General features: G+C 43.0%; 1 pseudogene; it reads left to right on the top strand.

Moving 5' to 3' along the window:
* The first annotated feature begins 83,918 nt into the window (after window positions 1–83,918).
* Window positions 83,919–142,877, top strand: LOC148183473 (secretory carrier-associated membrane protein 1-like; annotated as a pseudogene).
* Window positions 142,878–144,179: the final 1,302 nt, after the last annotated feature.

The raw sequence follows: 144,179 nt of genomic DNA, 5'->3' as shown, positions 1-144,179 counted from the left end.
TGTGAAAGTTTAGTATAGCTTTTATAGTTTGTAAAGTGAAGTAGCTCTTTTATCACTTGCCTTAGCTTCTGCTGTTCTTCTCACTCTTGAGTTGGTACAGGAGCATATGCATGCAGCATATACAGACTGCTAGTGCTGCTTGGCTTTACTCCACAGTTGTCTGGAATACTCTCCCCATTCCCATGTACCATGTGTTCACTTTGCCATATCTTCCCTCATGACTAGCTTCCTATTCATTGCCCCCATGGTAGATTAGCCACGCTATTAAAGGCAGCATTTGTTACAGTGTGTGGCTGCACCCATAGGTGTCACAACTCTTTATACAAGAGTGTGTTCATGCTTACCATTGCTCTCTCTAGGATGGGAAACAGACAGACAGTTCAGTCTGGGAGAAAAATGAAGATAGCTTGCTGGTGATAGCTATGCTGTGCCCGCACATTCCTAAAATACAGGCATCCCCAGCTGTGGGAGAAGGGCTGTACTCCTTGGCTGAGAACCCGGAACTAGCCCACAGGGAAATGTAGCAGAAGGAACGATAGTTTGCTGATTATCTGGTCTTTCTAGAGTCCCAGAAGAGATCGAGCAGAATAGGACTATAGGAAATATGAAGAGCAGCAGAAACTGATGACTAAACCCTGGTCAGCTTTTACTTTTCATACCTAATCTTCATTTTGAGTGACATGACTTTGAGCAATATCATTCTAGCTCAGCAAAAATGAGTCTTTGCTCAAGCCAAGATTGGCTCAATTTTGTTAGTACTGTATTTGTTTTAGTTTAGGGCAAATTAGGAAGGAAAACTCTAAATGGGGATTTCTCCAGGGAAATGCCCTTCTCCACTAACTGGTCTGGGAAAAGAAAAAATTCTTTAGAGAGAAGTGGAAAAAGCTGTTTATTTAACAGAAATTGAGTAATATTAAATAATAAAACTTCTTGCTGTTCGATGGGATGGCAAGTCTAGGAAGAAAAGTTCTTTTCACGTGGTGTAGCTCGGCTCGCTCAGGTTCTTATCAGTCCTTCTGGCGCTGGAAAGTGCCGAGGCCCAGGCCCCGGTGGGCCACAGGCGTGAGCTCCTGGGGTTTGGCTGGGTGTCAGTCTAGAGCAGGCTTGCACAGATCTAAGAAAATTGGGAAAAAAACAAACAAAGGTCCAGGGAACTCTTCTGCCTCAGCTAGCTAGGACTAACTAAAAGCCAGAGAGAAGCTCTGTCTCGCTGTCTGTCCGTGCTGCAGACACCACAGTTCAGGAGCGGGATGTGTGGGAGTGATGTTTTTCTTTAACACAAACTGCGCGCTTCTTCTTCTTTCTCTCTTGCTTTCAAAGCCAGTCTTAAAGGTGCAGAACTTAATATATAACATAAACCAGACGATTGGGGATACCAGTATCATAAAGTCACCCCAGGACATTCCATCCCTTATCCCCATATCGTCAACTTATTATCAAAATTAATATATATATATTTTAACCTTACAACACATACATTATATACAGACAAGGGCATTTATTCATGATTTTTACTTAACTATCAGATCTCTCTGAGGTACACATTGTGTTGTTCCATCTTTCTGCATTATCTACTATGTGTAACTCGGTCTTTGAGCAAAAACAACTCCACGAATGGGTTTGTCTGTATTTGAAGTAGAATTGATCTAAACTGTCGTTTTTAACAAACTTCTGAGATGTACTGCTGGGACTTTGTCTCTGTCTACTTTATGTAGGGGCTCGGATTGGGCTGGGCTTGCTCGATTGCTGGAACTTCGGGTATTAACTATTCAGGTGGCCTTTGTTAGATGCTGCTCTTAATTTTTGAAAGATCTCTCACTCAACGCTTTCAAGGTAATCTTTAACAGTCTATTGTACTTCTCTACTTTTCCCGCAGCAGGTGCATGGTAGGGGATATGGTACACCCACTCAATGCCATGTTCTTTAGCCCAGCTGTTTATAAGGTTATTTTTGAAATGAGTTTCATTGTCTGACTCAATCTTCTCAGGGGTGCCATGCTTCCAAAAGACTTGCTTTTCAAGTCCCAGGATGGTGTTCCGGGCAGTGGCATGAGGCACAGGGTAGGTTTCTAACCATCCAGTGGTGGCTTCTACCATTGTGAGCACGTAGTGCTTGCCTTGGTGGGTTTGGGGCAGTGTGATGTAGTCAATTTGCCAGGCTTCCCCATATCTATATTTGGACCACCGCCTACTGTACCATAGCGGCTTCAAATTTGGCTTGCTTGATCGTGGCACACGTCTCACAGTCATGGATAACTTGGGAAATACTGTCTATGGTTAGATCTACTCCTCGGTCTCGTGCCCACTTATAGGTGGCATCTTTACCCTGATGGCCTGAGGCATTATGGGCCCATCGAGCTAGGAACAACTCTCCCTTGTGTTGCTAATCTAAGTCTATCTTTGACACTTCTATCTTTGCAGCCTCATCTACTTGCTCATTGTTTCGGTGCTCTTCATTAGCCTTACTCTTGGGGACATGGGCATTTACATGACGGACCCTCACAGACAGTTTCTCTACTCTGGTGGCGATGTCTTTCTACTCATCAGCAGCCCAGATTGGCTTTCTTCTGCGTTGCCAGTTGGCCTTTTTCCACTTTTCTAGCCATCCCCACAGAGCATTGGCTACTATCTATGAATCAGTGTAGAGGTAGAGTTTTGGCCACTTCTCTCTTTCAGTAATGTCTAGGGCCAGTTGAACAGCTTTGAGTTCAGCAAGTTGGCTTGATCTACTTTCTCTTTCAGTGGCCTCTGCGACCTGTCGTGTGGGGCTCCATACGGCTGCTTTCTACTTTCGGTTCATCCTTACGACGCGACAGGAACTATCAGTGAACAGAGCATAGCGTGTTTCTTCTGCTGGCAGTTGGTTGTACGGTGGAGCTTCTTCAGCTCGTGTCACTTGTTTCTGCTCCTCTTCATCAATGAGACCAAAGTTTTCACTTTCCGGCCAGTTTGTAATTATCTTCAAAATCCCAGGGCGATTTGGGTTTCCTATACGGGCGCGCTGCGTGATGAGGGCGATCCACTTGCTCCATGTAGCGTCGGCGGCGTGGTGGGTAGAGGGAACCTTTGCTTTGAACATCCACCCCAGCACTGGCAGTCGGGGTGCCAGGAGGAGTTGTGCTTCTGTGCCAATCACTTCTGAGGCGGCTTGAACTCTTTCATAGGCAGCTAAGATTTCCTTCTCTGTGGGAGTGTAGTTGGCTTCGGACCCTCTGTAGCTTCGGCTCTAGAATCTCAGTGGTCGGCCTCGAGTCTTCCCAGGCACTTTCTGCTAAAGGCTCCAGGACAGACCGTGGCTCCCGGCTGCAGAGTAGAGCACATTCTTCACATTTGGTCCTGTTCTGACTGGGCCAAGGGCTACTGCATGGGCGATCTCCTGTTTGATTTGAGCAAAGGCTTGTTGTTGTTCAGGGCCCCACTGGAAAGTGTTCTTTTTGCGGGTGACCAGGTAAAGAGGGCTCACAATTTGGCTGTACTCAGGAATGTGCATCCTCTAAAAACTTATGGCACCTAGGAAAGCTTGCGTTTCCTTTTTGTTGGCTGGTGGAGACATTGCTGTGATCTTGTTGATGACATCAGTAGGAATCTGACGCCGTCCATCTTGTCACTTTACTCCCAGGAACTGAATTTCACGAGCTGGTCCCTTAACTTTGCTCTTCTTGATGGCAAAACCGGCTTTCAGGAGAACCTGGATGATTTTCTCTCCTTTCTCAAAGACCTCTTCAGCCGTCTTTCCTCAAATAATGATGTCATCAATGTACTGCAGATGTTCTGGAGCTTCACCTTTTTCCAGGGCAGCCTGGATCAGTCTATGGCAGATGGTGGGGCTGTGCTTTTACCTCTGGGGCAGTCGGTTCCAGGTGTACTGCACTCCCCTCCACGTGAAGGCAAACTGAGGCTTGCATTTTGCTGCCAGAGGAATGGAGAAAAATGCATTGGCAATGTCAATAGTGGCGTACCACTTCGCTGCCTTGGACTCCAGCTCGTACTGGAGCTCCAGCATGTCTGGCACGGCAGCGCTCAGAGGTGGAGTCACTTCATTCAATGCACGATAGTCCACAGTCAATCTCCATTCTCCTTCAGATTTACGCACAGGCCAGATGGGGCTGTTGAAGGGCGAGTGGGTTTTGCTGACCACCCCTTGGCTCTCCAGCTCTCGGATCATCTTGTGGACGGGAATCACAGCATCTCGAGTTGTTCTATATTGTCGGCGGTGCACCGTTGAGGTGGCAATTGGTACTCGCTGTTTTTTCACTTTTAGGAGTCTTACTGCAGATGGGTTCTCTGACAGTCCAGGCAAAGTGTTCAGTTGCTGGACACCCTCTGTCTCTACAGCTGCTATCCCAAATGCCCACTTAAGCCCCTTTGGGTCCTTAAAATACCCACTTCGGAGGTAGTCTATGCCCAAAATGCATGGGGCCTCTGGGCCAGTCACAATGGGGTGTTTCTTCTACTCATTCCCAGTCAGGCTCACATCAGCTTCCACTAAAGTAAAGTCCTGTGATCTCCTTGTCACACCAGCAATAGAAACAGATTCTGCCCCTACATATCTTGATGGGATTAGGGTGCACTGTGCACCAGTGTCAACCAAGGCCTCATATTTTCGTGGTTCTGATGTGCCAGGCCAACGAATCCACACAGTCCAAAAGACACGGTTTTCCTTAGCCTCTACCTGGCTAGAGGCAGGGCCCCTCTAAGCCTGGTTATCTTTCTTTTCTTGGGTATATGTCTTGGAGGTTCCTTCAAGGGAGTCAGACATGTCATCATCATACTTGTCAGTTTGACTACAGGCTACTGGAGTGGCTTTCTTTTTGGTAGAGTATCTCCCCTGAGTCTTGCTGTCTTCCAATTCAAGCATCCGTTTTGCCAGAGCAGCAGTAGATTTTTCATCCCATCTTTTCATGTTTTCTCAACAGTCACGTAGGAAAAACCACAGCTCAGCTCGTAGCTTTTTCTCTCTATCTGGGGAACTTCTGCGTTGAGTACCAGGGCTCCTGGTCTGTACTGCCGAGACTGGAAGAAGGTCTTCCCTGAGTTTCTTGAGATTCTCCTCTATTTTGTTTTGGAAGTTTTGCATATCTGTTCTCACAGTTGCAATTGTTGCCTGCATGGGGCCATGCACGGTATCTGCATATGCTCGAAGCTTCTTCGCCATATCCAGCACAGTCTCCTCCCGGTTATCCCGCTTCATTGTTGCTAAAGCAGAAGCGTATTCTTGTGGCTCAAGTCGAACAAGTTTTCGCCACATCACAGATGTACATGGCACCAAGTCTGGATTTCTAGTACCTAAGTCACCCACAAAGATAATCTTTACTATTGCCATTTCTCTCAAACGCTGAATGCCTTGTTCTATGGTTTTCTAACGAGTTTGCTGTATATAGAGATCGTCTGCACACAGATATCTTTGTGCCACGCTTCTTAGGACCCGTTCCCAGAGACTATAAGGGTCAGCCTCCCTCATCATCTTCTGGTCAATAACCGGATCGTGTGACAGGGACCCCAGATGCCTCGCTTCACTGCCATCCAGAACTGTAGCCTCACTTGCAGCATCCCACAGACGGACTAACTAACTAATTATAGATTCATCAGCTCGTCGAGTGTAATCTTTTCTTAGGCCACGAAGGTCTTTCAGGGAGAAAGGTTCACCAGTGCCTTCTGATTTTTGATCAGTTGCTGGTCTTGAGGGTCCTTCCCCCGCATCACCATTATCATCATCTACTGGCCGATCGGTTTTGGTTTTGAATTTCATGCCTCTCGTGGCAGGAGCAACAGACACTGGCTTAGGCTCACTGTCTGGTTTGGCTGCTGGCTTGGCTGCAGCCTGAGTGACTGGGGTAGCTGCTGATTTATCTGCCTGCCTTACAGTATCTAGCAGTGTGCGATAAGCATATGCTAGGGCCCAGCTTATTGCAATGATATTTTTCTTCTTAGAATCATCACAGCAATTCTCTTCCAGATATTTCCCTACTTCATCTGGGTTCTGAATTTGTTCACGTGAAAATTCCCAGGCTGGGGGATCAGAAAATTCTTTCAGAGTTCGGCCAATTCTCTCCCATTCTCTACACCAATCAGGATTTCCCACACCTGAGTCTACTTCTGGGGCAGGGGTCTCGTTGGCTCTTCTGGATATCTCAGCCTTCACTCTAGAGAAGTTGCAGACCATATAGAGGAAGCTCAACAGCTGAACTACCAGGAAAGTGACCAGGAATGTGGTATCCTTAACACTCAGGGGAAACTGGATATTCTCAAAGAGGGACATAACAGATTCAAAGGAGAAGAAGGAAAGAAAAGGCTGAAAAGCCTCATCCCCTGGTCTTCCTCTAACAAACTGTGTGCAATTACCAATAAACTCCCAAAATGTGCTACTGGGACTGGGAGGCAGGGTCGGGCGAAGAAACCATAAACCAAACATACCTGACAGAAACTTCAGTAGTTCTATAAACTTCTTATAAATCATTATCACCGAGCCCAGCACAATAACCATTCTAATCCGTGCCCCTCTACTGTGAAAGAGGGCAAAGACAGGTATTAAAACCTCAGAAACTTTTAGGGACCAGGTCCACATGAAGGCCTCCACCCCAAGAGACATTATGTATCCAAACAACATGGCTACTGACTGCTTTATCCCAATACAGAATAAATACAACTAACACTCAGTACAGGTTTTTCCACTTTCTCTTGCCCCATGTTGGGCGCCAAAAAAACTGTATTTGTCTTAGTTTAGGGCAAATTAGGAAGGAAAACTCCAAATGGGGATTTCCCCAGGGAAATGCCCCTCCCCACTAACTGGTCCGGGAAAAGAAAAAATTCTTTAGAGAGAAGTGGAAAAAGCTGTTTATTTAACAGAAATTGAGTAATATTAAATAATAAAACCTCTTGCTGTTCGATGGGATGGCAAGTCTAGGAAGAAAAGTCCTTTTCATGTGGTGTAGCTCGGCTCGCTCAGGTTCTTATCAGTCCCTCCGGCGCTGGAAAGTGCCGAGGCCCAGGCCCCGGTGGGCCACAGGCGTGAGCTCCTGGGGTTTGGCTGGGTGTCAGTCCAGAGCAGGCTTGCACAGATCCAAGAAAATTGGGAAAAAAACAAACAAAGGTCCAGGGAACTCTTCTGCCTCAGCTAGCTAAAACTAACTAAAAGCCAGAGAGAAGCTCTGTCCCGCTGTCTGTCCGTGTTGCAGACACCACAGTCCAGGAGCGGGATGTGTGGGAGTGATGTTTTTCCTTAACACAAACTGCGCGCTTCTTCTTCCTCCTCTCTTGCTCTCAAAGCCAGTCTTAAAGGTGCAGAACTTAATATATAACATAAACCAGACGATTGGGGATACCAGTATCATAAAGTCACCCCAGGACAAGTACACAGCATACCCTTAAAGCATCTGGACACTGGAAAAATAAGTTACTTAAGTAATAATATGAGATTTTGTTTCTCTGTTGTTAACTAAAGTTCAGTTCTAATGTCCTTATGACAATATATGAGGAATAGTGGCTGGATGGACATGTCCTTGTCAGTGCAGGTCTGGGGTACAGCATACAGGCACATACAGTCAGAGCAACAGAGTGGGATAGAGCATGGAGATGCAGGGCACAAGATCACTGGCAGTACTAGACTGCCCTTTGACAAAAGGACCACAACCTAGCTATGCATAAGTTACCTGTTCCTTACTTTGATTGAGCTATTATCATAAAATGTCCTAAGTTGGAAGGGACCCATGAGGATCATCGAAATGCAACTCCTGGCCCTGCACAAGACAACTCCAAGAATCATATCATATGCCCAAGAGCACTCTCAAAGCACTTTTTGAACTCTGGCAGGCTTGGTGCTGTGACGATTTCCCTGGGGAGCCTGTTCCCATGTTCAACCAGCCTCTGGATATTAGAAAAAGGTTTTTCACCCAACCTAAACCTCCCCTGACACAGCTTCATGACATTCCCTTGGGTCCTATCACTGGTCACCAGAGAACTCAGAGCCTGCCTCTCCTCTTCCCCTTGTGAGGAAGTTGTAGACTGCAATGAGGTCTCCCTTCAGTCTCCTCTTCTCCAGTCTGAACAAACCAAGTGACTTCAGCCACTCCTCATAAGGTTTCCCCTCAAGGCCCTTCACCACCTTCATAGCCCTCCTTTGAATGCTTTCTTGTAGCAGTGAGGAAAATGGATAGTGTTGCTGCTACCACTACAAAGCGTCTCTTGAGGAAGCCGCTTGGGTGGGCACAGACAGTCACTGTATCCAAACTTACACACACCACTGATAGGTCAGCGAAGAAAGAAAGGAAGAGTCTTCTGTATAGTATTCTGTTGATATATTTTATATATTAGTAAAGGCCTGTATGCACAAACCAGCCTTTGAAATAAGTCGTGATATTAAAGGCTAAAGTCCTTGAAACCTTCCTGCAGAAGAGAGAGTGAAGCAAAACAATATCCTTGTGTGTAGGAGAAAAAATGTAAACTGTGTGTGTTAGCCAATAGTAGCTTACTCTGCCTGCAGACCCTGTAGAACCCTATAAAAGGTGTGCTAAAGATAGAAATAAATGGCGTTCACAATTACTTCTGTGAAGACTGGTGAATAGCTGGGCGGTCTCTCAATATTTGGTGCCCGAACAGGGACACCCTGTAGGCAGGGGGGCTTCAGTGGATCCACGTACGGTGGGACGGAGCCTTGGACTGAGGCTGGTGGAGTGGATCTGAGTGCAGATAGACGCTGCCTTGGATCGGTACCAGATAGGCGGCTCGCGAATCAACGGAGTTGAGTCGCTGGGGGAGTCCGAAGGTGGGGGCGCTGTAGAAGGGTCTCAACCTTCCCCCCTGCCGCGGGCCGCTAGCATGGATGTGGAATTTGCGGCGGCGGATAAACTGCTTCTCTGCATCCTCGTTAAACGAGGCGGAGCAGCCAGGGAAAAGGACCTGAATATGCTCATTATATGGGCTAATTATCACGGGCATTTAGTAGTGTTCCCACTGCTCTTTGCAATGAAAGAACGGATGGATATATCGGCTCTGATATGGGAAACAGCAATCACGGAAAAGAGCAAGGACACTGTGTCTCTCGGTCGAACTTGGCAGATTGCAATTAATACCTTAAAAAACAGAAAAGTGAGATATGCTGAGGCTGTGAGCCCCGTAATTCTACCTGCGTCACAGTGGCAGATGCCTTTACCTCCCACTGCTGGGCAAGCACTCCTATCTATGCTGCCCTTGGAGAGAGGGAGGGAGAGTCAGAGAGAAGAAAATAATGAGAAAAAAGTTCCACAGCGAATGCTGAAACAACGAACAGAATCTGTTCAGTTATGGCAGGATGCAATACATCCAGAAATATTTGCTTCATTTTTGGAGTCACTTTTAACACTACAATCTTATTTAAGTTCCAACTTTACTGCCCTGGAAGAAAAGAAGCCAAATTTAGACTGGTTTCCACCCGAACCAGGGGGACATGGGGGAGCACTGAGGTGGGTGCAGAGAACAAAGGCACCCCGGGGGTAGAAGCAGCGCAAGAAAAGTTCCAAGGCCACTCTGATATGCTGCAATGATCACCGCTGTCAGCACCTGGCCGTGAGAGACTTTTCGTGTAACATCGCCTGCTTTTGTAAAATTGTGCCCTTTTTTACCTCTATCGGCGAACAACAAGAGAGATTGAGAGAAAAAACTGCATTTGTTAAAGTTAACTTTGTGAGGTTTTTTTTCTTTCTCTCCGTTTTTCCTCTCTGCGAGAGTATGTAGAGAATGTGCAGAAAGATAAGAGCAGAGCTGCAGCAGCAGCAGGGTGGGCAGTCCACCCCCCCGCTCCCTCGCTAAGAAAAAGCACCGGGATAATATCCAGTTTGTTAAAAAGTCATGATTTATTGGGTTTTCAAAATGTTTTTATATACCCTTTTAGACTTAATTTTGTGTTTTAAGTAATTATGAGTTGATGCAATTGCAGTTTTTAGAGTTTTACTGGAGAAATTATTGTGGTTCTTTGAAAGTTAAAAAAAAAAAAAAGAAAAAAGGTGTTTAAAGTGTTTAACAAAAGTTGCCTTGCAATAATTGGTTTTAGAACCAAAGGTTAAAAAATATGGTATGATTTACAGCTTCTAAGAAAACCTTCCAATTAATGTTGTCTACAGAAGAGATTTGTGGTTTAAAAAATAATTAGTTAAGAGAACTTTACTGTACAAGACAAAGTTAAGTTAGAGCATATATTATCTATTTGCTTGTTTTTTCCACAATTTTAATAAGGTAATTTTAATGTGAGTTCTTTTGTTATATAAAACACATATAACTGCATATATACCAATTTGGATTTTGGATTTTAGTTCAAAAATTGGACTTGATGTTCTTGAAAAGTGCTACAAAAGCAAAATGGCAACCTGCCAAATCCTGTGTTGTTGTGGTTTTTCTCTAGAAAACTGCACTTTAAAATCCTAACCAATTTAAGCATATACTAGGTAAATTCCTGTTATGAATAAGTATTTTTAGCAACATTTGCGGTTATTGTGGGTTATTCTCAAAGCTAGATGACATAGAATTGTGATGTATTTGTTACATCTTTATAATCTTTATAGTGAATCCATGTTATTGTTATATTGTGTTTAAAAGGTATATATCAAACTTTTAGTTGCTTTTTTGTAGTAACAGAATAAGATTAAGTTATGTTTTTATTTAATATAGATTAAGTGTTAATAGAATTAAGGATAGTCAAGTTTTATAATGTTTAGGCTTGAATGTTTTTAAGTTAAGTTTTCTAACTTAGATATTCTTTTAAGGTTAAGTTTGTTATTTCCTTTTGTCATAAATAATTATTGTTAGGTTTAAATATTGTTTAATTTAAATTGTTTTATGTTTTATTGGAGACACTTGTTTAAACTGCAAAGTATAGTTATTTTCCTAGAGATATGAAGATAGCCACAACTGAAACAGCTGTGATAGAACACTGGTGAACACCTGCTTGTGGATAGAAGTGAATGCAGTCTGTGACTCCTTTGATTTCATGGGGAGCTCTATTGGATGTTGCAATATCTGCAGTTTTTGTTTGTTATAACTTTCTTATTTTTCAGTGTTTCCAGAATTTTAAGAAGATGTACCATTGCTGAGGATCAGCTGCCATGGGGGAGGCTTCAGATTAAACCAACTGCTGAATTGTTTAATTGGTCTGGTACCTAAGGCTTCTGATAATTTGATTTGTACAAATGCATTTTAACAGTTTGCTGTGCTGTAAGCATCTCATAGCTGCTACTATTGAGAACCTTGTTCTAGAAATGAGTTAAGAGGCATCTTTCCAGTTTAAAGCCTAGGCCCTGGCCAAGCCTCGACTTTACCTGGATGGAATGTTTGCCAACAGATCCAGATGTTTCCTGTACCAAAAGAGTATTTGAGTCAGTTTTGGACTCAGCAATTTGACCCTATTAATATGACAGCTGGATCAATTTTGAAGTGGGCTTGGAGAATCATTTCTGGAGGTGATTATCCAATCCTTCACTGATTTTTTTTTGTTTCTGTTTGTTTGCTAACTATGGGATGCTGGTGCAGTGTTTTAGTAATTAATAGTAGTTTTATATTACATATGTTATTAATAACGTTTATGATTTAATTGATTTTTAACCGGTATAAGTTATTATTAATTGTGTATATGGTTTTGTGTTGATGTTGATGTTTATAACAGAAGTACATCTCATTTTTATTTTTTTTTAAGAAAATGGGGGAGATTGATGCCCTAAAAGCATTTAATTAGTGTAATTCATTAACTTCAAGGAGAGAAGTGTCTGTGTTTTGTTGGCAGGTTCAAAAAGGTCACCTGTTCATCTGACCAGACTGTCTGCCTCTGAACACACGAGATCCAGTGAACAGAGATGTCACCACACAGCCTTGGTACTTCAGACATGGATCAGAAGTGGACCTGTCAGGACACAGTTGTGTCTGAACACTATACAGACAGTTGCCAACAGCAATTTTATGTTGTTATTATGATGTTGTGTCTCTACCAATTTTTCAGTTATCCTTTGTTTTAAGATTTAGAAGGATCTGAAGAACAACCTGAACATCAAAGCCCTCAGTCACCGACCAACTGCCAGCTGACATCACGGGAGCAGTGAACGTTCCAGGACCGAATCGTGTTAAATCATAGTCTGTTTGTGAGGGAAATTCTGTACAAGATCTGAGAAAAGTGTAGAGACTCCATCTAACTGTATATAAAGCAAATTGTAGTTGTGTGTTTACCCTTTCAGCAAATTGCTTTCACGCTTAGACTACATATATACCAGAGCACGTGTGTTAAAGGTAGTTAGATAATAGTTTAAGATAAAGAGTTTAGCCTGTGTAGTAATTGTTATATTAGTATAAAGTATAAGTATTCCCCCTTCAAGAGGTAGTGTAAGCATCTTTGAAAGTTCATTTAACGACTGAAGTTTTAGCTGTGAGTTTGCAAATATGGTGTCATTTACATGGTAAACTGCTTACGGTAATTGTGCTGTTTATAGTCATGACCAACTGTCTGCTAACTAACATCCAAAAGCGACAGAACATATGGATCACTCTGGCACATTGAACTGGCCAAAGGTCAATGTGTCTAAGCCTTGCCACCCCTGGAGATCCTTTCGCACCTGTCTCATAGGAGTCCCTGAGTGGGATCCTCCAGCATTTAAAGGTTTAATTAGTAATGAAACTCAACTGAATCAATTGGCAATGTTGCAAGAGTGCAGTCGCACTGTTGGCTTCACATTAGGACAACTTGAAGGCTGTTGGCAATCAAAAATTACCAAAGTTCTCAATGTTACAACCCTCAGAAGAATTAGATTTGTTAAGTTCCACCAATACCTCAGGTGGATGGATAATGTTTGAACCCCCGACAAAAAGTCATTCTAACAAAGTAATGTAACACTGAGCTGCAGTCAACCCTATAGCTGATCTCGTTACTACCATTAAAAGTAAAGCCTTTATTTGTGGTGCAATCTCATAGGACAATTACCAAAGTGATTACCTAGTTCCATATTCCTAATCTGTGGAGATAGAGCATGGAATTAGATTCCTGCTAGTCCACAGAAGACCCTGTTATCTTGGAAAACTTAACTTTGTTCCACCCAAGCTTACATCAGTTGCTGAATGTAGCTAGCAAAATGAAAAACATCAGTCAAAGTGAAGCCTGAATGAATTAAAGCCTAGCCACTCTAAAAAGGCTCGCTTGCTAGACTAAGAAAGAATTAAATTTAATATCCACAATGTTAAGTGAGCTTTCAGCTGATGTGAGTAGTGTACGTCATGCAGTATTATGAAATTGAGCTGCAATTGACTTTTTGCTCTTAGCACAAGGACATGGTGGTGAGGAGTTTGAAGGCATGTGCTGCTTGGATCTTACTGATCATTCAGCTTCCATCCATAAGCAACTACAACAGCTACAGGATGGGTTACATGCCCTGAAAGAAGATAGTGACCTCACTGGGAGTTGGTTCGCCAGCTGGGGCATCACCGGATGGTTGAGGTCTCTTGTGCTAGAAGGGGGACGGACTTTACTTATAATGTTAATCGGGATGACAGTCTAAGTTGTATGTTATCTTATCCAAAGCCTGGTTTGTGCAAAAAGAGAAAGGGGGAATTGTTGATATATTTTATATATTAGTAAAGGCCTGTATGCACAAACCAGCCTTTGGTATAAGTCGTGATATTAAGGGCTAAAATCCTTGAAACTTGCCTGCAGAAGAGAGAGTAAAGCAAAACAATATTCTTGTGTGTAGGAGAAAAAATGTAAACTGTGTGTGTTAGCCAATAGTAGCTTGCTCTGTCTGCAGACCCTGTAGAACCCTATAAAAGGTGTGCTAAAGATAGAAATAAACAGCGCTCACAATTACTTCTGTGAAGACTGGTGAATAGCTCGGGGGTCCTTCAAGAGACTCTCACTGATAGCTACATCTTATCAACTGACCCACAGCTTGTTTGTAAAGACAAGCTCATCATTCCTCTCAGTAGACTTTGATAGTCAAAACAATCCTGGTGTTTTTTGTTGTTCTGTTTCTAATTGTGCTAGCCTTTGGGATTGTCCGTTGTTTAGTTTTAAAAGCTCTCAAGAATTTAGTCTCTACTACCTCAGAGATCAACCACATAGAACTAGTGGACCGGAAGCAATCTAACCAGCCCGCCAATCACAAGTGGTAGACAAACTCGTGATCTTTATCAAGATAATCTCATAACCCTTCAAAATTTTTATAAAATAAGAAAGGGTGAGATGTTGTAATGCATTTAGAAAAATGGTATGACCTGAGAATGCGCCCCGAAATGTAGAATGTAAGCTTCTTTCCCTTATCTCTTTCTCTCCAGTTCTTATTGGCTGTGTGAATGTAAGCCACCCTCTTCCCCTTGCTTTCAAAAAGACACGCGTTATCAATATTCTTCCTCTTTCCTTCCTGCTCTCCTTCTCCACGGGATCCCAAGAATAAAGCTGAACTTCCATCTCAGCAAGGGAAAGAGCCTCGTTTTCAGTTCCTCTGTTCTATGCTATACTATCTCCCCTATTTCACTGGCTGCAGCTGGGCGGACAGTGGTAAGAGAGGAACAGGGGACATAGAAATAATAGCACTGTCCCTGCCCTCCCCTTTTCCTGCCCTCTTCCCCCCTGGGCCCAGCCAAACTCTTTGTGTTTCTCAAGCACCCACCAAGTACCAGCAGTTAGATTTTCCCTGCAATTAATGGGTAAAAGTTCCACAGGTGAGCCAGAACTAAAGGAAGGACACCTAACCCCCAACAATGTGCTTTGTGAAGAATTGGACCATTGCTCTCTCAATTGCCAAGGATACTTGTAGGATGATAATCTGAGTTGAAAACATTAATATCAGTGAAGGAATTTGATTGATGAACTTGATTCCTAAAGATCTACATGATCCCAATTACCACAAAGTAAAACTACAGCTCATGGTAACTACAAACAAACCAAACGTCTTTTTGGAAGATTAATAGTTTCTTGCTTAGAGTCCAAACAAATGAAACTCGGAAAAGTCCATCAGCTGAAGACGTTTATCTTTAGCATCACTAGATGTCTTCTTGAATCTTGAAACACTTGTCCCTTTTCACTCCTTGAAGGTGATGGGTGTTTGATGTGACTGCTTGGACCTGCTGATAATAAAACACAAGCATACCTTCTCCCAGGTTAATAAATTAATTAAACTTTACTGGTTTTAGTTAGTCAAAACATAGATTTGATAATTCATTTTCCAAGCTTTTAATACAAATATACCTTGTTCAAATTCATCTTTTTTTTTCCTGTTTTTCTTTTCTTTTTTTTTTTCCCTTAGCCTAGAAACGCCAAGCAGCTAAAACTTCTTAATTTTGTTGCAGAAATATCAGGTTCTGTTGGTGATTCTTGTTCAGAAAGAGCTGAGGCTTGGCCAGTGCTTACTCTAACTGGAAAAGAATCTACTACATGATACAATTTTAAAACAAGATTCCCAGAAATCCTGGTGTAAAACCAAATGAATCTTTAAATTGCAACTTGTCAACAATATCATGTTACTTAGTAGATTCACATTCTGTAATTAATATATCAGTACTTTTTCGTTCGTCGCCCCCCGGGGAAGGTGGGGGGGGAGGCAAAACCACTGTTCCCTCAGTGGAGCCACTCTGTGGGAGCGGGGGGGCTGTGCTCATCCCCCCCAGCGCTGTGTGCTAACAGCACAGCAGCGGCTGCCGCGCCACGCAGTGGGAGGAGGGGAGGGGACTGAGAAACCTGAACCGCCGCTTCTCAACCTTCACCCGGCTGCCGCCCCCGCCCCTCCGACACCTGAGCGGCTAAAAGGGGGCCTCTGCCAGTGGCTAATCGGTAAAACAAACATAGAAAAAGTTAAAGGCATAAAACACTCAGAAAGCAAACTTTTTCACCCCAAAACTCACGGGGCGTAACCCTGGGGAAAACCCTTGCTACAGAGTCTTTTGTCTGATTTCCTCTCAGCTTCGTGACCACGGCGTTCCGTCCAAAGCCGCATCACTGGAGCTAGTTCGTGTTTTTAGAAGTCCGGACGGGCTGGCACAGGGAGCACGGTACATGCCAGGCAGGGAAGCTGGGCTGGCCGTGGCAGGGGCTCTCTGCTGCTGATTCTGCTGCTGCTGCTGTTGCTGCTGCTGCGGCTCTCGTGTTACCTTGCCCAAATGGCCGCAGCTGTAACACTTCAAAGCCTTCTGATACAAGGAGTCCTAAGCTGTATGCATCCAATTCAGAGATAGGACGAGTTCCTCTGCAGAACTTTTGGTTTCCTTTTGCAGGAAAACCCTTATCTCAACGGCCCGCAAATGCAATATGCAAACACAGTGGCTTATCCTGGGATTTTTAAACTCTAGCTTCATTGAGATTGCCGTTCCAGGCCCACTCACCGGCTGGGCCCTCTGCCCGGTGTCACTCAGACCTGTAGCTCTCCAGGAGCACACAGGGAAAAAACTCCTTATGTCTCAAAGGAGGAGAAGGGAGAGTCCAATGTCCTTCAGCTCATGGCTGCAATGAATGTCAAGGAGTCACCAGATGTCACACTATATTAGGAATGGCGAGAAGTATGACACTGACTCTCTTAGCTGCATTGTCCAAGAGAGCAAAGTTTTATTATTCCAGTGCTTCTTTTATAGACATGTTCGAGAAGGTCCGAGAGGTAAAACTCTCATTGGTCATTAAAGCAACACATCACCATCATTGGTTAAGTGGAACACCACCCCTTGACTGTTTCTTGCAAGTAAACAACAAGGATCCTAAACAACACCTGCAAAGATTGTTGTCCTTTACCAAGGATTGTTTGGATTTTTCCTTATGCTTTCTCAGGCCAGAGTGACAAGCTTGTGTGACAGTTTCACACAGGCTCTGTTCCCTGCTTGCTTTTTGCATTTAGCATCCACAAGATATGAATTAGGAGGAGGAGAAAGCAGGCTCAAAACATAAAAGGTATAAAGAAAACTCTATTAACAGAATGAGAAGAGTAATAAGAATTAGAATAAAACCTTAAGAACACTTTTCCTCCCCCTATTCAACTTCTTTTCTTTCCCAACTGACAATGTAGAGACAAGACTTGACATTTTAAATCAGTTACTACTTCTACAATAGTCTTTCATCAGGTTTTGTAGAGAGAATTTTCTCTTGCCATGCCATGGAGACGTCTCCACAAGAAACAGTTTTTTCATGGCCTTTCATTTTTATGAATAGCAGTTGCCCAGGAAAAAAAATTTGCAATCGTGAAGTAGGGTGAAATCAGAAAGTACCTTGGACTTGACTAGCATAAGAGATCTGATAGCCAGGATGCCTTGGCAGGAACAAACAGAGCTTTGAAGATTGCAAGAAGATTGAATCAAGCCTGGGGACAGGGAGAAGATTGAATCGATGTTGAAATATGCATGTAAGTTTATATGTTTGTATGATGTTTAACTCAACCACTGTAGTAAAAAATTCCTAACTTTCCTAGAATGGTATATAAGCTTATGTAGCCCACAGTAAAATCGGATTCTGATCACCGAGTCAGTTATCCCTGTCTCTCATCACCGATAGTGACCCTCTTCCTATTTTCACCGCCTTCACACAGCTGAATTAATGGGCCATGTCAACTTATAAGGTATTATTTTAAGGATGAACTGTTCAAAAGTAAAAGTTCTCTTAATCTAGCTCTGTGATTATCTTCATCTCTGGGAACAGAGATCTTCTCTCCCTGGGGGAAAAAGGTCATCATTACTCTCATCTCTCTTTCTTTGTTCAAGCTTCTCATGAGATCACAGCTGCATCATCATCTACTTTACTTCATCAATGGATGCCTCTGCTCGCATCTACAGTTTGAACACTCCATCCCTGTGAAGTGCCCCCCGCCCAGGGAAGCAAAGAATTAGTTTCAGATAAGCATTGTTAAAGTGAGAGGCATGGCTATAAAGCCCGGCTAGTGTGAATTCTAAAACCTCTGCCTCAGGGTATGTGTCCAGTGAGCCCTGAAAGAGTTGCCCCAGACCCTCGTGGGGTGTCAGCTCAGGGGTTCTGATTGGGTTTGAGCCCCTGGGGTTTCTCCCTTGCTGTGTTCCTAGTGGTCCCTGACCTTGAACTCTACCCTGGCTCTGTCCCTCAAAACCCATCACCCTACCTCTGTTCGGGGCTGTCTCTCACTGGATCTGAGTTTGTTCCTGTGCTGAATAAATGGTTTCATGAGCAGAAGCCTGTCTCGTTGGTGTCCCATGTCACTCACTGGTAACTGTAGCTTCTCTAGACATGACCTTGTGGCTGTGGAAAGCAACACATCCCCTCACACTTTCTCATGAATTAAACAGGATATTTTAATGTATGACAGTCTATGGCCATACTAAAAGAACTTTCAGCCCCAATACCAGGGCATCTCTTCATTCTCCTATCTAGGACTTGACTCTTTCTTTACTGACCTCAGTGTCTTCATGTTGTCTTTTACGGGTCTTTACTCAATCTTTTTCTCTCATCTGAGGAAAGAATCGTGGTCTGCAGGTCTCATCTCTGCACTGAAAGGGTTAATATTTCACCCAGGCCTGCAGAAATTCATGATGATTTATGCTGGGCAGTGGCCGATAGACTGCAGGCCACGCTGGGCCCCCTCTCTCTGCCTGGCAGCTTCTGGGAGGGAGTCATGGAGGAGTGGTTTATTCTGGCCCTGAGCCACTCCCGGGGCACAGCGGACCTGTCTCGGTGTGGGCCAAGAGGGGCTTAGCGTCTGCAAAGTGTTAGCAGCCGTGGACTGGCCCAGCCTGGGCTGGGGCCCAGTGGCCTCCATTCCTTCCCCCAGCCACCACTGGGGCCCGGACAGGCCCCGCCGGGCTGTGCAGGCCAAGGAAGAGTGGGGCTAGCCCCACCAGCACTATTACCTCTTCAAAGCCGGAAGCAAAAGAAAAATTTCCCAGGCTTGCCTGTTTTTAAAATATAGATTTCACAGAAGCAGATCCGGTTTCTAAATGGTTTAATAAGTTCTCAGTTCTCAGAGGTAGCCAGCTGACAGTAAAAGATTTTAAAATCATAGAAAATTCAGGGAGTTAGAAAGAAAGTTAGGCTTAGCAAGCCCTGGGAAAAGTGTTAAAAGTAGGCCCTGGGAAATGTTAGGCCTTGTGCTTGCTAAGATCATGTGAAACTGCACCTGTGTAGTCAGTATATGACAAATGATATAATTGTTAGATGTGATTAGATATAATCATTGTTTAAAGAATCATGAGAAACTATGTTAGGGGTTTGGGGGGGATCACAAGAAATCCATGCTTGGGTAAAATCAATGTATACAATAGAACAATGTAAGTTTAATATGTAAGTTATATAACGATAGGGTATAAAAACATGTTCAGCTCAAAACCAAATTGGGTCAGATTTGGGTATATGTACCCCTGACTCCCAGAGCTCTTTAATAAAGCACCTTCATATAATCATTCTGTGATTATGTGTTCCTGAACGCTAACATCAGTAGCAGGAGTCTTCATCATATGTTCATTGGATGTTATTCCAACCAAGCAGGCAGTTCACAAGTATAACTGTATCAGCTACTGCACATAAGTTTAGTTAATAGCAGAAAAAACCCAAAACTATAGCAAAAGTTACTTTAATATTATACATATAATATCTATTTCAATATTTTGCGAAAAGCCAATATTATATATATTTATAACAATTCCCCCCTCTTCTGTTTCATAAATCATTTAGCCTGAGCAATAATTTGCTCATTTTTTTCACAAAACAATTTTGTTTCTTCAAAGGGGTATTCCATATTATTTTGTTTCTTTAACACCATGATCTTTTGTGCTGTTCCAGATGTAGCCAATTTTGGGTCCATAGGCATTGTTACCACTTGCATGTCTTGGACTATGCTGGTGATTAGCTGAATTAAACAGGGGATCAAGCAAGGAAGAAATATCAAACCAGCTGTAGCACATAAAAGGAAGAAGCCTAGCTTCTTCCACCATTCTATTCCAAATACGTTATCCCATCAGTTAGTTTTTAGCATTGGTTCCCATTTTTGGACAGGTACATGGGCTATTTTTCTGATATTCTTGGCTATATCCAGGACGGCATTCCCCTTGTCATCTATTTTCAAACAACAATTTGATGTATTAAATTTTCCACAAATACCTCCTTCTTCAGCTAATAAATAGTCTAAAGCAAACCTATTCTGATACACCACAGCTCTTGTTTGGCGTTGTTGACTGACTATTAATTCCATGGCCCTGGCTGTTTCATTGGTTATGATTTCTACAACTGCTTGGAGTCTTATGATGTGATTTAGCATATAAATTGGGGTTCGATACCCCCAACTTCCATCTTGTGCCCATGTGGCTGGCCCATATGTTTCCAATAAGCATTCAGGGGGGCATTCCTCATCTCCCCATTTTTTAAATCCTCCAATCAATTCACTTTTATTTAATTTTAGATCCTCATAAACTGGTACTCCTAATTGATCTCCATCTGGTCCTGTTAAAAGAAAAAATCCTGGCTGTGTAATTCCCAGAGTACAACTTCCTTTCCACCAGGAAGGGAGTCTTAGGTATGCTCTTTTCCCACATATCCAAAATAAGCCATCTGGTGCTTTCCAATAATCATTTTTCTGTTGATTTATATTCTCCCAAAATTTAGATATTTCTGGGATCCCAAAATAAGGATTCTTGCCTGTATCATTACATTGGAAAAGTCTGGTTTTGTTATTATACTTACAATTTTTTCTTTTGTTTTTCTCTGAGTCCAACACAGAGTTGGTTCCTCTGGGATCCACTGTGTAGAAGTTCCATTGCTAACTTTATATCTCTTACAGGGAGTATTTCCTACTTTGTTAAGAAAGTTTTTCCCAGTGCGCCAGAGACATTCTTCTCCTATCACTGTGTAATTTAGAATCCACCCTTCTGGTTGATTTCCCCCCCTTATATTTGTCCAGTTCAATTTAAGGAGTTCAACCAGACCTACGCTACTGCCTCTCCATGGCCATTCCTCTGTCATTAACACCCCTCCACAGACCCAACAGATGGTTATATTAAGTTCTTTACTTATTCTTTCCCCCAGTTCTACGAACAGGTTTTTCCCAAACTTGGAGGTATCTATTTCCCTTTTTAATTGCTGTTTAAGTTTCATATACATATCTTGACGTAAGGTTGATAGTGTCCTGGTTTAGGGCAAATTTGGGAGAAAACCTCCAATGGGGCCCCCTCCAGGAAGCAAACCCACGTGGCCCCTTCCCCCCCTCAACCGGTTTGGGAAGAGATTTCTCTGAGAGAAGTGGAAAAAAACTGTTTATTTAAGATGCAAAGCACTACCCAGCACAAAAATTAACAATACCAAATTACAAAACCTCTTGCTGCTCTGAAGAGGCGATAAATTCAGAGGGTCTCCCCTCTGTGGGTGTTCGTTCTGTTATCAATCCCTCTGGTGCTGGAAAATGCCGCTGCCCAGGCTAGGCCCCTGGTAGTCCACAGGTGCAAGCTCCTGGTGCTCCCCTGAGTCCCCAGTCCAGAGCAGGTTTGAACACTTCCAAGAAAAGGGAAAGAAAAACAGTCCAGAAAAACCTCTCTGCTTCAGTTAGCTGGAAAGCAAAGGCGATCTCTCTCTCGTTTGTATGTGCTGTAGTCAAAACCCCATCCCGGGATGTGTGTGGGGGAGCAAGTACAGTCTGATAACAGACTTGGTGCTTCTTTTCCACTCACTTTTACTCTCAGATGAAGTTTTAAGGATACAAAACCTATTTCTGGGCTAGGCAGACAAATGGGGATAAAATTTAACATCACAGTCACCCCAGGACACAGAGTTAGATTGCTGTGCAGGCTTTGCCTTTTTGTTTACTAATTGTTCTTTTACCAAATCTTGGACTCTACCCCTAAAGGCAAATGTGAAACAAACCCATTTCTCCCCTTTTGAACCTTCACTTCCCAACCTATTATCACTTGTTCCTAAGTTTTCCTCAATCCAGTACTTTTTCCCATTTTGGATACAGGTACCTAATTTGGATGGGTTATAACAATGACTGTTGACATGGGTGCGAGTAATAAAAAAGGAACCTCGGTTTCTTTCCATGTAAAGCTTCCGGTAGCATTTGTGACATGATCTTTCTGGTGTCCTGAAAGGGAAAAGACAAAAGATGAGTGACAGAAAAAGGAATAACAGAGGTCTGGTATGGCTTATACCCCCACCTCCCATGCCTATGGGGTTACTACCCACAGCAGGTGTATATGGTCTTCTTGGTGGCAAGTACAGTGGCCAACCCAGTCTTGCCCTCTATTTCCTTGTCACTTCCTTTTTGCTAATTTCCAAACAAATAGGTTTTGACACTTCTTAACTATAGTTTCCCACCATTCCTCAGGTATCTCCCATTCATCAGGCACTAGTACTTCCCATCCACAAAGCAAAGTTATTATTTCAGTTTTTCTTAGTTCTGTCTGGATAGGGAATAGATTTGTCACTCAACATTTCATGCAACGAGAGCATCAATTGTGTGAACTACAATACCAATTCTTTCCACAAGTTAAACATTTACATTTAACCCAGTTAGCATGTCTGGTATTTGGGTGAATCAGACAGGGTATATGGTATGGCACTGATTGTAATTCCTCCTCTTTGTATAAGTCACAGGCTAAGACCAGAATATGAGAGCTCTCTGCCCAAAACAGTCCTGATCCTCCTGTTTGAAGTGGACATATTCCTCCCCAAGGGGGGTATCGGAGGTGTCTCAGAGCTTGTTCAGGCGGCACTTGAAACCACTGATATAAGCTTGCCATTATTTCCCAATTAGGTATGATTCTTTGTACAATCCTTAGATCATTTGGGTCTTCCCAGTTCATTACCACCCAGTCCCTGCTTTAGAGTCAATTTGGTATCACCCAGTTTAGATGTTATAGTCCACTCCTCAGGTTCCTTTACAGGTCCTTTGATTCTGCTGGCGTGGATCCACCCTCCTTCCTTGGTTCAGATTACTGCCTCAGTTGTCAGCAGTACCTGAAAAGGACCTTCCCATTAATGGAAAACTTCTCAGACTATTCACTGAGTCCTCAGAGAGATATAGCGAACATCATTTATTTCTATCTTTAGTACACTTCTATAGGGTCCTACAGGGTTCATGGGGCTTAACAAGCTACTATTGGTTAATACATATTGTTTTACATTCTTTTCCATGTACACAATGCTATTGTTTTTCTTTATTTTCACTGTTCCAGGAGAGTTTCAAGGACACTGCCTTTAAATATTGTCACCTGCATTGAAAGCTGGGTTGTGCAGACAGGCTTTTACTAAAATATCATGCTTTTACTCTCTTAAAATGTTTCCCTACATCCCATTGTGGAGTTTAAGATTGTTCTTTCCATGTTTTCACCAGTACTCATTCCCCTGGATGGATATTATAAATTTTAAATTCTAAAGGTGTGGTTTGAGGGATTATCCCTTTCAACTGCAAATTTTCAAGCGTTTTTGCAATTGTGGTGACATATTTTCTGACACTCATTTCCCCCACTTCATACACAGCAGTTTCATGTTGGGTGGTTAGGAAGGGTAATCCAAACATCATCTCATAGGGTGACACTCCCAGGTCTGACCTGGGTTGTGTTCAGACAGTCAATAGGGCCAAAAATAAACATTTTACCCACGACATTTGGGCTTCAATCATTAATTTTGTTAAAGTTCTCTTTAAAGTCTGGTTCATCCTTTCTACCCGGCCCGAACTCTGTGGATGCCATGGGGTATGTAATTCCCATTTTATTCCCGAGGCTTGAGTTATTTGCTGTAAGACTCTTGATGTAAAATGCATTCCTCCATCTAAGTCTATTCTATTAACCATTCCATACCTGGGAATAATTTGTTCCAAAAAGGTTTTACATACCACATTAGCTGTAGCTCTGACAGTGGGAACAGCTTTCACCCAGTGTTAAATGGTCTATTACTACTAATAAAAACTTCCACCTCTGCACTTTGGGAAGTTCAGTAAAGTCCACTTGGATACTTTGGAATGGTCGCAAAGCTAACCCACAGCCTCCTAATGCTGTTTTTCTCATTACCTCTTTATTTGCTTTTTGGCAGGTTATACATTTCTCATTTATTTGCTTTGTCAATCCAAAAGTTCCAGTGTATGCATAATTCCTTAGAAAGTAATCACACAAAGCCTGAGTACCCCAATGAGTTTTTTTATGCATGTCTTCTGATATTTTCCTAATAAGTGGCTTATTAAGTAACTGCCTTCCATCAGGAAGTTTCCATTTCCCAGATTGATCTTGCTCTCCCCCTATCTTAAGTAATTCCTTTTCTTCTGCTTCATTAAACTTTGGAACTTCCAATTCTTCTTTGTCTGGGGTCAAAATTAACCTTTTTTGGTCCCATTTTCTGCTGCATCTCTAGTCTCTTGATCTGCCAAATTATTCCCTCTTATTTCTGGGGTCATTCTCCTTTGGTGTATTTTAACATGTACTATAGCTATTTCTTCAGGCAATTTTAATGCCTCTAAAATGAGTCCCTCATGTATCAGTCCCTTTCCTTTTGAATTTAGTAACCCCCTTTCTTCTCAAATTTTTCCAAAGGTATGTACTACCCCAAAAGCATACTTTGAATCAGTATATATGGTTCCTTTCTTGTGTGCTAAATATTCCAGTGCTCTTTTTAGGGCATATAATTCACAAGATTGAGCCGACCAATTTGAAGGTAATTTTCCTTTTTCAATGGTCTGCATATTTTTCCCATCAACCAAGTCATATCCTGACATTCTTTTTCCTTGTAAGCATCTGGATGAACCAACAATATATATTCTTTCCCCTTCCAGGAAGGTTTGTTCTGCTAGATCTTCCCAAACTTTAGTTTGGTACTGGATAATTTCTAAACAATTATGTGTTAAGTCACTTTTTGGTTCTCCATACAGAAATTGGGCAGGATTAAAACTTTTGTTTACTTCTAGTGTCAAGTCATCACTATCAAAATTGCTTCATATTTTAACATCCTGGAGTCTGTTAAACATTTTTCAGCTTTTTGATTTAACACATTTCGGGCTGCATGAGGCGTACACACAATTAGTTTACTTCCAAAAGTAAGTTTACAGCTCTCTTCTACCAGAATACCAGTAGCTGCTATAGCTTGAATACATACTGGCCAGCCATGGCTCACTAGATCCAACAATTTTGATAAATAAGCTACTGGTCTCTTCACTCTTCCCCACTCCTGGACTAAAACTCCATGAGCTACTCCACCTTCCACATTCACATACGGATGAAAGAGATTTTCTAATGAGGGTAAGTTCAAAGCTGGTACTGAGGTTAGTTTCAACTTAAATTCTTCTAATTTATTATCATCTTCCCTGGTCCACTTTATAACATCTCCCTCTGACAATTTTTCGTATAAAATTTTTACTGCCTGCGTATACCTTTTAATCCATAGTCTATGTCTCGGTTTTGATATGCGGAATAAAAGGAACTCTATAACTCGCAGAGTAGTTATAAGAGTAGGTATGAATTTATTCAGCGCTGAGGTGCATGGGGGATATCTCCTCCGAAAAGCATGCACACCTTTTTGATTTGGTTTTCCCTTTTTATCTCTTACAGACTAGGTTTACACGATACACCTAATACATATTCATTTCCTAACCCCACCTGTCCTCACTTCATATTGCAATTAGCTCTATGCCCCTTTCAGTCCTTTGGCCACCTTTTGGGACTTTAAATCCGTTCCTTCCGGCTTAGGGTCCGAGGAATCCCCTTTATCCTGTGGTGCCTTTGTCTTTGCATCTTGTTTGTGTATTCCAGCTCCTTATCTTATCTTGCAGTCTGACCCTTTTCCTGTTCTTGTGGATCAGGGTGTCAGGGTATGGTTTTTTGTCAAACCCCCCTTTTAGTCAAGCATTTCTCTATGTTTACTTCCTAATTCTTAATTTCTCTGTTTCAGTTTTAGAAGACAAGTGTCTGCTAGGGAAGGCAGGAGCTTCTCTTGGAATGAAAGAATGTAAACTCTTTCCAAATTATTATAATTCTGAAATCAAGGGGCTTTCAGGCAGAGATCTGGGGATAGGAATAACAGTTTTTTACTAGTATAACTAGGCAAACAAACAACAATAACTACAGCATTAGCAAGAAAACAGAACCAGGGGCTCCGTGACAGCTTTCTCGGCTGAGATGGGATGGAGGAGAGGCTTTGTTTTACAAACCCTCTCAGGCGAGCAGTCTCGGTGCTTTTACAGGGTTCTGAGTGTTAGCGTTCAGGAACACACATAATCACGAATGATTATATGAAGGTGCTTTATTTAAAGAGCTCTGGGTGTCAGGGGTACACATACCCAAATCTGACCCAATTTGGTTTTGAGTTGAACATGTTTTATACTCTATCGTTATACAACTTACATATTAATTATTAAACTTACATTGTTCTATTGTATGCATTGTCTTTACCCAAGCATGGATTTCTCGTGATCCCCCCTAGCCCCCTAACATAGTTTCTCATGATTCTTTAAACAATAATTATATCTAATCACATCTAACTATTATATCATTTATCATATACTAACTACACAGGTGGAGTTTCACATGATCTTAGCAAGCACAAGGCCTAACATTTCCCAGGGCCTACTTTTCCCAGGGCTTTCCAAACCTAACTTTTCTTTCTAAGTCCCCGAATTTTCTAAGATTTTAAGACCTTTTACTATCATGTGGAACAGTCAGCTGGAACAGCAGGGATGAGCTGAGATCTCGGGCTGGTGGCTGATGTATATCAGCAGCTCCACAACGGTGGCTGGCACTGCCACACATCTCAGCAGGACAGGGGGTGCCAGGCCACTAACAAAGAGGGAAGAAGGAGAAGAAGCAGCAGCTCCGTCTGGCTGATGGTGAAATGCCCTTCTCCCCACCGCAACAGCTCCGCACCCAAAGTGACTTTCTCTGAAGCTGAAGAAAGCCTGTTAAACTGTCTCCACTCTCTTTTTTTTCTTGTCCCCTTCTCCCACTGGGACCGGTCAAACTCTTTGTCTTTTGTCAAGCACTCACCAAGTACCCACAGTTAGGCTGTCCCCGCAACTAATGGGTAAAAATTCCACAGGCAAGAAGAAGAACACTTAACCCCCAACAGTCTACAATATCCTAATAATCCAAGCAGCCTTCTAACTTCCTTCTGTGAAGAGGGAGGGGGAAGGGATAAAATGCCGGCAGTCCTCTCAGGATTTAACTTTCGGCTGCCTTTGCTTATTAAGAGACCAAGATATTTTACTTCTGATTCTACAAACTGTAGTTTCCTTTTTGATACTCTTAGTCCCTTTTTCCCAAGAAAATTCTAAAGTCTTATAGTAGCTTTCCTAACTTCAGCTTCCCCCGATAATAAAAGATCATCCACATATTGAAAAATTTGTATTCCAGAAGGAGTGAGGAAAGTTTGAAGTATTTCTTGTAAAGCTTGTCTGAATAGGTGTTCTAAATCTGTATTGTAATATTGGCTTTCGCAAGTATTAGGATGAATATTATATGTTAAATACTTTTTGGCTATGTATGTACTTTCCCTCTTGCTAACAAGTTTTAAGCTTAAAGGAATTTCATAGTACAAGGCAAGATAACTCCAACAGGCAAGACAGTGGGAGGACCAAGCTGTTTTCAGCAGAAGGACAGTGGAAACCAGGCTGTTATCAGCAGCAGGACATGGAGACCAAGCTGTTATCAGCAGCCAGGACCAGGCCGTTGGCAACGGAAAGATAAGAAGCCCAGCTGCCCTCAGCAGAAGGATGAGAGGTCCAGGCTGTTATCAACACTGACCATTTGCAGAAGAAAGGAAACCAAACTCAAAAATAATGATGATCAGCAAAAATAATGATGATCAGCAAAAATAAAAACCATACAGAGCATGTTCTAAATAGGTGGAACCAGGGAGGAGACATGCTAAATACTTCTTGAAAAAGTTTGAATATGCATTAAACCCTCACAGCAGGATGGGATAGAAAGGATGTCCCCAAGATACCAGGTGTGTTCCTGGCAACCCGCCAGGGCACCCAGCCATTTTAACCCTTTGCTTTATTTCCTTTGTCTCCTAATTGTCTTTTTGTTTATATTAAACTTTTTATAATTTATTAAGTGAATCTCGTTTTTCACAATAGGTTTGGAGACTCCATGAATCCCTGTGGTAATTTTGTCCATCTTAGTTGCTGCTTTCTCCCAGTATTTGTCTCTTCCCAATCAAAGGTGAAAATATTTCGGCTTTCCTCTGCTAATGGGTAAGCCCAAAAAGCATCTTTAAAATCCACCACACTGAACCACTGGTGCTGAGGTGGGACTTTACTTACAAGAGTATAGGGATTGGGGACCACAGGGTAATGGGTGCAAGTTCTCTTGTTAACTTCCCTTAAATCTTGCACTAATCTGTAATTCCCATCTGTCACCCTGAGAATCAGGCCTTTTGAAATTGTTTTCATAATTTCTAGCCACTTTCCCAGGAAAGTAACTATAAACATAGATGTTTATACATTCCATTAAAGATATGCCTTTTGATGGATGTCTCTCATGGCCAGTGTGGTTGGGAAGGTGGTAACCTGGATATCCAATCCCTGGTGGTTGTCGAAAACCTATAAGCACTGAAAGAACAAAATAAACTTTCATCTTCTTTCATCACACTTCAAGCTGTGTCTGTGTAAATAATTTTGTGTCTGACAGTGACACCCATCCTACTTCTTTACTGAGAAAATAGGGGTATTATGAGGAGACTTACAAGGTTCCAATGTCCCATCCTTCATCAATTCTTTTATTACTGGCTTTACACCTTCTCTTCCTTCTAAAGATATAGGGTACTGATGCACACGTATAGGACATTCTTCTCTCAATCGTGACCCTTATGGGGTCAATATTCAATCCTCCCCCTATTTCCTTCCCCAGCCCAAACTTCTTTGTTAATCTTTTCCTCATCTTCTTGACCGAGTTTTAACACTTTGGCTGTCAGTTTCCCTTCTTCTGGTATAACCTCAATTCCTAATTGTATCTGTAAATCTCTCCCCAATAAGTTGCTACCTGCTCCAGGAACTAATAAGACATCCACCATCCCTATTTTGGTTTCCTCTTCAATGACTACATTTTTAATGAGAGGAATATTAAACCTTTCTCCTTTTTGCTCCTGTTACTTTCACAGTGTCATTACTTACATCACATCCTCTCAGAATATTTACTAAACAAGTTCTCCCTGCCCCGGTATCAACTATAAATTCTAATACCTCCTCTTGGGGGCCTACTTTTAAAGTTATCAAAGGCTACAGATGGTATTTATCCCCCAGAAAATAGAGCCCATGACCTTCCTATTCTTCTGGGTGTACATCTTGGAATATTTTCAGGTCCCTTTTTAGGTGAGGGCATACACTCTTATAGTGCCCCTCTTCCCTACAATAGTGTGATAGATTGGCATTTAAGAAACAAAGGGAAACAGCTAAGGAAGTTAAGGCTGCTGGAGGCTGATGGGAGTTTTTTCTCCTGGCCAATAATTGGCCATTTCTGAGAACTGACAGTAGTTCTGACCATTGAAAAGTGAGATCAAACTGTGAACACCCCCCCTTTAAAACCTAAGCCTGGGAATTTCTCGCTCTCTTTGTTTCCAGCTGTGAAAAGTAGCAGAACTCCAGCTGGCCCTGCTCCACCCACAGCCTTGTCTGGCCTGGGGGGAGGCGGCTGAGGAGGGATGGAGACTGAAGTGGCAGGAGCCTCTTCCCTGAAACGCTGAGGCCCTTGGGGGCTAGCTGAGCCCAGTACAGCAGCGCTGCCAGGCCAGGCTGGTCCCTGGCTCGGCTGGAATTCTGCCGCTGCTGGGTTTCACCAGAGACAGCCAAGTAGGGGGAGGGAAGCCATCGGCCCGCAGTGTGCTGCCTCTGAGGGCTAGCCTGGCTGCTGAGATGCTGACCACCCTCCCACAGCACAGCCACCAAAAAATCTTCTATCGCAGACAGCTTCAGTCTCTGCCCTGGCAGAAATCATGGGACCATCTACAAGGCCTGGGCAAGATTTTAACCCTTTCACTACCCAGATGAGACTTGCAGATTAATCCTTTTTCCAGAGAGAGGAGAAGAGAGAGTGATCAACATGTAAGGAGACAACATAAACTACCAAAAACAGTGAAGAAAAGAATTAAGCCTCAGATGGGGAGAGAATAAGGAGATGCACTAATAAGCTGAAATATTCTTTTGTTAAAGCTATGGAGATGGACAATAATGTTCTGAAAAAACTCCTTTAATTTATGAAAGAGTATTTTGGGGGGAATTGAGTATTTCAAAGTGTGGATCTAAGCAAATGGTGTAGTTGTGATCTTATAAGATGCTGGAACAGAAAAAAAGAAGTGAGAGTTGTTGAAGATTTGTGGCCCTTAAGAGACAAAGAGAAAACTTCTGTTTCCAGAGATGATCACAGAGACAGATGAAGATAATTTTTGCCTTTGAATAACTCATCCTTAAAATGACACCCCTTGACTTCATGGCCCAAAACCCCACCTCAGAGTGGTGTGAAATGGGAGGAAAGGACTGATGGCAGAGTTTTACGGGTGGCTGGCATCAGAAAAATAGAAAGCCATGAGAAAATGGTTTTCTTGTGAGAAACTCCATAGATTGACAAAAGAGAGCTTCTTTTTCTCTACAAAAACTGATGAAAAGACTGTAGCAAAGTTGGGACTGTTTTAACCACCAGGTATTTTTGTCTCTATGTTGTCATGTGAACAAGGAGAATGGTTGGGTAGTGGGGAAAAGGGGTTTCTGGAGGTTTTATTCTGGTTTCTTATCCTTGTAGTTTTGTTAATAAACTTTCTTTATTCCTTTCCAGTTTTAAACCTGTTTTGCCCTTCTCCTAATCCATATCTCACAGCAAAAAATGAGTAAGTTTTCTAGTGACTTTTTAGCTAGTGCTTTAAAACCACGACAAATAGAAACAGGTATGTCTAGGTTGCTCCTGAGATTTTGACTGTGTTGGGGTTCTATTTCTTCCCTTTTTCCTGTCCCTAAAATCTGAATGTTTAGGAGTGGTACCTGGGGGCTTCAGATTCCTCTGGAAGTTACTCTCTCACATGTGGCTATCATAATTTTTGCTTTCACTTTGGCTTTTTCTTCATCTCTCTGTCCAAAAACTCTTTGTGCTTCTTTTAAAAAATCATTTAATGGTTTATCATGCCAGTCCTTCATGTTTTCCAGTTTTTTTCTAATATCTGGCCAGGCATGAGCGACAAAATCCACCCTCAATAGGGCTTGTCCTGCTATGGTCTCGGGGTCCATTCCAGAGTATTGTTTCATACTCTTTTGGAGCCTCTCTAACCATTCAGTTGGAGTTTCTTCCTTTCCTTGCTGTTCCTCTGTCCTGGGGTGACTTTATGATACTGGTATCCCCAATCGTCTGGTTTATGTTATATATTAAGTTCTGCACCTTTAAGACTGGCTTTGAGAGCAAGAGAGGGGGAAGAAGAAGCGCGCAGTTTGTGTTAAGGAAAAACATCACTCCCACACATCCTGCTCCTGGACTGTGGTGTCTGCAGCACGGACAGACAGCGGGACAGAGCTTCTCTCTGGCTTTTAGTTAGTTTTAGCTAGCTGAGGCAGAGGAGTTCCCTGGACCTTTGTTTGTTTTTTTCCCAATTTTCTTGGATCTGTGCAAGCCTGCTCTGGACTGAACACCCAGCCAAACCCCAGGAGCTCACGCCTGTGGCCCACCGGGGCCTGGGCCTCGGCACTTTCCAGCGCCGGAGTGACTGATAAGAACCTGAGCGAGCCGAGCTACACCACATGAAAAGGACTTTTCTTCCTAGACTTGCCATCCCATCGAACAGCAAGAGGTTTTATTATTTAATATTACTCAATTTCTGTTAAATAAACAGCTTTTTCCACTTCTCTCTAAGGAATTTTTTCTTTTCCCGGACCAGTTAGTGGGGAGGGGCATTTCCCTGGGGAAATCCCCATTTGGAGTTTTCCTTCCTAATTTGCCCTAAACTAAGACAAATACAGTTTTTTTGGCGCCTGAACAGGGGCAAGAGAAAGTGGAAAAACCTGTACTGAGTGTTGGTTGTATTTATTCTGTATTGGGATAAAGCAGTCAGTAGCCATGTTGTTTGGATACATAATGTCTCTTGGGGTGGAGGCCTTCATGTGGACCTGGTCCCTAAAAGTTTCTGAGGTTTTAATACCTGTCTTTGCCCTCTTTCACAGTAGAGGGGCACGGATTAGAATGGTTATTGTGCTGGGCTCGGTGATAATGATTTATAGGAAGTTTATAGAACTACTGAAGTTTCTGTCAGGTATGTTTGGTTTATGGTTTCTTCGCCCGACCCTGCCTCCCAGTCCCAGTAGCACATTTTGGGAGTTTATTGGTAATTGCACACAGTTTGTTAGAGGAAGACCAGGGGATGAGGCTTTTCAGCCTTTTCTTTCCTTCTTCTCCTTTGAATCTGTTATGTCCCTCTTTGAGAATATCCAGTTTCCCCTGAGCGTTAAGGATACCACATTCCTGGTCACTTTCCTGGTAGTTCAGCTGTTGAGCTTCCTCTATATGGTCTGCAACTTCTCTAGAGTGAGGGCTGAGATATCCAGAGGAGCCAACGAGACCCCTGCCCCAGAAGTAGACTCAGGTGTGGGAAATCCTGATTAGTGTAGAGAATGGGAGAGAATTGGCCGAACTCTGAAGGAATTTTCTGATCCCCCAGCCTGGGAATTTTCACGTGAACAAATTCAGAACCCAGATGAAGTAGGGAAATATCTGGAAGAGAATTGCTGTGATGATTCTAAGAAGAAAAATATCATTGCAATAAGCTGGGCCCTAGCGTATGCTTATCGCACGCTGCTAGATACTGTAGGGCAGGCAGATAAATCAGCAGCTACCCCAGTCACTCAGGCTGCAGCCAAGCCAGCAGCCAAACCAGACAGTGAACCTAAGCCAGTGTCTGTTGCTCCTGCCACGAGAGGCATGAAATTCAAAACCAAAACCGATCGGCCAGTAGATGATGATAATGGTGATGCGGGGGAAGGACCCTCAAGACCAGCAACTGATCAAAAATCAGAAGGCACTGGTGAACCTTTCTCCCTGGAGGACCTTCGTGGCCTGAGAAAAGATTACACTCGACGAGCTGATGAATCTATAATTAGTTGGTTAGTCCGTCTGTGGGATGCTGCAGGTGAGGCTACAGTTCTGGATGGCAGTGAAGCGAGGCATCTGGGGTCCCTGTCACACGATCCGGTTATTGACCAGGAGATGATGAGGGGGGCTGACCCTTATAGTCTCTGGGAACGGGTCCTAAGAAGCGTGGCACAAAGATATCTGTGTGCAGACGATCTCTATATACAGCAAACTCGTTGGAAAACCATAGAACAAGGCATTCAGCGTTTGAGAGAAATGGCAATAGTAGAGATTGTCTTTGTGGGTGACTTAGGTACTAGAAATCCAGACTTGGTGCCATGTACATCTGTGATGTGGTGAAAACTTGTTCGACTTGGGCCACAAGAATACGCTTCTGCTTTAGCAACAATGAAGCGGGATGACCGGGAGGAGACTGTGCTGGATATGGCGAAGAAGCTTCGAGCATATGCAGATACCGTGCATGGCCCCATGCAGGCAACAATTGCAACTGTGAGAACAGATATGCAAAACTTCCAAAACAAAATAGAGGAGAATCTCAAGAAACTCAGGGAGGACCTTCTTCCAGTCTCGGCAGTACAGACCAGGAGCCCTGGTACTCAACGCAGAAGTTCCCCAGATAGAGAGAAAAAGCTACGAGCTGAGCTGTGGTTTTTCCTACGTGACTGTGGAGAAAACATGAAAAGATGGGATGGAAAATCTACTGCTGCTCTGGCAAAACGGATGCTTGAATTGGAAGACAGCAAGACTCAGGGGGGATACTCTACCAAAAAGAAAGCCGCTCCAGTAGCCTGTAGTCAAACTGACAAGTATGATGATGACATGTCTGACTCCCTTGAAGGAACCTCCAAGACATATACCCAAGAAAAGAAAGATAACCAGGCTTAGAGGGGCCCTGCCTCTAGCCAGGTAGAGGCTAAGGAAAACCGTGTCTTTTGGACTGTGTGGATTCGTTGGCCTGGCACATCAGAACCACGAAAATATGAGGCCTTGGTTGACACTGGTGCACAGTGCACCCTAATCCCATCAAGATATGTAGGGGCAGAATCTGTTTCTATTGCTGGTGTGACAAGGAGATCACAGGACTTTACTTTAGTGGAAGCTGATGTGAGCCTGACTGGGAATGAGTAGAAGAAACACCCCATTGTGACTGGCCCAGAGGCCCCATGCATTTTGGGCATAGACTACCTCCGAAGTGGGTATTTTAAGGACCCAAAGGGGCTTAAGTGGGCATTTGGGATAGCAGCTGTAGAGACAGAGGGTGTCCAGCAACTGAACACTTTGCCTGGACTGTCAGAGAACCCATCTGCAGTAAGACTCCTAAAAGTGAAAAAACAGCGAGTACCAATTGCCACCTCAACGGTGCACCGCCGACAATATAGAACAACTCGAGATGCTGTGATTCCCGTCCACAAGATGATCCGAGAGCTGGAGAGCCAAGGGGTGGTCAGCAAAACCCACTCACCCTTCAACAGCCCCATCTGGCCTGTGCGTAAATCTGAAGGAGAATGGAGATTGACTGTGGACTATCGTGCATTGAATGAAGTGACTCCACCTCTGAGCGCTGCCGTGCCGGACATGCTGGAGCTCCAGTACGAGCTGTAGTCCAAGGCAGTGAAGTGGTACGCCACTATTGACATTGCCAATGCATTTTTCTCCATTCCTCTGGCAGCAGAATGCAGGCCTCAGTTTGCCTTCACGTGGAGGGGAGTGCAGTACACCTGGAACCGACTGCCCCAGGGGTGGAAGCACAGCCCCACTATCTGCCATGGACTGATCCAGGCTGCCCTGGAAAAGGGTGAGGCTCCAGAACATCTGCAGTACATTGATGACATCATTGTTTGGGGAAAGACGGCTGAAGAGGTCTTTGAGAAAGGAGAGAAAATCATCCAGGTTCTCCTGAAAGCCGGTTTTGCCATCAAGAAGAGCAAAGTTAAGGGACCAGCTCGTGAAATTCAGTTCCTGGGGGTAAAGTGGCAAGATGGACGGCGTCAGATTCCTACTGATGTCATCAACAAGATCACAGCAATGTCTCCACCAGCCAACAAGAAGGAAACGCAAGCTTTCCTAGGTGCCATAGATTTTTGGAGGATGCACATTCCTGAGTACAGCCAGATTGTGAGCCCTCTTTACCTGGTCACCCGCAAAAAGAACACTTTCCAGTGGGGCCCTGAACAACAACAAGCCTTTGCTCAGATCAAACAGGAGATCGCCCATGCAGTAGCCCTTGGCCCAGTCAGAACAAGACCAGACGTGAAGAACGTGCTCTACTCTGCAGCCGGGAGCCACGGTCTGTCCTGGAGCCTTTGGCAGAAAGTGCCTGGGGAGACTCGAGGCCGACCACTGGGATTCTGGAGCCGAAGCTACAGAGGGTCCGAAGCCAACTACACTCCCACAGAGAGGGAAATCTTAGCTGCCTATGAAGGAGTTCAAGCCGCCTCAGAAGTGATTGGCACAGAAGCACAACTCCTCCTGGCACCCCGACTGCCAGTGCTGGGGTGGATGTTCAAAGCAAAGGTTCCCTCTACCCACCACGCCGCCGACGCTACATGGAGCAAGTGGATCGCCCTCATCACGCAGCGCGCCCGTATAGGAAACCCAAATCGCCCTGGGATTTTGGAGATAATTACAAACTGGCCGGAAGGTGAAAACTTTGGTCTCATTGATGAAGAGGAGCAGGAACAAGTGACACGAGCTGAAGAAGCTCCACCGTACAACCAACTGCCAGCAGAAGAAACACGCTATGCTCTGTTCACTGATGGTTCCTGTCGCATTGTAGGGATGAACCGGAAGTGGAAAGCAGCCGTATGGAGCACCACACGACAGGTCGCAGAGGCCACTGAAGGAGAAGGTGGATCAAGCCAACTTGCTGAACTCAAAGCTGTTCAACTGGCCCTGGACATTGCTGAAAGAGAGTAGTGGCCAAAACTCTACCTCTACACTGATTCATGGATGGTAGCCAATGCTCTGTGGGGATGGCTGGAAAGGTGGAAAAGGGCCAACTGGCAACGCAGAGGAAAGCCAATCTGGGCTGCTGATGAGTGGAAGGACATCACCACCAGGGTAGAGAAACTGTCTGTGAGGGTCCGTCATGTAGATGCTCATGTCCCCAAGAGTAGGGCTAATGAAGAGCACCGAAACAATGAGCAGGTGGATGAGGCTGCAAAGATAGAGGTGTCAAAGATAGACTTAGATTGGCAACACAAGGGAGAGTTATTCCTAGCTCGATGGGCCCATAATGCCTCAGGCCATCAGGGTAGAGATGCCACCTATAAGTGGGCACGAGACCGAGGGGTGGATCTAACCATGGACAGTATTTCCCAGGTTATCCATGACTGTGAGACGTGTGCCACGATCAAGCAGGCCAAGAGGTTGAAGCCGCTATGGTACAGTGGCGGTGGTCCAAATATAGATATGGGGAAGCCTGGCAGATTGACTACATCACACTGCCCCAAACCCGCCAAGGCAAGCACTACGTGCTCACAATGGTAGAAGCCACCACTGGATGGTTGGAAACCTACCCTGTGCCTCATGCCACTGCCCGGAACACCATCCTGGGACTTGAAAAGCAGGTCCTTTGGAGGCATGGCACCCCTGAGAGCATTGAGTCAGACAATGGGACTCATTTCAAGAATAACCTTATAAACAGCTGGGCTAGGGAACATGGCATTGAGTGGGTGTACCATATCCCCTACCATGCACCTGCTGCGGGAAAAGTGGAGAGGTACAATGGACTGTTAAAGACTACCTTGAAAGCGTTGGGTGGGGGATCTTTCAAAAATTGAGAGCAGCATCTAGGAAAAACCACCTAGATAGTTAATACCCGAAGTTCCACCAGTCGAGCAGACCCAGCCCAATCCGAGCCCCTGCATAAAGTAGACAGAGACAAAGTCCCAGCAGTACATCTCAGAAGTTTGTTAAGAAAGACAGTTTAAATCAATTCTACTTCAAGTACAGACAAACCCATTCGTAGAGTTGTTTTTGCTCAAAGACCGAGTTGCACATGGTGGATAATGTGGAAAGATGGAACAACACAATGTGTACCTCAGGGAGATCTGATGGTTAGGTGAAAATCATGAATAAGTGCCCTTGTCTGTATATAATGTATGTGTTGTAGGGTTAAAATATATATATATTAATTTTGATAATAAGTTGACGATATGGGTATAAGGGGTGGAATGTCCTGGGGTGACTTTATGATACTGGTATCCACAATCGTCTGGTTTATGTTATATATTAAGTTCTGCACCTTTAAGACTGGCTTTGAGAGCAAGAGAGGGGGAAGAAGAAGCGCGCAGTTTGTGTTAAGGAAAAACATCACTCCCACACATCCCGCTCCTGGACTGTGGTGTCTGCAGCATGGACAGACAGCGGGACAGAGCTTCTCTCTGGCTTTTAGTTAGTTTTAGCTAGCTGAGGCAGAGGAGTTCCCTGGACCTTTGTTTGTTTTTTTCCCAATTTTCTTGGATCTGTGCAAGCCTGCTCTGGACTGAACACCCAGCCAAACCCCAGGAGCTCACGCCTGTGGCCCACCGGGGCCTGGGCCTCGGCACTTTCCAGCGCCGGAGTGACTGATAAGAACCTGAGCGAGCCGAGCTACACCACATGAAAAAGACTTTTCTTCCTAGACTTGCCATCCCATCGAACAGCAAGAGGTTTTATTATTTAATATTACTCAATTTCTGTTAAATAAACAGCTTTTTCCACTTCTCTCTAAGGAATTTTTTCTTTTCCCGGACCAGTTAGTGGGGAGGGGCATTTCCCTGGGGAAATCCCCATTTGGAGTTTTCCTTCCTAATTTGCCCTAAACTAAGACAGCATTTCTGATATTTTACCCTCGGGGTGCTTCCTCTTTTATTCCTTTGATTATCAGATTATGATAATCATTCATATGTCCTCGCCCTGCTTCTTCATTTTGGTTCCAGTTAGGAGGTGCTTTTGGCATTTTCTGGTCCCCTGGTGGTCCTTGTTGACTCTCTCTCTCCCAAATTTTCATTCCAGCAGCTCTAATCTCTCTCTCTTCTTGGGAAAATATTATTTTCATTATTGACTGAATTTCTTCCCACGTAAAAGTGTTGGAACCTGAGAATTGATCTAGTTGTTCAGCTGTACCTATGGGATCTTCCAATAACCCTTTAATCTCTTCTATAAAATTTCTGACCTCTGAAGAGGTCAAAGGAGCGTTCACAAACCCTGTCCCCCCTTGAACTCCTCCCATAGGTACTTCTCATAATCAGAATAAATTAACTTCTTGATCCCAACCTTTTTGTTCTTCAGTCTTTATAACCCTTTTCCCTTGTTTTGGAGCAGTAGTAGGTGTGGGATTATCAAGCTGCTTTTGGGTTTTAACTGAGCTTCTAGTATTTTGGAATGGGGCCCCCTGCTAGGAAGTGGGTTTATTTGAACTGCAGGGAACAGAATCACTGAGGGGACAGGGGTAGGGGCAGAGGTTGGCAGTGGAGCCAGAACGGCCAAAGGGGGGGTTGTAGAAGCGGAAATTGGCAGTAAAGCCAGAAGCACCAAAGGCGGGGGGGGGGGGGGTTAGGAGTGGAATTCAACGATGCCCAGCATGGGGGGGGCTGGAGCCCTTGGCCCGAATGGGGGAGCTGAAGCCCCCGGTATGTGTGGGAGGGGTGGGACTCCCGGCATAAGGGGGGGGTGTGGAACTCCCGGCAGGAGCAGGGGGAGCAATATTTCCAGGGGGTCCTAGTCCTTTTCTTTCCTTTCCTCTGCTTGCTCTTTCTCTGGGGTTTCTGATATCTTAAAAACTTTTACCCCCAGGGGTTCTGTATCTCCTGTCTAACAAGAAGCATATTCTTTTTCCTCCGGATCCAACTGTTCTTTTGAATTTACAAATGTATTTAAGGCCCAGCAAATCTAAGCTTCAAAAGACCCATATCTCAGCCAGTAGACATGGTCTGATCTTATTTTCCCTTTTATCCACTCCATCATACACTATTGAATCATCTTCACTTTATCTTTTTCCTTTGTACAAGGATCAATATCCCAATTCGCTAACTTAATTCCCAGGGAACTGTCTTGGGGTATATCTGCTAGCATCTTGTTACTTCCTTTTTTCCTTGAACCCAACTTACTGGTTCCTTGTCCCAATTTCCCAGGATTTTTACCTGTTTGTCCCTGGTCTCTGTTTCTCCGCTATAACCCACTTCTTTGACAACTTGAACACCACCCACTCTTCACAGCACAGAAAATCTTTTCCTCTAATAATATAATACAGTCCGCCTCCCTCCAGAAATAAAGTTAAACTTTAAAACAACAATTGCATATACTTTCATTCATTCATACTCATTTTATTTCTTTAATATGTCATGCTCACTCACAACAGGATAACACAATAATAAGGTACCTTTACGTTCAAGTCACTTGTTAATATCCACCCATGGGTACTGTAAAATTTCAAATGTTATTGGCCACCCCCAGATTCTCTTGGATATTGTATTCCACACTTCTCATAGATTCTTGTGAGTTCAGATCCCTCAAACTGGCAACTTTTAGGGGGCCCTCATTTTTCTCCCATCTCCTAATGAATTGTGCTAAGAAACTCTTAGCTCCCTTTCTCCAAGCGATCCAACCCCTCCCTGAGACCCAGTCTCAGTTACCCCAGGGGATTTCTCACTCCTTTTATCTTTCCCTTCATCTCGTCACTGGCTGTTTCCCTTGCAAAAGAACGGAACTGCAGTCCTTAGAGACTACTCATTCTCATCGCAGGTCCGGAATAACCAGCCCGCGTCTCATTCACGCACCTTCCATTTCCTGATTCCAACCCGACCCCGCCCCCGGAAAAATACTTATGTCCTTTTTCTTATCCGGGTCTTCATGCACAAAAATTATGGGGCTATTACTGTGGTTTCCTAGGGAGTGTGATAAATGTAACCTTGGATAAAAATTCGTGAAAGAATAAATAAGTATATAACTGTATTTGTAACAATGTAAAAATTATATAAAATATAGTGTGGCCTAAGGATTTCTCCCCAGACCCAGCAGTAACTACCCATTCAGGCAGTAACGACCCTAGGCGACGTTTATCAGCCTGAAAGAAAGAGCAGGACACGGACAATCAGGCTAAACAATGAGAGGAGCCAGCCTGAGATGCCCATCGGCTCCACACCGAACCTGGACACTCCACCCTGCAAGCCCCAACTGAAGATGCAATCAGGCCAAACAATGAGAGGAGCCCAGCCGAGATACCCATCGGCTCCGCACCGGACCTGGACACTCCACCCTGAGAGTCCAACTGAAGATAAAATCGGGAAGCACTCAGAACCTTTCACATGCAAAGGACTCTGCCCAGTCGTCTATTGATTCAGTTCCACGGTTCCAGAAAATTCATTCAACCAACCATCTAGACTCTGTTGAACAGTAACTGCTTGGAGTTTTGGCCTCAGGACACAAAATCCCTATAAAAACCCCGGACAGTCTACCCTCCTTTGTGGATTTGGGTAAATCTGTACCTCTGGGTATAGACCCCTGTCCACCCAGCGCTGCGCTGATTTATTTTATTGTGGTTTTTTGTCTCGTTGTTTGTGATTGAAATTGTTTTATAACAAATCGCTTTTTATATTAACCCTATTTTGCCATTGCATTTATAACAGTTTTGGTGCCGTGACTCGGATCGGAGAAACTGCGGGGAATCTCACTGCCCAGGACGGGTAGCCCCGCTGATTTTGGTGGCCTGGTGAGTTGAGAACCCCCGTAGCTCATTCCGACATCCGAACTAAATTTAGGCTGAGATAAAACCACAATAAAAAGGAAACGGATCCAGAGCAGAGAGCTCGGGAAGGCACGGAGCCTTCGGGAAGCCGCGGCTTGTTTTGCTCGTAAAGCGTCTGTTGTGCACAAAGACACCCACGCAGGAAAATAGCTGTAAGTACTGCTGGTTGAGTGGGCGATCGGGCGAGTGTGTGAGACGTGATCTGATCATGGGGCGAGTGTGGACTTCAAGGCTGCGTTTCCATCCTCCCGCGAGGGAATTTGCTGGCCACGAAGGAAGTGATCCAGAGTGAAAGCTTTTTTTCTCGACACACACTTGTAAAAACCTGAGGCCAAAGGGTGTCTCGGGGGACTGATCGCAAGGAGCTAAAAGGGGAAGGATACGTCCTGTCGAGCTCGGGAACTGGTAAACCCTTTTAGTTAACGGGTCAAGGTATAGGTCCGGAAGAGGGTCAAAAGTACCAATTACAAGAGACCTCAGCTCAGCTCGCTGAAGGGTGAGTATCGGCAAATTTTGATTCCTAGAGTAAGTACACAACGCAGAAACTGATACCGACTCACGGAGAAGTCGAAGACAGGTAAGAAATTATATATATTTGCGAAGTATGGGGCAGAAAAAGAGTAAGCTTCAAAGAAAAAGCACAGGGAAAAATCCCTCCGATCAGGGGGAGGAATCACCAGACATCCCACTGGAAAGTCCCTTGGGGTGGATATTAAAACACTGAGAAGATTGTCCCCAGAGGAAGGGGAAATCAAAGGCAATATTGATACATTATTGTATGGAGGTTTGGGGAGGACAGGAGTTGAGAAGTCACCTCACTTGACCAGTGTTAGGCACATTTGAAAAATGGACGTGTAATAAGTTATTCTCCTATGTGGAGAACAAGGTCCCCTCAGATCCTGAGGAGAAGGAATATGCTAAGCTCTGGGTAAACGTCAGAGTAGGGCTATTCCCAATGAAACAAAAAGAAAAACGTGAGTCGAGAGCTGAATCCTGGGAACCCCTCGACCACTTACCACCTCCATATCATGGACCGGCTGGACCTTCCTCTGCAGATCAAGTGGTGCCTTCAGCACCCTTGGGCCCCCGAGACCAACCCACTGAGATGCATGTGTCTCAAGCGGGAGACTCGGTGACGGCAGCGATGCCGGCAGCCCTCCCCCTTTCCCCGCCTGCAAACACCGTAGCCACAGTAGCCTCTTCGGAGGTTTCTCCTGCACAAGGCTGGGGGTCACTCTATCCGTCCTTGCCGGTCCGGCCGCCACAACCGGGACCCTCCCATACAACGGAGGGGATCCCTCCCGTCAACCGGGTGGCGGCGGAGTTCCCACAATTGATAACGGGGAGGCAACCCACAATCACCAACTCCCCTCCCGCAAGTAGAACCCGTTTGAGAGCGAGAATGATGGGTGATGAGTAGGGAGAAAATGAAGAAGGGCACCGGTTGTTCCCTCTTAGGGAAGCACCGACAGCCCCGGGAGTGATCAGTTTTGTGAATGTACCCCTTAACTCTGGAGATGTAAGGGCATTTAAGAAAGAGATGGGGTGGTTGTTGGATGATCCTTTTGGTGTGGCTGAGAGGTTAGACGAATTTTTAGAGAGTAGTATTTATACCTTTGACGATCTTATGGCAATCCTAAGATCATTGTTTAATCAGGAGGAAAGAGAGATGATTAAACAAGCCGGTATCAGAGACTGGGACAGACGCAATCCACAGGGGACGCCAGGTAACCAGAAATGGCCTATCATAAGCCCAAGCTGGAATGCACAGACGGAGGAAGGCAGACGGAACATGATAGATTAAGGAGCATAATTGTCCAAGGTATAAGAGAAGCGGTCCCTAGGGGCCAGAATATTAGCAAAGTCTTTGGAGAGTGCCAAGGGAAAGAGGAATCACCCACTGAATGGGTCGAAAGATTGCGGCGCAGTTTACAGATTTACTCTGGAACTGACCCGAACTCTCCTGTGGGGGAGGTGTTGTTGAAAACGCAATTCGTTGCTAAGTCGTGGGAGGATATTCGGAGAAAATTAGAAAAGATCGAGGGGTGGCAAGATAAGAGCCTCCAGGAGCTCCTAAGGGAAGCTCAAAAAGTATACATGAGAAGGGAGGATGAGAAGCAGAAATTACAAGCTAAGGTTTTAGTAGCTGCAGTAAAAGAAGTCCAGAAACAGGAGCAGGTGCAAGGTAAGTTTAAAACACTGACCAGAAAACCCTGAGATTCTCACCAGGCAGCCTCGGCTCCACTAAAAGATCCCCCTGAATGCTACTATTGTAAACAGGTAGGACATATTCAGCGAAATTGTAAAAAAAGAATAAAAGACGAGAAAATTTTTCAGGAAGATTAGGGGTGTCAGGGGCTCTTTAGTTTGGGGACCAGAACATCCAAAGAGCCCTTGATAAAATTAAAAGTGGGCCCCCAACGACAGGAGGTAAGTTTTCTTGTGGATACTGGGGCAGAGAGAAGTACCCTGCAGAAATTGCCGTACGGATGTGTGGCTAGCAGAGAAAAGGTTTTTGTAATTGGTGCAAAGGGAGACCCCTGCGAAGTGCCCGTAATAAAGGATGTAGAAATAGAATCTGAAAATAAAATTTGCTTAGGGAATTTGCTATTAGTGGAAGAAGCTGATTACAATTTGTTAGGAAGGGACATGATTGTCGCTTTAGGAATTAATATCATGAATAAAAATTCTGAATTGGTAGTAAAAATATTCAAACTGACTCCTAAGGATGAGGAGGAAATAAACCCTGAAGTATGGCATTCAAAAGGAGAGGTAGGAAAGCTAGATATCAAACCTATCAAAATAGAAATCGAGAACCCTGTGGACCCTATAAGGGTTAAACAATATCCCATCCCGATGGAAGGGAGAAGGGGGTTGAAACAAGTAATTGATGACCTCTTAAAAGGAGGTACTTTAGAACCTTGCATGTCTCAACACAACACCCCCATCCTGGCTGTAAGGAAGACGGATGGCAGCTTCCGATTGGTCCAGGACCTACGAGCGGTAAACGCTAGGACCCGGACTAGGTTCCCGGTGGTGGCCAACCCCTATACCTTACTAAATAGACTCACCGGAAGATGTGTGGTACAGTGTGATTGATTTGAAAGATGCTTTTTGGACGTGCCCTCTGGATGAAAGGAGTAGAAATTATTTTGCATTTCAGTGGGAGGACCCAGATACAAACCGAAAGCAACAGCTAAGGTGGACAGTCCTCCCCCAGGGGTTCATGGAGTCTCCGAACCTTTTCGGGCAAGCTTTAGAACAATTGTTAACCCAATTTGCTCTTGAGGACAGGACAAAGCTTTTGCAGTATGTAGATGACTTGCTAATAGCTGGACCGACTGAGGAGAGCGTGAGGAAAAGCACGATTGCCTTGTTGAACTTTCTAGGTAAGAAAGGTTTGAAAGTCTCAAAATCCAAGCTGCAATTCACAGAGCCCGAAATAAAATAACTCGGACATTGGATATCTCAAGGGAAAAAGTAATTGGACCCTGAGAGGGTAGCAGGCATCCTTTCATTGCCTGCACCGAGAACAAAAAGACAAATTAGACAAATTTTAGGGCTCTTGGGATATTGCAGGCAGTGGATTGAGGGTTTCAGTGAAAAAGTGAAGTTTTTGTATGAAAGATTAAACACTGACAGGCTGAAGTGGACTGAACAGGATGAGTCTAATTTCCAGAAATTGAAAACTGTTCTTATGACTGCCCCCATACTAACTCTACCAGATACGAATAAAGAATTCCAGTTGTTTGTGGATGTGAGTGGACAAACAGCACAGGGAGTCCTGACTCAGGAATGGGCAGGCAAAAGGAAGCCTATAGGGTTTCTTTCAAAAATCTTAGATCCTGCTAGTCGGGGTTGGCCTACGTGTTTACAGGCAATTGTAGCAGTAGCTCTGTTGGTGGGAGAAGCCAAGAAAATAACTTTTGGAGCTCCCCCTCACCCCCCCACTGGGAAGGACCGTTCCTCGTTCTCCTGACCACAGACACAGCTGTCTGGACTGCAAAAAGAGGCTGGACACATTCATCTCGAGTAAAAAAAGTAAAGGATTACGACGCCTCTGAGTGGAAAGTCACCACCCCTCCGGGAGAGCTGAAAATTAAACTTCGGCGTCATCACAAATGACCAGTGACGACCAGATAAGTTGTATCAACCCTGAATGTGATTGTTTTCCGTTTATACATTTTAAGTGTGCTTATTGTAAACAGATTTGGGTAACCCACTGTTAGGGAGAGTACAAGCCTAAGGGATTGTGTACCAAGTGTCTGGAAAAAGAACAGGATTTGACTAGCCGTCTCTTAGCACTTGCCACCCAGGCGGGGTTGTTAGAACTTGTCTCTCCTGAGTGGTACCTGCTTTTTCAAAAGGGGATAAGAGGTAAACTAGACTCCAAGGCAGAAGCTTTAGAAATCGAGTGCCGAAAGACAGTCAAGGTACCGTGCAGGACAGACACAATTAAGTTGTCTCGGTGGGCTACTTTCAAGAGAAGGTACGCCATAAGGACTACAAGGGCCCCTGAAGAATATCCTTGCTGCCAAGAAGATGGTAATCCCCGCCGTATATTTCTATATGGGCGAAGGGCAAGGCAGAGGGATACACCGGTGGGGAATCCTGACTGTCCTGAGTCTAGCCGTGTGCTTAGCCGAGGGAATGATTCCCGAGGTACCTCCGGGGGAGCGTCTCCTGGGGAAGTGTGAGCAGTGTCGGACTGCCACAGATACCAGACGAATAATTAACTGTCCTCCGGAACAACAAAAGGGGTTTTGTTTATCCAACGGCACTCAGTATAATCTTTGTGAATTAAAGGGGGAGGTCTGGTGTTACCACTCAGGGGCAGGTTTTAAGGACGGGCAGTCTAAGACTCCTATGAGAAGAAAAACCAAAGCTACCCACTTCAGGTATAAGAGAGAAGTGGGAATGCTTCCTCTAATTCCAATCTATAGCCAATGCAACAAAACCGTCTGGATAGGAGGAAAAAGACAATCCACCTTTTTAGCATATTATAAAGTCAACCCTTTGTGTTACAATAAAGCAAACTTAAAAACGTGTACCATAGGAGGGAAATTGTATTGGGAAGGTAAAAATTTAAAACATGAAGAGAAAGCCTCCTTTAGTAATGAACCGATAATTCTTGATTTGTTAAAAAGTGATGATGACCGAGTATGTTTACATTTCGATCAAGTGTTCTGCTTCTCCAGAGATGAGGAAGGGATGGACCCTGAAAGCAAAATAAAACAACTACCCCTAGAATTAAAGAGGCGAGAAGTAGAAATTCGGAAAAAGAGAGAACAAGAAAGCAGTTGAAGCCTTAAGGAAGTTTGAAAATAAAAACAACCCTTCTCAGGAATACTGTGAGAATTCACTTACAGACTGGGAGGAGGACGAATGTAGTTAAAACTCCACAGTTCTCCCTCATTAGAAATGAATGGAATAACACGAATTTTTAATGTGATAAGTTATTAGGCGGGGGACTGTGATAAATGTAACCTTGGATAAAAATTTGTGAAAGAATAAATAAGTATATAACTGTATTTGTAACAATGTAAAAATTATATAAAATATAGTGTGGCCTAAGGATTTCTCCCCAGACCCAGCAGTAACTACCCATTCAGGCAGTAACGACCCTAGGCGACGTTTATCAGCCTGAAAGAAAGAGCAGGACACGGACAATCAGGCTAAACAATGAGAGGAGCCAGCCTGAGATGCCCATCGGCTCCACACCGAACCTGGACACTCCACCCTGCAAGCCCCAACTGAAGATGCAATCAGGCCAAACAATGAGAGGAGCCCAGCCGAGATACCCATCGGCTCCGCACCGGACCTGGACACTCCACCCTAAGATTCCAACCGAAGATACAATCGGGAAGCACTCAGAACCTTTCACATGCGAAAGGACTCTGCCCAGTCGTCTATTGATTCAGTTCCACGGTTCCAGGAAATTCATTCAACCAACCATCTAGACTCTTTGTTGAACAGTAACTGCTTGGAGTTTTGGCCTCAGGACACAAAATCCCTATAAAAACCCCGGACAGTCTACCCTCCTTTGTGGATTTGGGTAAATCTGTACCTCTGGGTATAGACCCCTGTCCACCCAGCGCTGCGCTGATTTATTTTATTGTGGTTTTTTGTCTCGTTGTTTGTGATTGAAATTGTTTTATAATAAATCGCTTTTTATATTAACCCTATTTTGCCATTGCATTTATAACAGGAGCCTTTTCCTTTTTTCCTTGCTTTATTTGTCGGGCGGACAAGGAGTGTTTGGTTGAAGTGTAGTGAGGAACCCGAAGCAGCAACAGAAAAACAGAGGGGCTGGGCAGCGGCAGCTGGCCTCCTGCAAACAGCCAGGAAATACTCACTCAGAGGGGGTCGGGGCCCTGGGTTTTCCCGAGTAGATGGTGTTATAGTTACATATTATATTGTTGGCTTTTCGCAAATATTAAAATGAATGTTATGTGTATAAGAATGGGAAATTTTGTTCTATTAACATAGTTTCCTTTATTTCTGTTAGAAATAGTGGTATAATACATATATGTTAAGCTATGACATAGCATTAAAACAAAAACTACTTTTGTCTGTATAACCCAAAGACTGAAAAAGATAGCTGGAGATCTTTTTTTCTTTTGTAAACTATCTTATCCAGATGAAGACAGCAGTGACCAGAACTCTGGGGGGAGGAATTTATTGCATTCCTGGTATCAGAGAATGTAAATCTCAATGGCGCCAAGAAGACTGATCTATTGGGAAGGGGGCAAGAGAAAACTAAACAGAAGAACACCAAAGATCCTAAGAAGAATGTATGAATATGTATGAGAATTTATGGATATGTAGTAGGGTTCTGTTTTTAAGGGGCAATCCTTTGTTAGTAAGGTGTGCTCTCTTGGCTGAATGCAGAGACACCCAGCCATATCTGTATACTTTACTTTATTTCTTTCTCCCAATTGTTTTTTCATTAAACTTTTAAATTCTATAAAAATTACGTGAACCTCGTTTTTCACACTTGTTTTCCTTGGGTTTTATTTCCCTCTTCCTCTCTGTTAATAGTATTATAATTATTATTATAATAATATTTTATTTCAACTATTAAACTGCTCTTATCTCTGCCCATGAGGTTCAGGTTTTTGTCTGATTCTCCTCTCCATCCAGAGGGGTGTTGGGGGGGCTGAGGTTCAGTGAGTGGCTGTGTGACAATTAGTTGCCAACTGGGCTTAAACTATGACAACAGGCTCTTACCTAGGCATGTGTATCATGGACAGCAATTCTAACAGTGTATAGGTTGCCAGCTAGCATTTAGTGGAACGTAAGCAGAAATGTGAATCCAAATAATCTTGTATGTAATTACCTCCTTATATTAATCTCATCTATCATATATGCTGTTGGCTAGCATCTTTCATCATGTATCTCTAATGAGATTTCTGATGGGTTTCTTTATTCTTAAGCATATATGCATGTTCCAGTTATTAGCAGCACTGCAGGCTATTTGGACAAAGTGTCCTTTATTGAGAAACCACTCAGACTATTCAGCCTAGTCTTCACAGAAGTATGGTGAACGTCGTTTATTTCTATCTTTAGCACACCTTTTATAGGGTTTTACCGGGTTCGCGGGCTAAGCAAGTTACTATTGGCTAATACACACAGGTTTACATTTTTTCTTCCATACACAAGGATATTGTTTTGCTTCATTCTCTCTCCTGCAGGAAAGTTTCAAGGACATTAGCCTTTAATATCACGCCTTATACCAAAGGTTGGTTTGTGCAGACAGGCCTTTACTAATATATCATGCCCACCTTCTGTTAAAATATTATCTACAGTCCTTCAAGGGTAGGTATCTTTGAATACATTGTTCAAATATTTTCTAGCCTGCCAATCCACCTTTGAATACTATTACAGGTGTCTGTGAAGGGCTACTGGAGTCCTTACTGGAGACTATGGGCAGTCTTGCTCATTAGTCTAGCAGGCAGCTGTAAGACCCCAAAATTCGCTCAATGAGACTCTTAAAAAAGCTTATGTTTTTTTTATGTACCCTGAGTCAGACACGCAGGAGAAATACCAACAAGATAGACTCAAGAGGTCAAAACAAAAAAAAAATCTCTTTACTGGCAACTTCAGAAAATCAGAGAACTTTGGCAAAAGTTTAGAGCAGCATTCAATCAACACAAAACATTTCACAAAGCATTAACTTAACCCATTCAACTTAGCAAACTCCAAGTCCATCCAATTTTAAGTTACTCAAAACTCGGAGGAGAGGAAATAAGAAGGAGAAAGAGAGAAAAGATGTAAAAAAGAACAAATATACCTAGCACTCCTGGTTTCCAGTGGTGTCTCAGCTGATATAAAATCCAAGGAAAGGTAGGGTCAAGATGCTCTTGCCTCGTATTCTGGGTTAAGTACACTTTGGCTTTCCTGGGCCCTTCCCCCAGGTGGGAATTCCAGTCATCTGGCCATTCAGGAGCTGGGTTAGAGGCTCCAGAGGTGGGATATAGAGCATTGCCTCCAGTGTGCCAGTGATTGGCAGCCACTGCGGGGGTGGGGTATGTGAGGCAGGGCATTGCCTCCCCAGGGCAAGGCCTGACCTGCCCATTCCCCCCCCTCCCACACATGCCCAAAATGTTTTGAGCCAGAAATCCTTCCAGTCTCTCACAGCAGCTCCTTAGCAGTTATGCTTTCAAAGCTAGTTACCTTAGCCATAGAGCTAAAGGGGGCTTTTTTAGCATTGCCCTGGCCTACAATGCATAATGCATTTTTGTTCAGTAGCTATTACTTGGGTACATGGTCTGTATTTTATGTTTGAAGCAGATGATAAGACTTGATGGTTATCTAGTTTTTGTAGGAGTTGTCATACAAGAGACCTTTGTCCTTATCACAGAACACTCCAACATAAGGAATAGCAATACTGTCTTTAACCAACTTTGTGTGTCTTTGTCTTGGTTTGAAAGATAGATGTCTGCTAAGGAAAGCAGGAGCCTCCTTTGGAATGGAAAATATGACCCCCCCCCCCCCTCCAAATTATTATAACTTTGAAATTCATGTGGCTTCAGGCAAAGATATGGGAAAAGGAATAACAGTTCTTTACTAGTGTGTGTATGTATAACAAGGCAAACAAACAACAACAATGGCAGCAACAACAAACAGAACCAGAAAACCAGTAACAGACTTCTCTCAGCTGTCAAACACTTTCCCCTTTGGTGTAGTTATGGTCACAGCTGGCAGGGGTGCTGATGGCTCCCAGCTGGGCAGGGCAGGTGCGATGACTCCCCTGCAACTGCAGGGGGTGCTGTGGCACTAGTTTGGTAGTCTCTCTCACGTGGTAATGGCAGGCATGCGGGTGGATGGGATGGAAAATGGGCTTCCTTTGCAAACAGCCAGGGGCAATTGATCCCGGTGCCCCCTCTGGATAGCGAAAGGAGATGTAGCAGGAACCTCGGAAACAGCAAGCTGGAACGGTAGGGATGAGCAAAACCTCGGAGTGGTATACGAGATGTATCAGAAACTCGGCAGCTGTAGCTAGAACCACAGGGTGTCCTGGCAGGCAGGGGGTGCGGGGGCTACAGTGTAGCAAAAAAACCCAAACCCAGAGCAGTGGCAGAGGAAGTGAGAACGATGCAGCAGTAACCTGGTTCCCAAACACAGCAGGAAGAGGCTCCCTAGGAGGGGGAAAGGGCTCAGGTATTTGGGGTTTCTCCTGAAAGGAATGAAGGACTTATCTTTACAAACTGTGGGTCTGCTGGTAGATAAAACTAGCACTGAGAGATAAAAGAAACAATGGGAAGGATTCCGCTGATTGATAAATGGCATGAGAGAGACTTGTCTTTACAAACTGTAGGTCTGCTGATAAATAAAACTGGATTTTGAGAAAAGAAAAAATGGGAAAAACCAGAAATTCCAGAAGGAATTCCACTGAGTGACACGAGAAAAAGACAAAGGGTGGGGGTGGTCCGTCCACATTAGAAGGGAGTTGTAGGTGTTAGGCGTTTCAAGAAGTCTGTACCTCTCAAGTACCTCAGCCAATGGGGAAAGAGAGAGGGACATGTGGCCGAGAAATTAGGATAAAAAGGAGGCTGAGTCCTCCAAAATTTTGAGAGACCCCAGGGAATACCCCATGGCCTCTCCTTTTATTCGAATAGAGTTACAGGACTCCTCTGTCTCCTTTTTGGACATAAGCCTCTGATGTTTGTGGATTAATTTTCCTGACACCCCTGAGGCACCCGAGCAGATGGTGAAAGTGCCATTTTTAGTGAGGTAGGGTGTTAATAAGCTCCCAGTTCAGTGGCTGTACTCACGAGCAAAGGCTCACCCATGGCAGAAGATGCAGGACTGGGCTGGGCTCCAGCAGTGGCAGCAAATTCTCCTCCCAATTAGCAACAACTCCACTATCCTCCTCCAAAAGCGAGAGAGCAAGAGAAAGCTCGGAGCTGTACCCAATCCCTTCCCCCAGCCCCTAATGTCTTGATATCTCTGCTCTTCCCAGAGAAACCTCCAGGTAGAGAGCAGCCAGCTGCAACCCTCCTCTGATCTGTGGCAACTTCTTTTGTCTCACTTAAGTACACCGTTGTTATTGTTCCTTAGCAACAAAATGGGAGAAAATTCCCTGAGAAAAGGAAAAAATCCTAAACCCCAACAGTCTTCATCCTAGAACAATGAGTAATCCTTTCTTATGATGAAAAGCTTAAATCACTGAGTATTTTTGAGGAATGAGACTTCTCTGATATATCAGTATTCTGTTAAGAGTTGATATATAAAATGGAAAGATGATTTTGAAATGCTACAATATAATACACAGAGGTGGAGTTTACTCAGGCATGATGTTTTTTCCTCTGTGCATTTCAAAAGATGGTTGGTGCATTGGCTTTCCATTACAAGGTTTTGGTATCAGGGAGGTACAGGGGTGCCTTCTCTGAGAAGCTGCCAGAAGTCAGATAGAGCCAATGCCAGCTGGCTTCAACAGACCCACCACTGGCCAAGGCCAAGCCAATCAGCAATGGTGATTTGATGTCCCACCCTTAAGGGGAAGGGAACACCCAAGATTCATAGATGCTCATGGCTGAAAGGAACGATGAAAGCCAGAGGGTCTGCAAAAGACTGCATAGTAAATTACACACTTAGCATGGGAATTGGTATGTTAGTCCCTGACCTACTATGTAAACACGTGGCAGTAGGTTTTGGATAAAGGGGTAGAGAAGAGAGAAAGATTAATTATAGAGGGGGAGAGAGAGAGAGAGAGAAAGATCACCCGTCCTGGCTATCAATGTTTGAGACATGCACGTTAGCTCCCTTATCTTCCAAACTTCTACAGTTGGTAGTGATATGCAGAAAGAAAACTCCATAACTCACAGAGTAGTTATAAGAGTAGGCATGTATTTATTCAGCACTGAGGTGCATGGGAGATAGCTCCTCCAGAGACATGCACACTTTGGAGACTTGGACTTCTCCTTTTATTTTTCACAAACTAGGGTTACACAATATGCCTAATTCATATTCATTTCCTAACCCCACCTGTCCTTGCTTCATATTAAAATTAGCTCCACACCCCTTTGTTGCTGTGCACTGCTTGTTTTTGGTCACTTTGGTGGTCGTCTGGTGGTCTTTGGGATGAAATCAGTGATTTTCTCCTTAGTTGAACTTTTCACCTCATCTTCTTGTGCATGCTCTTTTTAGTCCTTTGATCACCTTTCAGACTTTCATACAATTCCTTCCAGTTTAGGGGTCCAAAGAATCCTTTATCCTGTGGTGCCTTTGTCTTTGCACCCTGTTTATGTATTCTAGCTCTTTATCTTGTAGTCTTGCTCCCTTTTTACTCTTGTGGGAGCAGTAAGCATTCCATATAGGTTTGGCAGCCCCCTCTTCTAGTCAAAGCATTTCTTTTATGCTTAACTCTTAATTCTTAATTTCTCTGTTTCAGTAGTGCCTCTGGGATAACAAATTTTAGAAGGGGAGAAACTGCTGCACAAGAGCAGCTGTGAGAGGAGTGAGAATATGTGAGTGAAACAACTCTGCTGACACCAAGGTCAGTGGAGAAGGAAAGGGAGGAGGTGCTCCAGGCACCAGAGCAGATTCCCCTGCAGCCCACAATGAAGACCATTGTGGGGCAGGTTTTCTCCATGTAGCTCATGGAAATTAATGATGGAGCAGCCTGTGAAGGACCCCATACCAGAGTAGGTGAATGTGCCCAGAAGAGGTTGTGACCCTGTGGGAAGCCTGTGCTGGAGCAGTCTCCTAACAGGACCTGTGACCCTGTGGGGAACTGTAGTGTTTTGACCTTGGCTGGGTGCCAGGTGCTCACTAAGCCAGGGCATCCACCTGCTCTGGCACGGAGCTCCTCTACGGGCTACAGGTGGATCTTTGCATCCCTGTGGATCTCCATGAGCTCCCAGGGCACAGCTTCTTCACTATGGTCTTCACCATGAGTGTCCTGGTTTAGGGCAAATCTGGGAGAGAACCTCTGAATGGGATCCGTCCAGAAAGCAAATTCAAGCAGCCTCTCCCCCAACTGGTTCAGGAAAAGATTTCTTTGGAGAAAAGTGGAAAAAACTGTTTATTTAACAGAAATTGAATAATATTAAACAATAAAACTTCTCACTGTTCAATGAGATGGCAAAAGTCCTTTTCATGCGGTGTAGCTCAGCTCACTCAGTCACTTATCAGTCCCTTCAGCACTGGAAAGTGGCAACGTCCAGGCCCTGGTGGGCCACAGGTGTGAGCTCCCAGGGTTTGTCTGTTTTTCAGTCCAGAGCAGGTTTGAACAGATCCAAGAAAAAGGAAAAAAACAGTCCAGAGAACTTCTCAGCTTCAGCTAGCTAAAAAGTAACTAAAAGCAAAGGAGAGCTCTGTCCTGCTGTCTGTCCATGCTGCAGACAACACAGTCCAGGAGCAGGATGCGGTGGAGTGAGTGCTCTTTCTGAACACAAAACTGTGGTCTTCTTCTTCCCCCCCGCCCCCTTTGCCCTCAGAGACAGTCTTAAAGGTGCAGAACTTAATATGTAACATAAACAAGGTGATTTAGGATACAAGCATCATAAAGTCATCCCAGGATGTTGGAGTCTGAGACACAGAGTGTGTGCCCTTGTTTCTGATACTTAACTCTAAGATTCAGAAAAACACTGAATTTCATATAACATGAAATTCATGAGCATGTTTTCATGGTGATACATGAAAACAACTGTTAAAGTTAGAAAAAGCTAAAAGTGTGAGTGTGTAGATTAGAAAGTTTTCTTAAGTCACTGGGTGAAAAAGTTACAGTTTAAAGTTTAAGTTAGTTTAGAAAACAGAAGGCAAGATGGAGGATTTAGACTGTTGTTTCTTTTTCTTCTTTCTTCTTCATGTTCTTCTAGAGGTTTTTGGGTAATAGTGAGTGATTGGTTAGAAAATGCTGAAGTGCAGCACACAGGTGATGGGTCATTGAGTCATTAAGAAAAATAATATACATGTCTATTGTTAATTGGGTAAGAATAAGTATAAAGATAAAAGAACTGCATAGTTCGGGGCCATTTTGTGCTTTCAAACACAAAGTGAGTCACAAGGCCATTCTGTACCATCAGAAGAAAATGAGCCAGATTGCAGTGAACCAAACTTGTGCAGATAGTCTGGAGACACGTGCCAAGTTTTGTGATAACATCCTAATAAACACGAGAAACAAGATTCTAACGAGCTTGAGAGTTTTCTTCAAACCCAGAGAACTGAGATAAGTGGGACTCCCCATGAGGGAGGATCCCAAAGGAGCTCAGCCCAAAGGGGACTGAGAAATTCAGGAGAGGAAAGAAAAGTACAGAAGTGCAGCAGAATCAAGAAAGAGAAAAAAGAAACAAAAAAGAATTTCTTAGAAAAAGTTACAAAAACGTTACACCAGGACAATGAGCTACAGAGGAATCCCAGCTCCAGTGCCTGGAGTACCTCCTCCTTTGTCACTGATCTTGGTGTCTGGAGATGCTATTACTATGTCCCCTGCCTCTCTGCTACCACTGTCCACCCCACAGCGGCCAGGGAGACAGGGGAGGCAGATTAGCTTCTAAAGGAGACCCTAAAAACGAGGCTCTTTCCCTTTGCTGAGATGGCAGTTGCAGATTTATTTCTTGGGATCCTTCGGGGTGAGATGCAGGAGGTAAAGAGAAAAACGTATCGATAAGCACCCCTTTTTCAAGGCAGGGGAAAGGGGTGGGGGAGATTTACACAACCAATAAGGGGAACTGGGGAGAACAAGATAAGGGAAAGAATTTACAAGTCTACATTTTCAGGGGTACATTTTTTGGCTCATACCATTTTTCCTAACAGCATTACAACATCTCACCATTTCTTATTATATAAAATTTTTGTTGAAGGGTTGTGAGATCATTTTTATACTGATCACGAGTTTGTCCACCACTCGTGATTGACGGACCAGTCCAGGTGCTTCTGGTCCGCTAGCTCTATGGGGTTGATCTCTGGGGTAGCAGATACTAATTTCTTGAGAGCTTTTAAAACTAAACAACGGACAATCCCAAAGGCTAGCACGATTAGAAACAGAACAACAAAAAACAACAAGATTGTTTTGATTATCGCAGTCCACCATCCTGTGAGTCCCCAGCCTTTGAACAGCTCACTAAACCAGTCCTCAGCCTCTTGCTTCACTTGTCCGATCAAGTTCTTAATTTCTTGGAGGGCTCCGTGGATGTTCGGAGATTTTGAGGACAGGTTTAGGCAGCAAAGTCCTTCAAATTCCTGGCATTCGTGTCCATGCAGCAGCAGAAGAAAATCTATTGCATCCCGATTTTGGAGCGTGGCCTGTCTGGTAATCTCTTCGTCTTCGAGGAGGGAGCTGAGGGCGGCTGATGTTAAGTTGGCCTGTTTAATTACCCAGCACTCGAGGTGTCCTAATTCATCTAGTGCCTTGGCAGCTGCAACCCACGGAAGAAATATGGATGCAGCAACCCTTTTTGATTTTGCCCAAATAAATATATCCAAATCACAATTTGAGTCTAAAATATCAGTGCTTCTTTTGTGGATTTCATGCGTCGAATTGTCTTTCCTAGTCCATCTAATAATTTGGGTTTGGTTGGGTGCAAACAGGGACAGCCTCCCAAAAGTGCAAGGCCCTCTTCGAAGGTGAAATAGGACTCCTGCCCATGCTTTATCTCCACATATTAGAAATATACCTTTAGGGAGGATTCTTGGATGTGAACGGCGAGGATCGTCTGCTAAGGCCTGACTTAGCGTACCACACCATTGTTTTGCTTTGTATTCTTTTTGATACTGGATTATGTGGTTGTATAGTTTTGTATCTAGCAGTAAGTTGTAAATGAAGTGAACAGAGAAGGGTGCAGGGGAAGAACCTAATAGCTCTAATTCTTGGGGCTCTTTATTAGCTCTGGGCAGTACTGGTAACCACTTTTCTATAGGATATTTCACTGCCACAGCTTGCCGTTTACGATTTTCATGTGGTTGGTCACTGTGTGTTTTAGGCATTGTATTAAACTTGGGATCACTAAAGCTGGCTGGAAATTCTTCAGCCTGCAGGGGAATTCTTACCAGATAGGTAGACATAGGGTCTTTTGCTGCTGCAGTGGACAGGCAGATATTGTCTTGTTGAAGTGTGTGTGCCAGGGTCACCCAGATGTTCTGTTGTGGCTGAGGGATGATCCAGGCAGTTGTCAGGCTGCTCAGAGCGAGCAGGAGGATAGCTGAGGTAAGGCTCATCATGGGTTTGAGTGTGAGGTAGGTTTTTTTTTCTAAAAGAAAAGAAACAAACATTTTTAAAACATATTCACAGTCAATGTAAGCAGGTCAGAGAATAGCCAGAGGTTAGGAAGGTTTCTTCTTGTTTTTCCTGGCAGCGTCTTCTTTTGGAAGTGACTGCCACTTGTCTCTCTGCTTCTACTGCTGGGGCTGGGTTTTTGGTAACAAAAGGCTTTACCCATTTTTGAGGTATCCATCGGAGGCCTTTTGGGGTGGACACACATGCATAACCACGCCCCCCAGGTGACAAGTTCATAGGGGCCCTTGGTTTGCCAAGTTTCAGGGTCCCTGATTAAAACCGGTGCATGCTGTGACAATTTAAAGTGATCACCACTGTTAAAATGCTGAGTAACTGGAGGATTCATGTTTTCAAATAAACAGTTCAGGAAACTGATAGTAAACATAGCTTTACAAAGCTTTTCTGTTGTAGAGACATCCACACTGTCCCTTTACTTTGCCTGGCTAGGACTTGTTTGAGCGTCTGGTGTGTTCACTCAATCACAGCTTGACCCGTGGGGGAGTGGGGGATGCCAGTTTTATGTTCCACTCCCCACTGCTGGACAAATCCCAGGAACTCCTTGGATTTATACGCTGGGCCATTATCTGTTTTAATTTCCTTAGGGATCCCCAGCACTGAAAAGGCCTGTACTAAGTGTTGTTTGGCATGTACAGACTTTTCTCCTGCATGAGCAGAGGCATACACTGCTCCTGAGTATGTATCAATGCTCACGTGTACATACTTAAGGCGACCAAAACTAGGAATGTGAGTGATATCTGTTTGCCACACCTCACAGCTTCCAAGGCCTCGGGGATTAACCCCAATGCTTAATGATGGCACTGCCTGGAGCTGACAATCGGGACAGGTGGCCACAATGGCTTTAGCTTGACCCCATGTCAGCTGGAACTGACGCATCAGTCCTGGCATATTTTGATGGTATTGCTGGTGACTTATTTTTGCCTGTTGAAACACATCTGGGAGATGTTCCATTTCAGCTGGGGCAGCAAGGGAATCAGCTTTCCGGTTTCCCTCAGCGATTTCACCTGGCAAATCAGAATGTGATCTTATATGCATCACATAGAAAGGATGTTCTCTATTTGAAATCAAATAAATCAGTTTTGAGAGCAATCTAAGAAGATGTTCGTTCTCAATGTCCTTGAGAACTGCATGCTCCACTCTGGACACCACTCCCGCTACGTAGGCTGAATCAGTAACCAAATTAATCGGTTCTGAAAACTTCTCAAAGGCTCTTATGGCCGCAGCCAGTTCATCTATCTGGGGTGATCCTTCTACAAACTCAACATCAGCTTCCCAAAGCTGAGTCTGTGGATTTCTCCAAGTCATCACCGACTTGTGAGAGGTTCCAGATGCATCAGTGAACACTGTGAGAGCTTTGAGTGGCCGTCAGCTCCTTTTCTCATGAGGAATGAGGTGGAATTCCTCATGAAACAATTTGTGTGATGGTGCATGGATTGAAATTTGCCCACTATAGCTATCAAGAGCAAATTGAAGATTAGCATTGCTCTGCAGCAGGTGCTCAAACATCTCTTTGGTCAGTTTCTCAGGGGAGTGTTTGCCTTCTCCAGAAAGTCTGACCCGAAGGCGAATACACATAAGGTCACAACCTGCCAGTTCCCGCAGCCTTACCCTGGCCTTTTGGATCAGCTGAGCCATCAGCTCTTGTGGCTTGGTGATGGTTTTGGGTCATTGATGGGAGAGGAAGACCCATTCCATGATTAAGAATGCATCTCTCTGGCCCTCGGCCCACTGGAATATTAACCCATGTAAGTGCGGTAATTTCCCCAGGACAATAAATTTAAAAGGCAGCTCCAATTTAAAACGATGTGCCTGTCTTTCTGTCAAGGCCCTTTGTGCTTTTTCAATTGCAGTTTTTGCTTCTTAAGTCAGCTCCCTGGGAGACAGCAACTCTCTCTCTCCTTTCAATAAATTGAGCAGGGGGCTCAGGTCTTCATTAGTGAGACCTAGCCAGGGTCTGACCCAGTTTAGTGACCCGCATAGGGAATGGAGATCTGCTAGAGTTTTAGAATTGCCAATAATTAACAATTTCTGTGGAACAACAGTCCGTTTAGTGATCTCCAAGCCCAAGTATTTCCAAGATGGCATCCTTTGAACTTTGTCTTCCTGCAATTGGAATCCAGCAGAGGTTAAAACATTAACCACTAGGTCAAGGGTGTCTTGCAGCATGTTGTTATTGGGACAGCACACTAACACATCGTCCATGTAGTGCAAAATGATGGCATCTTTTTTTTCAGCACGCATTGGGGACAGCAATGACCCCACATACCACTGGCATATGAAAGGGCTCGTTTCCATCCCCTGAGGTAGTACTGTCCAGTGGTACTGTTTCATTGGCGCCTCCCTGTTAATTCTGGGAATGGAAAAAGCAAACCGTGGTGTGTTATTATATTTTATATGTTAGTAAAGGCCTGTCTGCACAAACCAGTCTTTGAAATAAGTCGTGATAGTAAAGGTTAAAATCCTTGAAACCTTCCTGCAGAAGAGAGAGTAAAGCAAAACAATATCCTTGTGTATAAGAGAAAAAATGTAAACCTGTGTGTTAGCCAATGGTAACCTGCTTAGCCCGCAGACCCTGTCAAACCCTATATAAGTGTGCTAAAGATAGAAATAAACGGTGTTCACAATTACTTCTGTGAAGGGTTGTGAATAGCTGGCGGTCTCTCAAGATCTGGTGCTTCGAACGGGACACCCTGCGGGCAGGGGGGCTTCGACGGGTCCATGCACGGTGGGACGAAGCCTTGGACCAAGGTTGGTGGAGCGGATCTGAGCGCAGATAGATGCTGCCTTGGATCGGTACCGGATAGGCGGCCTGCGGATAAGGGGGTGCGAGCTGCTGGGGGAGTCCAAAGGTGGGGGCGTGAGGGGTCGCGACCCTCCCCCCGCCATGGCTGCAGGAAAAATGGATGTGGAGTCTGTGGCAGCTAAATAACTGCTTCTTTGTATTCTCGTTAAACGAGGCGAAGCAGCCAGGGATAAGGACCTAGGTATGCTCATTATATGGGCTAATTATCATGGGCATTTAGTAGTGCCCCCACTGCTCTTTGCAGTGAAGGAATGGACAGATTTAAGGGCTCTGATGAGGGAAACGGCAATCACGGAAAGGAGCAAGGACACTGTCTCTCGGTTGAACTTGGCAAATTGTAATTAATACATTAAAAAAAAAGAAAAGCGAGATATGCTGAGGCTATGAGCCCCATAATTCTACCTGCATCACAGCAGCAGACACCTTTACCTCCCACTGTTGGGCAAGCACTCTTATCTATGCTGCCCATGGAGTGAGGGAGGGAGTGCAGAGAGAAGAAAATAATGAGAAAGAAATTCCACAGCAAACGCTGAAACAACGAACAGAATCTGTTCAGTTACGGCAGGATGTGATACATCCGGAACTATTTCTTTCACTTTTGGAGTCACTTTTAACACTACAATCTTACTTAAGTTCCAACTTTACCACCCTGGAAGCAAAGAAGCCAAATTTAGACTGGTTTCCACCCGAACCAGGGATAAAATGGGGGAGCACTGAGGTGTGCACAGAGAGTGGGGGTACCCCCGGGGCAGAGGCAGTGCGGGAGGGGTTCCAAGTCCACGCTGGACAATTGCAGAAACAACTGAGCAGAAACAGGTGGCTCAGACAGCTTCAAAGAGAGACAAAATAGCCAAAAAATCGCTAACTATATGGTATCTAGTTCAAACTTTTTCACTGTAATTAGAAGTTGATAAGCTGCAATGGTCACCGTTGTTAGCACCTGGCCGTGAGAGACTTTTCGTGTAACATCGCCTGCTTTTGTAAAAATCGTGCCCTTTTTTCCTCTATCGGTGAAAAACAAGAGAGATTGAGAGAAACAACTGCATTTGTTAAAGCTAACTTTGTGATGTTTCTTCTTTCTCTCTGTTTTTCCTCTCTGCAAGAGTATGTGGAGAATGTGAAGAAAGATAACAGCAGCAGAGAGCAGCAGCAGAGCGGGCAGTCCACCCCCCAGCTCCCTCTCTAAGAAAAAGCACCGGGATAGTACCCAGTTTGTTAAAAAGTCATGATTCATTGGTTTTTTTAAACTGGTTTTATATACCCTTTTAGAGTTGATTTTGTGTTTTAAGTAATTATGTGTTGATGCAGTTGCAGTTTTTAGAGTTTTACTAGAGAAATTATTGTGATTCTTTGAAAGTTAAAAAAAAAAAAGTGTTTAACGTGAATATTAACAGAAGTTACCTTACTGTTATGAACGCACTCAAGAGAGTGATATGGTAAAAATTTTATTAATTACAGCAAGCAAGCAATAAGCAAAAATCAGCGCTGGGCGGCAGGGGAGTCTCTACTCCTTCGGCTGCCGCGCTTCCGATTTCCGTGTCTTCCCTTTTAAGTGGTCCGACTTCCGGGTTACGTGTCCTTTCTCGGGTGTCTCTGCGCATGTGCCTCCGGTCACTGGTGGTCGCTTTCTGCCTTCTGGTGGTCGCAGGATGAAGATCAGGAGTCTTCCTCTTTTGACCTTTCCTCAATGTTCTCCTTTTAAGGCTTATCTGAGTGGCTTAACTTTCTGGAATTCAAGAGAGCTTGCAAGGCTGTTCTCATAATTATACAGACGTCAGCAGCAGCCTTCAACCTCATCCCTATTACACAAAGCATAGTTTTGCAAAGCATCGTATCTTACATGTTTAGGCGAACAAAAGGGTCTCTATTTATTACAATTCTCCCTTTTTTCTGTTGCTTACTTTTGTTCGTTAAATCTTTGTAGTTGTCTTTTACTTAACTCTAAATAATCTTCTGTCTCTTCCCCATTTAAGGCTTCATATTTAGCTCGTATTAGCATAAGGTGAGCTGCTTCTAACCTGCCTTTCACAATGCTAATGATTTTGTTAAAAATACAAGGTTCAAACATAAGTCCTAAGATTAGTAAAATTAGCGGCCCTGCTATAGTAGATATTAGAGTTGTTAACCAGGGAGAATAGTTAAACCAAGATTCGTACCATCTTTGTTGCATTTCTTGCTCTCTTTTTCTCTTTTCCAGTCCTTCTCGTAATTTAGCCATGGTTTCTCTTACTACTCCACTTTTATTTACATATACACAACATTCTTCTCTAAGTGCTGCACATAGGCCTCCTTGCTGTAAAAATAATAGATTTAATCCCCTTCTGTTTTGTAAGGCTACTTCAGCCAACGAGTCTAGGGAGTCTGTGAGGTCTTTTATAGATTTATCAGTTCTTCTTAAATCTTCATCTACTGAAATTCTAAGCTCTCTGAATCCCTGATGCTGATTTATTAAGGATGCTACACTTGTTCTTAATCCAGCCCCTCCTATACCTAGCAATACGGCTACTGTTAGTGCCGTGAGGGGTTCTCGTTTCACCAACTTTGAATTTTGGTATTGTGTATACATATATTCTTCAGAATGATAAATAATCCGGGGAACTATTATAACCTGTATGCAAAATTCGTAGGTTTCATTAAAGGCTGTTATAAAAACACATGGGGTTATTCCTAAAATGTTACAAACCCATTTAGTATTAGGTGCTGGAATTAGCCACTGAGCTGGCTTACTAGGGTCATTAATCTGTAGTTTTGTTTGACATAAATGAATTTTATCTGGGGGCACATTTCCCACACATTTTCCTTTTCTAGTAACTCGAGATAATGTTATTCCTGGGGTGTCTTCTCTTCCTGATTTCCATGAGCAGGCAGCAGGATTAGTGCCGTTTGCTCTTTTTGGTTCTGCTATGGAGCCTATGGCCTCATAAAAGGGTGGGTTAATGTTATAGCATAAACAACATTCTCTAGTTAAATTTGGGTGTGTGTCATTTAACACTTTAAAGGTAGCTTGCAAAATTTTCCAAAGAGCCTTGTTTCTATATTCTTGGGATGTCCCTATCGTGATTGTTATTTGGGTGCTATTTTCTAGTTTTTCTGAATGGTTATTTTGATTCCTTACGTTGGGGTCTACGGCTCCCCACACCACTGGATTCGGTCCAACAAATCCCGAATCATGGGGAACTACTTCTTTCTTTATAAGAATGTGCACTCCCCGATCCCTTCCAGGTTCTCACACCCTGAGACCCCAGGTTTGTCCTAATAACCACCCAGGGTCTTGGGATTGTGTTATATTGATGTAGTGAAATTTGCAAGTCCCAACATATGTTACTGCCCTTGAGGGACCTATCCAGGGCTTTATGCATCCGTGTGGACCCCTTTCAACCTTTAGATACTTATCTGGGTTCTGTACCTTCCACCCCATGGAAATTGTCTCAAAGCCCCAATATTTACAATAAAATTCGCCAGGGTAATTACAATATCCTCTGCCTGGATTAGAAGCTGGGCACATATATAGTACCTTATACCCAGGCGGTTTATAACTAGTACCCTTCCACTCAATGAGAGAGTCTAGTGTAACTTGAAAGCTAGGGGCTTCAGAGGTGATCTGTGATTGGATAACGACCTGGTCTTCCCATCGGATTAAGGACCAATTGAAGGGCTCGTGAGTCTTACTTGTACTAATATTAAATGTGCTAATTAAGATTATAACTGTTACTGACTTCTTTAATGAGCATTGGCTTCCCCTACTATAATAGAGGCTTTTCTTTTGTGAGGTGTCAATTTGGATTCCTCAGAAATTACTTCGCTGGGTTGTCTCATTCCCACTCTTGTGGCATTTCCAGAACCATGATCCTTTGGTCCTATGTATATTGGAATGCTTCCCTCCACGTTTTTTTTACTCCTCTGCCTCCCTCGTCGACCCGGTTGCCTCGGGACACGGGGTGTACCATCTTCTCGACAGCAAGAGTACTCTTCAGGAGGGGAATTATTTCCTCTTTTATTAATTCTTTGTATGTATTTTTCCCAACTTTTATGCTTTATTAAAGGGGTATAACACCCTAATTTCTGGAGCCACCGTCTGCACAACCCAGCTACTATATTTGCTACAAAAGGCGTAGGTTCGTTTGGATGATAACAATAATACAAGGGATTGACTCTTTTTGAGTAGATGGCCCACCACTTCTCTGATCTCTTTTCAAATTCTCCTGCTTGTATTCTAGTTACTAGAGCCTAATCAGTGAGATCCCTCTGGGCAGTGTAGCAAGAGCTACACACGCCTCTTGGTGGGTAGCCTCTATGACAGTGGGTCCACCAGAGTTCTTCACATATTATACATTTAAAACAGACAAAAGGGTAACAATTTTGGCATAACATACAGCCTATTTTAACACCTCTATTATATATTTCTTCACCACTAGATGGAGGTATCTTATATTCTATATAAAAGCCTTTATGGAATTTATTATTCATAAGTTTCTAAGCAAATTAATAGTTTTGGGATGTTATTTTGTTCAGGATATCTTAAGTCTCAAGTCCCAGCCGGGCTACCCACTTCTCAGTTATTAGATTTTGGTGGTTTCACAGGTCCTTTTATTCGACTCGCATGTGTCCAGCTTTTTTTCCGCTGTTCGAACTGCAGAGTCAGTTGTTAGTAAGACTTGATACGGCCCCTCCCACTTCGGTGTTAGGGGATTTTCTTTCCAACTTCTTATCAGCACCCACTCTCCGGGTTGTACCTGGTGCAATATAAAATCTAATGGTGGTTTTTGAGCTAGCATCCCTTTTTCTCACAATGCTTTTTTAAACTTCATTAATTTTATCAAATACTCATTGATGTATTGATCACTCACATTTGGATGTGTTTGAACTTCTTCTATATTATAGGGCATACCGTATAGCATCTCAAAAGGGGAAATTCCCAAATCTGCCCTTGGCTGGGTTCGAATATTCAGAAGGGCCAGTGGAATACACTTGACCCATGATAGTTTTGTTTCCATTACTAGCTTAGTATGTTGCTTCTTTATTTCTCCATTCATCTTTTCCACCTTTCCACTTTCCCTGAACTTTGAGGGTGCCAAGGGGTGTGTTGTTCCTACTTTATTCTTAATGCTTCTGGTATTAACAAAAAAATTCTTCAACTCAATTTTTGACTCTGATTCTATCATCACATTTTTAATAACCCTCACTTCAAAGGGTTCCCCCTTTGCCCCTACTACCATAGTAGTTTCTTTGGATATACTACATCCTTGAGGTAAAAACTGAATTGTTGATCTCTCAGCTCCAGTATCTACCAAGAATGTTATTTCTTGGTGCTGGGGACCCACTTTTAACTTTATCAAGGGCTCTTTCTGATGTTCTCGGGTCCCCATAATAAAGAGCCCCTGACTCCCCCTAATCTTCTTTAAACATCTTTTCATCCTGGATTCTTACCCTACATTCTTTCTTAAAATGTCTTTTCTTTCCACAGTCCCACATCTGGCACGTCTAAATCCTCCTCCTCGGGGTTCGGAGGGGGAGGGACCCGTGGAGGAGGTGGTGGTACAAATGGAGGGGGAATTATCAAAGTATTTTCTTTCCGAGGTTTCTTTTTCTTTCCCTTCCCCTCCTCCGAATTCTCTGTCAGCTTAAATATAAAAACCTCGGGATTTACTACCCAGATCTCTGCATAAGCACTTTCCTCTGAACTAAAGGGGATCTTTTTGTTTACCCAGGAATTTAACTTTTGTCTAACCCAATCTTCGGTTGATCTAAATATAGGCCAAAATACCTTCTTTGAAATTTCCTTTCCTCCCCATACTTCTACACAATAATGAATCATTTTCACCTTATCTTTATTTTCTGTTCCCAGGAAATACTGCCAATTTTCTAACATATGACCTAACGGACTATCTCTAGGTACCAGTGGGAGTTTAATAGATACAGGGGGCTTGCTTTTCCCCTGCCCCATTCTTCCGGAGTGCCTTCCAAATCACACAGTCTCTTTCGCTTCCCCTTGTTCGTGGCCCACGCCCTCGCGGGCTAATGGGAGACGCACTAATTAAGGGTCCGCTCTCACTTGGGGAATCTGGCTGCCAGTTCCCCTCTCACACACACACCACGTCGCCGCACTCCGGGATCCCGACCCCGACCGAACGGTTCCCCGTTATACTCACGCGTCCCACGTCCCGCGTCTTCGTCCGGACTCTGTGCACAGATTTTAAGGGGTCGACCGGTCTCCCTTTTGCTTATTGCTTTAATTTTAGGTTCGTCGGTGCAACCGAGGCAGAAACCGGCCCCCCCCCCGGGCTGCTAAATAATAGCGGGGCGCCCCCCCGGTAGTGCTGAGAATCTGTCCTACAGATTGCATCCGAGTCACGGGCACCAAATTGTTATGAACGCACTCAAGAGAGTGATATGGTAAAAATTTTATTAATTATAGCAAGCAAGCAATAAGCAAAAATCAGCGCTGGGCGGCAGGGGAGTCTCTACTCCTTCGGCTGCCGCGCTTCCGATTTCCGTGTCTTCCCTTTTAAGTGGTCCGACTTCCGGGTTACGTGTCCTTTCTCGGGTGTCTCTGCGCATGTGCCTCCGGTCACTGGTGGTCGCTTTCTGCCTTCTGGTGGTCGCAGGATGAAGATCAGGAGTCTTCCTCTTTTGACCTTTCTTCACTGTTCTCCTTTTAAGGCTTATCTGAGTGGCTTAACTTTCTGGAATTCAAGAGAGCTTGCAAGGCTGTTCTCATAATTATACAGACGTCAGCAGCAGCCTTCAACCTCATCCCTATTACACAAAGCATAGTTTTGCAAAGCATCGTATCTTACATGTTTAGGCGAACAAAAGGGTCTCTATTTATTACACTTACAATAATTAGTTTTAAAACCTAAGGTTAAAAAATATGGTATGATTTACAGCTTTTAAGAAAACCTTCCAATTAATGTTATCTACGGAATAGATTGGTGGTTTAAAAAATAATTAGTTAAGAGAACTTTGCTGTACAAGACAAAGTTAAGTTAGAGCATGTATTATCTATTTGCTTGTTTTCTCCAAAATTTTAATAAGGTGATTTCAGTGTGAGTCCTTTTATTATATAAAACACATATAACTGCATATATACCAATTTGGATTTTGGATTTTAGTTTAAGAACTGGACTTTATGTTCCTGAGAAGTGCTAAAAAAGCTGAATGGCAACTTGCCAAATCCTGTGTTGTTTTGGTTTTTCTCTAGAAAAACTGCACTTTAAAATCCTAACCAATTTAAGCATATACTAGGCAAATTCCTGTTATGAATAAGTATTTTTAGTAACATTTGCAGTTATTGTGAGTAATTCTCAAAGCTAGATGACATAGAATTGTGATGTATTTGTTACATTTTTATAATCTTTATAGGGAATCCATGTTATTGTTATATTGTGTTTAAAAGGTATATATCAAAATTTTAGTTGCCTTTTTGTAGTAACAGAATAAGATTAAGTTATGTTTTTATTTAATATAGATTAAGTGTTAATAGAATTAAGGATAGTCAAGTTTTATAATGTTTAGGCTTGAATGTTTTTAAGTTAAGTTTTATAACTTAAATATTATTTTAAGGTTAAATTTTGTTATTTCCTTTTGTTATAAATAATTATTGTTAGATTTAAATATTGTTTAATTTAAATTGTTTTATGTTTTATTGGAGACACTTGTTTAAACTGCAAAGTATAGTTATTTTCCTAGAGATATGAAGATAGCCACAACTGAAACAGCTGTGATAGAACGCTGATGAACACCTGCTTGTGGATAGAAGTGAATGCAGTCTGTGACACCCTTGACTTCATTGGGAGTTCTATTGTTTGTTGCAATCCCTGCAGGTTTTTTTGTTATAGCTTTCTTATTTTTCAGTGTTTCCAGAATTTTAAGAAGATGTACCATTGCTGAGGATCAGCTGCCATGGGGGAGGCTTCAGATTAAACCAACTGCTGAATGGTTTAATTGGTCTGGTACCTACTGCTTCGGGTCATGTGCTTTGTACAAATGCATTTTAACAGTTTGCTGTGCTGTAAGCATCTCATAGCTGCTACTATTGAGAACCTTGTTCTAGAAATGAGTTAAGAGGCATCTTTCCAGTTTAAAGCCAGGCCCTGGCCAAGCCTTGACTTTACCTGGATGGAATGTTTGCCAACAGATCCAGATGTTTTCTGTACCAAATCAGTAATTGAGTCACTTTTTGACTCAGCAATTTGACCCTATTAATATGACAGCTGGATCAATTTTGAAGTGGGCTTGGAGAATCATTTCTGGAGGTGGTTATCGAATCCTTCACTGATTTTTTTTTGTTGTTTCTGTTTGTTTGCAGACTATAAGATGCTGGTGCAGTGTTTTAGTAATTAATGGTAGTTTTATATTATGTATCTTAATAATTTTTATTATTTGATTGATTATTAACTACTATAGGTTCTTATTCATTGTGTATATGGTTTTGTGTTGATTTTGATGTGTATGACAGAAGTACATCTCATTTTTATTTTTAAAAAAAAAAAAAACAACAAAAAAAAAAACCTGGGGAAATTGATGCCCTAAAAGCATTTGATTAGTGTAATTCATTAACTTCAAGGGGAGAAATATCTGTGTTTTGTTGGCAGGTTCAAAAAGGTCACCTGTTCATCTGACCAGACTGTCTGCCTCTGAAAACATGAGATCCAGTGAACAGAGAAGTCACCACACAGCCTTGGTACTCCAGAAATGGATCAGAAGTGGACCTGTCAGGACACAGTTGTGCCTGAACAGTACACAGACAGTTGCCAACAGAAATTTTATGTTGTTATCATGATGTTGTGTCTCTACCAATTTTTTTTCAGTTATCTTCTGTTTTAAGATTTAGAAGGATGTGAAGAACAACCTGAACATCAAAGCTTTCAGTCACCAATCAGCTGCCAGCTGACATCACGGGAGCAGTGAACGTTCCAAGACTGAATCATGTTAAATCATAGTCTGTTTGTGAAGGAAATTCTGTAGAAGATCTAAGAAAAGTGTAGAGACTCCATCTAACTGTATATAAAGCAAATTGTAGTTGTGTGTTTACCCTTTCAGCAAATTGCTTTCACGCTTAGAGTACATATATAACAGAGCATGTGTGTTAAAAGTAGTTAGATAATAGTTTAAGATAAAGAGTTTAGCCTGTGTAGTAATTGTTATATTAGTATAAAGTATAAGCATTCCCCCCTTCAAGAGCTAGTGTAAGCATCTTTGAAAGTTCATTTAACGTTAAAGTTTTAGCTGTGAGTTTGCAAGTATGGTGTCATTTACATGGAACAAACTGCTTGTGGTAATAGTGCTGTGTATAGTCCCAACTGTCTGCTAACTAACATCCAAAAGCGACAGAACATATGGGTCACTCTAGCACATTGAACTGGCCAAAGGTCAATGTGTTTAAGCCTAGCCACACCTGGAGATCCTTTTTGCACCTGTCTCGTAGGAGTCCCTGAATGGGATCCTCAAGCATTTAAAGGTTTAGTTAGTAATGAGACTCGACTGAATTGATTGGCAATGTTGCAAGAGTGCAGTCGCACTGTTGGCTTCACATTAGGACGACTTGAAGCCTGCTGACAAGCGAAAATTACCAAAGTTCTCGATGTTGCCATAGAGCCCCCAGAAGAATTAGATTTGTTAGGTTCCACCAATACCTCAGGTGGATGGATAATGTTTGAACCCCTGACAAAAGTTGTTCCATCAAAATAATGCAGCACTGGGCTGCAGTCAACCCTATAGCTGATCTCGTTACTGCCACTGAAAGTAAAGCTTTTTACTCACAGTGCAATCTCACAGGACAATTACCAAAGCAATTACCTAGTTCCATATTCTTAATCTGTGGAGATAGATCATGGAATGGGATTCCTGCTAATCTACATAGAAGACCCTGTTATCTTGGGAAACTTACTGTGTTCCATCCAAGCTTACACCAATTGCTGAATGTAGCTGAAAAAATAAAAAAAACAACAAATAGTCAATGCTAGGCCTGAATGAATTAAGGCTTAGCAACTCTAAAAAAACTCGCTTGTTAGACTAAGAAAGAATTGAACTTAACATCCACAATGTTAAGTGAGCTTTCAGCGGATGTGAGTAGTGTATGTCATGCAGTATTAGAAAATCGAGCTGCAATTGATTTCTTGATCTTAGCACAAGGAAATGGTTGTGAGGAGTTTGAAGGCATGTGCTGTCTGAATCTTACTGATCATTCCGTTTCCATCCATAAGCAACTACAACAGCTACAGGATGGGTTACATGACCTGAGAGATAGTGACCCCATTGGAAGTTGGTTTGCCAGCTGGGGTATCACTGGATGATTGAGGTCTCTTGTGCTAGAAGGGGGATGGACTTTACTTATAGTGTTAATCGGGATGACAGTTTAAATTGTATGTTATGTTGTCTTCATAAAAGTATAGAATGAGTCACATCCAAAGCCTGGTTTGTTCAAAAAGAGAAAGGGGGAATTGTTGATATATTTTATACATTAGTAAAGGCCTGTCTGCACAAACCAGTCTTTGAAATAAGTCGTGATATTAAAGGCTAAAGTCCGTGAAACCTTCCTGCAGAAGAGAGAGTAAAGCAAAAAAATATCCTTGTGTACAGGAGAAAGAATGTAAACCTATGTGCATTAGCCAATAGTAACTTGCTTGGCCCACGGACCCTGTAAAACCCTATAAAAGTGTGCCAAAATTAGAAATAAACAGCATTCACTTTTACTTCTGTGAAGAGTGGTGCAAGAGCTGGCGGTCTTTCAAGAGTGGTGCATCCTCTGGGTGTAGGGGAATTTGAAAAAAACAGTCTTTAGTATCTAGCACTGCTAATAGCCAATTTTGTGGTAACATAGTTGGGGATGGCATACCCTGTTGAAGAGACCCCATGTCCTCTATCTTTTTGTTCATTTCTCTCAAATTCTGAAGGAGGCGCCACTTATCCTTCCCTGACTTTTTTATTACAAATACTGGGGAATTCCAAGGGCTGGTTGTTTCTACTATGTGTCCCTTGGCCAATTCTTCTTCCACCAAGTTTTCTAGCGCCCCAAGTTTTTGTCTGCTGAGAGGCCACTGGTTCACCCAAATTGGATTATTATCTAGCCAAGATAGCTTTTGGACCGGACGCTCTACAGTGGCCTCCATCAAAAACCCTGAGGTGTCTCAGAAATTGTTAATTTCACTCCCCACTGGGACATGGTGTCTCTTCCCCACAGCGGGCACTTGTAATCAGTGACAAAAGGTCGGACACTAGCTAACCTACCCTCCGGGCCTTCAATCTGGACAATAGATTTAGAGATTTTAGCCAGTTTCACCCCTCCAACACCTTGTATTTTTCCTGCCACAGGTTGCAGTTCCCAATGTGAGGGCCACACCTTTTCAGGTATCATAGTCACATCTGCCCCAGTGTCAATTAATCCTTCTACATGGAGATGTTCTGATTTATGTGTTAGGTTACACCCCATAATGGGTTTGTCTTCACCCACTACTTCTGCCCAGTAGACTCCTGGTGCTTTGTCATCTACTGGGACTTCTGTTGGAACAGGGATCACTTGGGCTATTACCTGCCCTTTAGCTACATGGAAGGGTGGTTGAGGACATCTTGCCAAGAGAGTGAGGTGTGTTAGGTCTCCCTTAATTGTCATGGGAGCCACCTCAATCTTTATTGGTGTGTGTGCTGTGTCTCCAGTAACAAAATACCTATTATCCAGTCCAGCCAGGTCTTGTGAATTGTCTTGCAAGTCCACTCCAATGACAGTCCAACGATTAGATCTGAAACAAAAAGCTTTAGAAGTTATGTCTGAATCGCTTTTGCGGTTGCCAGATTTTATTAGGCAAACGTTCCTCACAATTATGTGTCTGCAGTTTCTCACCCCGCTTCCTTTCCTCCCCTTTTCCCATTAAAATAGAGTCTTTTTCCTGTTTCAGGTCTGTCATATTTATGTCTTCACGCCTGTCAGCAGAGCGCTTTAAATTCTGTTTTCTTGTTGATTTGCTATAGCTTCTTTCTGGTGTTTACCTTGTTGCTGGGTTTGAGGACAGTTCCTTGCAAAATGTCCTGGCTTCTTGCACTGGAAGCAGACAATGTGCTGCAGCTGTTCGGGTGGCATCTGTGGCTTGTTCATCCCGGGTGTTACAGCTGCTACAGTCCTTAGGTTGTATGGTCCTGGTTTCTTGTCATGTGCACTGTACAGCTCTCCTTTCTTGGCACACGCTTGGATCATATCTGCTATGGTAGGCGGAGGATAGATGGGCAGATTTAAAATCACTTTGCGACAGGCCTCGTTGGCATTTCTTTGTGCCATTTCTTTAATCAATTCTGCTTGCGCTGCTGGTTCTTGTACTTGCTGGTGTATCTGCAGTCTGAGATGATCTACAAACTGCAAGAAACTCTCGGATGGGAGTTGATTAATATTAACATAAATGACTTGGGTTTCTAGTATAGGTATTTTATTGTAAGCTTTTTCTGCTACTTCACAGATTTTATCTAAAATAAGTTTTGTTAGCACTTGAGCCTGATCTTCAGGCTAAGACCACCTTCCCTCCCCACATAGGTGTTCCAAAGTAATCTCATTATTCTCTGCATCTTTTGCATCCTGTATGCTTTGCTTGAGTTCACCTAGGAGGTCTTTTAATGACCTTTTCCACGAACCTTCCCAAAAATCAAATTCAGTGGGTGTTAAGAGGCACCTGAAGAAATCTTTGATGTCAGCAGGAACTAATTCCTGAGATTTTAGAGTAGCTTTAATCATTCTTTTTAATGTTTCACTATTTTTTCCAAATTCACATTGTATTTTACATATCTCTCTGATATCATGGTAAGAGAAAGGCTGATATTGTCTATTAGCTCTTTTTTTACCAGTATATATCACAGGTGAAGCTGTAGGTATATAATGATCTTCCCCAGAGCCTGTATCTCCAGGGTTTCCCTGCCCAGCCCCACCCCCACTGGGCAATGGGGGCTTTGTCTCACTCCCGGGCTGGTGAAGGGATTTATCTGCTCTTGCAGGGGGGCCAGGGGGCCTTGCTTCACTCCCGGGCCAGTGAAGGGACTTATCTACAGCCTCAGCAGGCCCAGCGGGTCCAGCCTCACCCCCACATGGGTGGAGGGTCTCAGCCGCACCCCCACAGGGGCTGGGCAGGGACACATCTCTCCCCCCCGGGGGGCAGGGCCATGACACCCCTTCCCCCGCCCCACCACGGGAGCAGGGCCACTCCTCTCACTCGCCCCCTCCCCATGGGGACAGGAGGCAGGGGTGTGGAGAGCAAGATTGCAACATTTGGGGGTGTATTTGTAAGGTGATGCCATGCTTGAGCAGGGTATTGCAGGAGGGAGGGGGATGTGAGATAGAGAGGAGGGGTTATGGGAGGAGTAAGGGAACTGGGCGGAGTGAGGTAGATAGAAGGAGTCATGGGAAGGAGGTGGGGGATACGAGGGAGGTTCTTCCATGTGTGTAGCTGGCACATGGCTAACTCCATCTTGGATTTTAGGCACATGGAGACCCGGGGATTTCACGGTTGGAGTATTAGGGTGTTATAAATATGTATTGTGATATTTGCTTTTGCAAGTATTGGGATGAATATTATATGTTAAATACTTTTTGGCTATGTATGTACTTTTTTTTCTTGCTAACAAGTTTTAAGCTTAAAGGAATCTCCTAGCACAAAGCAAGGAAACCCCAGAGGGCAAAGACAGTGGGGCCCAAGCTGTTATCAGCAGAAGAACAATAGAGCCCAAGCTGTTATCAGCAGCCAGGACCAGGCCGGTAGCAGCAGAGGAAGGATGTGCTGTGAAGCCCAGCTGTCACCAGGGCAGGACGAAGGGCCCAGACTGTTATCAGCACTGACCATTTGCAAGAAGAAAGGAAACTAAACTCAAAAATAATGATGACCAGCAAAAATAACGATGATCAGCAGAAATAAAAACCATACAGAGCATGTTCTAAATAGGTGGAACCAGGGAGGGGACATGCTAAATACTTCTTGAAAAAGTTTGAATATGCATTAAACCCTCGCAGCAGGAGGGGATAAAAAGAGTGTTCCCAAGATACCAGGTGTGTTCCTGGCAAGGCACCAGAGCACCTGGCCGTTTTAACCCTGTGCTTTATTTCCTTTGTCTCCTAATTGTCTTTTTGTTTATATTAAACTTTTTATAATTTATTAAGTGAATCTCGTTTTTCACAAGGGTAAGATTTTCTGATAGTCAGCGCAAGGCTATTAGAGCTGGGAGGCTGAATGAGACACATGGCTCCAGAAATGACACTATTACAGTGCGTTTCTTGAGTTTCTGGATTTTTTTCATGTATCTTTTTCAGCACAGGAGCAGAAGGTGTGGGGAAAAAGGTATGGGATACTGAGGAAGGCTTCAATGGCTGTTTTTTTATGTCTTTTTCTCTGTTGATCAATTCTTTTTGAATTATAAGAAAAATTGAGAGATATTTTGAAGCATTTTTTTCTCCTTCCTCAATTTTTAGAGTGAGAATATTGCCAATTTGGTTCCATGTAGAGATAGAATTTAGTTCTGACCAATCTAGCAGTGGATTGTTATAACCATACTGTGAAACATTTTAACTTTTTTCTATAGATTTTAACATTTATAGTACTTAAAAATTCTTGCAATTTGGATTCTAATTTTGGTTGGGGTGTAGATGTGTTAGATCCCATGCCTGTTATTAAAATTGTGTTTTCACAACTCGTTTTTATCTTGTCTTACTGCAAAGCAACAAGGCGGTGTAAAAGCAGGCTTTTTTTTGCTACCCCCCACACACACTGGTTTGAGATAAGCTTTCGCGGCTGTCGCTGCCGTGCCGCGCGGCTGTCCTGCGAAACGTGCCACGGCGGGCTCCGCGCGGGAGCCGCGGCTCGGTCCCCGCGCCGAGCGGGGGGCCTTCCGGCGCCGCGGCCACTGGGGCCACCGCCGCCGGTCCCGCGCCGCACAGTACGCCCGCCGACCGCCAGTGCCGCTCCTCCGCACACTCTGCGCCTGCCACCGCCGCCCGCCAGCCCAGCCCGCACCGCGCTCGCCGCCGGCGGGGCGACCGCCGCTGCCGGCCCGCCGCACTGCCTCCCTGGCGTGCGGCTCGCCCTACCCACGCGGCTCGCCGCGCCCCCCGCGCCTGCCGCCCGGCCTTGTGCGTGCTCAGCTGATCCCGGCTCGGCTCCCGCAGCACTTCACCTGCCGGGCTGGCCGGCCTGACACACCACTCTTATGTTACCAAGCAGTAGAAAACCTCCTGTGTGGATTGGGTTCCCCTGGACGTGACGAAGTTAGCAATCCAGTCCTTGTAAACTATAATTTAGCTTTTCAAGGTAGCTGACGTGCCCAGTCTTGCGAAACACCTGTGTTTCCAGCCGGTTTTAGGGGGTCGAACCCACCTTGGGATGCCAACTGCTATTATAACTGTATCCCCAACCTCTCTGTTACCACTGTCCACCCTGCAGCGGGCAGGGAGGCTGGGGAGGTAGTTTTAGCTTGCCAGACAAGACCCTAAAAACGAGGCTCTTTCCCTTTGCTGAGATGGCAGTTGCAGCTTTATTTTCTTGGGATCCTTTGGGGTGAGATGGCAGGAGGGAAAGAGGAAGAGGTATGAGAGGCACCCTCTTTTTCAGGACAGGGGAAGGGGGGTGTGGGAAATTTACACAACCAATAAGGGGACCTGGGGAGAACAAGATAAGGGAAAGAACTTACAAGTCTACATTTTCGGGGGTACATTCTTTGGGTCATACCATTTTTCCTAACTGCATTACAACACACATCCATCTTTGGAGCCACCAGGGATTTCCTCTGCCAGACATGAAGGAAGCTTCTAGTAGCTTCTCACAGAAGCAACCCCTGTAGACCCCCTGCTACCAAAAATCAGGCCCTGCAAACCAAATACCGTTACAAGGGCTTATTGCTGACTCATGGACAGTTTGTTGTCTACCAGGACCCTCAGGTCCTTTTCTGCAGTGCTACTTTCCAGCAGGCCACTCCCAGATTATACTGGTGCCTGGGGTTATTCCTCCCCAGGTGCAGGACCCTGCATTTGCCTTTGTTGAATTTCAGAAGCTTTTTCTGTCCATCTCTCCAACCTGTTGAGATCTTTCTAAATGGCAGCACAGCACTCTGGGGTATTGGCCACTCCTCCCAGCTTTGTATCATCAGTGAACTTGCTGAGGAGGCATCTACCCCTGATGTGCGGAATAAAGGGACTCTATAACTAGCAGAGTAGTTATAAGAGCAGGTATGAATTTATTCAGCGCTGAGGTGCATGGGGATATCTCCTCCAAAAGTATGCACACCTTTTTGATTGGGTTTTCCCTTTCTATCCTTTACAGACTAGGGTTATACAGTACGCCTAATACATATTAATTTCCTAACCCCGCCTGTCTTTACTTCATATTACAATTAGCTCCATGCCCCTTTCAGTCCTTTGGCCTCCTTTTGGGACTTCAAATCCGTTTCTTCCGGCTTAGGGTCCGAGGAATCTCCTTTATCCTGTGGTGCCTTTGTCTTTGCATCTTGTTTGTGTATTCCAGCTCCTTATCTCATCTTGGAGTCTGACTCTTTTTCCTGTTCTTGTGGATTAGGGTGTCAGGGTATGTGTTGTAGTGCATCTAAAAATCTTGGCATCTCCCAAGGGTAAAACTCACCTCTGGTTTGTGTAATGTTAGTTCCTACCTGAGAACCTTCTTTCCCTTCCCCCTTCCCATTGGCTGTGACCTCCCTGCATCCCCTAATCACCCCTGCCCCCTGGTATAAGAGATAAGACCCAGAGCTTTTCGCTCTCTCTCTTGCCCAGGATGGACGACAGACAATAAACCTGGGATTATTCCAGCAAGTTTGAGCCTCCTGTGTCTAGATACTTTGAGTCCGTGTTGTATCCTCTCCAGGACCCCCTCTGCTGCCTGTGCCGAGATGAGCAGGCTCTCACCACGGGGGGTGGGACAGAGGGGTCCCATCGGGGAGAAGGATTGCAACAGAGTGGCGCCCGACCGTAGGGGCTAAACAAGCCCACGTTAAAGGCTTATCGGAGCCAGGGTGAGCCGTTCTTTGGAGAATTTGGATGCAGTTTAAAAAATACAGCAAAAAAAGTTTCTGAAAAGGAGTCGAAAATCCTCCAGCACCAGGGGACCGATTCCAGGGCAACAAGTATCTTTCCACTGCCAGAAAACGACAGAAAAAGGTAAGATTGAACTCTGACACCGGGCTGGGAAGGGTGGAGAGTGAAACAGACCCCAGGGGACTGTGTTCCATGTAACTCCTTCCCAGCGGCAGCAGCCCCAAGTGTGTGGGGTTCCCCCAGCCGTGGGCAGAGACGGAGGGGGAGGGAGAGGGAATTCTCCCTGCTGCCTGTACAGTGTGAGTTTAATTGTAATCCTTTTGGTGCAACTTTGTTTTCTGTGGTAGGGAAAATAGACAGATTGTGTGCAGAGCTTCTGTGACCTCCAAAATGGGATCCCAGCTCTGCACACAAGAAAGGAGTCATACACAAAAAATATAGAATTTTTTAAAAACCACAAATGTAAAAATTTCAAAACATAAGATACAACAGTTTGTATCATATTTGACTCAGCAAAGTGAACAGATCGAATTGTTGAAATTAGATTCAGTAACCGACTGGGATGAAATTGGAAATTTATTAACCTTAAAAATAGAAGGAGACAAATCGGCCCCAAAATTCCTCCCGGTTTTTATTTTAATTCAAAAAGAATTAGTTAACAGAGAAATAAAAACAGAAGACAAACAAACACCGCAGTATCCATCTAACTTCCCTAACTTTTCCCCCAAAACCTCTGCTCCCCCAATGGAAAAGATACCCGAGACAAACAATACAAGTTCTAGTCCGGTGTGTCTCTTTCAGTCACCTAGTCCTGCTTCACAAGCCATCAAGGCTCCCTCCCTATACCCTGTCACTGTTACAGAAAATGTACCTTGCTATGCCCACATGGCTGAGAGCCAAAATGGCACTGGCCACGTGTTTCCCGGCCACATGGTGAATCCCCCTGTGTATCCCCTTTCTCCTACCCATGATGCCTTCCACCTACCGGTTCCTGCCCCTAACCCTTATCAAAATCCCTTTGTTCCCCCTGACATTCCACCCTGCTCCACCCCCAGCCCTGCCTGGCCCCACCCTATGGCCCTGTCCCCCGAGGCTGTAACCCTATCCCCTATCCCTCCGGCCCCTGTCCTGCGGGGAGGAGGGGTGGGGAGGGAGAGAGTTACACCCCTTGCTCCTGCAGAGGGGCACGGGGAGGGGTGTCCCGGCCCTGCCCCCCGAGGGGGGGTGCCAGTCTACTGGGCCTGGCGTGGGGGGCGCGGGCTCTCTCCTGGCTCCTGCAGGGGTGGGGCTGGGTCTCTCCACAGGCCCAATGAGGGAATGGGACCCCGGGGCCTGGCGTGGGGATGTGCGGACCCCTGGGGCCAGGTGTGGGGGGGTGCGGACCCCCGGGGCCCGGCGTGGGGGGGTGCAGACCCCCGGGACCCGGCGTGGGGGGGGGCGGAACCCTGGAACCCGGCGTGGGGGAGGGTGGCCCCTCCCCCCCCCCGGCTCCTGCGGGGGAGGAGCTGTGTCTCTCCACAGGTGTGGGGAAGGAACGGGCACCCCGAAGCCCAGTGGGGGCAGGGGCGGACAAAGAAGCCCAGGGAATGCCAGCCCTGGAGAAGATGAAGTTATGCTAACAGTGGCTCCTGTAGTATACAATAACAGCAGAGGAGCAATACGATTACAGCATCAGCCTTTCAGTTACCAAGTAATCAAAGATATTTGTAAAATTAAAAATTATTTTGGTCGTGATAGTGAAGTCTTACGGGGAATAATAAGAACTACATTGAAATCACAGGATTTAATTCCTGCAGATATTAAAGATTTATTTTGGTGTTTGCTAACTCCCTCTGAATATGATCTTTGGGAAAGCTTATGGAAAAGATGATTAACAAAACTCCTAGCTGAACTCAAACAAAGTAATCAAAATGCACATGATACAGAGAACAATGAAATCACTTTAGAACATTTATGTGGGGAGGGAAATTGGATTAATCCTGCTGATCAAGTGAGAGTGTTAACAAAGTTTGTTGCAGATAAAGTTTGTGATGTGGCTGAAAACATTTTTAACCAATTACCAACAGTTGATATTGTCTTGGGAAAACTTTATGATACTGGTATCCCAAATCGTCTAGTTTATGTTATATATTAAGTTCTGCACCTTTAAGACTGGCTTTGAGAGCAAGAGAAGAGGAAGAAGAAGCGCGCAGTTTGTGTTAAAGAAAAACATCACTCCCCTACATCTCGCTCCTGAACTGTAGTGTCTGCAGCACGGACAGACAGCGAGACAGAGCTTCTCTCTAGCTTTTAATTAGTTTTAGCTAACTGAAGCAGAAAAGTTCCCTAGACCTTTGTTTTTTTCCCAATTTTCTTAGATCTGTGCAAACCTGCTCTAGACTGAACACCCAGCCAAACCCCGAGAACTCACGCCTGTGACCCACCGGAGTCTGGTCCTCGGCACTTTCCAGCGCCGGAAGGACTGATAAGAACCTGAGCGAGCCGAGCTACACCACATGAAAAGGACTTTTTCTTCCTAGATTTGCCATCCCATCGAACAGCAAGAAGTTTTATTATTTAATATTACTCAATTTCTGTTAAATAAACAGCTTTTTCCACTTCTCTCCAAAGAATTTTTTTTTTTTTTTTCCTCTTCCCGGACCAGTTGGTAGAGAGGGGCATTTCCCTGGGGAAATCCCCATTTGGAGTTTTCCTTCCTAATTTGCCCTAAACTAGGACAAAATTCAAGTCAGTTATGTTAATATTAACCAGCTCCCATGTGAGAGTTTCTTACAGTTTGTAGATCGTCTGAGACTACAGATACAGAGAAAAGTTAAAGAACCAGTGACCCAGACGGAACTGGTTAAAGAAATGGCCCAAAGAAATGCCAACGAGGCTTGTTGTAGAGTAATTCTCAGTCTACCTATTAACCCTCCACCCACCATAGCAGATATGATTGAAGTGTGTGCCCAGAAAGCAGACTTGTACAGTGTACATTACAAGAAACCAGGCAACCCAAGGACAGTGGCAGCAGTGACACCAGGAATGAACAAGCCACAGATGTCACCCGAACAGCTGCAGCACATCATCTGTTTCCAGTGCAAGAGGCCAGGACATTTTGCAAGGAACTGTCCTCAAACCCAGCAACAAGGGAAACAGCAGAAAGAAGCTATAGAAAATCAACCAAAAAACTAAAGTCTCAGGGCTTTTCTGTCAAGCGCAGAGACATAAAAATGACAGACCCGAAGCAGAAAAAAGACTCTGTTTTAATGGGAAAAGGGGAGGAAAGGAAGCGGGGTGAGAAACTGCAGACACATAATTGTGAGGAACATTTGCCTAATAAGATCTGGCAACGGCAAAAGTGATTCAGACTTGTAACTTCTAAAGCTTTTTGTTTCAGATCTGATCAATGGACTGTTGTTGGAGTAGACTTGCAGGATAATTCACAAGACCTGGCTGAACTGGATAGTAGGTATTTTGTTATTGGAGACACAGCACACACACCAATAGAGATTGAGGTGGCTCCCATGACAATTAAGGGAGACCTAACACACCTCATTCTCTTAGCTAGGTTCCCCCAACCACCTTACTATATAGACAAAGGGCAGATAATAGCCCAAGTGATCCCTGTTCCAACAGAAGTCCCAGTAGATGACAAAGCACCAGGAGTCTACTGGGCAGAAGTAGTGGGTGAAGACAAGCCCATTATGGGATGCAATTTAACACATAAATCAGAACATCTCCATGCAGAAGGGTCAATTGATACTGGGGCAGATGTGACCATCATACCGGAGAAGGTGTGGCCCTCACACTGGGAACTACAACGAGTAGCAGGAAAAATACAGGGTGTTGGAGGGATGAAACTGGCTAAAATCGCTAAAGCTATTGTCCAGATTGAAGGCCCGGACGGTAGGATAGCTAGTGTCCGACCTTTTGTTATTGACTACAAGTGCCCCCTGTGGGGGAGAGATACCATGTCCCAGTGGGGAGTGAAATTAACAATTCCTGAGACACCTCAGGATTTTTTGATGGAGGCCACTGTAGAGCATCCTGTCCAAAAGCTATCTTGGCTAGATAATGATCCAATTTGGGTGAACCAGTGGCCTCTCACCAAACAAAAACTCGGGGCGCTAGAAAAATTGGTGGAAGAAGAATTGGCCAAAGGACACATAGTAGAAACAACCAGCCCTTGGAATTCCCCAGTGTTTGTAATAAAAAAGCCAGGGAAAGATAAATGGTGCCTCCTTCAAGATTTAAGAGAAATAAACAAAAAAATACAGGACATGGGATCTCTCCAACTAGGTATGCTATCCCCAACTATGTTACCACAGAATTGGTTACTAGCAGTACTAGATATTAAAGACTGTTTTTTTCAAATTCCCCTGCACCCAGAGGATGCACCAAGGTTTGCCTTTTCCATTCCTACAATTAACAGGGAAGCTCCAATGAAACGGTACCACTGGACAGTATTACCTCAGGGGATGAAAGCGAGCCCCTTCATCTGCCAGTGGTATGTGGGGTCATTGCTGTCCTCAGTGCGTGTTGAAAAGAGAGAGGCTATCATTTTGCATTACATGGCTGATATTTTAATATGCTGTCCCAATAACAACATACTGAAAGACACCCTTGACCTAGTGGTTAAAGTTTAAACCTCTGCTGGATTCCAATTGCAGGAAGACAAAGTTCAAAGGATGCCACCTTGGATATACCTGGGCCTGGAAATTACTACACGGATTGTTGTTCCACAAAAAATTGGAAATTATTGGTAATCCTAAAACTCTAGGAGATCTCCATTCGCTATACGGGTCACTAAACTGGGTCAGACCCTGGCTAGGTCTCACGAATGAAGACCTGAGCCCCCTACTCAATTTATTGAAAGGGGAGAAAGAGTTACTGTCTCCCAGGGAGCTGACTCCAGAAGCAAAAACTGTAATTGAAAAGGCACAAAAGGCCTTGACAGAAAGACAGGCACACCGCTTCAAACCTGAGCTGCCTTTCAAATTTATTGTCCTGGGGAAATTGCCACACCTACATGGGTTAATATTCCAATGGGCCGAGGGCCAGAGAGACCCACTCTTAATAATAGAATGGGTTTTCCTCTCCCATCAAAGACCGAAAACTATCACCAAGCCACAAGAGCTGATGGCTCAGATGATTGAAAAGGCCAGGGTAAGGCTGCGGGAGCTGGCAGGTTGTGACTTTATGTGTATACACCTCCCAGTCAGGCTCTCTGGAGAAGGCAGAAACTCCCCTGAGAGACTGACCAAAGAGATGTTTGAGCATCTGCTGCAGAGCAATGCTAACCTCCAGTTAGCTCTGGACAGCTATAGTGGGCAAATTTCAGTTCATGCACCATCACACAAATTGTTTCATGAGGAATTCCACCTCATTCCTCATGAGAAAAGGAGCTGACGGCCACTCAAAGCGCTCACAGTGTTCACTGATGCATCTGGGACATCCCACAAGTCGGTGATGACTTGGAGAAATCCACAGACTCAGCTTTGGGAAGCTGATGTTGAGTTTGTAGAGGGGTCACCCTAGATAGCTGAACTAGCTGCGGTCGTGAGAGCCTTTGAGAAATTTTCAGAACCAATTAATTTGGTTACTGACTCAGCCTACGTAGCAGGAGTGGTGTCCAGAGCGGAACAGGCAGTTCTCAAGGACATTGAGAACGAACATGTCTTTAGATTGCTCTCAAAACTGATTTACTTGGTTTCGAATAGAGAACAACCTTTCTATGTGATGCATATAAGATCGCACACCCCGTTGCCAGGTGAAATCGCTGAGGGGAACTGGAAGGCTGATTCCCTTGCTGCCCCAGCTGAAAAGGTATGTCTCCCAGATGTTTTTCAACAGGCAAAGATAAGTCACCAGCAATACCATCAAAATGTGCCAGGACTGATTCGTCAGTTCCAGCTGACAAGGGGTCAGGCTAAAGCCATCGTGGCTACCTGTCCCAATTGTCAGCTACAGGCAGTGCCATCATTAAGCATTGGGGTTAATCCCCGAGGCCTTAAGAGCTGTGAGGTGTGGCAAACAGATATCACTCACATTCCTAGTTTTGGTTGCCTTAAGTATGTACACGTGAGTATTGATACATACTCAGGAGCGGTGTATGCCTCTGCTCATGCAGGAGAAAAGTCTGTACATGCTAAACAACACTTACTACAGGCCTTTTCCGTATTGGGAATACCTAAAGAAATTAAAACAGATAATGGCCCAGCGTATAAATCCAAGGAGTTCCTGGAATTTGTCCAGCAGTGGGGAGTGGAACATAAAACTGGCATCCCCCACTCCCCCACAGGTCAGGCTGTAATCGAGCGTACACACCAGACGCTCAAACAAGTCCTAGCCAGGCAGGGTAGCGAGACAGTGTGGATGTCTCCACAACAGAAACTCTGTAAAGCTCTGTTTACCATTAACTTCCTAAACTGCTCATTTGAAAACATGAATCCTCCTGTAACTCAGCATTTTAACAGTGGTGATCAGTTTAAATTATCACAGCATCCACCGGTTTTAATCAGGGACCCTGAAACTTGGCAAACCAAGGGCCCCTATGAACTTGTCACCTGGGGGTGTGGTTACGCGTGTGTATCCACCCCTTCAGGCCCCCGATGGATTCCTCAGAAATAGGTAAAGCCTTTTGTTCCAAAGAATCCAGCACCAGCAAGAAGAGAAGAGAAGCAAGTGGCTGTTGCTTCCAAGAGAAGACACCGCTGGAGAGAGCAAGAAGAAACCTTTCTAGCCTCTGATCTGCGTACTTTGGCTGTGAATATGTTTTAAAAAATTTCTGTTTCCTTTTTTAGAAATAACCTACCTCTTACTCAAATCCATGTTTCTCATTTTTATATAACAGAAAAGGGTGAGGTGTTGTAGTGCATCTAAAAATCTTGGTACCTCCCAAGGGCAAAACTCACCTCTGGTTTGTGTAATGTTAGTTCCTACCTGAGAACCTTCTTTCCCTTCCCCCTTCCCATTGGCTGTGACCTCCCTGCATCCCCTAATCACCCCTGCCCCCTGGTATAAGAGATAAGACCCAGAGCATTTCGCTCTCTCTCTTGCCCCGGATGGACGACAGACAATAAACCTGGGATTATTCCAGCAAGTTTGAGCCTCCTGTGTCTAGATACTTTGAGTCCGTGTTGTATCCTCTCCAGGACCCCCTCCGCCGCCTGTGCCCTGAGACGAGCAGGCTCTCACCACCGGGGGTGGGACAGAGGGGTCCCATCGGGGAGAAGGATTGCAACAGGTATGGTTTTTGTCAGACACCCCTTTTAGTCAAGCATTTCTTTCTAATTCTTAATTTCTCTGTTTCACCCCTTCATCCAAGTCATCGACGAACAAGTTAAACAATACTGATCCCAGCACTGAATCTTGGGGGACACCACTAGTGACAGGCATCCAACTAGACTGCAACTGATCTCAACATTCTGAGGCTTGCCTTTCAGCCAGTTCTCAATCTGCCTCACTGTCCACTCCTCCAACCCACACTTCCTGAGTTTGCCTATGAGGATACTGTGAGAAAATGCTGAAAGCCTTGCTGAAGTCCAGGTAGACAATATCCACTGCTCTCCCCTCATCTATCCAGGTAGTTTTCTTGTCATAGAAGGCAATCCGGTTGGTTAAGCATAATTTCTCTTTAGTAAATCCAAGCTAACTACTGATCACCTTCTTGTCATCCATGGGGATCCATGGCCTCCAGAGTGAGGTGCTCCATCACCTTTCCAGGGATTGAGGTGAAGCTGAGTGGCCTGTAGTTTCCTGGGTCCTCCTTCTTGCCCTTTTTGAATATGGTACATTGCTTCTCTAGTTAACCTTTGTGAAGTAGATAGCTCTGGAACACATTATTAATAAATTACATCATGTTTGAGAATAGGAGCAGATCACTGTTAAATCCTGCCATTCTCTTAAATAATAACTGTCCTTATTGATATTCATGTCTGAACAAAAATAAAATTCTTTTTACTTTCTGTTGCTCTATAAAATTCCATGTTGTGTTTATGGAAAATAGTGCAGTGTAAAAACAAACAAGCGAAACACTGCATCACAGAGTATATATTATAACCTACAAGTTATAAATATTGCACGCAGCATATCAGATTTTCAGTTTCTGGAAAGGAGTTAAGAGGGATTGCACCACCACAATCAGTAACAGTTACTTTAAAACAAATGGATTAGTTCTTTCAGAGTTAATCAAAAGATGCTTATTAGAATAGGAGATTGTTTCCCTATAACTGTCTCTTGTTTTCTTAGCCTCCTCTAGGAAATATAAGAATGACTCATGCACCCAGTACCCAGCCCCCAATGAAACCAACAGAAGAATCACCTGCTTACACACTAATTTCAAAGGGTTGTCTACAACTTTCAGACACTAGGTTCCTTTCAATTATAGTAATATAAATATACTTCTGAAGTAGTGTATTTTATAAATAAATTTTGTTTTCCTGATGATTTATGAAAATTAATACTGCCTTTAAGTTATCAGTTACTGCATGAATTTGTGTAATATTAGGTTGGTCTTCATAACTGGAGATGTTAAATTTTGGAAAATAGACTTGAAATATTAATTTTGTGTTTGTATTTTTTTAATCAATATCTAATGATGCTTATTTTGTTCAGGAGCATGCCTTGGCCCAGGCAGAACTGCTAAAGTGTCAGGAAGAACTGGAAAGAAAAGCAGATGAATTAGATCTCAAAGAAAGGGAAATGCACAGTGTGAATCAGCAAGGGGGCATGCATAAAAATGTTTTTTTTTAAATTACATAAATTTCACTTTTTCTTAGAAACTGTTTTAGTTTCACAGTGTTACTGTGAAACAGACCAAAGGAGGTTTTATAACCTCTTCAGGAAAAGAAAGTTCATCTCCTTTGGAACAATACATACAGAGAATAAAAACAGATTTTCACAGCAAAAAATTTAAATGAGGCCTAAGTTACATGTTACTCTCTATCAGTTATTTTTATTCTAGGTTAATATCCAAGTAATACTATTGAATGGAAATGGAGCAGTTTGAGAAATAAAAGTAATTTCATAAATAACATCATTTTGATTTCTCTTCTGTCAGTATTTATAGCTGTAAGAGAACTTTACTGTTTTGAAACATTTTCTTATCCTTTGACTATGTTACAGGCACAGTATTCTATGCAAATAGAAGAAATATTCATTATTAATATTTTATTAATTTTTCATATGTTGCTTTGTAACCCATAGTTAAGGTCTGTATCTCATTTTGCCACAAACTTTAAGTAACCAGCAGTTTTTATACTGCAGTTTCGCATATGAAATTTACATCCTCTTAACTGAAGATACTTTGCTAGAATTAGATCTACAGGAAAAACTTAAGACTGAAGTTAAAAAAACCCTCAGACAAACCAAAACACCATGCAAAGTTGACTGCATGACCTTTTCACTTGTATATAGAAATCTGACTGTTGTATTCCCACATGTGCTGGGATTTTTTTGCTGCTGTGGTTATTGGAATATACAGCAGCACAATTCCAGATTGCATGACCACTTAGTAATTCAAATTCTTAGCAACTTTATGCCAGTCATATGTTAAAATCTGGGAATGAGGAATTGCTGTTCTTCTAAGGAAAATAATCATTATTATATTGTCCCTTCATTAAACAATTTTTATTTTCTCTGTATTTATTCTTTTCAATGTCTCTATTAAATCTCTGTACCTCTTCTCCCAGATAATTTTTGTTTGTTTGTTAATTGTTATGAATGCACTCAAGAGAGTGATATGATTCAATTAAAGAAAATTTTATTAATTATAGCAAGCAAGCAATAAGCAAAAATCAGCGCTGGGCGACAGGGGAGTCTCCGCTCCGCCAACTGCCACGCTTCCAATTTCCGTGTTCCCTCTTTTAAGTGGTACGGCTTCCGGGTTACGTGTCCTTTCTTGGGTGTCTCTGCGCATGTGTCTCCAGTTGCTAGGGGGTCTTTTTCTGCCTTCTGGTGGTTGCGGGATGAAGATCAAGAGTCTTCCTCAGTCCTATCCTTTTGACTTTCCTTCGCTGTTTCCTTTTAAGGCTTATCTTGGTAACTTTCTGGAATTCAAGAAAGCTCGCAAGGCCGTAAATGATTATACAAGCGTCAGCAGCCTTCAACCTCATCCTGATTTCACAGGGCACAGTTTTGCAAAGCATCGTATCTATATGTTTAGGCCAACAAAAGGTCTCTATTTATCACAATCCCCCCTTTTTCTATTCTTTACTTTTGTTCGCTAAATCTTTGTAGTTCTCTTTTACTTAACTTCAAATAATCTTCTGTCTTTTCCTCATTTAAGGTTTCATATTTAGCTCGTATTAACATAAGATGAGCTGCTTCTAACCTGCTTTTCACGATGCTAATGATTTTGTTGAAAATGTAAGGGCTGAAAGTAAGTCTTAAGATTAGTCTTAAAATTAGCGGCCCCGCTATGGTGGATAGCAGAGTTGTTAACCAGGGAGAATAGTTAAACCAAGATTCGTACCAACTTTGTTGCATTTCTTGTTCTCTTTTTCTCTTTTCCAGTCCTTCTCGTAATTTGGCCATGGTCTCTCTTACTATCCCACTTTTATTTACATATACACAACATTCTTCTCTAAGTACCGCACACAGGCCTCCTTGCTGTAAAAATAATAGATTTAATTCCCTTCTATTTTGCAAGGCCACTTTAGCCAGTGAGTCTAGGGAGTCTGTGAGGTTTTTTATAGATTTATCAATTCTTTTTAAATCTTCATCTACTGAAATTCTAAGCTCTCTGAACCCCTGGTGCTGATTCGCTAAGGACGCTACACCTGTTTCTAATCCAGCCCTTCCTATGCTTAGCAATACGGCTACTGTTAGTGCCGTGAGGGGTTCTCGCTTTACTAAATGATGCTCTGGTTTTTGGTATTGTGTGTACACATACTCTTCAGAATGGTAGATAATCTGGGGAACTATTATAACCTGTATGCAAAATTCATGGGTTTCATTAAAGGTTGTTATGGAAACACATGGGGTTACCCCTAAAGTGTTACACACCCATTTAGTATTAGCTGCTGGAATCAGCCACTGAGCTGGCTCGCTAGCGTCATTAATCTGCATTTTTGTTTGACATAAATGATTCTTATCCGGGGGTACATTTCTTACACATTTTTTTTTTTTTCCAGTGACTCGAGATAACGTTATTCTTGGGGTATCTTCCCTTCTCTTTTTCTATAGGCAGGCAGCGGGATTGGTACCATTTATTCTTTTCTGTTTTGCTATGGAGCCTATGGCCTCATAAAAGGGTGGGTTAACGTTATAGCATAACCAACATTCTCTAGTTAAATTTGGGTATGTATTATTTAACACTCTAAAGGTAGCTTGCAAGATTTTCTAAAGAGCCCCATTTCTATATTCTTGGGGTGTCTTTACTGTGGTTGATATTTGGGACTCGTTGCTATTTTCTAGTTCTTCTGAATGGTTATTCTGATCCCTTACTTTGGGGTCTACTGCTCTCCACACCACTGGATTTGGTCTAACAGATCTCGGATCATAGGGAACTACCTCTTTCTTTATAAGAATGTGCCCTCCCCGATCCTTTCCAGGTTCCCATATCCTGATACCCCAGGTTCATCCCAATAACCACCCAGGGTCTTGAGGTTGTGTGACATTGATGTAGTTAAACTTACAATTCCCACTATATATTATTACTCTCGAGGGATCTGTCCAGGGCTTTATACATCTGTGTGGACCCCTTTCAACTTTTAGATACTTATCTGGATTCTGTACTTTCTACTCCACGGAAATTGTCTCACATCCCCAATATCCACAGTAAAATTCGCTGGGGTAATTACAATACTCTTTGCTTGGATTAGAAGCTGGGCACATATATAGCACACTATATGGGCTAGCACCCCTCCTATCAAGGAGAGAGTCTAGTGTAACTTGAAAGCTGGGAGCTTCAGAGGTGATCCATGATTGGATAACAGCCTGGTCCTCCCATCGGATTAAAGACTAATTGAAGGGTTCGTGAGTCTTGCTTGTGCAAGTGTTAAATGTGCTAATTAGGATTATAAATGTTACTGACTTCTTTAATGAGCATTGGCTTCCCCCGCTATAATAGAGGCTTTTCTTTTGTAAATTGTCAGTTTGGATTCCCTGGAAATTACTTTGCTGGGTTGTCTCATCTTCACTCTTGTGGCATTTCCAGGACCATGACCCTTTGGTCTTATGTATATCGGAGTGCTTTCCTCCACGGTTTATTACTCCTCTGCCTCTCCCGTCGACCCGGTTGCTGCGGGACACGGGGTGTACCATCTTCTCGGCAGCAAGAGTACTCTTCAGGAGGGGAATTACTTCTTCTTTTATTGATTCTTTGTATGTATTTTTCTCAACTTTAATGCTTTACTAAAGGGGTATTGCACCCCAATTCCTGGAGCCACCGTCTGCACAACCCAGCTACTATATTTGCCACAAAAGGCGCAGATTCGTTTGGATGGTAACAATAATACAAGGGATTGACTCCTTTTGAGTAGATGGCCCACCACTTCTCTGATCCTGCCTCAAATTCTCCTGCTCGTATTCTGGTTACTAGGGCCCAATTAGTGAGTCTCCTCTGGGCAGTGTAGCAAGAGCTACACACCCCTCTTGGTGGGTAGCCTCTATGACAGTGGGTCCACCAGTGTTCTTTACATATTATACATTTAAAACAAACAAAAGGATAACAATCCCGGCACAAAGTACAGCCTATTTTAACACTTCTATTATATATTTCCTCACCACTAGGTGGAGGTATCTTATATTTTATATAAAAGCCTTTATTGAGTTTATTATTCATAAGTTTCTAAGCAGGTTGGTAGTTCTTGGATATCATTTTGTTCGGGATATCTTAAGTCTCAAGTCCCCAGCTGGGCTAACCACTTCCCAGTTATTAGCTTTTGGTGGCTTCACGGGTCTTTTTATTCGACTCGCATGTGTCTAGCCTTTCTCTGCTGTTCGAACCGCAGAATCAGTTGTTAGGAGGACTTGATACGGTCCTTCCCACTTCGGTGTTAGGGGATTCTCTTTCCAACTTCTTATCAGCACCGACTCTCCGGGTAGTACCTGGTGTAATATAAAATCCAATGGTGGTCTTTGGGCTAACATCCCTTTTTCCCACAATGCCTTTTTGAACTTCATTAATTTTACCAAGTACTCATTGATGTATTGATCACTCACGTTTGGATGTGTTTGAACTTCCTCTATATTATAGGGCATACTGTATAACATCTCAAAAGGGGAAATTCCCAAATCTGCCCTTGGCTGGTTTCGAATATTCAGAAGGGCTAGTGGAACACACTTGACCCATGATAGTTTCGTTTCCATCACTAGCTTGGTAAGTTGCTTCTTTATTTCTCCATTCATCCTTTCCACTCTCCCTGAACTTTGAGGGTGCCAAGGGGTGTGTTGTTCTCACTTTATTCTTAATGCTTTTGCTACATCCTGAGTTATTTTTGATGTAAAGTGGGGACCTTTGTCAGAGTCTATTGTCTCTGGTACTCCATATCTAGGGATTATTTCTTCCAATAACACCTTTGTAATTCTTCGTGAAGTTTTTCTAGATGTTGGGAGAGCTTCTACGTAATGGGTGAGATGATCTACTAGGACTAGGAGATATTTAAGTCTCCCTACCTTCGGTAGTTCTGTGAAGTCAATCTGAATATTTGCAAAGGGTCTTTTTGCCAGGGGTCTCCCTCCATACGGTAATTTTCTGAGATTTTTCCTATTCTTTTGTAAGCATGGGAGGCAGCTTCTAGTAATTTGCTTAGCCAAGTCTCGGATACCTGTGCTCATATACTTTGCAACGAAATAGTCTGTTAACCCTTGTGCTCTCTAATGTGTCCTTTGATGTATTTTTTCTAATATTCTTTGAGCTATGGCTTTTGGTAGTACTTCTCGGCTATCTGGGAGAAACCATCTCTCCTCTGGGTTTTCTATTGCTCCTGTCTCTGGGAGTTTTAACCTCTTTTTCTCAGTAAATCTACTTCTTAAGTCACTATCCTTATGTTTCAAAATTTCTTCATGCCCCCTTTTTTCTTTTAGGACCATTGTTCTGGTGGTGGTGGTACATATGGAGGGGGCATTATCAAAGTATCTTCTTTTCAGGGTTCCTTTTTCTTCCCCTTCCCCTCCCCCGAATTCTCTGTCAGTTTAAATATAAAAACCTCGGGACTTACTCCCCAGATCTCTGCATAAGCACTTTCCTCTGAGCTAAAGGGGATTTTTGTGTTTACCCATGAATTTAACCTTTGTTTAACCTAATCTTCGGTTGATCTAAATATAGGCCAAAATACATTCTTTGAAATTTCCTTTCCTCCCCATACTTCTACACAATAGTGAATCATTTTTGCCCTATCTTTATTTTCTGTTCCCGGGAAATGCTTGCAATTATCTAGTATAAAACCCAACAGACTATCTCTAGGTACCGGTGGGAGTTTAATAGATACAGGGGGCTTGCTCTTCCCCTGCCCCATTCTTCCGGAGTGCCTTCCAAGTCACACAGCCTCTTTCACTTCCCCTGGTTCGTGGCCCACGCCCTCATGGGCTAATGGGAGACGCACTATTGAGGGTCCGCACTCGCTTGGGGAATCTGGCTACCAGTCCCCCTCTCACACACACACCGCTTCGCCACACTCTGGGATCCCGACCCGGACCGAACGGTTCCCCGTTATACTCACGAGTCCCGCGTCTTCGTCCGGACTCTGTGCACAGATTTTAAGGGGTCGACCGGTCTCCCTTTTGCTTATTGCCTTAAATTTAGGTTCGTCAGTCGAGAGTTACGGAGAGAGGTACCTCCAGAGGGGCCACCGCGAGTCGTCCGGTGGGGCGCCTCCCCAAAGGAGTACTCTATCCGAGCATCTCGATCCGAGTCACGGCACCAAAATTGTTATGAATGCACTCAAGAGAGTGATATGATTCAATTAAAGAAAATTTTATTAATTATAGCAAGCAAGCAATAAGCAAAAATCAGCGCTGGGCGACAGGGGAGTCTCCGCTCCGCCAACTGCCGCGCTTCCAATTTCCGTGTTCCCTCTTTTAAGTGGTACGGCTTCCGGGTTACGTGTCCTTTCTCGGGTGTCTCTGCACTTGTGTCTCCAGTTGCTAGGGGGTCTTTTTCTGCCTTCTGGTGGTCGCGGGATGAAGATCAAGAGTCTTCCTCAATCCTATCCTTTTGACCTTCCTTCGCTGTTTCCTTTTAAGGCTTATCTTGGTAACTTTCTGGAATTCAAGAAAGCTCGCAAGGCCGTAAATGATTATACAAGCGTCAGCAGCCTTCAACCTCATCCTGATTTCGCAGGGCACAGTTTTGCAAAGCATCGTATCTATATGTTTAGGCGAACGAAAGGTCTCTATTTATCACATTAATTTTCTTCTCCATATATTGTTCTTCATCTAATTTCACTGACTTATATTGATGGTCTGGATTGATTACTTGCCTCTTTCAGGCTTCAGGGACAGTCTTGTTCATCTATATAATAGGAAACATAACTCTGATACTACATGCATACTTCATGATATATCTAAAATGGGTATTTAATGTTTTGTTATGTTGCTGTTGTCTCCTAGTTTTGGCCAGGACAGAGTTAATTTTTTTTCTGCAGTAGCATGGCTGTGGGAGTGTCTAGGAGGTTATTTGATACTACCTTATGTCATTTGCCAGGGGTGGGGGAAAGGGACTTTCTCTCTTGCTTCTGAGAAGAAGGGTGCTTCTTCCAGGGGGAAAAAGCATGGTGGGAAAAATGGTTGGTATTGTTGAAGCCTTTCTGTGTAAATGGTTTCTTTGTCTTATACCTTTTTTTATTACCATTGTTGCTGTTATGGTTCATTTTCTTATCTCATTGCTGTTTCCAGTAAATTGTTCTTATCTCAACCTGTCATCTTTGCCTTTTGTGCTTCTAACTAGAGGGGGAAGGAAAGCAAGTGCTGGCATAGTTGCAGTGGGAGCACTAAATTGGGGAATATAATTTCTAAACCATGACAAGTTGTTCACATCCAAGTGCTTGAAGAGTCCATGAAGAATCTAAAGGAGTCTTTGGGAAGGTTGAATAGAGAAGAGAGAGCTCTTAGAGCTTGAAAGAAAATACTGGGTTTTTGCCAAATGACTGCCTAAAAGGTACTGCACATCAGAAATTGTATGTTATGAATGAGGAGAACCATATTCCTTTCCTTCTGATTTTTTTCTTTGGCACACTCATTCAAACTCCTTTGGAAACATTTTAGAGATACTTTGATTGAAGGACAGTCTTTTGCAATAGTACTCTAGCTATTTGCATTCAAGATGCTGGCTGCACAATTAGGACACTTGTCATATGCAACTGACTAAAATGCAAAGATCTTCAAGCTGGTGGGTTTGCTCAGCAATAGGTCCAGGGAGGTGATTTTTCCCCTCTATTCCGCTCTTGTGAGACCCCACCTGGAGTACTGCATCCAGCCCTGGGGCCCCCAACATAAGAAGAATGGGGACCTGTTAGAGCAACTCCAGAGGAGGCCAAGATGCTCAGAGGGTTGGAGCACCTCTGCTATGGAGACAGGCTGAGAGTTGGGGCTGTTTAGCCTGGAGAAGGGTCCACAGAGACCTTATAGCAGCTTTCCAGTACCTAAAGGGGGCCTACAAGAGCTGGAGAGGGACTTTTCACAAGGGTATGTTGTGACAGGACAAGGGGAAATGGCTTTAAACTGAAGGAGGGTAAGTTTAGATTAGATAGTAGAATGAAATTTTTTACTAAAAGGAGGGTTAGGCACTGGGACAGATTACCCAGGGAAGTTGTAGATGAGTGTAGTGGGTTGACCTTGGCTGGGTGCCAGGTGCCCACTAAACAGCTGTATCACTCCCTTTCCCAGTGGAACAGGGGAGACAATAAGGAGGAGAACAACCAGCGAGTAAGACTGATATGGGGATAGAAAAACTCTATAACATGCAGAGTAGTTATAAGAGTATGTAAGAGACGCTTTTGGGGTGCTGGATGGTCCGAAACACGGCAGAGACCTCTATAGTCGAGTGAGATGTTAGTAGTTTATTTCAGGGCGTGGGAGAGAGAGAGCCTGCTATGAGCCAGCAGATAGAGCTCAAAGCAGGCTTGGAGAGAACAATACAAAAGGGGGTAAAATATGAATACATGAGTTCAAGACTTAAGATTGCTAAGAGAGTAACAGAACAGAAGTGAGAGAGCCGGGAAAAAGAGGATGAAAGAGAGAAGCAAGAGTAAGCAAGAGTAACAAGACAAACAAGAGCGTAGAAAGAGTGAGGCAAGAGCAAGCAAGAGAGCGTAGCAAGAGGGAGAGCTCTCTTTTACAATTACTTATATAATCTATACATTTGAATATTCTATTCCTTTACTAACCAATCTTCCTAAGCATACTAATACAGTAACATTTGTGTGCGACCTATAGAAATCGTTGCTTTTGCATATTTTTAGTTATCTCAGGGTCCTTCAGACCTTTCCTTATAAGGCTGGGAAGAGGGGTCTCAGCTAAGTTTTATTGGGGGAAAGAATGTGTTCTGGCATACCAGCCCGGTTTCTTTGAATTATTCAAACCGTGCTTTCATTTGTATTTCTTCCTTAGCCTTTCTGGCTAAAGAGTCATATTTATAATTTCTTTCTAATTCTACCTTCCCAACAAGAGTAGGTATGAATTTATTCAGCGCTGAGGTGCATGGGGGATATCTCCTCTGAAAAGCATGCACACTTTTGAGATTTGGCTTTCTCTTTTTAGCCTTTACAAACTAGGGTTGCACAATACGCCTAATTCATATTCATTTCCTAACCCCGCCTGTCCTCGCTTCATATTAAAATTAGCTCTATGCCCCTTTGCGGCTGCGTACTGCTTGTTTTTGGTCAGTTTGGTGGTCATCTGGGGGTCTTTGCGATGAGGTCACCAATTTTCTCCTTAGCTGAACTTTTCACCTTGTCTTCTCGTGCATGCTCCTTTTAGTCTTTTGACCACCTTTTGGACTTTGAAACCGTTCCTTCCGGCTTAGGGGTCTAAAGAATCCCCTTATCCTGTGGTGCCTTTGTCTTTGCATCCTGTTTGTGTATTCTAGCTCTTTATCTTATCTTGCAGTCTAGCTCTTTCCCTGCTCTTGTGGAGCAGGGTATGGTTTTTTTTCAAAACCCCCCAACCCCCCCCCCCCTCCTTTCTGGTCAAGTATTTCTTTATGCTTAATTCCTAATTCTTAATTTCTCTGTTTCAAGATAGGGGAGTTTTATTACAGCAAAAGACAGAAATGAGTCTGTGTGCGCATAAGTAAAGGGAAAAGTCCATCTCTACTTTCCATCAGCAGCGATGTTCGGACACTTCCTGGGAAGCAGGGCTTCAGCACATGTAATGTTTCCTCTGGGAGACAAACTGAAAACTCATGAATGCCCCCCCTTCCTCCTCCCTCACTTAGCTTTTATGTCTGAGCTGATGTCATATGGTATGGAATGTCTCTTTGGTTAATTTGGGTCAGCTTGCCTGATTGTGTCCCTTCCCAGGATCTTGCCCATTCACATCCCTTTGATGGGGGAAGGAATGTGAGAGGGACAGTGCTGCTCAGCAGTAGCCAAAACACTGGTCTGTTATCAAGACCCTTTGAGCTACTAATGCAAAGCACAGCACTGTGAGACCCAGTACAATGCCCCATCCCTGAAGACATTCAAGGCCAGGTTGGAAGGGGCTTTGAGCAACCTGGTCTAGTGGAAGGCATCCCTGCTAATGGCAGGGGGTTGAAACTAAACGATCTTTAAGGTCTCTTCCAACCCAAACTATTCTATGTCTTCAGTTTCCTCTTTTCAGTTTCTACACAGTATTGCACCTGAGCTTATATGAGGACCTGATAATAAGAAAAATGCCTCAAAAATTGCTTCATCATTGTGTCTGCTTACAGTAATCTCTTTGAACACCTGAAAACTATGTGCAGGATGGATTGTAAGCAGCTGCCTTGAGGTCCAGAAAAAGGAGGGCAAAAGCTGTGCTAAATCAGGAGGAAGGAAAGAGAGGGACAAAAACTCTGCACTTTGCGTCCTCTCCCTGCTGCCTGCTAAGGCCTTTTTACAGCTGTGAAAACCACCTGAGGCCTCCCGGAGCTGAGACACTGCCATCTTGGAGAAACTCTCCCCCCCAACTGATCCTGCATCCTTGGAGTGAGCAGCACAAGTGGACCAGAGCTACACTTCAGCTGTAGGGACCATGCATTGCGTCTACATTCCAGAATGGATTCCAACTAAGCTATCAACCCCAAGGCTGGAAAACGCAGATAAACTACTTCAAGCAATAGGGGAAAAAAAGGCAAAAACTGCTTTGGCCCCTGCCCCCTCCCCTCCCTGCTGCCCACCTCAGCAGAAAAGTAGCAATGTGGTGGTAAACTATCCTATGCTTTTAAAATAATCTTAGCTTTTTCAAACTTTTCTCTGCTTTTCACTTTCTTTCTCTTTGCTTCTTTTACAGCTAATAAAGTGAAAATATCAGTTTTTTGGTATTATTATTTAACTTTGTTTGAGTTTTAATCTCATTTTGGGGAATATTCAGACCTGAAGTTCTTTCTACAATTCACAGAGACCTCTCTCTGCTCCTCTGCGATTAAGCAGATTCTAACATCTTAATAATGTGTGCTGCTTCCTATTTCAGCTAGTTCATTTTGGCATGCCTGAAAATCCCTTCCTGGGCTTGCATGAAGCTAGTTTGTGGGTAAGAGCATTCATAGTGTAGACATGGCATTAAAGTGTAACTTTTCTCTAAAAAATCCTTTTTCTCTTTCTCTGTTTCTGCTGTACTTCTATATTTTTCTTTCTCTTCCTGGCTTTCTCAGTCTCCTTTGGACTGAATTCTTTTGGGATCCTCCCTCACGGGGAGTCCCACTTATCTCAGTTCTAAAGGTTTGAAAAAAAACTCCAGGGCTCATTAGATTCTGGTTTCTCGTGTTTATTAGAAGGTTATTACAAAACTTGGCAGGTCTCTCCAGACTGGCTGCACAAGCTCAATTCACCACAACCTGGCTCATTTTGCTCTGATGGTACAAAATGGCCCCGAACCATGTGGCCTCTTCACTGTTATATCTATTTTTACCCTATTAACTACAGACACGTGTATTGTTATTATATTTTAACAAATAAGTTTTCTATATCTACTTACATAATTAAAACTGTGACTAACTAAACCAATCATTCTTTGAGCTCCCAAAAACTGCATAATCATGGAGAAGAAGGAAGAAGAAGAACTAAAAACTACACCTTTATTCCTCCATCTTTACTCCATGTATGAAACCCCTCTAAAATCTATATTTTTCACCTCAGTGATATATTAAACATTTTACTGCTTTCTACTTAATCTCTTATAAACCTTGGTTTCCCCAGGGATATTTGGAAGCCCTTCTGTCAAGAGCAAATAGGATTGATGCTTTTTTAGAGAATAGAATAAACAGAGAAATGTCTCTACATTTCTGGACTCCCACATTAAAGTTATGTTAATAGGCCTTGAGATGGTAACTTGTGTGGAATGAAATAACTCAGCTAGGTTTTTGATTACCAAAATACAATCTTGGAATATGAGTATTCAAAGTGTATTTAGAAAAAGGACACTTGATTTTTGATCTCAAACCAACTCATCAAGCTTTCAGTCTTAGTTGAAAATTTTGAAACTTGTTGTACAGGGGTGGGAAAATGCATCAGATAACATTTTTCATTAAGAATTTGGACCATTATAAGATGTCTGATTTTTATATGACTGTCTTGAAACTATCTGTCTTGAAAGAAGTAATCATATACTGCAGAATGGAGATCTGAATTATTATCAGATATGCTTCATATAAGAAATCCCAAAGAAGATTTTAATATGGATGGGAATATTGCTTGGTTACGTTTTGTATGCTCCCTCTGTAAATTCCCTGGTCTAAAAGGCTTGATAAAAATGATGTTGGGGGTTGATGCTGGCCAAATGCCAGTGCACACTTGAAAAATCACTCATTCTCCTTTGCTATAGTTGAGCAGAGGAGGGGGAAAGAACAATTAAAAAAAAGCTAATGGGGTGAGATAAGGATTAGGAGGAAACACTTTAAGGGTAAAATAGGCTCAAAACTTAAAAAGGTATAAAGAAAAATTTATTAACAGAATTAAAAGAGGCTAATGAGAACTAAAATAAACCTTTAGAACACCTCCCCCCGCCCCCAGTCCTTCCTTTCCCACCGACAGTGTAGGGAGATAAAAACATGGGGGTTTTAGTTTGTCACTTCTAAAAATCTTTCTTCAATTCACTTAAGGAGAGGAGTCTCTTCTGCTATGCCATGGGGTCCTTCTCATGGGAGACAGTTCTCTGTGAACATTTCTAATGTGGTCCTAATTTTCACAAGTAGCAGTCCTGCCCAAATCTGCTGCAATGTGAAGTCCCTCCCACGGGCAAGGCAGTCTTTCCACAACTGCTTTTTTTTGTGGGCCATTTAGTTCATGGGGCTTTGTTTCTAAGGATGAGCTATTCTAGTATAAAAGCAAGGGTCTTCTTATATCTCTGGAAGCAAGGGTTCTCTCTGTTCATGCTTCTCACCAGATCACAGCTTTTCAGCATACACACGCTCCAGCACAAAGTACCTTTTTCTCATGGGCTGCAGGTGAATTCTGCATCCCCCCATGCCCTTCATGAATTACAGGGAAACAGTTTGTTGTAGTATTGTCCTCACTATGGCTTGCAGAAGAATCTCAGCAACGACGCTCGGAGCACCTCTTTCTCCCTCTCCCTCTTTTGCACCGACCTTAGTGTCGCCATGTTGTTCTCTTCATGTGTTTTCACTTTTTTTCTTTTCTCTGATTCGAGAGAGAATTGGTCTTTGTAGGTTCATCTGTTCTCAAGTTCTATCAATTGAAAAGTTTTTATAGAGTTCTGCAGTGCTGAAAAGGTGATCCCGTCTGGGCTCTGCATTGAGGAATTGCTCATCATGTCTCTCACTCCTGATCACGTGGTCCTCATCAGCATCGTGATAGCCGTGCCAGCTGCTGGCTCCACTCCACGCTTTTCCTCATGCAGGGTGCTGAAAAAAGAAAAGCTGCTGCTACCCTTGCCCTTCTGTTTGCAGCATGGCTGGCTAAAAGTCACAAAGCAAACAAAGTTCATTGTGAGCCATGCCAAGATAGCTGTGGCCTCGTGGCACTGCCCCGGCCACCCCAATCTCAGCTGCGTGGTCCTGGCCACATGGCTGCTCCCAGCGCAGGCTGCAGGGCCGCTCTCAGAGCTGGTCCTGGTCGCATGGTTGCTCACAGCACCAGGATGGCCCCTGGCAGCATGGCCTGGTCGTGCCACTGGGAAAGGGACTGGCAGGCTCCACCAGGAAGGGCCCCGGCTGGCCCCCTCACCGCTCCTCGGAGGTGAGTGAGACAAAGAGTTTCCCACAGTTTTTTTCTTTCTTAAATATGTTATCATAGAGGTGTTACCAGCTTCTCTAATTGGCTTAGCAGCATGCATATTCTCAGAGCCAGCCAGCGATTGGTTCTGCCAGGCATGAATCCCCCAGCAGCTCCTCACAGAAAATCACTTCCGTAGTTGTCTTCCTCTCTCCTCACCAAAAATCAAGCCATATAAAACCACCACAAATGGTCAGTGGAAGAGGCAGAAAATTTAACAGATTATTAGTGCCTTGGACCTGTTCAGACAGAACAGCCAGCTTCATCTTGTCTGAATGGCAAAAGAAACAATGCAAGTGTGTAATTTTTACAAGTTTTCTGTTCTTATGTGGTGGGTTGACCTTTGCTGGCTGCCAGGTGCCCACCAAGCTGCTCTACCACTTCCCTTCCCAGCTGGACAGGGGAGAGAAAATAACACAGAAAACAACTTGTAGGCTGAGATAAGTAATTTTACTAAAGCAAAATTAAAAGTTTGCATGTGCACAAGCAATGTGAAAAAAAGAGGTTCATTCTCTACTTCCCATCAGTGGACAATGTTCAGCCACTTCTCAGGAAGCCAGACTTCAGCATGCATAGCAGTTGCTCCAGAAGGCAAACACTGTAAGCAATGAGTGCCCCACCTTCCTCCTTCTTTCCTTAGCTTTTATATCTGAGATGATGTCATATGGTATGGAATGGCCCATTGGTTAATTTGGAGTAGATGGCCTGGTTGTGTCCCCACCCAGGATCTTGCCCACCCCCCAGCCTACTGACTGGGAGGCAGAATGTTGGAGAGACAGCACTGATGTTGTACCAGTAGTAGCCAAAGCACAGGTGTGTTCTCAACACATTTCCAGTTCCCAATGTAAAGCACAGCATTGGGAGGGCTTCTATGGAAAAATTAACTCCAGCTCAGCCCCACCCAATATAGCTGAACTGCTAGTAAAGACATGGTTGAAGATAGCAATTGCAAGCAAAACCTTGTCAGAATTTCAAATAAAGTTTCCTTTAGGTTAGTCTCTAATTCAGCTCCACTTTTTTAATATGGTAATGAATGTATCTCTTGCATCCAGAATTTGAAATGCTATGGTAAAGGTTTTTTGTAGTTATCTAAGTTGAATCTGAGTCTATGCTTGTATTGATTTGTGTTCTGCAGAATGTATACTCTAATCTGTGAGCAGATTAGCATACAGAAAATACAAGTGTCTGATACTGTGTTGACCTTTGTGGTATCCTCACTCTGTCACACAACTATATCAAAATATATTGATGCTATAGGGCATCTTTTTGTAACAACAACAACAACAACAAAAAGTAGTTTACACCATTTAAATAGCTGCTTTTCTTCAGGCTTAAGGGTTTTTAAGTAAAGCTTTGAGTGTAAAGTGTATTAGGAACTGGTTCAAAGTGTTAGAGATATCTATGTATTACAAACATCAGGAGTCTGAGAATGAAGAATGTTTTTCAGTCCCCAGTCTTTGTGTTCCACAAAGTATGAGAGTATGGTGGGACTCAGAGAAAAGTGCATTTAAAAGTCAAGGAACTCTGAGAAATTGTTTTGTGAAGATTTTTCTCATTACTTTATAGAAACTGTCAGATGCCTGATTAATCTTTTACATAAATAAAATATTGTATTTTCCTTGATCTGTCTTGTACTTCATTATATTTTATTTCTGAAGTTTATTTTTGGTGTTGTGTGAGAATTGCTAATAAAACTTTGGGGGTTTGGTAGCCCAAGTTATCTATACAACATGTGAAATTTATGTATAAAAAAATTTGAAGAACCCCAAATGCATCTCTTTCTGGTATACAGAGATTAAAACTGTATTATAAAGCACCTTTATTTTTATTTTTTTCTTTCTGATTTGCAGGTAGAAAAAATAACTGGCCACCTCTTCCTGAGAATTTTCCAGTACGTCCATGTTTCTACCAGGACTTTTCTGTAGACATTCCTGTAGAATTCCAGAAGACAGTAAAGATTATGTACTATTTTTGGATGCGTGTCGCTCTGAAAACTCAGCTTTGGAGCTTGTTGACATAGTTTCTAAAGAACTTTCCCAGAACAGTAACTATAAACATAGATATGTATGCATTCCTTCTGTTACACGTCTCTTGATGGATATCTCTCATGGCCAGTGTGGTTGGAAAAGTGTTATCCTGACTACCCAATCCCTGGCCATGGTCAGAAACCTATAAATTGTGAGAGAAGAAATAAAGTTCGCTTCTTCTTCACCATATCTTGAGCTGTGTCTGTGTGAGTTATTTCGTGTCCAACAGCGACAGTATAAGTATTTTATTTTAAAGAAAAAGCAAAGTGCATATTTGAACTTGATGAAACATACCTGCTACTTTGGCTTTTGCAATATCTGTAATGAGAATTTTTCTAAAATTCAGAAGTCAAATGCTGAAATGAAATATTATTGTTAGCTTCAATTTTAAACATATTGGATTATTTCATAGAAATTTCCATAGGAAAAAAAAAGGAGGATTACCCAAAGGCAGATTGGTTATAATATAGTTCAGTTTTCTGTTGTAAATATCCCTGTTGTTGTAAAATGAGCTTTAACCATTTAGTAATCTAGAAATAATTTTAGAGTTTTTAAAATCAGCTTATGTTAAGTGTAGTCATAGGTTGGAGACAGAAATCATGACTTGAGTCCTCTTGATCATCAGACAAACAGCAGCAAGTTGAATATGGTTACCCTTTTTTATAGGGGGTTTGAATCTCCCGGGCTCAGATAGCTGATTGGTTGGGATCTCTCTGGCCAGTGGTGAGCTTGCATCTAAGCTCGAACAGGTTTAGCTGAGTGTCCCCTGTAACTTATCCAGGGACTTGTTCTGGAACAAACTAGGCTAACCAAATTGGGTTTGTGTTATGGCCAGATTTACCTTGTCCAGTTCAGACCAGCTGTACTGTGACAATACTGTGACAATTCCTCCTTTCCTTTTTATTAAAAAATGCAGTGTTCTCTGTTATCCTGTCTCACTATATTAGGAATGGTGAAGCAGTACGACATGACTGTCTTAGCTGCATTGTCCAAGAGAGCAAAGTTTATTATTCTTAATCTTCTTTTATACACATGTTCGAGAAGGTCCGAGAGATAAAACTCTCATTGGTTATTAAAGCAACACATCCACCATCATTGTTTAAGTGGAACACCATCCCTTGACTAAACAACACGTGCAGATTGTTGTCCTTTACCAAGGACTGTTTGGATTCTTTCTCATGCTTTCTCAGGCCAGAGTGAGAAGCCTGTGTGACTTAGTTTCACACAGGCTCTGTTCCCTGCTTGCTTTTTGCATTTAGTATCCACATTATCCTACCTGCAAGGGCCCTTTGCAGACAGGGTGACAGGAGACAGCATGGGTCTAATTTGAATGAGGTTTTCCACTCAGTTTGACAAACCTAACTCACCTCGGCCAGCAATGTTTCTCATGTACCACTGGAGTTTGTAGCACTTACTTCCAGGAGCTGTTAGATAAGATCACAATCTTTCAGGCTAACATACCACAAGTTAACTACTTATAGTTACAAGTTCCAACTTAACACTATGTCATGGGTTTAAAGCATTAACTAAAAAATTACTAGAAAACTTACTAATTTCTTGCTGTGAGATATGGATTAGAACAAGAGCAAAACAGGCTTAAAACTTAAAAGGAATAAAGAAAGTTTATTAGCAAAACTACAAGAATAAGAAACCAGAATAAAACCTCCAGAAACCCTTTTTCCCCACCACCCAACCATTCCCTTGTTTAATTGACAACATAGAGACAAAACCTGGTGGTTAAAGCAGTCCCAACTTTGCTACAGTCTTTTCATCAGTCTTTGTAGAGAAAAAGAAGCTCTCTTATGTCATTTTATGGAGAGTTTTTCACAAGAAAACCATTTTCTCATGGCTATTTTTCTGAGGCCAGCTGCCCAGAAAACTCTGCCATCAGTCCTTTCCTCCCATTTCACACCACTCTGAGGTGTGTATTTGGGCCATGATTCAAGGGGTGTCATTTTAAGGATGAGTTATTCATTTCTGGAAACAGAAGTTTTCTCCTTGTCTCTTAAGGGCCACAAGTCTTCAGCAACTCTCACTTCTCCTTTTCTGTTCCAGCATCTCAGGATCAGAACTACCTCACCATTTGCTCAGCTCTATCAATGAATTACCTTTGCTTAGATCCACATTTTGAAATACTTCATCCCCCCAAAATACTCTCATGAATTAAAGGACTCTTTTCAGAATACTCTTGTCCATCTCCATAGTTTTAACAAAAGAATATTTCAGCTTATTAAGGCACCTCATTATTCTCTTTCCATCTGAGGCTTAATTCCTTTCCTCACTGGCTTCGATAGTTTATGTTGTCTCTTTACATGTTGATCACTCTCTCTTCCCCTCTCTCTGGAAAAAGGATTAATCTGCAAGTCTCATCTGGGTAGTGAAAGGGTTAAAATCTGGCTGAAGCTGCAGCAGGTATTCATGGTGCCAAATTTCAGTTCAGCAGTGCCTAGAGACAGGGCCCCCCTGGGAAAAGATTCAGCCACCCCGGAGGCTTCCCAGGAGGCTGCAGCAGAGCCTGGCCCCGGCCTGGGGCTGGGGGAAGTTACGCAGGCTCCATCCCCCGCCCAGGAACCTTGGTAGGCTGTGCTAGATTGGTATTTAAGAAAACAAAGAGAAACACCTAAAGAAGTTAAAACTGCTAGAGGCTGGTGAGAGTTTTCTCCCAGCCAACAAGTGGCCATTTCTAAGAATTGACAGCAGTTTTGACCATTGAAAAGTGAGATCAACCTGTGAACACCACCTTAAAACCTAAGCCTGGGAATTTCTTTGTCTCTTTGTTTCCTGGCTGTGAAAGGTAACAGAGCTCCAGCTGGCCTCCTGTTCCCCTGCCCGGGCCATGCGGCCCAGGCAGGGGCTGGGCTGGGCCTGCCACAGCTCCCAGCCAGGAGATGGAGCCTGCGGGGCTTCCCCCCACCCGGGGTCTGGCCGGGCCAGGCCGGTCCCTGACTTGGCTGCAGTGTTTTTGCCATGACTGAATTTGCCAGAGACTGTCGAGTAAAGAAAGAAAAAAAGCTCTTGACCTGCGGTGGGCTGAGACAGTGACCACACTCTCCAGAGCAGCCATGAAGAATCTTCCATCGCAGACAACTCCAGCTGCTGCTCCCGCAGAGATCACAGAACCATCTACAAAGCCTGGGCAAGATTTTAACCCTTTCATTACCCAGATGAGACTTGCAGATTAATCTTTTTTTCCAGAGAGAGAAAGAGAGAGTAATCAACATGTAAAGAGACTTTATAAACTATCAGAGACAGTAAAGAAAAGAATTAAGCTTCAGAAAAGGTAGAGAATAAGGAGACGCTTTATAAACTGAAATATTTTTCTGTTAAAGCTATGAAGATGGACAATAGTGTTCTGAAAAAATCTCCTTTAATTCATGACAGAGTATATTGGGAGGAATAGAGTGTTCAAAGTGTGGATTTTGAGCAAAAAGTAAAGTAGTTGTGATACAGTGAAGTGCTGGAACAGAGGGGGGAGAGGTAATAGTTGAAGATTTGTAGCTTTGTAGAGACAAAGAGAAAACTTCTGTTTCCAGAGAGGCTCACAGAGACAGATGAAGAGAACTTTTGCCTTTGAATAACTCATCCTTAAAAATGACATCCCTAGACTCATTTGACCCATAACACACCTCAGAGTAATGTGAAATGGGAGGAGACAACTGATGACAGATTTTCAGGCAGCTGGCATCAGAGAAATAGAAAGCTATGAAGAAAATTAGTTTTCTTGTGAGAAACTCCATAGATTTTCAGAAAAGACTTCTGTTTCTCTACAAAGACTGATGAGAAGACTCTAGCAAGAATTGGGACTGCTTTAAATACCAAAGTTTTTTGTCTCTATGTTGCCATGTGAACAAGAGAATGGTTGAGTAGTGAGAGAGAAAAGGGTTTTCTGAAAGTTTTATTCTGGTTTTCTTATTCTTATAGTTTTTGTTAATAAACTTTCTTTATTACTTTTAAGTTTTAAGCCTGTTTTGCTCTTGTTCTAATCCATATCTCACAGCAAGAAATAAGTAAGTTTTCTAGTAATTTTTTAGCTACTGCTTTAAAACCACAACATTTATTTGGTGTGTTAACCGAGAAACAAAATTAGCAAATCTAAACCACTACATAGGCCCAGCCCAGCCCCTGCCTGGGCAGCATGGCCTGGGGAGGGGACGGGAGCCAGCCAGAGTTCTGTTACCTTTCAAAGCCAGAAACCAAAGAGAGCGAGAAATTCCCAGGCTTAGGTTTTAAAGGGTGGTGTTCACAGCTTAATCTCACTTTTCAATGGTCAAAACTACTGTCAATTCTCAGAAATGGCCAGTTATTGGCCAGGAGAAAAAACTCCCATCAGCCTCCAGCAGCCTTAACTTCCTTAGATGTTTCCTACTTTTTTCTTAAATGCCAAGCTATCACACACTAAAAAGCAAGAAACTATTTAACTCTTAGAACCATTAGAAAAAAAACTTAGCTACTAGAAAAACAATTTGCAAACAAAATCTTTAAATGGACTGTCACTTCAATAGTCCCAGATTTCCATGAGGTAGGTGAACAAGTTGTTTCTATCACTGTTCCACACACAGCTCCACTATGTGTGTTGAGGAGCTATCAGGGGGATGCTGCTTGTGGTCTTGATTCCTTCACCTGTGCCAGTATTAAAAGATGCAGCCTGGCCTGGAGTCGTGGATCCCCCACTGGTGGTAGTCCTAAGAGCTGAGGGACCCCTGCCTCATAACGTGGGTCCTCTTGTGAAACTTTTTAGATTTTTTAACTCCTGTTTTTCAGCGCTGCTTTTCCACGCTGATTCAAAAACCATATATTGGACAGTTGTAAACACTAATTTTGCCAGTTGCTTTATATCAAAGGGAGTTACCTCCTCGGTGGTTAGGAATCATAGCATATTAGCAATGGCAGTAGAACCCAAACCGTGCTTGGCTGCAAGCTGACAGTTCAGAGAGAACTGGCCACTGGAAAGGGGTGTATTTTTCAGGGGTAGTCCTGTTGCCTCTTATCACTGGCTAGACCCCCACTGTCCCTTTTACAGGCTCTCAGCTCTCTGACATGGGTACATCAATTAATTCTGTCCCCTTGTAGTCCCCACTCACGATAGCTGCTAGCTTTACCTTTTGCCAGATGTTCACAGGATCAGGCAGGGCTGTCGGCAATGAAGCAATGGCAATGATATTGCGTTGTTCCTCAGGGGGACACTGGCTCTGTCTTTCTCTGCTGGTATCCCTTGCGTTCTTTGTCATTATATAATCCAATGAAAATTCTAACTCCAGCAGGGGAGGTGCGCTCGGGACAGCAGCACTGCTTCCAGGTATTACATCTGCAAGAACTCCTGGTGATGCTTTTCCCAGACCCGCTCACGAAGGCTGGGTTGGGGGCACAGCCCCACCCCATGGAGGCTGGGTCAGAGAGGCAGCCATGCCCCCAGAAGGTGGGGTTGGATGTACAGCCACACCCTCAGAGGTTTGGTCAGAGGTGTGGTCATGGGATGTTCTCTCAGCATGGCAGCGCAGGGTGGCATTGTCCAGCATCTCTGAGTGGTCACCGCATGGTCTGGCCATGTGGAGCGGGGCGGTGTGGGGTGCCTGTCTGAAGTGGCGGCACAATTCGGCCTGGCACAGTAGCCTGGTGCAGGCGGTGGAGGGGTGGCCCCAGGGACCACATGACACTGTGGGATGGTCCTGGGGTGCTTGGCCATTTATGGTGGTGTGGCTCAACCCGAGATGATAGCCTAGGGAAGCCAGAGGGCAACTCAGCCCTGCACAGCAGCTTGGAGTGGGCGCTGGGGCTGTGTTTGCCTCCACTCTGCTGTGCTTTGGGTTGCTTTCCCTGGCCCTGCCGCCCTTTAACCAGGCTGCAACACATGGTGGAGTTGCGTAATCTAGCATGCCACCTGCCTGGGCACTGGCAGATACCACAGCGCGGGCAGCGCGTGGGCTCCCTCTGTTTGACTGGATTTTGCCACTTTCTGGGGCTGTGCCTCCTGCCGGGATGCTGTCTGTGCGTGCCGAGGTACTGACACCACACAAGCTCTTGCTGCCCCCTGGGATTCAGCTGTCCTTCCCAGCTCCGCCGCTTGCCTGGGCTATTGTGCAATCTTGCACGTGGCACCCATTCAGCACTGTGCAGCATGGCACGGCCACTTCTCCTGGCACCCAACCCTTGCTATGCATCTTGGTTTTTATCTGTATTATCAAGTTCAATATAAGCTTCCAGGGTCTTAGGATTTTAACTGCACTTTTGTCACCTTTGTAAGCTGCATCCATTATATATTTACTAGTTCGTGTCCAAGTATGCATATCTAATGCAGTCTCTTTGGTAGGTTCTAATCCACAATTTTTAGTCCATACTATCAAATCTAATAAAGTCTCTTCTTCATAATCTATATCTCATTCCTTTAGAAAATTAGTCCATACCTTCATCACTGAATGTTCCTCCGTGGAGATGGATCCTCCCATGTCTTCAGTGGAGTTTTTCTTCTATTTAAAGGGGGTATATACAAAGGAGAATCTGGTATTTTGCAGCTTCCACCGCAAAACAGCTCTGCACGCTGTATATTTTGGATGGGTCTTCACGCATGCCTCTTAATTATTTCTAGCTTTTTGCTGGTTGCAGCTCTCCACGCACGCTTTTGCATTATTTCCAGCTTTTCTCACAGATTTTTCCAAAGGCTCTCCCAGCACGCCAGCCTGTGTCTCCCCGTTCTGCTCATGGGAAAATGGGGAGTCGGATCATGTCGGGGTCACCACGTGTTACCTGAGGTCATAGGTTGGAAACAGAAATCACAACCCGAGTCCTCTTGATCATCAGACAAACAGAAGCAAGTTTAATATGGTTGACCTTTATTATAGGGGGTTTGAATCTCCCAGTCTCAGATAGCTGATTGGTTGGGATCTCTCTCTGCCCAGATCTCTGGCCAGTGGTGTGCTTGCATCTAAGCTCAAACAGGGTTGGCTGAGTATCCCCTATAACTTATCCTGGGACTTTTTCTGGAATAAATTAGGCTAGCCAAACTGAATTTGAGTTATGGCCAGATTTATCTTGTCCAGTTCAGACCAGCTGTACTATGACAATACTGTGACAAGCTTATATACTGAGAAGTATAATTCTCAATCAATGTTAATAGACTGAGTTTAAGATATATAATATTCATTTGCTTTATAATAACAGTTTTATATGGTTTAACATAGTTTTAGTGTATAGTGGAGACAATATCATTTTAGTCTGTTTTAAAACATAGTGTAAATTAAGTCAGCTGAAGAATCAGTCCATTTTACAACTGTCCTTTGTACACCAAAAATGCTCTACAGTCATGTATGGCTCATTTTGCTCTCATTCAGGTGCTATGCTTTGACTGGAGAAATTCTGAATAAACCAAATGTACAAATGCCGTGACATTTCTTCTGCCTTGTCCGGTGTGATGAGCACCTTATAAATACTATGAGACTGATGAAATTTCAAAGATTCAGGTGCTTTGATGCCATTAACATATTTTTATAATAATTAAGGGGATGCAAATTTCAGAACTCTTCTCTATTTTTTTTCAAATCTACATAATTTTGCCTGTTAATCTGGTAATTATTGAGAAACCGCCGGACTATTCACCGAGTCTTCACAGAAGTATGGTGAACTTTGTTTATTTCTATCTTTAGCACACTTTTGTAGGGTCCAACAGGGTCTGCAGGCTTAGCAAGCTACTATTGGTTAATACATATTGTTTACATTCTTTTCCCCAGAACACAAGGCTATTGTTTTTCTTTCATTCTCGCTGCTCCATGAGAGTTTCAAGGACACTACCTTTAATATTGTCGCTTATACCAAAGGCTGGCTTGTGCAGACAGGTTTTTACTAAAATATCATGCCTTTACTCTGTTAAAATGTTTTACTACAGGTAATCGTATTACCATGATTGAACCATGTAATTGAAAAACATAAAACGAGCAGTCAGCATTGAAACAAGTGAATTCCACTTCAGAGTAATCCACAGCTTTTTATGTTTATTGTTGGATTATAAATCTTTAAGCAACTGGATTCACTGTAGAAGGTAGGACTAACCACTCATAAATATGACAGATATTTAAGTTTTATATGAAATATAAGATCAAGTACTCCAAAATTCTAGGATAGTTACTAATTCTGGTCATTTGGTGGACTGAATTCTAAAAAGTGCTGTATGTGTCCTGGGGTGATATTATGATGTTTGTATCCCAAATCATCTGTCTGTTTATGCTGGATATTAAGTTCTGCACCTTTAAGACAGGTTCTGAGAGCAAAGGGGGGGAAACAAAAAGCATGCAGGTTTTTTTCAGAAACTTTACTCACTCCCCCACATGCTTCCTCAGACTGTGTTGTTTGCAGCATGGACAGACAGTGGGACAGAGCTCTCCTTTGCTTTTAGTGAGTTTTTAGCTAGCTGGGGCAGAGAAGTTCCCTGGACTGCTTTTTTCCTTTTTTTCGTGGATCTGTTTAAACCTGCTCTGGACTGAAAACTCAGACAAACACCGTGAGCTCACACCTGTGGCCGGCCAGGGCCTCGGCAATTTCCAGCACCAGAGGAACTGATAAGAAACTGAGCCAAACTACACCCCACAGCAAGGAATTTTCTGGATTTGCCATCTCTTTGAACAGCAGGAGGTCTTATTGTTTAATATTATTCATTTTTTATGCTTGTAGATACTTTGATTGTTAAATAGACAGATTTTTTCCACTTTTATCCAAGGAAATATTTTCCCAAACTAGTTGGGGGAAGGGCCGCTTGAATTTGCTTTCTGGAAGGACCACATTTATGGATGGTAATTATGAAGCAGGCAGCACAGTGCCTGTGGAATAGCAGGCCGCATAACTTTCTCAGTCTCACCTGAGAAAGTGGCCTGGGAAATCATAAGGAGGAATTAAAACAATTCTCAGAGATAGAAAACAGCCTTGCAGGTGCTGTTTGTCTGTTCCTTGTTTTCTTGCAAGAGAAGGTTGAGGGGTGGTGTACCCCACTGACCAGTGATGGTGATGTGTTAGTTTACTAACCAATAAGAGTTTTTCTTTTCTGTACTTTCACATATCAGTCTATAAAAAAGATCTGAGGCAATAAACTGGGAGAAATTCTCCTGTCAACTCCACGAGAGAGTCTGTGTCGTTCTTCTCACCGTTCCAAATAGAGCGACACCCATTCAGAGGTTTTCTCCCACATTTGCCCTAAACCAGGACATTTGCAAACATGAGGTGAAGTTGGGCAGTGAGAATTGGAATATTAATACTGGTTTTCTTTTTCCTTCTTATGGCAATAAATAAAGGAAGCAGTGATAATATAGTATTTCAAAATGTATACGAGGTGTGCTCTTATACTAACGTGACAGATTTTCTTCCAGGTAGACTGAGATTTTTAACTGAGTCCTCTTGTTCTTTTCCTGCTTTAGCTTTTGTGCTCTCTGATTTAGGGATTACTCAGGAAGGAAAGACAGAAAGAGCATAATAAAGGAAAAGAAAGACAAAATCTATTTCAGGCTATAAATATAAAAAGACTGAGTATAGAACTTTGTGCCTTAGGGCTGGCTGTTGTATCAATCCTTGTGATTTTTCTTTCTATGGGATTTGGATCATATATCATTAGAGTGGCTTTGCTGCCTCAGTGGAGGCACTCATTACCATAGCAAACCGACCTGCTTCTCCTTGTTGCTCTACCCTACATTTTATTTCCTCTTCCAGAACTTCCTGGATTTGTAAGGTCTAGGGGTCTGTGAACATAATCAAGTTTGGATAAATCTGCCTGCTCAATGCTTTGTAAAGTAGGTTAGTTTTTATCTTCCTTTTTTAGCAGCGCTAAGAACACACCTTTTTATTGAATTTTCAGTTTTTGGGTGTTGCTTTGGTTGGTAGTAATTTTTATATCTTTAGTCTTGGTCTGTATGTATCTGAGGAAACTTGCCTGCTTTAGATTTAAATGCTCTTTATCTCTGCTTGTATCCCTATTCTGTGAATTCATCCATCTTTTCTCTATTTGTATCTCAAATGAGTTTTCAGATTCCTTGATGTGGTTTTCTCTTTGCACAATTTTTGCTTTCCCCCTGGGGAGAGCTGAGCTTTTTTTAACTGACTGACTGCTCCCATGTTTTTGTGAACTATAGCAATCAATTAACAATGGCTTTTGTCAGCTGCTAGTGGAGCTTTTCTATACTATTTTGTTTTTGCAACTATTGCTGTTCTAGTTGCTTGCAGATAGAACAGCAGTTTTCCTGGCTCTTTACATCAGGCATTACCTTTTAGGTCTTTGTATGCTGTTACTAAGGAAGTGTCTCTTGACTGTTATCTGACACCAGTATTTTTTGGCTGAAAAGCCTGTTTTCTAGCTATTTTCTGTCTAAGGATACAATCAATAGTACATATAACAGTCTGATGATGTTTGTTTTGCCTGTTCCTGAGAACCTCCAAAAGGATGGGTACTTCATAAACTTCCCCCAAGCCTGTTTTAGTGTGTTGTCATCTTTATCCTTAGAAAGTGTTTCCATTATATAATTTAATTTTTCCCTTCCTGTAATTTATATTCCCTGTTCTGTCCACTGTTGTTATGGAGATACATTTATGCCCATTTGCCATCATCTTTTGTCTAAATTAGCATAGTTCCTTCAGCCTTTCTCTGTACAGCATGTTTTCTAGAGATCTGGTTTTTTTGTTGCTCTCTTACAGATCTGACACTTGGTCTACTCCATAGTATTATGGAATTTTTAATGTGTAGCATCAAGAATTGGAGAATGTGGACTGTGTCAAATATTTTAGCTGAAGTCCTAATGTACTGTATAGAGCTAAAAAAAATACTTTCACATTTTTAGTAGTATGTCCTTGTGTTCTGTGCTGATCTAAGCTTCTTTCTGAATATATTTTTTCGATGAAAAATACTTGTGTAACTTGTAAGGTGTGTTTGCAAATGTCTTGCCCTCTCCACAAAGAGCGGAACAGACAAGGAATAAAAGGCTAAACTACATTTGAAACCACTCTGATGTGCTTCAAGGTTGTGTGCAATCAAATTTTGCTAGCTTTGTCCTCACTTGCCAGTTTCCATGTGTCTTTAAAGCCCTCCATTTTGCAGGTATTCCATTCCCCTTGAGGCACTCCATTACAGGGTGACAGTCCAGATGGTTCCTGGAAAGAAGCACATTCTTTTGTTGTGTACCCAGTGAGGACTTTTGTTTCCCAAGAATACCATCAATAAAATATTACTGAAATGAAACATATTACAAAAATCTATTTTCATACAGTCCCAAATGAGACTACAAAATAATCATCTTGATAATGTAGATGCCTAATAGCATCAGTGCAACTTGTGATCTTTAGTTACAACTAACTTTCAAATGTTAATGGATGATAAAGTGTAATTAATTAAGACAGGGAATGTATATGTAAGTAGGGTTCTTCTATACAAGGAAGCTTACACTAAGAAAAATGAAGTTCATAGAATCATGAAATCTTAGAATGGTTTGAGTTGAAAAGGACCTTGTTGGAGTCTGAGACATAGAGTGTGTGCCTTTGTTTCTGATACTTAGTTCTAAGATACAGAAAAACACTGAATTTCATATAACATGAAATTCATGAGCATGTTTTCATGGTGATACATGAAAACAACTGTTAGATAGAAAAGCTAAAAGTGTGAGTGTGTAGATTAGAGAGTTTTCTTAAGTCACTGGGTGAAAAAGTTAGTTTAGAGTTTAAAACAGTTTGGAAAGCAGAAGACAAGATGGAGGATTTAGAATGTTGTTTCTTTTCCCTCTTTCTTCATGTTCTTCTTCTAGAGGTTTTTGGGTAACAGTAGGTGATTGGATAGAAGATGCTGCAGTGCAGCACACAGGTGATGGGTCATTGAGTCATTAAGAAAAATAATACATGTGTCTATTGTTAATTGGATAAGAATAAGTATAAAGATAAAAGAACTGCGTCGTTTGGGGCTATTTTGTGTTTTCAAACACAAAGTGAGCCACAAGGCCTTGTTGTACCATCAGAAAATAAGCCAGATTGCAGTGAATTAACCTTGTGCAGCTAGTCTGGAAAGACCTGCCAAGTTTTGTAATGACCTTCCAATAAACACGAGAAACAAGATTCTAACAAGCTCGGAAGTTTTCTTCAAACCTAGAGAACTGAGATAAGTGGGACTCCCCACGAGGGAGGATCCCAAAGGAGCTCAGCTCAGAGGAGACTGAGAAATCCAGGAGGAAAGAAAAGTACAGAAGTGCAGCAGAATCAAGAAAGAGAAAAAAGAAACAAAAAAGAATTTCTTAGAAAAAGTTACAGACCTTAAAGATAATCTAGTTCTAATTCCCCTGCCATGGGCAAGGACACCTTCTACTAGACCGGGTTTTCCAGAGCCCCATCCAGCCTGACCTTGAACACTTCTAGGGATGGGACAGTCTTCAACCTTTCTGGGAAAACTGTTACAGTGTCTCACCACCCTTACAGCAAAGAACTTCTTTCTAATATATAGTTTAAACCTATCCTCCTTCAGTTTAAAGCCATTCCTCCTTGTCTTGTCATTACATGCCTTTGTGAAAAGTCTTCTCTCCAGCCTTCTTGTAAGTCCCCTGTAGGTACTGGAAGGCTGTTCTAAGGTCTCCTTGAAGCATTCTCTTTTCCAGGCTGAACAATCCCAATTCTCTCAGCCTTTCCTCATAGGAGAGGTACTCCATCCCTCTCATTATCTTGGTGGCCCTCCTCTGGACTTGCTCCACCAGGTCAGTGTCCTTCCTGTTTTGGGGTCCCCAGAGCTGGACACAGTACTCCAGGTGGGGCCTCATGGGAGTGGAGTAGACAGGCAGAATCACCTCTCTGGCCCCACTGCTCTGGATGCAGCCCAGGATATGATTTGCTTTCTGAGTTGCAAATGCACATTGCCAGCTCATGTCCAGCCTCTCATCCACCAGCACTCACCTCCAAGTCCTTCTCAGAGCTGCTGTCAACCTGTTAATTCCTCAGCCTGTATTGATACTGGGTGTTGCTCTGACCAGGGTGCAGCACTTCTCACTTGGTCTTGTTGAACCTCATGAGATCCCCATGGGCCACTTATTGAGCTTGTTCAGGTCCCTCTAGAGCAACTCATGAGTGACTTTTTTTTTTACCTCACCTGCTTCCACAGCTGAACTAGGATCAGGCTGTCTTAGATCACACTGAGTGATGTATTGGTATAGCTGTGAAATTATTGTCATATAGACATTGCATGATGCAGACTTCTGCTAAAGCCTTAGGTAATTTCAGCTCTCAGGTAATTTCAGCTCTCAGGTGGTCATTATTTCTAATAACTTGTGTCACTGTTAAATTTGAAGAGACAAGTATGTGGAAGGTGCTTAAACCATTACCCTGAACACGAAAACACCTGTGTATTCATACAACCACAAAACTTATCTAGGTCAGTTAGTGAAGGCATTGGCTTGCAGCAGGTACAGAGAAGGGTGAATAGAGTGAAGGGAGAATTGTCAGTGAATTCTTGTCTTCATCTGTAGCTTGCTAATACTCAGCTTTTATGATTGAGATTCTCTGTGACAGTAGTGAAGTAGACCCCTATGTTGCCAGGGTTATTGTGTTAATATCAGTAGTGGGTGAGACGTTTATTCAACTCTCTTCTGCTGTGATGGTATTCTTTTAAAATTTGTCCTGTTTTTGTAACTGCAATTACAAAAAAAAAAAAAAAAAAAAGTAATAATTTTGGAAAGGTCAAACTCCTTCAGAATGGGGACTTCTCTGTTAATCTAGGGCATCTCCCTATTTTCCAGTATTGACTAGAAAAGGTGACAATACCCCTTAGTAAGCTTTTTCATATTCATCAAATAAGGTAAGAATTTGGATTTATATTCTTTATAGGGGTTTATGGAGCAGGCCCATACAAATTCTGAAATTAGTTTCTTTGCTAACCTCTTGGAGCAGTGCTAAGTTGTAGATACATAAATGTTCTTTGTTTAGAAATATGACTCTTGAAGGAAAATATTATTGTTTGAGGGAATTGTGTTTTGAGTTCTTTTAGCCCTTTATATATTGCTGTGGGCATTTTGCTTTAAGATTTTTTTTCCACTAAGTTGATTTGGGGCTTATTTAAGAACTAGATAAAGGGGAAGCAAAGATCTTTGAAGAACATTTTTCAGAATATTTATTATCTTGCCAGTTCTTTACAGTCAAAGCCAAGGGGAGCTGCTCAGGAGCCAAGGTAGATCTTGGTGTACAGAGGGGTTTCTTAAGGCAGGGAAGTACCAGGGCAGCAGAGACAGCCACACAGAGCCTGCAGCTCTTGTGAGGCATGGGCGTAAGACCCCAAACAACTCGCTTGACAAGACTTTTAAAAGGGCTTACAATTGTTCATATACTCTGGGTTAGATGCACAGGAGGAATACTGAGAAGATATTTTCAAAAGGTCAAAACAACACAAAAGACTTTACTGGTGTCAGGAAAATTAATCCACAAACACCAGAGGTTTATGTCCAAAAAGGAGACAGAGGAGTCCTTTTAATTTATTCAAATAAAGGGAGAGGCCATGGGGCATTCCCCTGGGGTCTCTCAAATTCTTGGAGGATGCAACCTCCTTTTTATCCTAATTTCCCAGCTGCATGTCCCTCTCTCTTTTCCCATTGGCTGAGGTACTTGAGAGGTACAGACCTCCTAGAATGCCTGATACCTAAGATTCCCCTCTAATGTATAACCCTCCCTCTTAATTTTTAATTCTTATGGAATTTATGGTGTTTCCCCATTGTCTCTTTCATCTTTCAATATCTAATTTCATTTATCAGCAAACTTAGGGTAAAGGCAAATATATTTTTTTTTCATTCATCAATCAGTGGAATCCTTCCCATTGTTTCTTTTATCTCTCAGTGCTAGTTTTATCTACCAGCAGACCCACAGCTTGTTTGTAAAGACAAATCTGTCATTCCTCTCACTGGCAACTTTAGAAAAATCAAAGAAACTGGCAAAAGATTTAATGCAACATTCAATCAATATAAAATGTTTCTCAAAGCATTAACTTGGCTGATTCAACTTAGCAAACTTTAGGCCCATTCAATTTCAAGTTACTCAAGAATGCCAAGAAGAGGGAATTAGAAGAAGAAAAAAGAGAAAGACAGAAAAGATACAGAAAGACACACAAATAGTGACCACCTCCTGGATTCAAATGATGATAGAAACTCCAAGAAGAGGTAGGGTCCAGACATATGCTTTGCCTCGTGTTCAACCTTAAATACCCCTTGGCCTTCCTGGGCCCTTCCCCCTAGTGGGTCTTCTGGTCATTTGGCCACTTAGAAGCTGGGTTAGAGGCTCCAGGGGCAGATATGGAGCACTGCCTCCAGTGTGCCATGATTGGCAGCCACTGTGGTGCTGGGATACAGGCTCTAGGGGTGGGGGGTGCAGGGCAGTTGTCTTGGGGTGATTGTATGATACTGCACTGCTTCAGCAGCACGAGGCCTGACCTGCCCCTTCCCCCACACACATGCATCCCAAAATGTCTTGAGACATCAGTCTTTCTGTGTTGGGGAGGCTGAAACAGGGAAACCTTATAAATATGATTGTTTAGCAAAAGATTCTGAAAATATGAAGCCTAGAATCGAAGTAGAAATGAGAGCTAGCTTTGAGTCATGGTACTGAGTGCTAGTTAATAAATATCCAAAGAACAATAGCCTAGCCAGCTAAAGGAGAATCCCTGTTGATGAAACAATGTCCTTCTGTTGATAGAGAATCCAAAGGTCAAGCAGAAAGAGAAGAATTTGTAAAGCTTTTAGAGTTTGAAATGTAACACTGTATGGTAATGTAGTAGTTCTTATAGGATATATGTAAATTCTTTAGTGGGTGTGTCTCGTAGTGACTGGTTACTGGGAATTAGAATATTCACTCTAGAAAAAGATATATTGGATTGTAACAGGAACTTCGCTCTCTTACTCTTCCCACTCTCTTAACCCTCTTGATTCCTCCCAACCTCTCTTGTTTTCTCCCTTCTCTCTCCCCCCTCTCTCTCTCCCCACTCTCTTGTTCCCCCCTCTCTCCTAAGCCTTCCTTGCTCTCCCCGCTCTCCCTGTCTTGCTCTTGTTTTCTTCACTCTCTCTCTTTAACTTCTCTTCTCCTGCTCTCCCCTCTCCTCTCTCGCTCCCTCCCTGACCACGTGGACGCTGAGGCTGGTGGCAGACACGGGTCTCTCCCTCTCTTTACCCTTATAATGAATTGCATATACCTGAACAGCTTGACCCTGAAGAAGTCTCTCACCACGAGCGAGTGTTTTGTACTGCAATATTTCTGGTCTCTCACATACCCCCACACTTATAAAAAACAACCTAAGGCGTGCTAGCGAACAGGGTGTAGTGTGGTACATTGTGTGACAGTTTACATGGAAGGGTGCATAGAAAGGACGTTGTCACCCTACCAGCTCAAAAAGTCCATTCAATTGGTGGTCATCACCCCCCCAGAAGGAGCTCATCTGTGGTATCCACATAGCAGAAAGCTATGTCCTCTGCACTCACCAGAACTGATGTAGCAGTCCAGACAGTGCTCTCACAAAAACATGTAGCTGTTAGCGTTCAGGAACACATAATCACGGAATGAGTATATGAAGGTGCTTTATTAAGAGCTCTGGGTGTCAGGGGTACATATACCCAAATCTGACCCAATTTGGTTTTCAGTTGAACATGTTTTTATACCCTATCGTTATATAACTTGCATATTAATTATTAAACTTACATTGTTCTATTGTATGCATTGATTTTACCCAAGCATGGATTTCTCGTGATCCCCCCCAAACCCCTAACATAGTTTCTCATGATTCTTTAAACAATAATTATATCTAATCACATCTAACAATTGTATCATTTATCATATATACTGACTACACAGGTGCAGTTTCACATGATATTAGCAAGCACAAGGCCTAACATTTCCCAGGGCCTACTTTTAACACTTTTCCCAGGGCTTGCCAAGCCTAACTTTCTTTCTAATTCCCCAAATTTTCTATGATTTTAAAATCTTTTGCTATCATAGCCACCCAGGTCTCAGGCTGTAGGACATGCCATAGGCTTTCACTAATACCTACTGGCAGTAGTGAGAACAGCAGAGTGAGCTGTAACCAAATAGATGATCTGCTCGACCTGGTGGCAGAGCTGAGACAAAATAGAAAGGTTAAGGAGGATCAGGGAGTCTTATACAGACTGGTAGAACCATGCTCTGCCCTCCCTGAGAATGAAACAGGAACATCCACCAGAAAACCTCACAACATGAAGGGGATCTTGTATCTTCCCCTCACCAGGCAGAAGGCAATAACTTAAAGGAAAGGAGTGAATGGAGGCAAGTCTACGCCCAGGATGGCAGGCAAACTGCCTACCTTGCCTTCCGAAGTGCCTTTATACAACAGATATGATGAGGCTCTGGATCTGTGGAAGGTCAGTCAATTGATGATATGGATGATGGTCCATCTACACCAGGGTCAGAAATGCCTACCCCCTATATCACAACCACCTCTGCAAGGAAGAAAAGATGGGTTATAGTTGTAGGTGACTCCCTTCTGAAGAGAACAGAGGGTCCAATATGCTGGACAGACCTCTTAGAGAGGTCTGCTTTGTCCCTGGGGCTTGGGTTACTGTCTCGGTTTGAAAGACGGGTGTCTGCCAAGTAAAGCAGGAACCTCCCTTGGAATGGAGAATATGACCCTCTGAATTATTATAACTTTGAAATCAAGGGGCTTTCAGGCAAAGATATGGGAAAAGGAATAACAGTTCTTTACTAGTATGTGTATGTATAATAAGGCAAACGAACAACAACAATGGTAACAACAACAAACAAAACCAGACCCAACAACAGCCTTCTCTTGGCTGCACTTTCCCCTTTGGTGTAGTTGCGGTCACAGCCAGCAGGGGCGCTGTTGTCTTTCAGCTGGGCAAGGCATGTGCAATGATTTCCCCGCAGCTGGAGGGGGAACTGTGGTGCGAGTTCAGCTGCCTCTCTGCATGTGGGTAATGGCAGGCACAGCTGCCTGAGAAGATGGAAAAAGGGGCTTCCTTTACAACCTCATATGCCGGGGGGAGGGTGGTTGATCCCGGTGCCACTCCATATAGAGAAATGAGCTGTAGCAGGAACCTCAGAAGCAGCAAGCTGGAACAGCAGGGACAAGCAGACTCCTGAGTTGCAGGAGCTGTGGGGTGTCCCGGCAAGCAGGAGGTGCGGGGTTACAGTGTAGCGAAAAAACCTGGAGCAGTGGCAGAGAAACGGTGGGGCAAGGCTGGGCAGAGGCAGCCTGGCTCCTGAATATGGCCGGGAGAGACTCCCTCGGAGGGGGGAGGGGCTCGAGGTCCCGGGTTTTCTCCTGAGGCACCCAAGCAGATGGCGAGGGTCCTTTTCTAGTGAGGTCAGGTGTTAATAAAGTCCTAGTGCAACGGCCACTCCTACGAGCAGAGCTCCACTCACAGTAGAAGGCAGCAGGAGACAGAACCCTGTAGTGGTGGTGAATTCTCCCCTCAGCAACTGCAGCCTGCCTCCCCTCCGATGTCGAGAGTGAGAGAGGAGCCGAGCCCAGCCCCTCACCTCCCCCTGCCAAAATCTCCTGGTATCTTTGCTCTTCCAAAGAGAAAACCTCTCAGGTATGAGAGTAGCCAGCTGCACCCTTCCCCCACCTTGGCCATTTATTTTGTCTCTCTTAAATACCGGTCATTATTGTCTTTTAGCAACAGATGGGACAATATTCCATGAGAGAAAGAAACAAAAGGAAAAATCCTAACCCCCAACAGTTAAAGATCATTAGGAAACTTCCTAGCCTGGTATGGCCCTTTGACTATTACCCATTACTGCTCTTCCACATGGGTGGTGATGAAGCTGCATCATGTTGCCCAAGAGCAATCAAAAGAGACTTCAAGGACCTTGTGACAGATGGCAAGGAAATTTGGAGCACAAGTTATTTTTTCCTCTATCCTTCCAGTTGCAGGTAGCAATACTGGAAGAAACAGATGAGCCCAGACTATTGATACATGGCTTTGTGGCTGGAGTCATCACCAGAATTTGTTTTTTTTCTATAATGGGATGGCCTACACAGCATCAGGCCTGCTGGTGTTGGATGATTTACCTTTCCCAAACAGGGAAGAGAATCTTTGCTCACAAGGTAGTGAGCTAGGTTTATTGATAGAGCTTTAAAATAGACATGAAAGGGGAGGGGGATAATATCAGGCTTGCCCATGGCAAGCTGTGGGATGATGTGCCAAAGTTTGAGGGATGGGGGGCTAGCGAGGAACATCAGCCTGTTGCTCTCAGATGTACTAGGTACAGTGGAGCACACTTGAAGTCTTATGGAGATGAGCCACGGGCTCCTGAGGTAATAAGACCCAACAGGGAAACATCAGTGAACTATCTCAAAGGAATTAAGGGATGTTTCTTTAGGAAGATGACACAGTTGACAGCCTAGCTGAAGTGCCTTTACACCAATGCACACATCATGGGCAACAAACAGGAGGTAGAAGCCACCGTGCTGCTAGAAAGTTGACCTTGTCATTACTGAAACTTGGTGGGATGAAGCAGCTATTGATGGCTACAGGCTGCTCAAAAGGGACAGGAGAGGAAGGAGGGGTGGAGGGGTTGCCCTCTGTCAAGAAATGCATAGATTGTGAAGAGCTGTCTCTGAAGAACAGCTATGAACAGGTCAAAAGCTTATGGGTAAGAATCAGAGACTGAGGCAACAAAGGGAACTTTGCAGTTGGTGTTTACTACAGGTTGCCTGAACAAAGCGAGCCTATTGATAAAGCCTTCTTGCTCCAGCTGCAGGAGGCATCACATAGTCAGGGTCTCATCCTGCTGAGGGACTTCAACCACCCTGACATCTGCTGGGAAAGTAGCATGGTGAGTTGTAGGTAATCCAGGAAACTCTTAGAATGTATCAAGGACAACTTTTTGAGACAGATAATAGACAGCCCTACCATAGGGGATGAGATACTGGATCTGATGGTCACAAACACAAGTGAGCTGATCAGGGATATCAAGATTGGAGGAAACCTGGGCTGCAATCATCATGTACTGGTGGAGTTCACAATCCTGAGGGATATGGGTCTGGTGAAGAATGAAGTTAGGACCTGTAATTTTAGGAAAGCAAACTTGCAGATCTTCAAGGAGTTATTCAAGAGGACCCCTGAGGAAACTACCCTCAGGGACAAGGGAGCAGAACAGCGCTGGCAGATCTTTAGGGATTCTCTCTGTAGAGCAAAAGATCTCCTTGATCCCCAAGTGTAAGAAATTGGGCAAGGAAGGCAAGAGACCAGCAAGGATGAGTCAAAATCTTGTGATCAAACTAAAGGGCAGGAAGGAAATGCCCAGGCAGTGGAAACAAGGACAGGTATCCTGTGAAGAGTATAGGGACACAGTCCTGTTTTGTAGGGATGGGATCAGGAAGGCCAAGGCACAGCTGGAGCTAAATTTAGCAAGGGGCACAAAGAATAGTGAGAAGGGCTTCTACAGGTATGTCAGCCAGAAAAGGAAGGTCAAAGAAAGTGTACCCCCCAATAAACAAGGCTGGCAAACTGGTAACAACAGATGAGGAGAAGGCTGAGGTGATCAACAATGTTTTTGCCTCAGTCTTCAATGGCAACCTCTCTTCCCACACCTCTTGAGTGGATGGACAGCAAGATGGGGACTGGGGGAGCAAAGTCCCTCCCACTCTAAGCAAATATCAGGTTCATGGCCACCTGAGGAACCTTAATATACATAAGTCTTTGGGACCTGATGAGATGCATTCCAGAGTCCTGAGGGAATTGGCTGATGTAGTTGCCAAGTCATTCTCCATGATATTCAAAAAATCATGGCAGTCAGGTGAAGTCCCAGGTGACTGGAAAAAGGGAAACATTGCACCCATCTTTTAAAAGGGTAGAAAGGACAAGCCTGGAAACTACCGACCTGTCAGCCTCACCTCTTCCCTGGAAGATCATGGAACAGATTCTCCTAGAAGCTGTGCTAAGGCACATGGAGGACAGAGACGTGATTTGGGATAACCAGCACGGCTTCACAAAGTGCAAGTCCTGCCTGACCAACCTAGTGGCCTTCTATGATGGAGTGACTCCATCAGGGAACAAGGGAAGAGCTACAGATGTCATTTGTCTGGACTTTTGTAAAGCCGTTGACATGGTCCCCCGCAACATCCTTCTCTCTTAATTGGAGAGAGATGGATTTCAAGGGTAGACTGTTTGGTGGATAATGAGTTGGTTGGATGGTTGCATGCAGAAAGTAGTGGTCAATGGCTCAGTGTTTGGATGGAGATCAGTGACAAGTGGTGTCCCTCAGGGGTCCATATTGGGACCAGTAGTGTTTAATATCTTCATCAGTAACATAGTGGGATCAAATGCACCTTCAGCAAATTTGTATATGACATCAAGCTGAGTGGTGCAGTTAGCATGCCTTAGGGACAGGATGCCATCCAGAAGGATCTGGACAAGCTCAAGAAGTGGGCCCATGTGAACCTCATGAGGTTCAGTGTTCCTTAGAAACATTCCTGTCTGACCATTCAGGAGGCACTCCGGGAGTTACACTCGCACCACCTGAGACTTTTAACTACTAGGACCTTTGCAGTGGGCGGTTCCAGTGAACCAACAGGTCCCCTGCTTGACTCCCTACACACACCCCACTCACACAGTCAGGCATGTTTCCCTTATGAGCTTGACCCCAAGTTTCCCATAGCAGACTCTCAGATGTCTGATTCCTTTAAGTATTTTAATTGTGATACAATGTATTCCTTCAGGGAGGAGCTCCAAAGGAATCACTAGGCTTTTATACCCTTACAGTTTGTGCACCCAATCCAATGGTGATATTTAGGCTGGGGTCTTCTCACTATTCATTGGCTCCTGAAGAGTCTCTGGATGACCAGCCACCTAGCTGGCCAGTGCAGGTCTGTTTGCCCTGCTTGCAAAGGGTCAGCACCAGTCCATGGCTCATTGCTTAGGACTCCAGCCATTTCCTCCCACCCAGGACACAATTTGCAGCTTGCACATGGATCTGCCTGCACTATATGTATTCCTCAACATTCAGCAAGGCCAAGTTGTGCTGGTTTTGGATGGAGTAGAGTTAATCTTCTTCCACAGTAGCTAGTATGAAGCTGTGTTTTAAATTTGTGCTGAAAACAGGGTTGAAAATATACAGGTGTTTATGTTACTGCTGAGCAGGGCTTACACAGCGTCAAGGCCTTTTCTGCTCTGCCATAATCCCTCTGCTCCCAGCCCCGGGAAATTGCCCGACTAGCTCCGGTCCACCAGGGGTGCGAGAGGGTTCAGCAAGGACAAAGATAAAAGACGAAGGAGACTCTCTCCTCCGGGAAACTGTCCCAGTTTATTCACAGAACTTCCCAGGGAAAAAAGAGAGCGAGGGAGGAATCACAGGGATTTTTAAACTGAGGGAAAGGGGAGGGGGAAAGCAGGCTACAGCCAATGGGGTGAAACCAAAGGGAAGGGGCAAGGGGCAAGGGGAAGGATCCAACACACCACAGACCCAGCGGGGGGGAACAGGGAAAAACCACTTAGTGTAACATCGTAGTGCAACACGACACTGCTTCTTGTACAGCCTCATCAGTTAGTAGGCTGGGGGTGCACAAGGTGTTGGGAGGAGACACAAATGGGACAGTTGATCTTAACTGACCAAATGGATATTCCATACCATATAGTAGCAGTGTGGAAAATGGATATTGTTGCTGCTACCAGTCCAAAGCGTCTCTTGAGAAAGCCGCTTGGTTTAGCACAGACTGTCACTGTATCCAAAACTCACACACACACCACGGATAGTTCAGCAAAGAAAGACGGAAAGGGTCTCCTGTATAGTATTCCTGAGAAGTTTATTGCAACCCCACCAAAGGGATCCAGTGACAGAAAGACTAAGACTTCCTGTAGTGTCTCAGGTTAAGTATAGGGTCAGGAGCCAATAGTCTAGGAGCACAGGGGGGGCACAGGAGCAAGGCAAAGGTCACTGACCTATAGGGGATGAGGTAAATTTACCTAGTGTTGCATAGCACCATGGGGGAAGCATTTTGTCTCATCACAAGCAGTCAGACTTTCTTGAAGCCTGTGGCAGACTCTTCCAGGGCATATGCCCAGAAATTCCCCTAGTAGGCTCAAGGGCTTCCTCACCATATGGCATCATGCTTGGCATATAAACCTGAGGGAAGAAGAAAGAAGGGGAAATGTTCAGTTATGGTATTTGTTATCCCAAGTAAATATGTATGATGGAGTCCTGCTTTCCTGGAGATGGATGAACACTTGCCTGATGATGGGAAGTGTGAATGAATTCCTTGTTTTGCTTTTCTTGCACACACAGCTTTTGCTTTCCCTATTAAACTGCTTTTATCTCAAACCCATGAGTTTTCTAGGTTTTGCCCTTCTGATTCTCTTCCCCATCCCACTGTGGGGGAGTGAACGAGCAGTTGTGTTGTGCTTAGTTGCCAGCTGGCGTTAAACCACGACACAAGTGCAAGGTCCTGTACCTGGGTTGGTTCAATCTCGGGTATCAGTCCAGACTGAGGGATGAAGGGATTCAGAGCAGCCCTGCAGAATAGGCCTTGGGGGTATTAATGGATCAAAAGCTGGACATGAGCCAGCAACTTGCACTCACAGCCCATAAAGCCAACTGAGCTGCATCAAAAAAAACCTGACCAGCAGGTCAAGAGAGGTGGTTATTTCCCTCTATTTTCTCTTCCCACTTGTAGTACTGCATCCAGCTCTGGACTCGGTTCAGGAAAGACATGGACATGTTGGGGCAGGTCCAGAGAAGGGCCACAAAAATGATCAGAGGGATGGGACACCTGCTTATTGCAGGGGGGTTGGATTAGATGATCTTTAAAAGTCCATTCTAACCCAAATCATTCTATGATTCTTCTGTTAACCTTAACTTCCAGTGGAATAACTAGAATGTTTATCTGGTGATAAATAATAAATCATTTCTATAAGGAGCTGCTTGTGCACTCTCATTCATAAATACTCTATTTTATATTGATTTACAAGGATAGAAACTGTCCTCTGATATAGCAAAATCACTTCTGAATCACTGGTTATTGCTGAACAAAGACAGAAATTCATGTTAATCTTCTAAGTCTGGCAGAAATAACTTTTGTGCCTGTTATGATCCAGTTATGAAAGTTCTTAGAAATGCCTCTGCCCAAATTAAGGTGCAAACGAGACCATATGCCAGTGTTAATAGTATGGGTTTTATTTGATAGTAAAAATGAGAGAAAGAAATAGAAAATAGGGGGAGGGGACAGAAAGAGAGTGACAGAGAGAATAAGGAAAATACCACCATTCGTGGATCCCAATGATGTTCCGTTGATCCTCACCAGCTGGTCTTCTTGGTGGTGAAGGTCCCCCCAAATAGCATAAAATCTGATGGGTTAATATATGCTCAGGCCAGGTAGGAAAACCCAGGCATCTCCCTGTGGGGTGGGGAGTTTGCCATTGTCTCTTACAATAGACTCCAGGTTTGTTGCATTACATGCAGTCCTGTGGTGCAAGGCTTCAGGAATTACTCTGGGGGGCACTTTGGGGGGTCTTTGATGGATTATGACACCCTCTCAGCTGCCTCTCATGTGAATGTCCCATGAATGTGTCCTGTGGGGTTGGGGATTCCAAAGCTGGGCCAGTTTGTGTAGGGGAGGATGGGTGTTCACTGCCTCTGACCAGAGGTTACACCTAAAACCTCCTCCCCCTGCCTTATTTTGGGGGGGGAGTCTGTGTAAACCTGGCTTCTGTGGGCTGTGGTCTCCCTCACCCCAAACTCAACCAGGGAAGAATTTCTGCTGTGTTTGGCTTTCATGTAGATGCATTCTTCTCCCTCAGCCTTGATTTTTTTTTCCCTAGACCTGAGGTAGTTAAACAATAGTGTGTGCTCTTTATCTTATTTAGGTGACTTAATTTGCAGTCCAAAGTTCTTCAGGGAGGCTTCTGTGGTTGCAGCTTCTTTATACAGTTTTTGCTATAATGGGCAAAACTTCATAACAATGTTTAAGGCATAAACCATTTCAGTCCCTGACAGTGCCAGATAGCATGAAAATAGTAGTTGTAATGTTGTTTACTACTGTTGTATCTTTTTTTGTTCCAAGAGGTAAATATATTTGAAATAAACTGTGAGCTTGTAATGCCAATGCATTTTCTTTAGTAGAAATTCAGTAGTTAACCTGTAACAAGGTCTGCCAATGCAAAAATGTCAGTATTAAGAGCTGAGAACCAAAAAGGCAGATGTTTAGGACCAATATTATAAGAAATATTTGAGTATTCAATATGTATTAAAGGATCTAGAATAGCTTCTTGCAGATCTTGTTTTACTGAGAAGCATTTTTACTTTGCTGATTTTTTTGTTCTATTACATGTAAGACAGAGTTTTTCATTAAAAGGGGAGGGTTTGTTGGAAAATTTTCCTTTTGTATTGTAATACTAAGGCTGACAGTCTTGTACTCATTTATTTGCCTGATTGTAAGATAAAATAAATAACTAGCATGTTTTAAAAAGTACATATATCCAGTAATTACTGTAGAAGTAGCAGTTATTGCAGCTGTAGAAGCCTTTATTTCATAATTTTAGGTTTGAAAATATTTTGACTGGTTTTTTTTTCCTTGCTATACACCTGATATTACTTGAATTTTCATGTTCACTACTTTCAGTTGTGAATGTTTACTTTAACCTGAAACTTAGAAAACTATAAAAATCAGCACATTACTGAGAGAGGATATTGATTTATTGTCAGCACACTTATGTTTTGTTTTAAAATGCACAGTTTAAGTATTACTTTAACAATTGTAATAATTTATTATATGAAAATAATTAAGATTTTTCTTTAGTTTTGCTTCTACAGTCCATACAGTGACACTGTTTCTTAATATCTTTGGATGTTTGGCTTGGGTTTACATTGATGCTACACGAGGGGTTGATTTTGGATTGAGTAGTCTCTGGTTCTTGCTTTTTACCCCTTGTTCTTTTGTCTGCTGGTACAGACCACTTTATTGAGCCTTCAGATAAGAACTTCAGGTTGACTTAAAATCCTTTAAAAAATACTTCACTTGTTGAAATGCATTAACATTACAGAATGTGTTTGTTTATCATTAAGATAATCTTTCAATGTAATTTCATTAGAAATAAGTAGAACAATTACCATTAATTCAATTGCTGTATCTGAAATGCTGACGGGAATAGTTAGGAATATCATAGAATATACTTTAAAATATTTTAAAACCATTAACTCCTGAGAGCACTGAAGGTCCAGGAGTGAATCTGAAATGCTTGTACATCAATTCACATAGTATGAGAAAAAAGTAAGGTTAACTGGAAGCATCAGCTCCCAGAGCTGTGATATCATTGGTATTAGTGGGACTTGGTGGAATGAGTCCCACGACCAGGCTGCAGGAATGGAGAGCTACAGGCTGTTCAGGAGGGATAAGCAGAGCAGGTCAAGTGGAGCTGCATTGTATGTAAGGGAGAGGTTTGATTGTACAGCCCTTAGTGTTAGGGATGATGTGGTTGAGAGCCTCTGGGTTAGAATTAGGGAGATGGAAAACAAAGGAGATGATGTAGTGGGTGTCTACTACCAATTGCCTAGCCAGGATGATGGCAGTGATGAGTTATTCTATAGGCAATGAGGAGAAATCTCTGTATTGGTAGCCCTTGTCCTTATGGGGAGATTTCAGCTTCCCAGTCGTCAACTGGGAATACCATATTGCTGTGACAAGCATGGGAAATTCCAGTAGTTTGTGAAAGAACTTTTTAACACAAGGACTCGGGGACCCCACCAGGAAAGATGCCCTCCTAGACTTGTTTGTGAATAGAGAAAGACTTATGGGAGATGTGATGGTTGGTGATTGTCTTGGCCATAGTGACCATGAAATGGTTGAGTTTAAAATTTTCAGTGTAATGAGAAAAAAGGTCAACAGACTTCTAAGCTATTCAGGGAGCTACCTAGCAGAGTACTCTGATTTTGAGGGCTTATGAGTCCACAAGTGTTGGTCAGTTTTTAAGAACCACCTTTAAAAGTGCAGGAGCAGACAATTCCAGTGTCAAAAGCCAAGCAAGTGAAGCAGAACAGGGAACTCAAGAGGAAAAATAAATTGTATGATCTCTGGAAGAAAGGTCAGACTTAGCAGCAAAATTGCCTACCATGGTTCTCATATACAGGAAGAGGACATGAAATGCCAAAACTGAGCTAGAATTGAAACTAGGCAGTGTTTTGTCAGACAAGAAGGGCTTTTTTAAGTACCCCAATAACAAGAGGAGGGCTAAAGAAAACATTGGACCGCTATTTGATGATGATGGTCACTTGAATAATAGGGATAAAAAAAAAAAAGCAGAGGCATAAAATGCTTTTATTGTCTTATTTAATAATATTGAGTCAGAGGACTGTGAGCGTGGTAACAGTAACTTTCCATTTGTGAACAATTAAATTGTGAGTGACCAGTTGTATCAGGTGAATGTTCACAAGTCTGCAAGACCTGATGGGGTCTGTGGGGCTCTGATCCAGGGTATTGAAGGAGCTAGCAGATGTTATGGCAGGATCCCTCTCAATAATCTCCCAAAGATCTTGGGAGTCTGGGGAGGTCCCTGCTGACTGGAAGCTAGGGAATGCTATTCCAATTTGCAAAAACGGCGTGAGAGAAGACCCAGGGAGCTACAGATGTGTTGTTAGTCTAGCCTCAGTACCTGGAAAAATTATGGAGATTATACTGGGTGCTATTGAAAGGCATTTAAAGCACAATGCAATCATCAGGCACAGTCAATGTGGCTTCACAAAGGGAAAGTCCTGTTTAACTAATTTGATATCTTTCTATGATAAATGTCACTTGCCTAGTGGATGAAAGGAAGGCAATGGATGTAGTTTTTCTCGATTTTAGTAAGGCCATTGATACTGTCCCTCACAGCATCCTTCTGGACAAGTTGTCCATCTGTGGGATGAATAGGTTCATGGTGTGCTGGGTGAAGAACTGATGGATGGGCAGAGCTCAGAGGTTTGTATTCAATGGAGCTACATCTGCCTGGTGACTATTCACTAGCAGTATTCCTCAGGGTTCAATTCTAAAGCCAGTCAGTCCTGTTCAATATTTTTATCAATGATCTGGATGCAAGAGTTGAATGCACCATTAGCAAGTTTGCTGATTATACCAAACTGAGAGGTGCTGTTGGCTCTCTTGAGGGACAATAGGCCTTGCAGAGGGATCTAGATAGGTTGGAGCACCAGGAAACCATCAGTGGCATGAAATTTAATAAGTCCAAGTGCCAGATCCTGTACCTGGGACAGTCATACTGGGCACAAGTATAGATTGGGAGAGGAGTGTCTGGAGAGCAACAGTGCAGAAAGGGATCTGGGAGTGCTGGTCAGCAGCAGGCTCAGTATAAGGCAGCAGTGAGCCCTGGCATCCAAGAAGGCCAACCCTGTCCTAGGGGGCATCAAACACAGTAGAACCAGTTGGTCAAAAGAGGCGATGATCCTGCTGTATTCAGTGCTGGTGTGGCCTCACCTTGAGTACTGTGTGCAGTTGTGGGCCCCACAGCTTAAGGATGTGGAAGTCCTTGAATGCATCTAGAGAAGGGGAACCAAGCTGGTGAAAGGGCTGGAAGGAATGTCCTGTGAGGAGCAGCTGAGGACATTGGGTTTGTCTAGTTTGGAGAAAAGGAAGCTGAGGGGTGACCTCATGGCTCTCTACAGCTTCCTGGGGAGGGGAAGTGGAGAGGGAGGTGCTGAGCTCTTCTCCCTGGGATCCAGTGACAGGATGCATGGGAGTGGTTCAAAGCTGGGGCAGGGGAGGTTGAGACTTGACAGTAGGAAGCATTTCTTTACTGAGAGGGTGGTCAGACACTGGAACAGGCTTCCTAGAGAGGTGGTCGATGCCCCAAGCCTGTCAGTGTTCAAGAGGCATTTGGACAATGCCCCTAATAACATGCTTTAACTTTTGGTCAGCCCTGAAGTGGTCAGGCAGTTGGACTGGATGATCATTGTAGGTCCCTTCCAACTGAAAATATTCTGTTCGATTCTATTTATAGCTTCTACCATTGACATAGTATTTGTAGGAAATATTTAATTTTGTATTGCGCTGATAACAGTTTTAAGGAAAATTCTCATTAAATCTGTATCCCTTCATGGGCAGGTTAATAGTTAAGGGTGTCTTTAATATTTGGCTTCCTGAATGAACTTCATAAAACTCTAGACTTAAAAAATCTTATCTTGCTAAGTGACCTGTAGTATCTGTAATTGAAGTAGGCAGATATTCTTAAAAATTAGTAGATCAGGTATGTATTGATTAAATTCCAGTATTTTTCCTAGTTTTTTAGCAGTCTGGATTTTGAAGAACTACAAGCTTGACAGGTGGTATCTTAGTCTTGAAAAATAGAATGGTTGGTTTGAATTCAAAATTTATTTTTTTTTTTTTTTGTGAAAATCAGCATTTAGAGATTCTAAATTCCCCATACTCTTGGAGTATTTTTTTTTTATTTCTTTTTCAGATTGAAATGAATCGGGATGTTCTCAGTTTAAACGCACTAATTTTTTTAGAGACAGACTGATAGCCATAAATTGCAGTTGAGCATAACCTTTAGACTAAAAGATGTTTCTTTTTGCTAGCCAAGAAGATATTGCTGTACCTACACATCTTTGAGGAATCATATAGTCTAACTTGCATTTGCTTGTACACTAAATTCTTACAGTCTTAAATTTAAAAAATGAGAAGAGTATTTTTAATTTACTAGTCTAACTTTTGTTGATGACTTTGGTTACAATGTGGGTACAAAATGAAATAAATTAAAAATACAGAGAGTTGCCAGTATTTTAAAATTATAGTATTTCATTTTCATCATAAATACTGCATGTTCTCTCTTAGTAGTGTTTTTTTTATGTGAAATTATTATTCCTGATTTGGTGGAGTTCAGTGTCATGTTATTTTTCAGGGTTTTAGATTTAGTAAATCCTTAGCATTTCTTAGTGAATATTTATTGTTTGGAAAAGGAAAATTACTACTTGCATATTTAATTTTCAATCATCTATTCAGCTGAAATAGGGTGAACTTGTTGAATAAACAGAAAATAAAAAATTCCCTTCTGCAGAAAGACCTATTACTGGCAAATTCTTGTTCAGTGACTTAAGTAATCTTTAGTTCCTTTAGAAATTTGGTAGAAAGCATATCATGCAGTCATTATTTTTCATAGTAATACACTGAGGTATTTGAGATGCTGCCTGTATGTTTATATTTGGGGATTTTTTACAGACTTTTTGTCAGGCTAACATTTTAGTAATTTAAACAGCAAACATATCTTGTATATTTTGTTTTTAAACAGCAAGTGCTTCAGTATTCTGATCCACATTGTGTTTCAGTAATTCCATATCAGTATTTATTGCTTCTTAAAAGTAAAATATTTTCTTCCCATCATGATAGCACTGTGAACTTCAGTATAAAAGTAGAGTGGACTTCTGTTCTTTATGCATTGTAGCACAATTTGTATGTTTAGTCTAAGAGGCCCTGCTGTGTGCTGAATGGAACACTAAGGAATATTATGTTGTTATTCTCACATCTGTGAGAGATGCAAATGGTAAAAGTACTATATTAAAGAAGTAGCAACATCTCTTATAAATACTCTACAAAACCACAGAATTACTGGTATTTCAACTCACCATCAATAAAATATAAAAGCACTTTTCCTTTAGTTAATGCAGAAAAAAATTTAGATTGGTATTACAATATTTGTAAAAAGTAATAAATTTCCTGTCTGCTTTAATTCTCCCCCCCCCCCCTTTTCAGGAGTGACAGTTCATTCAGGTTCGTGTTCTTCTTTGTATATATCTGTCAGTTTGCTGTACATGTACTTCAAGCTGCAGGATTACAAAAATGGGGAAACTGGTGAGTATTCTGTTTTCTTTAGCATTGTACTGTCTGTAAGACAAACACTCATATTTGATATAGCAACTGCAAACCAGTCCATGTTTTTAAAAGAAAAAATAATCTTCTGTTCACTGGAATTCTTACATTTAGCACTCAAGAAAGCATTTTTGGAGTGTTCTTAGCTAGAAAAAGTATGTGAAACATATCCCAAGAGTGTGAGATACTTCTGTTATTAGACTGGTCAAAATTTTGTCTTTCAATGTAAGCCATTGTCATGGTTTAACCCCAGCCAGCCCTCAAGGCCCCCACAGCTGCTTGCTCACTCCCCCACCAGTGGGATCAGGGAGAGAATCAGAAGGGTAAAAGCTATAAAACTCCTGGGTTGAGATAAAGACAGTTTAACAGGCAAAGCAAAAGTCACACACACGAGCAAAACAAACCAAGGAATTAATGCACTGCTTCCCATGGACAGGCAGGTATTCAGCCATCTCCAGGAGAGCAGGGCCCCATCACACATAATGGTTACTTGGGAAGACAAATTCCATCTCTCCAAACTTCCCTTCCTTCCTCCTTCTTCCCCCCACTTCATATACTGGGCATGATGTCACATGGTCTAGAATATCCCTTTGGTCAGTTGGAGTCATCTGTCCCAGCTGTGTCTCCTCCCACACACCCCCAGCCTCCTCAACAGCTTGGCAGTATGAAAAGCAGCAAAGTCCTTGGCTCTGTGCAAGCCTTGCTCAGCAATAACAAAGACATCTCTATATTATCAACACTGTATTCAGCACAAATCCAAAACACAGTCCCATACCAGCCACTGGGTAGAAAATTAATTCTACCCCAGCCAAAACCAGCTCAGCCACTTTATACTGCTCTTTTATACATTACCTCTCCTCTTTTAGTGGTGTGTGGAGAACTTATTTGCTCCATATTTAGGATAAAGAAATAAGCAAAACTTAGAAAAAATTATAATAATTTAGGCTGTAATAATTTACTGTTTGAATATTATTTTGTATAATTTGTAATTTCTAATGATATTAATATACTTACTAATAAAATTTATTTTTAAAATTGGAAGAATTAATCAACAATGTATTTAGGTGAATATAGTGCTATATCTTTGATATTATTTGAAAAGCTCATTTGTCCAAGTCAGCTTCTTATTCTGTAATAGTTGATTTTTCATGTTGATGCTTATAAATATATAAGCTTTTACTTGAACTTTTTATGTAGATATAGCTTTATTTGAAGCTTCAAGGTCTAATATTAAGATTTTACAAAGAAAAGCTATTGGGAATCACTCACCCTTCTTGGAAAAAAACAAAACAAAAGAACAAACTTGAATTAACAAAAAGCATGGTTGTAGTAGCCAGCTGATAACATGGAGAGCTATAACTGGCAATAATGTACCTGGGTAATGACATTTCTGTGTATCAGTGGTTTTCTGCTAACCTCCAAATGGACATAAGGCAGAAATAAACATCATTGCTTTAGAACTGGAGTATAAGGGAAAATCCTGGTTTATTATTTTTGCTCTCAAAGCTACTGTTTTGCTTTTTCATAGGTACCTTGATTGACATGAATAAAGTAAAAAAGTGATTTTAGAGAACAAACTCTCCAAGTATGACATGTACTTTTAAGGATACTTGGGGAAGTGGTATGAAAAATAGCCAGATCATCATCAGATGATAACTGCAGTTTTGATTTTGGAGTTCTGTGCTAGAGTCCAGTTGAACATAGGGGATATCAAAGCAATTTGAAACAAATAGAAGAAAGTTTTAAGGTTGTTTGGGTTTACATAAATTTTTTGCTCTTTTTGGTGAAAGAATCTTTTCTATCTTAATGTGCTATTTTTATTAGGGCAACCTGCTCTTTGTGACTTCAAGTTTATGTTGATGTTTCAAATTTAAAGAAAGGGGAAATATTTGAAGTAATACTGATATAGCAATCTGTTCTCTTAATTAATCTGACACTATCTACTTAAAAAAAAAATATTAATCACAGTTGAGAAAGCATCACTGTGTGGTTACAACAAAATTAATTTTCCCACATAAAAGCTCTGTGTGTGTGCCATATTTTTTGTTTTCGTTTTTAAGAAGTTAGAAGCTATCTTTTTAGGGATGTTTTCTCTTCCAAAAAGTCATGTAGTCTTAAATTATTCTGAAATGACAGTATGACCAAAAAAAAAAAAAACAACCCAAAAATGATGAACAATTCTAATGTCTCTTAATTTCTTCACAGATGTCCTGAAGGATAATCATCTTTGCTAAAATTTTCCTTATAGTTTCACTGCATGCATTGGGAAAAATGGCAACTAAGCTGTTAAAGCTTATCAAACAGAAATATGCTCATATATAATTTTCATGAGCTTTTCTTAACAAATATTCAGTTGATCAGAACCAGGATGTTATAAAACTTCTTTTGATGTGGATAACTATGGTTGAATGGTTCATGTGCTGTGCTAGTCAAGTTCGTCTTTTTCCTTCAGTGGGTGGATTTTGTCTCTTACTAGTCTTATTAAGAGTATCCCTGTTGGCATTATGATGACAATCATAGCTGCACTTTTCACAGCATCTGCAGTTATTTCATTAGTTATGTTTAAAAAGATAAGTTACTTATTCTCTCTTCTATGTTCTGGAATTTGCTTTCCTGCTTGAGAGGTACTCTCTTACAAAGTAATGGGGATTAAATTATATTCTTGGGCATGTGCCTGTCCCTTACCTTTTAACAACCATACTTCAGTAGTACTTTTTTGCTTATACTGTCATGGAGTTATGAAATGCTGTTTTTACAGTGCACTTATTTCTGCAAACTAAAATGGGGAAGGATAGCTTTGAATAAGAGAAGCTGGGAGGTGAGCCCACAGTGAAAGGGTAGGCGAATACACTGGACACTAAGGTGTAGGACCTGTAGATGCAAGGTTGCAATTTTCAAATCTGTGGTGATTTATCAGGCTGAGTGAAGCATGATTCAAATGATTACTAAGTTTCAGCTCTTGTAAAAATAATTCCCCATTAAAATCAATAGAAGACTGAGATGCCTAGCACCTTGGAAAAGGATTTTTATCTCTGCTTGGATTATTTTAAGATTTTGCTGTCAATTAATGAATGCATAGCATAAAACCTCAAAGATGCTGTTCTCCCTCAGTTCCTTTTTGTGAATTTCCATCCAGAAGGTCTAAGTTCAGAGAATAATGTGCTTGTAAGATTGTTATGTTGTTTCAATTAAATGTAACTGATAATTCTGCTGCTGCTGTGCTGGTAATTCTAATAATTCAACTGCAGTTACAGTTCCACTTAAAGGTCTTTGTGTACCCAAACTCTACTGGCCTATTTACAGTAAGGTAGAAAGTTCCTTTCTCCTCATTTGTTTTTTGCATAAATACTCAGGTATAGGACAAAGAAACAAATGAGAAATATGTATGGTGAGAATTTTTTTACACTATTTCTACCACATAAATCTGGATTATTTTCATTCTTTTCAAAAAACATGTATACTCATATATGATCTGGTGACATTTTGTCACGATCCACAAGGTGGGATTTGTGATGTGGTTCTTTTATTTGGTCTTAGAGTACAAAAGATTATCAGCAAACCAAGGACTTAAACAGCAAAACACACTTTATTGAGAGCTCATCAGCACTAATATGCGATAGAGGGAAAAGAGGAGAAAGCAAAGCATAAGAAAAAGAGAATAAGGGGATTATAGCTACCAGTGTTAAAGTTCCCCAGCTGTCCATCGACGCAGAGTCTTCTGTCCGTTGGGGAGATCTCAAAGGAAGGTAAGTTTGGGGTATAACTTTATAGTCTTTTACAAAGCGAGGGGCACAGGGCCAAAACCAGAGGAGATTGATGATCATTGTGATGAATTCCATTGCGCAGGGGAGCAGGTGTATGGTACAGAGCAAGCCACGTCTTGCAAGCCTTTGCTCACCAGCAGGAACAAGGGCAGTGTACTGTGCAACCACCTGCAAACAACCACTTGGCAAACATCCACCTCAGCTAGGCCCGAACCCCCATACCAAGTCCCTTGTGATATTCAGGGTCTTAGTCTCTATTCTTGAGACGGTTGTGAGACAGATGAGAGAATCTTTGGGCCGTGTCTTACACATTTATAACAAAAAAAAAGTTACATAAAGTTTCCTACTACGCTTATAAAATCATAGAATCATTAAAGTTGGAAAAGACCTCTAAGTTCATCAAGTCCCACCATCAACCCAGCACCACCACCATGTTCACCACTAAACCATGTCCTCAAGTATCCATGTTTTTTGAACACTTTCAGGGCTAGTGACTACCACTTGCCTGGGCAGCTTTTTTCAATGCTTTACAACCCTTTCCATGAAGAAATTTTTCCTAATATCTAATCTAAACCTCTCCTGCCACAACTTGAGGCCATTTCCTCTTGTCTTATCCCTTGTTACTTGAGAGATCAACTTCCACCTCGCTACAGCCTCATTTCAGGTAGTTGTAGAGAGCAATAAGGTCTCCCCCAAGCCTCCTTTTCTCCAGGCCAAACACCCCCAGCCGCCTCAGATGCTACTCATAAAACTTGTGCTCCAGCCCCTTCGCCAGCTACATTACCCTTCTCTGGACACACTCCAGCATCTCAGTGTCTTTCTTGTATTGAGGGGCCCAAAATTGAACACAGGATTCAAGGTATGGCCTCACCAGTGCCAAGTACAGGGGGATGATTGTTTCCCTGCTCCTGCTTCCCACACTGTTTTTGATACAAGCCAGGATGCTGTTGGCCTTCTTGGCCACCTAGGCTCATGTTCAGCTGGCTGCCAACCAGTGGCCCCAGGGCCTTTTCTGCTGTGCAGCTTTCCAGCCACTTTTCCCCAAGCCTGCAGTGCTGCAGGGGGTTGTTGTGGTCCCAAGTGCAGGATCTAATGCTTGGCCTTGTTTAATCTCATATATTTGGCCTCAGCCCATCAATCCAGCCTATCTAGATCCCTCTGTAGACTCTTCCTACCCTCCAGCAGATCAACACTCCCACCCAACTTGGTGTCATCTGAAAACTTGCTTAGGGTGCACTCAGTCCCCTCATCCAGGTTATCAATAAAAATATTAAACAGGACTGGCCCCAATACTGAGCCCCAGGGAGCACCACTCATGACCAGCCACCAGCTGAATGTAACTCCATTCACCACCACTCTGGTCCTGGCCATCCAGCCAGTTTTTTACTCAGTGAAGAGTGCAACCATCTGCACCACGGGAAATCAGTTTCTCCAGGGAGAATGCTGTGAGAAACGGTGTCAAAAGCTTTACTGAAGTCTAGGTAGATGACATCCACAGCCTTTCTGTCATTCACTAAGTAGGTCGCCTTGTTGTAGAAGGAGGTCAGGTTTGTCAAGCAGGAACTTCCTTTCCTAAACCCATGCTGGCTGGGCCTGATCCCCTGGCTGTCTTGCACTTGTCTCATGATGGGACTCAGGATGATCTGCTCCATGACTTTCCCTGGCACCAAGATCAGGTTGACAGGCCTGTAGCATGCTGGATCCTCTTTCTGACCCATCTTTAGGATGGGCATCACATTTGCTCACTTCCAGTCACCTGTGACCTCTTGGGTTGACCAGGACTGCTGGTAAATGATTGAAAAGGACTTGGTGAGCTCTTTCATCAGCTTTCTCAGTAACCTTGGGTGGATCTCATCAGGTCCCATGGGCTTGTGCAGGTCTAAGTGGCATAGCAAGTTGCTGACCATTCCCTCCTGGACTATGGGGGCTTCATTTCGCACCATCTCTGTCTTCCAGCTCAGGGGGCTGCATGCCCTGAGGACAACTGGTCTTGTTATTGGAGACTGAGGCAAAGAAGACATTTAAGTACCTCAAACCTTTCCTCATTCTTTGTCACTGTTTCCCATCACATCCAACAACGGATGGAGATTCTCCTTAGCCCTTCTTTTGTTGCTGGTGTATTTGTAGAAACACTTTTTGTTGTCTTTTACAGCAGTGGCCACATTAAGTTCTAGCTGGGCTTTGGACCTTCTAATTTTCACATCTTTATAGTTCTTCCAATCTGTCTGCCCCTTTTTCCAGAGGTGGTAAACTCTTTTTTCCTGATTTCCAGCCAAAGCTCTCTGTTCAGCCAGGCCGGTCTTCTTCCCTGCCAGTTTATCTTTTGGCATATGGGGATGACCTGTTCCTGCACTTTTTATTTTCCTCCTTAAAGCACATCCAATCTTCCTGGACTCCTTTGCCTTTCAGGACTGCCTCTCAAGGGACTCTCTCAATCAGTCTCCTAAACAGGCCAAAGGCTGTCCTCTGGAAGTCCAAGATGGCAGTTTTCCTGACCCCCTGTAGTGGTTTAGATTCGCCAATTTGAGTTTCCCAGCCAATGCACCAAATAATGTGGTGGGTTTTAGCACTAGCTAAAATCACCAGGGTACTTACTCATTTTGTGCTGTGAGATATGGATTAGGAGAAGGGCGAAACAGGCTTAAAAGGTATAAAGAAACTTTATTAACAGGACTACAAGAATAAGGAGCATCAGAATAAAACCTTCAGAACACCTTTCCTAACTTTTCTTTTCCCAATTGACAACGTAGAGACAAAACCTGGGATGTTAAAACAGTACCAACTATACAATAGTGTTTTCATCAATCTTCGTAGGGAGAGGAGTTTTCTCTCGTCATGCCATAAAGACTTGTGGACCTGATTTTCTGAGCCTGAGAGTTTCCAGCCTGTCAGTGGCTGATCTGTTCTCAAGGGAAAGTCTCTTGAGAACATCTCTCGCTCAAGGACTATTTTTGTAAATAATTTATAGTTCTCAAAACAATATTGTACAGCTGTGATAAGTGTGTTTTTCTCTTGTTCCACCAATGGGACAAGAGAGGTGTTGTTCCCTTTACCAATCATGTTAAACCTGTACTGTAACACCCTATAAAGAAGCTGAAAAGTTCAGAAATAAACCCTTCTGATGATCCACTCTCTGCCTGTTGCATTGAATCCACGCTCTTTATTTTGTGTCCAGCAATGACAGAGACTTCTCCACAAGAAAGAGTTTTCTTGTGGCTTTTCATTTCTATGAATAGCAGCCGCCTGGGCAAATTCTGCCACTGTGCCCTCCTCCCATTTTCACAGCCCTCCTAGAGGTGTGTCCATGGGCCATGAACTCAAGGGGTATTATTTTAAGGATGAGTTATTCAAAGGCAAAGGTTCTTTCCATCTATCTCTGTGATCATCTCTGGGAATAGGTTTTCTTCTTTTCTCCCTGGGGCAAAGGGTTTTCATCAGCTCTCCTCTCTCTGTTCAAGCATCTCATGGGAACACAGTTACTCCACCATCTGCTTGGCTTCATCAATGGATACTTCTGTCAGATCTACAGCTTGAATACTTCATTCCCCCAATATTATTTAATGAATTAAAGGAGTTATTTTCAGACCATTATTGTCCATCTCCATGGCCCTACCAAAAGAATATTTCAGCCTATTAGAGCATCTCCTCATTCTCCTTCCATCTGAGGCTTGACTCCTTCTTTTACTGACCTTGATGTTTCATGTTGTCTTTCTACATGTCAATTATCCTTTTCTCTCCTTGGGGGGAAAAACCAGGTCTGCAGGTCTCATCTGTGTAGTGAAAGGGTTAAATCTTGCCCAGGCCATGACAGCCACGGTGTCGGATTTTAGGCCACGCTGGTGCCTCTCTTAGCCCAGCAGTTGCTGGGAGGGAGTGGACGGTCTTTGGCCTGGAACCGTCTGTGGGCAGGGGGTAGGAGGGTGTCAGCAAGTGTCAGCAGCTATGGCCCAGCCCCACCTGTGGCTGGGGGCCCCCCTGGGAAGGGCTTCGGCCACCCCGCTGGAATGGGACCCAGAGGGCTTCCCCGGGAGTGGCCAGTGCCGCAGCAGGGCTCTCCTACCTTTCAAAGCCAGAAAGAGAGAGAGAAGTTCCCAAGCTTGGGTTTTTATAAAGGTGGTATTCACAGAGGTGGACCTAATTTTCAATGGTGCAAAATGCTGTCAGTTCTCAGAACTGACCAGCTATTGGCCTATCTCAAGTACAGAAGAAATTCCCAGCAGCTTCTCTCAAAGAAATCACTTCTGTGGGTGGTTCTTATTGCTTTTCCTAAATGTCAAACTACCACACCCCCCTCCTTACTTCTCTGAGAACTGAAAACTGTCATTTTTTTGATCACTTTGACCAAGACAGCCTCCAACCATCACATCACCAACCAGTCTTTCTCTGTTCAAAAACAGCAGGTCCAGCAGGGCTTCTTTCCTGTTTGGCTCCCTTACCAGCTGTGTAAGGAAGTTCTTTTCCACACACTCCAGGAGCGTCCTGGACTGTTTCCTCTTTGCTGTATTGTATTTCCAGCAGACATATACTAAGTTTAAGTCCCCCATGAGAACAAGAACTAACAATTGTGAAAATTCTCCCAGCTGCTTACAGAATATTTCATCTGCGTCTTCATTCTGTTTGAGGGGTCTATAACAAACTCCCACCAGGATATCCACCCTGTTGTCCTTCCCCCTAATTCTTGCCCATAAACACTCAACCCTATCATCACTGTCATTAAATTCTAGACAATCAAAACACTCCCTTGTCACTAGAGGACATGAAGTATTGCGAGGGTTCCCAGAAATCACACACACAGCAGCTGCTTTTCGTGAGGCGGAAAAAAGCCTTTATTGCGGGCTTTTAGAACCCTATTTATAAGCTGTTCCAGTCAGGTCATCCTGATTGGTAGAAGGAACAACACCTCCCTCATCCGATTGGTGGGACAAGAGAGAAAACACTCTCAGAACATCTGTGTCTTGTTTTGGGAAAGTAATTCCTTATTTACACAAATAATCCTTGAGCGAGAATAGGTTCCAAAGACTTTCCCTTGGGGCCAGTCAGTCCCTGAGAGCTTGAAATTCTCTCAGGTTTAGAAATCATGTCCACACTCCCTAATATACAGGGCTACCCCACCTTCCTTGCCTCTTCCTTCTGAAGTTTTTATAGCCATTCATTGCAGCACTCCAGCTGTCTGTCATCCCATCATGTGCCCGTGATGGCAACTATGCCATAGTTTTCCTGCTGAACAATGGCTTCCAGTTCCTCCTGTTTGTTGCCTGTGCTGTGTGCAGTGGTGTAGATGCACTTCAGTTGGGCTAATCACACTGATGCCTTTTTTGCATGGAGAAGCCCTAATTCCTGCATGACCATTCACAGGTGCTTCTGGGATTTCTAACATCAATAATCCCTGCATACTTGCTGCTGTATAGATCTTCTTCCCCTGCCTCCACTGATATGGCAGACTGAAGGATCTTGCTAGCACACTGTCCCTCAAGCAGTGGTGTGCCACCCCCAGGCTTATCTCTATTGAGTCTGGTTTTATCCATGTCCCTCTTCCAATATAATTTAAAGCTCTCTCAAGTAGCCCTGCTTACTCCTGAGCCAAGATTATTTTCCCTCTTTGACACAGGTTGACCCCATCTGTTCTCAGCAGGCTCAGGGTCATGTAAACCGACCCATGATCAAAACTCACAAATTTCTGCTGATAACACCAGTCTCAAAGACAGGTATTCATCTGAATGATCTTCCTTTTTCTTGCCCCATCATTCCCTGCAACTGGCAGGACAGAAGAGAACACAACTTGTGCTCCAGATCTGTCAACCAGTCATCCCAAGGCCCTGAGGTCTCCCTTGATTGTCCACAGACTTCTTGTTGGTCTTTATTGATGACCACCTGGAAAGCCAATAGTGGGCCATACCAAGCTGGGAAATTTCTTAGTGATGTCCCTTACCTTGGCCCCAGGGAGGCAGCACACTTCCCTATGGGTTGGGTCCAGTTGGCATATCCATCCCCCTGTTCCTCTCAGAAGGGGTTCATCAATGACACCTACCCTTCATTTCTTAACTGAAGTGCTTGTGATGCAGGGGGTAGGCTGCTCTGCCCTAGGTGACCCCTCCAACCTGAAAGAACCTTCATTCACATTTTCATTTCCCTGGTCCTCAAGTTGCAGAGCCTCATACTTATTGCATAAGGGCACTTGGGAAGGTGAGTGGGAGGAGATTTGCCTGACAGAAATCCATTTCTACGCCCCTCCATTGCCAAAGTCCCTTCCTTCTGCCTGGTGGTGGGAGGGTAGGGGATCCTTTGCTTCTTGTGATGTGGACAGTGGGTGCATTTGTCTAAGGGATAAATGAGTACAGCTCCACCAGTCAATCTCCTCCTCAGAGTCCCTAATACTTCTTAGCCTTTCTACTTTCAGCTCTGCCACCAAGCTGAGCAGATCATTCACCTGATCTCTCTCTCTTTCTTCTTCTAATTTCCTCTTCTCAGAATTTTTGAGTAACTTAAATGGGCTTGGAGTTTGATAAGTTGAATGGGCAAAGTTAATGCTTTGGGAAGTGTTTCATATTGATTGAATGGTGCTGTAAACCTTTTCCCAAGGTTCTTTGATTTTCTGCAGTTGCCAGTAAAGTTCTTTTTGTTTTGACCTCTTGAGAGCATCTTAGTATTTCTCCCATGCCTCTAACTCACAGTACATGAACAACTGCAAGCCCTTTTAAAAGTCTCATTGAGCAAGGATTTTTGGGGCCTTACATCCCCCCAGTTTATATACTGGGCATATGTTCTATGGTATGGAATATCCCTTTGACCAGTTCAGGTCACCTGTCCCGGCTATGCTTCCTCCCAGCTTCTTGTGCATCTCCTCCCTGGCAGAGCATGAGACGTTGAAAAGTGCTTGACTCAGGGCAAGCACTGCTCAGCAACAACCAAAACATCAGTGTGTTATCAGCATTATTCTCATACTGACTCCTAAACACAACACTGTAGCAGCTACTAGAGAAGAAAATTAACTCTCCTAGCAGAAACCAAGAAAAATGTTCATTCATAGCTTAACTTAATAGGTACTTGCAACCATGTCAATCAGTAAAATTAAGATTTCTAAAATTTTAGTATATAAAAAACTTCACTAGAATGTTACTGACACAGTAGATTCAAAAATATGTTTTCTTCTTGTTTTCTGCCATTACTTTTAACATGCACCCTTAGCATATGTTATGCTAAGGATACAGCCTATTTGTGTATTTAAATGTGGTGTTTCAGACAGTAGATAGCACACAGGTAAACTTGGAAAGAGGTACAGGCATCCTACAGTCAAACTGCATGCACAGCAGGGCAATCAGAAGTTGTAGAATTTGTGGGGGGGGGGGGGGGAAATCTGTATATTAATTTTTGGATCCTCCCAAACATATGAACAAACCAGATTTTTCCACCACACAGCTCTACTTCATGTTTGAGACTGCTGTTACTCTACCAAGAAATGGAAGGTTCAGCATGCTTTTTTACTGCTTTTCCACCTCCCTAGGTGCATGGTCTCTACAGCACTACTGGCGCTAGTTTTGAGAAAGCACAGCAGGAGTTTGCAACAGGAGTGCTGTCCAACAAATCTGTACAAACTGCTGCAGCCAACGCCACATCAACAGCAGCGACCAGTGCAGCTCAGAATGTGTTCAAGGGTATGTATATATATACATTCTCTGAATGTAGAGAAATATAAAAAATCATGACAGTTCTCTTCCACTGTACTTTATTTTCCAGTCACTTATTATATTTCCTAAAAACATATATCAGGATACACACAGCATATTTCTTTCTTCTGCAGCAGTGCATAGGTAAAATGGGAAATGTTTATTTTATAATAAATTTATTTATTTTTAAAAGATAACCATTCTCTGTGCTTATTTAAAATGTTGCATTTTGGAATAATAAGCTTTCCTTATTTAGGGAGGATAAGTAATTTCAACAATTGGCTTGAGAATGAATTGTGGTATAAAATGATCAAATAAATATATTAAGAATTTGGAGATTTTTTAGTGGTTCACCTTGGTATTTTTTTTAACTTCAAAAAAAGGACTTTGTCTCAATTTTTCTTTTCTTTGTAAGAACTGTTTTCCCTATTTCTGCTATAAGTGGGGTAGACTGAGAGACGTAGAAGGTTAGGTTTGGCTATGCTTTTGCAATTTCAGCAGCTGCTAGAGGACAAATACAAGTAGGATCGATATAAATTAGTTTCTTGGTGTTTATTTAGGATAAGTCTTTTGATATAAACCTGTAAATTTGCATGAATACTATTATCTATACTTGTTTAAATAGTGTTTTGGTCCAGAATTTGCCTGCACAAAGTTATATCATTTGTGTGTATCTATATTCATGGAGTATTCTCTACCTGTGAGAAATTACTATGGTGCAGAAACATTCTCTGTAATAGAATGTGCAATGCAGTGTATAGTTTAAGGACAGTAACTGATGTTTTCAATCACAGATCTAAATTATTATATATTTGCTATTTTTAATTTCAGTATTCATGTCTTGGGGTAGTCATTTTGTTGAAAAACAAACAAATATTTACCTCTAGAACACTCATTTCATGCCACACTTCCCTCTTACATGCAGTGGTATTTTTATTGTGTTTGGGATGTGTAGATTTGTATTTAACAGTGGTAGTAAATCTCTAGCCTTATCAGTCACAATGTTTACTGCTTGTCCAAAAATCTAAATATATAATATTTCATTTTTTAAAATCAAGCTTTTTAAGCAATGGCATTTAACAGATACATGTCTGTTGGGGAAGATGAAACAGGGGAACCTTATGAATGATTGTTTAGCAAAATATTCTGAAAATATGAAACCTAGGATTGAAATAGAATAGAAAACTAGCTTTGAGCTATAGGATACTGACTGTTAGTTACTATATAACCAAAGAACAATAGCCTAGCCAGCTGAAGGAGAATCCCTGTTGATGAAACAATACCCTTCTGCTGATAGTGAATCCAAAGGTCAAGCAGCAAGAGAAGAATTT

Source organism: Pseudopodoces humilis, chromosome 12 (assembly GCF_049639895.1).
Source record: "Pseudopodoces humilis isolate 2021_Gansu_Grassland_sample_001 chromosome 12, ASM4963989v1, whole genome shotgun sequence".
NCBI classification, from domain to species: domain Eukaryota; kingdom Metazoa; phylum Chordata; class Aves; order Passeriformes; family Paridae; genus Pseudopodoces; species Pseudopodoces humilis.
The sequence above is the reverse complement of the archived record's forward strand: the minus strand, read 5'-3'. Positions and strand labels throughout refer to the sequence as shown.